Raw genomic sequence first — 106,652 nt, 5'->3', positions numbered from 1 at the left:
CTTGAACAAGAGGTGACGAGAGCAGATGTGCAGTACAACAGCATGGTGCAAAGTTTGTGCGAGAGGAAGTGGTTTAAAGTGCAGTCACGCACTAGCAGGTAGGAAGTAGCCGGCACATTATTGTTCCCTTGTTGCTGGTGAAGTCGACCATTCAAACAGAAATTCCTTAAATTCAAGTTTGTATATTTAGAAATGAACAATAATATTCAGATGGACATGCAAGTGATGTATAGGGGTTCTAATCACATGTCTCCAACTCTATACTGTCGTAGGCACAAAAAAGAAAAATATAATAAATCAAATGTTTTTTTAATATTACTGCCAGTTTTACTCAGGTTTTTCACAAATATGCCACTCCTCCGGCTTAATTCTTATCATAAATACAGTAACTACTCATTTAGGTCAAGTGGCCTAAGTAAAATACATACTGTAAATGCTACTGCTGTATTTGTGAAATTTACTTGATTTAGACTGTCACAATTTATTTTCTCCTCTATTTTCCTTGTAAAATGTTCCTTTACATTTAAAATAATACTATGTGTTTATTCCCATCAATTGTTTATGGATGGATAAAAGGTCTCTAAAAATTTTGGGGGGTGTTCTCTAACCTTGAAGACTAGATCACCCAAAGGGGTAGCAGCAGCTCTGTGTATTGTCATGAAAAGGTGAATTAGTATTCCACTGAAAAAGGTCATTCACGCTTTGTCAATTCATTATAGATGTCATTGTTATGCTTATAAAACAACTGAAAGATTAGACTCAACAGCAACTTACCTTCTATGCCGCGGAGATAAACTATAAGCCCCGACCGTAGCTGATGGTCAGCGACCCGTTCAAACTGCTTGGAGAGTTTGTTCAGGGCACCGTAGAGCGCATCAAACCTCTTGACCTCCGATCTGATCAGAGCCGAGTTTAGCGATTTGCTGCTGCCACTCATGGTAAAAATGCAATGAAGGTTGCTCATCTCATCAGACCGCTCGCCCCCACATCAGCTCCAGTGATGGAGGTTTTCTCAGCAGGCCGCTAAAAACCGCCTCGGCCAAACCTTCCTGCAGGTATGCCTACTATTCTCGAGACAACTATCAAGGCTGACGAGGAGGCTGCAGTTGAAAGCGCGATTCACAAATCGGAACAGTTACTTCCTTTGTCATTAAATACAAAACAGGAAATTTGGTCAGCTTGTACTTGTAAGTGTAAACTGTAGAAGCGGCAAGTCACACGTGGTGTTCGTACAGGTCAATAAAACTAACCCATCACCAATATTATTTCAACGATTAAAATAAATAGTGGTATATTATATTTTCAAAAAGTTTTTCGGTTAATCACAGCAACACTGAAAAATCTTGTTCCACTATAAGTTTACCATTCCATTTCAGTGATTTCCTGGCACAAATTCAATTGCATTCCCAGGTATCTGTGTTGATACAGCCCAATACTCACGACAGTAACCACTTTGGATTTTTATGCTGCCGTCTGTCAACAATGAGGAGCTAATACACACAGAAAGGCAAGAAAAGCTCAATGTAATCTGCCCGTCTCCCAGCTAGGGAACAATAAAAGTTGGGCTGCCTTAATTAAGGTGAAAATTTCTGCAACATTGTTGTACAATTTGAATTAGAATTGCCTTTATTGTAATTGATAACATCGTAGTGAACATTCTTTACAAGATTGAACATTAAACTCCAGGATAAACATGTAATAAAAGACTTAAAATAAATAATTACAAGAGAATGTTAGAATAAATAGGCAAAAATATTTTCAAGGTAGTGCTCAGAGTTGCAAGTAGATTTGTGAAATGCAATAGTACAATACAACAGTACTTATGCCTCATGAAAAACTAGGTGTACGAAGTAGTACCCTCACATGTCCGTTTCTTCTTCTGTAGGTTACGTAACTTTGGTGAATGGTGTTAAAACAGAGCCCCAGATTTGGCGTGAGGGCCTGCAAGGCCTTCTCTCCTGGCCTAGAAATATCAGAATCGTGTAATGTTAATTATATTCTTTCCATCAATACTCAATAAATGATTCCATATTGTCTGTCAGCTTCCTTTCCTTGCTTCTCCCTGGTTGTGCTGCTTCCAGATGTGTGATTTCATATTGAATGATTTAACCAATCGCATTTCAGCCATTAGTTGTTGCTAGGCTCAGATTCGCAGATGGCATCTGAGCGCCTGCTAGCAGGCATTAAGAAACCTCACCGGTTTCATTAACTATGATTGGCTAGGGGGCAGTAATCCACCAAAGCGATCACGCCAGAAGCCATTACATTTGAGGAGAATGACCTGCACAAGGAAATATATTGTGTTGTTTAATAGTGAAAGTTCGAAACACTCCGAAGCGAGCAAGCCTTTTGCAAGCGGGAAAAGCTTTTGCCCTCTACTTACGGACTAGAGGTAAGATCTTAAGCCCGAGCCCAAGCCCGAATCGATACTAATTTCAGGCTGGGTCGAGCTTCTCTCTTGCTTATTTGCTTTCTTTCTTTTTATTTCACACATGATTGTTCCTCTTTGTATCTTTGTAGCTTATACAGTCTTGTTTAACTTAGATTTTGTTACAATAGACGGGCTTTACATGGGGCGCATATGCATAGGATATCTCTCTCTCTCTCTCTCTATCTCCGTCTCTCTCTCTCTCTCCTTATAAATATATAATATATATATATATATATATATATATATATATATACATACATGCAGTGGTTAGCGCATGTGCGGCACAGTTCATGTCTTGGGAACCTCCTGCGTGGGTTCAAATCCAGCTCCAGACTTCCTGTGCGGAGTTTGTATGTTCTCCCTGCGCTTGCGTGGGTTGCCTCCGGGCACTCCGGTTTCCTCCCACATTCCAAAAAAACCCATGCATTTCAGGTGAATTGGCCGGTCCAAATTGTCCCTAGGTGTGAATGAGCGAGTGAGTTGTCTGTCCCTGTGTGCCCTGCGATTGGCTGGCAACCAGTCCAGGGTGTCCCCTGCCCGATGATTTCTGGGATGGGCTCCAGCATCCCCGCGACCCTACTGAGGCTAAGCGGTGCAGCTGATGAGATGAGATGAGATATATATATATATATATATATATATATATATATATATATATATATATATATATATATATATATATATATATATGGCAGCACGGCGGCGCAGTGGTTAGCGCGTGTGCGGCACAGTTCTGAGGTCGTGGGAACCTCCTGCGTGGTTTCAAATCCAGCTCCCGACCTTACTCTGCGGAGTTTGTATGTTCTCCCCGTGCTTGCGTGGGTTTCCTCCGGGCACTCCGGTTTCCTCCCACATTCCAAAGACATGCATTTCAGGTGAATTGGCCGGTCCAAATTGTCCCTAGGTGTGACTGAGCGAGTGAGTTGTCTGTCCCCGTGTGCCCTGCGATTGGCTGGCAACCAGTTCAGGGTGTCCCCTGCCCACTGCCCGATGATTGCTGGGATGGGCTCCAGCACCCCCGCGACCCTACTGAGGATAAGCGGTGCAGCTGATGAGATGAGATATATATATATATATATATATATAGAGAGAGAGAGAGAGAGAGAGAGACAGAGAGAGAGAGAGAGAGAAAGACCCCTCGGTACTTGGTGCTTGGGCGATTGCTGGTTCACTCCTTCGTGGATTTTGAATTGAATTGATTTTGTCTTTATTGTAATTAATTATATCGCTAAGTGCATTGTGTTCAGTTAGACAGCACACCATGGGGACTGATTAGGTTGGGCGTTCTGTTGGGTGGGTGTGACTGTCTTTGTTTGCGACTGTGATCGGCTTGTGTGACTGTCTGTATGCGAGACTCTGATAGGCTGGTGTAAACTATCAGTCAAACAGCAAGCAGGCACTTCCCCCGTAGATAATCCAGGAAGCATAGTAACTTCTTGTTTTTAGTGGCTCGTTAAATTCAAAATAAATTTATAAATAAAATTGTACCCTTAGGGAACTTAGAAGAGAGCAACAAAATTGGAATCACCAGCGGGTGTTTCGAGGGATTATTATTGGGTTCCAGAAAAAACACAGGCGGCATCAGGGAAAAGGCAAGACCGGTGCTGGTGGTCCGGTGGTCCATTAACCGAGAGATGGATGACTTGGAGCAGCAACCCGTCGGAAACGGCTACATTCAGGATGTCACGGTTGCCATTGCGTCCAATTGCCCCCGACCGTGGGCGCCAGCGGGAGCTTGCTGACAGATTGGCTCCCTGTCAGTATTTAAACTCTGTCCAGTCAGCCCCCTTTTGTCGGTCTGCTGCAAATCTCTGTTTTTACACAGCAAGCCCCTTGTTTCGCCTGTCCTGTGTTTTTGCACTTGTTTTTTTCCCGCTACGATCTGTTTGATCTCGACCACGGCTACTCTCCTCTCCTGGTTTTCGACTTTTTTCGTTCCCGACACCGTCATCGCTCGCCACGGAAGTCCCACATCCGCGGCTGAGCAACCTACTCCCCCCGACCAATGATCTCCGGATCGAGTGCACGCCCCCTTTCTCTTCTCCCCAATAAATCTGTGAGTGAGTGGGTCCTATTTTGGATGGTTTCATTTTAGTTATTGTATATTCAAGAACACCGATGCCAGCATGCAGCTAGCCAGACGTTCTCTAAATTGTTTTCTTTCACTGAGAAGCGAAGCTCTCCAATTTTGTTTCATTTTTGTATGAAGAGGCTTCACAGATTTTCACTTATCACTGGTAGTTCTGGTCCCCATTAACAGGGACAGACAACTCGCTCGCTTATTCACACCTAGGGACAATTTGGACGTTCCAATTAACCTAACATGCATGTTTTTGGAATGTGGGAGGAAACCGGTGTGCCAGGAGGAAATGCACACAAGCACCAGGAGAACATGTAAACTCCACACAAGGAGGCCGCATTACCTGGTATTGAACCCTGGACCCCCGCACCCTTGGGCTGCGTGCTACTGGGAGGTCGCTGGTTCGCGCCTCGGCCGAGTCATACCTAAGACTTATAACATTGGTAAAATGGCGGCGCCCTCTGTTGGCTGCGGCTGCATCGGCTCGCTACAACGGGTCAGGTGTATCGACATTTCGTTCTGTGTACATTGTTACAAAGAATGACAATACAAAGGAAATTATTATTATTATATATTATAACGCTTATATAAGGCTTTTAATGTTTTGCGGCTCTAACCATGTTTTTTTGTTTGTTTTTGCCCAATATTCTTCAATGTTTTGAAATATACATATAGTTTTATGTTAAAGCCCCAGTGTGTAATATTTGACCACTGGAGGGCACTGTATTGTCTAAAAAGAAGGATAACCAGTGCTACAGCGCACAGCGTGGTAGCAAGATGCCAGACAAACATGGTGGGGATTTTTAGGTAGGATTCCACTATGTAAAATAAATACATTTGTCGCCCTATGACTTTTTATTAAAAAAAATAATATTGGTATGATAGTTCATGTAATTTTGCCTCAAATTCAAATCAATATTTATTTTTACCTAATGAAAGTTTTTCACTAAATATTACATACTGTCCCTTTTAGCGAACACACGGAGGCAGAAAAATGCCTTCCCTCTTCAATTGAAAATTATTTTTTAAAAGAATAACACACAAAAAAAACCTAAAAGCGCAACATCATTTAACGGGAAGAGGAAAAGGAAGTAAGTCCATGGTCACACGCTGACGTCAGGCGTGAGGTCAACATCACGCCCTCACCCGCCCTACGCCCTCTTCGTTTGCATCTGCAGCCGTCGTCTGCACTTTCGATCATAAAAACAACATCAGTCGGTCGCCTGGCTGAATTGAAGAGAGTCGTGATGGTTTGCGGTGGCTTCACGTGTTCCAAAAACGCGCTATGCTCCTTGAACGTCGTCTACATGGTGAGTGTTGCGGATCAATCACGGCGCCCACTTTTCTGTCGTTAGCTTAGCTTCATTAGCCCCGGTTAGCATTGGAGCTGCGCGCAGAAGAAATTATCTAACGTGTCATTCTCTCCACACGCGTCCGCTTCTGAGGCCTACATGGGTATGATTAACCCTCCGAAAACTAGTAGATAGCTTATTAGCTAGTCCTGAATGTAAAAAAACGAGTAGAGTTAGCTTGTCATTTGGTGAACCATTGTACCCCTCTGGCCTATTTTTTTATGTAGAACAGGCTGCTTTTGATATTTATAGACATCCACCGAAGACGTAATTGTTCTATCCACATTTAATTGTGTGTTCTTGGTGGGGGTCGTTATGGGCTTAGAGATCAGCGTGTGATATTTGGAACGGAACTTGTTTGTTATTTTTCTAACAAAGGTAGTGCATTCATCTTATAATTTCCCTATAAATATTACTGTCATTGTAAATGGCAGACTTATAATAATAATAATAATAATAATAATAATTTCCTTGTATTGTCATTCTGTGTAACAATGTACACAGAACGAAATGTCGATTGCACCTGACCCGTTGTAGCGAGCCGATGCAGCCGCAGCCAACAGAGGGCGCCGCCGACCACTTTTTAAGTCTTAGGAATGACTCGGCCGGGGCGCGAACCACCGACCTCCCAGTCTCAAAGCGGGCGCCTTACCATAGCCTTTCAGTGATTAATAACTGTGGAATCCTTGCAAATGAAATCAACCTGATGACTCATTCATTCCTTGTTATCCTCAGCCAATTGCGCCCCTTTTTAAAGTTTGCAATTCCCCTTAGTAAAGGTAGGGTGCGTCCTTTGATGTGTCCCTATAAAGTAAAAAGTTACATGTTTCCTCTTGTAAGTCTGTGTTAATGGTGCACAAGAGTGTTCAACGAACCCTTACGCTTTGTTTTTATTGTCCCATCTGTGTTTATCCTATTTTTATCAGAACTGTGCTGGTTGGAACATATCAGCTTCGAGGAAAGGGGCTGGAGGGCGTGCTGGAGAGACGTCATGCCCGTTTTTTTACCATTTGCATACCTCTCACCCTTTACGGTTTTGCCGTACAAAGTACGTTTTTTATGTATTTTAAGACGAGTACGACGTACAAGGAAATCTGTACGGAAAAACGCAAACTTGTCAATTGCATGCGTCTGCGGCCTGGGGATTTCCCATCATGCATCATTCAAAAAAAAGTGTACGATTATTTTGTATTTTGTACGGGGAAAATACGACAGTTTGTACGGGCATGGAGCCGTAAAGGTTGACGGGTATGCATTTGTAGTTGTCAGTGGAGCATGAAACTGGTGAAAGTAAGAAAAGCCTGCTTCTAGTAAAGTCCAAACGCCAACCGAGTCTCTCCAAAAAAGATGAAAAGAAGAGTTTATTCAATTATGTCTAAGAAATGCGCATACTTGCTCGCAAATCATAAACAGGCTGCCTAAGGATACCATGAGAATATTGGCAATCTACGCTGATGTCATCTGTTACAAGTGACCGAGAGGATCTGGACTAGAGCCAAAATGGGCAAAACGAGATTGGGCCCCAAAAAAGTTTTGGGTATGATTTTTTTTTTTTTTTCCCACACAAAATTTGAAATGATTTTTTTTAAATGTTTAAAACATGGGGAAACCGTACAAGTTGACAGGTATGGTAACTGTCAATATTTCATTCTGGTTGGTCTTTTTTTTTCTAAACGTGGTTAAATGTTAATCTTGAAAGCAACATTATTTAGTAATTAGCAATACATAATGTTCAATTTGAATTTAGAGACGCCATCTCCCAAATGTTTTTGGTATACAAACATATTCATCATCTCTGATTTGGCTGACAAGTTTTTTCATTATCTCTCAATGTAACGCCGATGATTGCTCAGTATCAAGTAAATTGTGTGTTAATTGTCTGTATTCGTAACCTTTAATTTTAATCAATATTTGAATTATAAAACCCTAATATGACCCCCCCCCTGACAATAATAAAACAAAATTTTCGATGCAGCTTTTGTTGGATATCTGAAGCATTTGCAAAATGTCCCTTAATGCGCCTCCGAGCTGTCAAAGGTTTTCTATATACATAATTCACAGTAAGGTACTTTTCTTTATTACTTTTTTAAGCTAATGTATTCCAGGTGGTCAATAAATTGATGAAAAGCAATTAATTCGCATTCCCTGCAGTTATTTTATGATTACATTTGTATTGGTCCATGGGCAGGGGAAATGTATCATGAAATTATGGTAATCCAGTTTACCACAATATTTTAGGCCAAAATTCCTAGCCCTGAGGAAAAAACTATGATGAATAACCTCAACAGATCTTTCTGTGAACACTGTTTTTTTTTTTTTTTTTTTTTTTGCAATCCTTCAACAGCTTTTATCGCAGTCTACAGATACTGCTTTGGTCGTTTCTAGGCAAAGTCCACCTCAACTGACTGCGTGGACACAATCTTAATTAAACAGGGACAGGACTAGTGAATGGTTTAAACTTGATGAAATCATCCATTCATGCATTATCTGCACTGGTTATCATCAGTAGGGCCACGGGGGTGCTTGAGCCCATCCCACCTATCTCCGGGCAGTGGGCAGGGGACACCCTGAAGTGGTTGCTAGCCAGTCGCAGGGCACACGGAGGCAGACAACCCACTCGCTCATTCACACCTAGGGACAATTAACCTGACATGCATATTTTGTTTGGAATGTGGGAGGAAACCGGAATGCCCCGAGGAAACCCACACAAGCATGGGGAGAACATGCAAACGCCACACAGGAAGGTTAGATCTCATGACCTCAGAACTGTGCCACACACGCGCTAACCATTGCGCTGCCAGCGGAAATCGGTGAAACTTAAATCCCTTATTATTGGTATATAAAGCAAATCAACTCACAACAAATATTCAACAGTTGTTTTTCAAAAGAGCAGACACTCATCATTGAAGGAGAATCCATAATTTCAAAAGTACACAAACATTGAAGAACCATTATTTCACTCAGGGAAATGTGTATTTATGGAATTATTTAGTGGATGACTTTTAACTATTTAAAAAAATATTTACTATGAATATGCAAAATAAAATATATCAAGAGTTTCCTTAAGTATTAGATTTTGCAGGAAGCATTAGGGGTATAACTACAGGGCTGACCTAATTTTGGCTAAGGTTTTTTTTCCTATTTTTTTTAACGTCTTTCTTGCAAGAGTAATTGTAATAAGACAAAGCCTCTAAAAGCGCTGCTTACTGATCATGTATTATATTGTTATGTTGTACCGCTTGATGTTTGAAAATATATGTTTTTTCTTTTTGTTAATGATGTTGTTTTTGTGCACTCTTTTTACTCACGATACGAGGTGTAATACGTAGGGCAACGATTGAGATAGTTTATTGACAACCTTAACTTAAAACACAATACCAAAATGAAATATGCAATGTATTTCTTATCTTTCGAAGTCCGAATCAGTGTCAATACATGATTATAATCATGGCCTCACGTATTTAGCCCCGTGGTACCATGAGTAAATAAAGTATGATGATGAGGTAAGATTGAATTATTTCAGTGTCATCTATAAACCTAGTTGTTAAAAATCTGCGCTCTCACTGCCGCCATCTGGGTCTGAATGCCGTTTGCGATAGTTGCTGACACTACTTTGTGACCTGCAGTGATTAGTTTGAGCTGAGAAAAAGTTAAAGATTTTATACCGACTTTTCATCAAAACATAGGGGTGCACATGGTATTATCGATAAAATGTGCGGAAAATATATGCTTGAAGATTTAAAAGTGTGTTTGAAAAAAATTTAGTTTGTTGTCTGGCTGAATAACAGCTGTGTTGTTCTGCTGGGCTGAGTCTCCTGTTTGTTAGTTACTCTGTTGTTTCTCCTTGTGATGTCCAGCTGGTAGGCCTGCTGCTGATCGGCGTTGCAGCTTGGGGGAAGGGATTCGGCCTGGTGTCCAGCATCCACATCATCGGCGGCGTGATTGCCGTGGGAGTCTTCCTCCTGCTCATTGCAATCGTCGGCCTCGTGGGAGCCATGCACCACCACCAAGTCATGCTTTTCTTTGTATCCTTTTCAAAGTCTTTGCAGCCTTTCTGCCATTTCGTGCTTCTCCTTGACAGCTTGCTTTACAGTACATGGTCATTCTTTTCATCGTCTTCCTCTTTCAATTTGGGGTGTCTTGCTCCTGCCTGGCGATGAACCGTGGTCAGCAGGTGCGTTCATTTGAATATTCTTTACTTTCATTTGGGGTTTTGCGTAACGTTTTTCTCAGAATGGACATTAAAACCAATATTAACTCTACGTGTCCACACGAGCGCATAAAAAATACACTGAATAATTTCCTGCCTATTATATTCAAACTATTTGGTAAACTGTCATAGATCAGCTCTGATTTGAAATTTCAGGTAATTGTTGTATGCAGGGTGTCTCAAAAATGTATTCACACTTTGACTTTAAACAGCCAATAGACTTCAATTTTGTTAGCTTCTTTTGAATATTTCTTCTGGGGCTGAGGTTTTTGCTTGATTCCTAATCACTTCTCCATTTTTCATGTTGTCCCCGTGCGTCTACTTCGGAAAATGATATGCAAATGCACGACATTATAACGCTCAGGAAAGTCCGGAAACACAGTTATTCGACGCAGGCTTCTTATTTGCTGCAGAGTATGTAAATTGCCAAACAAACCGAAATCCTGAAATTTCCAAACCGGAAGAACATTTCAAAATCGGAATAAAGCAAACATTTGATTTGAAAAAAAAAATATTATTTTTTTTTTTTCCTTGAAAAAGTTGTCGGCCACTCGGGCAGAGACGTTTTGTAAGTTGTACGCCCAATGTAAAAGATGCACGCCCCGGGCGTCCAGGCAGACGTTATTTCATACACTGCTATGAATATTGCTTGCGACAATCACAAAAAATTGGATGCTACAGGAATTGTACCCAGATCCCGGACGATTGGAGCGCCGAATTCTAACCACAAGACCACCAGTGGTTTAGATGACATACGGAAATGCGTCCGATTTTATCTCGTTATCACACTATTTTTATTCATCGTTCCAGAGACTAATGTTGAAGAAAGAATACAACAGAAAGTTTGCTAGAAGATATACATAAACGCAAAAAAACACAGCAGAAACAACTCAGTGTATCTGATGGGGATTCAGACTTTGACGGACATTGTCAATTTTATGTTGGCATTGTGTGTATAGCCTACGTTGTCCATAAATTATTTTTATATGGCTCCACGTATTCAGCGTTTGTAACTTACAATGCTTAGTTTGAGCCAAGAAAAAGTGAAGCAAAATTCCATATTGTGGGTTTTTTTTTCTGTTTTTTTTTTTTTGTTTTGTTTTTGTAATAAATTAGGGTTGTGCGTTGTACACAAGTGTGTGTTATACACATATAAATACGGTATGTACTATTTTCCTAGTTTTGGAAAATTGTGAGTGGAAGAGAGTTCCACTACAAGAGGTGAAAATTCCTTGATGTGCTTTTACAGGAAGGACTTCTGAACTCGACGTGGGGCATGTTGGAAAAGAACACCAAGATGGACTTGGAGAGCCAGCTCAACTGTTGCGGCCTTTTCAACGTCACCGCCAACCGGGAGCAGTTTGAGGAGGATTGGAACAACTGCCCTGCTGTAAGTCATGCTTGTCTCGCACAACCTCAGATTGATGACTTTGCTTGATACCTGGGTGTCATCACCAAGTCTCCCTTGATTTTATTTATGATCTTTGTCCTGATAACATAAGAGTGGAGTGAGTGGGCCACACCACGTTTGAGAGTGGCTGACCTCTTTTGCATTTGCAGCACATTACACAATGAAGCTTATGTGCTGCTACTTTTTTGTCTTGGACTTAAGTCGTGCACCAAAACCAAGCCCAACTCGTGCTACTCGTGCGGAGATATGATGCTGCATCATGCCAGCGAGGCGCTCAAGATCCTCGGGGGCGTCGGCCTTTTCTTTAGCTTCACTGAGGTGAGCACTGATTATTTTTGGGTGAATCAATCACATACGATAACTTCATTTGAAAACTTCCCGTTTGTCTCAAGGTTTGTCCTTAACACACCCTAGAGCAGGTTTTCTCAACCTTTTTGAAGCCAAGTCACTCTTACTTTCATAGAAATCTCAAAGCACACTGTCCATCACAAATGTTACAAAATGAACACTCTGCAGATGTTTTGTTTTTTCATTAATTTTTTTAAGCTTAAATTATTAGTTTTTTTTTAATTTGTGATGACTGTGGCTAGGAAGGTAACAAAGGTTAATAATTTGGGTTGATAATTTTGCTGTAACTTGGATTTTACTATATTTTTTCTTGCTTTTTTTTGAACAATAACAAAATTAATAATAAAAAATATATATCTGCCAATTGAAAAAATTTTTTTATTCCTACGTCATTTTTTTTCTGATTAAATTAAGGACATGTTCAGCTCCCTCAGTATTTAACAAAAACAATCCAAGTTATTATGCTTAATGTATTTGATGATAATTCAAGTCAATGTTGTTTTTTTTAATAACGTTTTTTGCACTGATTACATAATACACTCCCTCTAAGAAAATAATTAAACGCTTAATAATGTGCAATATTTTTACAGGGATGTGTTTTGTTTAATTTTTGCAATGCAATCTTGAATAGCTTTATCAGACAAAATAAGATCTTATTTCCTTGCAAAAGCCATGACTCACTGCCACCGGTAACCCCTCAGATACGTGAAAATGTTTACTAATGATAAAACTATATGATCATTTCTAAATGGACTAACAAATGAATGTTATAAAGAGGTAAGTCATGTTTTGTTTTAATGATTGCTGGAAGAAGTTATTGAATATTCTATACCACCTCAAGAGCAGATTATCACTATATTAGAAATAAAACATTGATGGTACCATAAAAATGGGACTATAACGCGCACCTGGTTATAAGCCGCACTCACTACATTAAAAAAAAATATATTGTACATGCATAAGCCGCACCTGACTATAAGCCACACATGCTCACGTTGAAACATGAGATGTTTACAAAGAAAGACGGTACACAGAAAGAGTACCTAATGTTCCACCGGTTGGCCGCCACACTTTTGATAAACAAATAGGTGTCTTTACGATGTCAACAGTCACTGCAATACACCATGCCACATATTATTGGAAACCCTTGGGATTCAAAATATGATGATCATTTTAAAATATGCTCATCAGAGAAACATCACGATCAGTCTGAAACAAGATACCCAAAAACTATAAAGCCGAAGTAACTCACCATCACATCCCCTCAGCCATCTTCAACTTGTTTGAATATCCACGAAAATGGCTTTGTTACATCAAGGACAATCCATTAGACACTAGCAATGTCAAATATTTACTGCCAAACACGTGATAATGCTGACAGAGGAATAGAAATCCGCCTTATGCAGGTCTGCTTTGTTGGACGTTGCTTCTTGTAATCAGTTTGTTATGCCACATTATTTCTATTTAAAAATAAACACTCATGACATCGTTCATGCTAGTTTTATTCATGAACAAAGCATGAAGTTACATCAAACTTGCGTCTTCCTCGACACAAATTTTTCACCTGTCTCACTCTTACCTATACTGCTCGGGCGGCCGTTAGAAAAATGGAATAGATTGGCTGCATTGTTGCGTAAGCCGTAGCGTTGGAAGCTTGGGGAAAAAATGGTGGCTCGTAGTCCGAATTTTATGGTAATCGGCTGCCACCTACTAATATAGATGAATGTTACAGTTCCTCAGCTGATCACTGGAAGAAAGCAAATATATGGAACAATATTGGAATTTTTGCAACAAAGCTCAGCAATTTCTAGTGGCATAACTAGACAAGATCTCACGGCACACCTGTGTGTCCTGGCACACTGTTTCAAAAACAATGTCCTAGAGGTCATGTTGGTCTGCAATGCGCACTTGCGTCTCTTTCATAAATGTCCTCCTCCAGATTTTGGGAGTTTGGCTGGCAGTGCGCTACAGGAACCAGAAGGACCCACGGGCGAACCCCAGTGCTTTCCTATAGTCCGTCCCGTGTTCTTTTGGACGCACCTGTACACGACACGCAAGAGACAAACCTGCCCCCGGTGACCCACCGACACCAAAATCTGCTGCACACCTTCCCTGAAGAACTGAGAAGTTACCCGATCAGACGCTCAACCGGCTAGGCACTCGCACATGATGGGATGACTTGTACAACCAGTGACGTCTATTTTTCCGTATCATGACCCAGCCTTTGTTTGACTCGTAGCCGCTGATCTCATGCATCACAGCCCAAGCGGCCACCATCCAGCCTAACAATTGAGACACCACCTTAACATATGACCCCAAATGCGCACGTTGAATGTTCATATACAGTGAACGTGTCAGTCAGTCTGACATGGCGGCCCCTGAGATGGCTGTTGTGTCCCAAGAGGCTTGGAATTGGTTACAAATGAGTAGTCGAGTCCAATTGGTCCAAGATTTCAATGTTGCCTAGAATTAACTGGAGCTGGCCCAATCAGTCATTTCCAAATTTGCTAAAAAAGATATAGGAAATCAACATGTTCTTGTTCTTCTTAATGTTCAGTGTACCATAATTTGCGTTATGTCCACAATGTTTTTATTACTTAATTTATTTTTCATTTAAATGAGTCGAAATATTTATGGATTTACTGGATTTCTCTGATACCTAAATCTTAAGCTAAATCGTTCCATCAGGAATTAATACAAAGTATTTTGTTTTAAAAGGTTTTCCTAAATGCTTGAATACTTAAGAGGCGCCTCATATTTTTTGTAACTTATTATTACAATTTTCCCCCACTTTTTGCAAGTAAACTCGTTCTATGCCCGGTGATTTTACAAAAAGTCAGTTGGAGTTTAGCTGTTGTCATTTATAAAGGTTTACTCATCGTTTCGATGGATAATGACTTGTTTTCTTTCTGTTAAGTATTTGCATGTAATAGAATAAAGTAGCCTTTAGCAATCAGTGTGGGTTTGTTTTCCACTGCTACCTACTGTGACTCATCAGTACTTTTATTGTACTCGATGCGTTTACGTTTGGGTCTTAATAAGTTTTGTCAATTTATTGTTTAGTACGTCACTTTAGGAAAACCTCTAAACACTTCATTTTTCAATGGGTCAGGATTGTTGTGTGTGTGTATTCTGCCATTGATTATGATTTCTGGAGCAGGTATCCATGCCTCAGATGTTTTCATCGTACCTTATGCATATATGAGTGTGATCATTAAACATTTGTGGAAATTTAGTTAATAAACATCAGGGTATAAAGTCAACGGTAACGTGCAGTGAGGTTTGTGGCTGGTAAGACAGACATATTTAAGTAATGAAAATTCTTGATGCAAATAATGAACATAGATCTTATTCATTATGATTTAACATTTCCATGATGAAGCTCAGCCTCACCTTCCTCCGCAGACTGCATGTCACTGGTAGTCAATGACTTAAACAATGGACTCATAAGAATTGTTAATAGGGTGAATCTGCATCAAGTGAGGGACAACTGTTTACAACATGAATACATGATCTAGCAGGGCCATATCAAAATTAGTCTTATTCTTAGACCCCGATATAAAATCTCAAAACAAATTGACAGATGAAGAAACGACTCAAGTTTTCAACTGTGCTTTGTGTTTTTAGAATAGAGTTTTGGGGGTAGGTGGCAACTGACACCATTTAAAAAAAAAAAAAAAAAAACGACTTTTTACACATTGACTTGTAGAACCTACTTGGACCAGAACTGAAAATTGGAAGAGAACTGTAGATGAAAAGATCAATTGAGGGATGAAAGTTGGAGGACCAGAATTTTGAAAGCGAAAAGTGGCACAAAAAGACTTATTTTGATTTCAGTCTAACTTTCAAATGTGTAATCTTATTGCAGTGGCAGGCGTAACCTTTCCTTTCTGAATATTTTGATTTTGTAACGTTGCTAATTTAATTGATCAGGGAGTAAGGAATTTAGAAAGATGGCAAATTCTGTGAGTTTGCAATCCTTGTTGCATTCTTAAAACTGCACAGAGATGTGTTTTTGAGTGAACATTTTTGGAATTTAAGTCCATGTGAGTTTTCTTCTGTTGTTGTTTTTGGAATGTGTTGTTTAGTGAGTCAATCCTGACAATTATTTTGAAATGATATTTATGAACTGTGACTGAGCCAGCTGTCGAACGTTTGTGCGCCAATGGACTGCAAGACTTGATGTTGTACATAATGATCCTGCTGTTGCGTGTTCTTTGTGCTCTTGCTACTTGCACCATGTCTTTTGTATTGCGCATCATTTTTCCCTGATCCTATCAAATATGTATATAGTAGGTCTAGACTGATTTAGCAAATAATTTAATTGTCTGATTTTAGCCTGTTTCTGAATGATAATATCCGGCCCAAATTTTTTTTATGCTTCGGCCCTGATAGTATTATTAATTTGTCATTGAACAGACATGGTAAAGAAGCAAGAGTAGAATATTTGGCACATTTGAGGCTTATGTTGACACTGTTCCGACTATTCCATCGAATACCTTTTCTCTTGAGACTGGGTGATGCTTATCACGTCAATAGTCATTTCTGGTTACTGTGTTCTGTAAATCTGCTTAAACTCCTTAACCCTGACAAATATAGCTATGACAGAAATTTGTGTGGAGTTGGGGTAATCTACAACACATTTTGCAACTACCAGAGAATGCAGACATGGTTTTGCTTGTTTTTCAGTGTTTTAATGCTGACATTTCTTTAATAAATTCTGTTTACTGTAAATAAAAGTTTTTAACTTGGCTGGTCATCCGTTTTAAAATGCCAGATTTGTCATGTGGGAAAGTCACATCCCAACAAGTCACTTGCTCAATGAAAATGTTGAACACGCAATCAGGACATTTAACTTATTTTTTTGGATTGGCCTCAAATCAATAACTGGTTAGTACAAATAAATACTAAAATGCTTTGTACATAAGTGCAGTACCTGATTTGAAGTTGTGTTTCTGACGGTTGTTTGAGATTTTCTGTTGATTGAATACCAAATTAAAGAGCTATGAACTCCAAGATGAAAGTTCATTTTAATTGTGTGTCTTCAACTTGTCTGCTTACGGCCTATGCACATTTTCCCCCTGCTAGGAGTTGTTCTCCCTGCAGTGATCACTCTCAATATTGATGTTGGACCCCTAATTTGTTTGACCTTGTGGTGAACTGTATTTTTTAATTTGGAGACCCAATTTTAAAAATAAAATCTCGACTTGTACCATACTTTTAGCTTTTTATACTGTGTGTGTTTTAAAGACTGACAACAAACATGAACCTCCCTCGCAGCAAGAAACCTCATACGGTGTCAGGAATGTTTAATGATAGATGCTTTCAACACTAGTGACCCAAAAAATAAGCGAAATTCATATTTGGATGTCGAATGTTCCTTCGACCCTTTTTAGTTATTTTTGTTTGTGTCGTAACAATGGCTCATACCAAAACAGTTGCTTCTATGTTAGCAAGTCTCTCTGTTGTCAGCACTCCTCTAGGGGACAGACACCTGTTCTTGGGATGGCAGCCAAGTCTTTGAGCAGCCAGAACCTGTGAAGGCCATCTGTCCTCCAAGAGCATGCCATGTCCCGTCCTAGCAATGACTTTAGCAAGCTCGCCACACTTGGTAAAGCGGGCCACATTCGTCAGAAAATTGGGCTGTGGCAAAGCCTGATAGACAGGGATCATAATTTTCCGCGGATTTCCGCTGTTTTTGAACCCCAAAGGTCATTCCCTTAAATCGTCTAAATTCGATGAGAAAATATTTTTTTTGGGTGGGGGGGGGGGGGGGGGGTGAGGTATGATACGTGACTGTTTCGTCACCCCAAGTTAGCATTTAGACCATTGGTCGATAGGTTCGCTGATAACCAATCAGCGGAGCTTTTGTTCAGAGCATTGGCTTTCTCAAACATGGCGCTCCTTCCGGTCTTTTCAAACGGTGAAATGAGTGTTTGAAAAATTAAATATGAAAATACTAAGAAAAGAAGTCGAGGCTTTTGTCTCCGAGATTGATAAAGGAATCCAGAATAAATTTAAGTGGTCATGGCTGGAGAAGACTGTCACAGTAAACGTTAAAATCGGCGCAAAGATCGAGGAAGTTACAGAAACTTTGAGCCAGTTCATCGCAAAGTGTGATGTTCCAGGGAAAGCAAAGTGTCTATACTGTGTCGATCTGATCAATTATGGTACGCGAGGTTGTGTGGCACGGATCGATCATGCTAAAATGAACAAGCACAAAGCAAAAATAGCTTGCCAGCGATCAAATTATGCACTCGGATCCGCATTTAAAATCGGCAGTGAAACTAACAGTAACACCACCGGTTCAACATTATTGGCCGTTCCAAATCCTTCCACTTCAAATACTAGCAGTAGTCAACCACTGGTTCCCCTGTGTGACAGAAAATCCCAATCTGAGGTATTTATAAATCTATTTATTTATGAAATGATTTTATCTTTTGTGTTTGATATTTAGCACAGGATAAACAAAATTTAAAATTTGTTATAAACATGATTAAAATAAATTATTTTGTATCATCATGATCATGTTCAAGATTACAAATGCTTTTAATGTCAATATATTATTTTTTATTTATATATATATATATATATATATATATATATATAAAATACATGGTTTCTGTTTTGTTGGATTTAATTCATTCTAGTGCAATTTTCACATAGCAAATAAGATAAATGCTGTTGGCTTCAGGGGGGCTTCGCCCCACCGGGCTCCGCCCTGGACCTGGCCGGGGCCAACGGCCCCTGGACCCTGGCTATTTCAGCTGAAAATGAAAATCTCCATTCTGATCCCTGGATAGAGGGAAGGCTGTTAGGTCGCACTCCACAGTTAGGCCAGGTCCAACATGCTGCATTCCTGAGTCTAGGCAGAGGAAAGGAAATTAGGTTAGCAATCAATAACCTCTTAAATGTGCACTGTACGAGCCTTGTGCAAATTTACAACCGACCTACTCAACCAACCCAGCAAATGTCTACATGGGATCATTCCTAAGCCTCCAACGCTCATCTGTAAATGGGCTTCTGCTTCTCTGAGGTGGAGATGAGGCTCCGGATTGTTCCTCGCAGCTCAGCAGCATCAAACAGGAAGGCAAATCTTTCTCCGGTGAGAAGACAAACTGGTCAATACGCCTTATCAATAATGAAACGAGCAGGAATGCGGTTTGCCTGCCACGCCTATTTGTGTTATGAATGCATTTGTGGTTGTGGCAGCTGGGAAAGGTGAACGACCGTGTAAATGAAAACTTGAAGTCACCTGTGTCCCTCTCATTCAACCAGTTCAAAGGTGCAAAAATGATGACGCTAAACAATATTTTTAAGCAGCTCTTGAACGTTGAGAGCAGCCAAATAATTTGCAGGAAAGCCAGCCAGCGCCCAAGGTGACCTCTAACTTGGCAAGACGAACAGACATGATCATGTTGAGGCTTGGGCTGTCAGTCACAGACTCATCAGATCCTTGCCTGAGTAGCATCGAGAGCCTCATTAAATTGGGTGCTCGGGTCGAGTCAGTCGGATGCTTCCCCAGAGGTTTGAAGAACGCTGTAAGGCTGAGTTGCCCAACTTTGAGCCCGGATCACAAGTTTTGGTTAGAGGTCACTAAACTGAAGAGGACGCAGCTACTGGTCTTGAAAGTGCCCATCACAGGGACCAAATTTGATTCCTCAGTCGTTGGATATCTCATCCGTGACATGTGTTCCTGATGTGGTAAGATTGCTGTTCTGCCACAAGGCCACCATTGACTAAGTGTTGTCCTAATTCCATACACTCCCGGGGTTATTCTTGCCAACCTTTTGACATCAAAAAGCGATAGATTTTATTGAACACTCTTTATTTATGCGTGGAACACAATCTATCCCTGGAATTTTAAGAACAAATATATGACATGCTTGTTTAAAACCAGATGTAGCATTTTTTACCAAAAAGAAAATGTAATGCATTTCCCATCAAGAGAAAGCAGCCGTAGACTAAAATTCTCGTCTCGAGTCAAGATGTTTTCCCGTTTGAATTTCAAAAAGCAGGAGTTTTTTAAGGGGCAAAAAGTAATACTGTTGGCAGTATGTGAGTTGTATCTGGTTTCATCATATGAACGGGGAGGGGTCAATCAAGTTTCTCTGTTGGTTTAAAATTAGGCGATGGTGTAATTGTAATCCTGTGCAGTCCTTTGAGACATTTTTGTGATTAAGGGCTATACAAAGAAATGTGATCTGACTTGACTTTAAGGGATTGTGCAATATCATAAACCTAGATGTCACTGTATTTTATAGTGCAACCAAAAAACGAGTGGTCAAAAGCAGAAGGAATAACAAAAACTAGTTGTCCTATTTTTGCTCAGCCTTTCGTCAACCAAAAATAAAGCTAGAAAAGGCAAAAGAAGACAAAAACATAAAAAAAAATCGCCCATGGGCCACCTGTGACCCCGTCAGGCTTTTCCATCCCCCCACCAAACGAAATTGGACAAAAATACTACTACAGAAATGTCAAAACAGAAATATGAAAAATAATACAATACAGTTCACGGTTCACAAATCTCTTGACCACCAGTGTCGTCGGTACACCACTACCTGTGGTGTGTCTTGGACAAGTGCAGCTTACAAAAATACTACAGAAATACTACAAAAATAATAAAAAATCTGACTGCATGAAAAACTACAAAAATAGGTAAAAAATACAACAGTAATATTACAAAACTAAATATCAAATGTAGTGCTTAAAACAGAGACCTAAAATGTTATTTTGCTCTAATTGTAATAGGTCTGCAAGATCGGCCCCTTGGCAAAGATTTTAACCAAATGCAGCCCACGTTTGCAAATAGTTGCCCACCCTTGCTCTAAGCCAAACCGAGTTTGACATCCCTGCTCTAAGCCCTTCTTCAAAATGGCTGTGCGTTGCTATGCGAAAAGGCGTCATTGTGACGTCACGCCAAGTAGCCTAATTGGCAGAGAACGTATCGACTCTCTGTTGGGGGCGTCAGCACCCCGGACAGCGCCTCGTCAACAAGCCGACCTCCCCCTCGGTATAGTTCACCTGCGCTCGATCCCGACGGAAAACGAAAACAAGAAGGAAAGAAAGAAAGCGCGTGCGCGACTAGGATGGCAGCGGGTTGGTTCCGGAAGTAGCCGCATGGGCGAGCGAGTAAGCGAGCATTTGCTGGAGGGGAAGAGAGTGAGCGGCGGAATCGGCAGCAGCGGCGGCGGCAGCAGCAGCGTCATCATCATCCCGGAGCATCCAAGCTCCGCTGGTTACTTGGTGGCGTGCCGTTGTCACCATCCGCGGTGTCATTAGCCTGCTGGACACCGACTTGAAGCCTTAACCGCACCGTCAGGTGCCTTCGAGGGCGAGGGAGGGGGGGCAGTTTTGTTTGTGTTGACGGCCGGGATGGCAGGCGGCGAGCAATGGGCCCCTTTTGCCGGGAAACGTCAATGATCGTAATCGGGGAGGAGACGGCCTCGGACTAAGAAAGCGAGCGATGGCGGAAGCCGAGACTCTTTTGTTGTGGTGAAGGCGCCGCTACGCTTTTGGGCCCCATCTTCTGTCTGATGCTGGCCGCCTGGATGGCGTGCCGCGGCGGCGGTGCTGCGCAGCCCGCGTCTCGTCGGCCGAATCTCGGTGTCGGGGTAGCCCACACGCCTCCCCGTTTTCTTCGGGTCTTACCGAACCCCGCGTGAACGTGCCCTGGCTCGCTTGTTTTTTGGCCAGACGAACAAGACCGTGAGCGCTCTTGTGAGGAAATGGACTCTGGTTTCGGGATCGTTTCAACATAGAGCGCGTGATTCGTCCGTCCACAAAACAAGCGCACTTGGTGTATAGGCGTGCGTGCGCGCGTGTGCATGTAAAGGCCCACGATGTTCAAGTACCGGATCCGCATGTTTCTGAACGAACTGAAAGTCCTGGTGTTGATGCGATCCGAATCCAGCCCGTCCGGTGGCGGTTCCGAACGCTCGGCAGCCGCCATGCGAGGCTTAGGCATGGGCATGGGGGGCTGCGGCTGGCCGCCCTTTGTCGACTGCCGCTCGCGCAACGACGACGAGGACTACTACGGCAGCAGCGAGCCGCGGCCGCGCAGCCTGCAGGCCCTAGAAGACAAGGAGTGTAAAGTGCAAGTGGGACTGGATGCTGTTTCACTCGCAAGCACAGCCAGCAGCCTGAGGAACCCCCAATGCAGGATTTGCTTCCAGGGTACCGAGCAGGTAATTACCTAACGCGCGCGCCCCAGCGCCAGACTCTCTTTACAACAACAGCAGCAGTGGCAGCAGCGCGTGCGCATTTGCTCAGGTCCACTTTCTCTTTTTGTCTCTTTATCCGTCTCTTTCTCCTTTTTCTCTCATACATGTCAAGCTCAGCCAATTAAAGGTAATCCATAATCCTTAAACAATCAAAATATGAGGCAAGAGTCCTGCACATGCATGGTTTTTGCATAAATACTCATGCATTTAACATTTGGTGCTACGTTTGAATCAATCAAACCCTCAATAACTTTATTATGGCTATAAAACATTTACTGCAGATTCAGATGTGGCACAGATAAAATGCATATCAATAAAACTGCAGTACTATTTAGGAATATACCCACATTTTACATACCGAAAATCTTTTTATTTGTTCACAAAATACAACCTCCTTTCTTTCTTCAAGAATATATGAATTACTCAGTCATACAGATTATCTTTGTGTTCAATCAAGAAGTTATTTTATATCGCCATCAAAGCTAATGCTAAAAGTCCAACCTTTCTTGTTGTATTTCTGGCATACGTTTTTATCCGATTTAGGGCTTAAAATGTCCTTTTGACAGAAGCAGTGGTCACAGGATGGTTTTCTTCACATTTTCATTTTGATACTTCCGTTACCCCGCCCCTAGCTAATCATAGTTTGTGACACTGCTGAAGTTTCCTTACGCCTGCTAGAAGGCCATAGTGTTGCCAACTCGAAATCTGATTGGCCACAGCTTTATCCACGGTTATGCTATTCCTCAGGGCCTCCAGAACTGATTTTGAAGACCTCAGGGTAGATATCTGACCCTAGCAACAAATAACAGCTGAAATGTAATTGGTTAAATGCTTAAATATGAAAACGCACCTTTGGACAGAGCGGAACCGTGGGAAAAACAAGCTGACAGACGATTTGGAATTATTAAATATGTATTCATGGACAAAATTTAACATCAAACGATTCTGATATTTTTAGGCCAGCCGAGTAGGCCATGCAGGCCCTGAGGGCCCACTATTGTGAAATCTATATTATATTTTATTTGTATGTTCCAATTGTTTTCCAAGATAATTCATTTTGATGACAGCATGTCTTTGTCATCCTGATGTGTGACGTCTTTGGAGGAACACCAGCACCTTATCTAGTGAATTTTAGGTCGTTTTGTGGAAAATACCTAGGCGTTGTGTCACAGGTGGATGCAGTAATGCTTCAACAAAAAGTGAGTAGCCAAAAAGGGTCTAACTGAAGCTCTGACGGGAATTAACAAACCAAAGAACACAGGAATAAGTGGACAATTCTGCTACGTACTGCATAATTGTTGGGAGGAGCACAAGAAGTTCTGTGCGTAATTTAAAATGACTGTAATGGTTGCAACTCCCTGCAATTCCCCTATTAAGCTATAATAAACCTTACATTAACAACGCAGCACCCGTTTACTCACAGTAAAACAGACTATGTAGACTTAAAACATCAGTAATTTCTGTAAACAAGTTTGATTTATTTATCAAATAAACAACACGAGAAATTATTTTGGCATATTTCTTACTTCTTTTTCAACGTGAAGTAAATTTAGTGTTGCTTGTTTTATGGAACAGTGCAGGATTTTACAGACTTTGTTTGTTCTACAGATGGTTTTACTCTGTCAGAAATGGTCACAATTTAGATTAAAGTAATGGTTGATCGAGGATAACAGTTGCTAGTGAGCCGTAACAATTTTAGCAACCTACGATAACATTGTCACCTGCTACCAGTGACTGAGACGATCCGGAATAGAGCCGAAATAGGCAAGACGAGATCTGTCCAACAAAAAAGGAGCATTTTTTTAAAATAACTTTTTCTTGTACAAAAATGCTTATGCGGAGTACACATTTTGAAATGATCAAAAATGTATAAAATAGCAAAACAACATATAAGTTGACAGGTATGTTCTCTTCTCATTTTCTTCTTAATTCCCTTCCTATATGCTGGCTTGCGAGACGCTGGCGCTTATACCTGGGTTAAAAAACAACAACTTCAATGTCATATCCACAACAAAAATCCTTTGACACCAAAATGTCTGCCATTATTAAGAGGCAGGGCTATGTGCCCAGTTATCAACGAATGAATCGTCAAGACTCATTAGTTACAGTCCTACTACAGTAAGTGATGTGACAAAACTTGACATTATTTTCCTTTCAGATGAGAAAAAAAGCAATTGTCTCGTGTTCAATGTGGGAGTCAATCACGTAGCAGCAATAAAGTTATTGCCAAAAAGGCCGAAAAGCAAACTGACTGGGGCAAGTAGTAGGTTGTTCTTGAACAGCAGCCGCATTTTTTGTCAAAACGTGTTGCACTGTTGTCTGTACTTTAGTCACGACCAGTGTTGGGCGTGTTACTGAAAACAGTAATTAGTTACAGTTACTAGTAGCTTCTTTTAAAATGTAACTCAGTCAGCCCCCGGGATACTGTCACCACAAAGTAGTGCATTACTCAAATTAACTCTTACAAATCACCATTTACTCACATAGAAGCCAACCCCCTGAAATGCATTAAAATAGCCACATAAAAAAACAGAATAAAACATGTACACCAGTCTGTGGAAGCAATGAACCCTTCATTTTTCTTGGCTTGTGCAGTCTTAAGTGCTTGCAAACATAGGCTTAGTCCCAACACTTCATATCCATTTTGTCTCTGAGCTTCAAATTAGTCAGAGACTTCCTTCTCCTTTTCTGGGTACCGTCAAAGATTTTTTATTTACTCCAAGCATTGGTATTTCAAAAATGATTTTACAAAGAAAAGGACCAAAACGCAGCACTATTTTACCTTAGATTCTCTGCTCCCTTTAGATTTTGTTGTTCCTGTACCCCCCTCACGTGCTCCCTACCAGTCCCAACTACTGACATACAACCAAATATGCGCACATAAACTGACCCTCTGATTTCAGTGTTTTATTTTATAGTCGTAATTACAGCTTAGATGTGAGTATAGCCGATAGGGGTGATATCTTCATGAGGAGAAATTCAGTGTTCTGGTACTCTGTGCTTGAGAGGACACCTGTATAACTGTATTCAGTTGTATTTTGTTTGTAAATATAACCACGCCCCCCATTGCATGTGGATTTAGGGTTATAATTTTCATTGTGAGCGAAGGAGGAACAGTTAGCTCATGAGGACGTTGTAATTCATGACTGGGTTTAATAAGTAGTGTGGTAAGACACCATGTTGTAAAAATAGTTGAGTTACAAAAGTTATAAATAACGCGTAACAGTACTCATTACAGAAAAAAGTAATTGTGAAGGAACATAGTCCTTTGTAACGCGTTAGTCCTTCCAACACAGCTCACGAGGGAGAAAATGGGACCACGTTTTCTGATTTAGCACACATCCCGGCCCCAAAAAAAGAATTACCGGTAGTGACAGTATTAGTTAACTAACATCAAATCAAGCAATTTAGGAATGTTTTTGTCATTGCATGGACTTTTTTTGAAATGGAGGATTATCACCTATTGATGCTTTTATTCAAAAGAAGTAGCACATAGACTTAATTTATAAGGCAAAACAATACTTTTAAACCTTTTGTCTCTATACTACAGTTGATGTATTGTTTTCTTACTCAATCAAATGAAGAATAAGATGCAGCTTATTTTATGTGTCACTGTGCTCACCAGACATGAACTTCACCGCACGCCATTGATGAAAAGAATGGCTTTGACAGCTTTGACGAACGCTCACGTTAAAAAAAAAAGTGGACGGCTTTGCTAAAATGCCGCCATGCCTCTTATGTTCCACAGGGTGAGCTGTTGAGCCCGTGCAGGTGCGACGGGTCGGTGCGCTGCACCCACCAACCCTGCCTCATCCGCTGGATAAGCGAAAGGGGTTCCTGGAGCTGCGAGCTTTGTTACTTCAAGTATCAGGTTCTGGCCATCAGTACCAAAAACCCCTTGCAGGTATTGTGCCTCGGCCCTCTTCGCTCGTGCCAACCGCAGTAGAAAGCATGGACAGTAATACCTCGTTCTTCCTGGGGGTTGCGTTTCGCATAGTATAAACCTTTATTTATTCATTTATTATTTTTTGTATTGTTTTTCATTTGTATTTATTTTAATTTATTTATGAAATACTCTGTTATACATTGAAACCCAAAAAAAACATCCTAATTTTATTTGTAATAAACAAAAGTACGGTACTTCATAAACGTTTTTTTCTACAAAAAAACTTCTGTATTCTAAAATTAGAATGTTGCCCCTTTATTGTACAACTGATTATTTTTAAAAATAAAAAATAATGATTTCGAGCCACACGGCGGCGCAGTGGTTAGCGCTTGTGCGGCACAGTTCATGTCTCGGGAACCTGTCGTGGGTTCAAATCCAGCTCCAGACTTCCTGTGCGGAGTTTGTATGTTCTCCCCGTGCTTGCGTGGGTTTCCTCCGGGCACTCCGGTTTCCTCCCACATTCCAAAAACATGCATTTCAGGTGAATTGGCCGGTCCAAATTGTCCCTAGGTGTGACTGAGCGAGTGAGTTGTCTGTCCCCGTGTGCCCTGCGATTGGCTGGCAACCAGTTGAGGGTGTCCCCTGCCCACTGCCCGGAGATGGCTGGGATGGGCTCCAGCCCCCCCGCGACCCTAATGAGGATAAGCGGTATGGCTAATGAGATGAGATGAGATTTCGAGCCACGAAAAATTAAGTCTTATATAAGCCTGATAAGGAAGGACCCACATACTGTAGCTATATTCATTGGAAAACGCTAAGAATGTGTCCTGTTGGCCCTTTTACAGAAACCCTATGTTTTTCCATTATCAAACATTTTTGAAAAAGCACCAGTGAACCACTTGGGAGCTCCTTACAGCCGCATATGGCTCCAGAGCAAATTTATAGGGTTGAGAAGTACAACTTTGTTGGCTAAAAAAAGCATCTTTCTCTGCCTTTTGGTGCTTTTGACGGTCCAGGTCGTTTTCTAAAAGATTTTCGCTGACACAATAATGTCACGACCGGTACAAGCCGGGCACCCAAATGCGTAATGTTTCACACAAAGCTTTATTAAGGGATCGGGGAAGTCAGGGCGAGAGGAAAAAGAAAGCAATATGGCGCTCGCTGGGCAGGAGGAGCAGGAAGCCCTCGCGAACGAAGCATGGTCGGAGATCGGAACATGTCGGGCAGCTGGGACGGGAGACTGAGCGTGGTCGGAGATCGGAACAAGTCGGGTAGCTGGGAAGAGAGGAAAGCCAGGGATCAGAGATGGATTTGGGAAACCAAATCACGATGCGGGTAGCAGGGATAAGAGAACGGAGCGTGGATTGGGGATCGATACTGGAAACAGAATCAAGATACGGGTAGCCGGGACAGGAGAACGGAGCTTGGATCGGGATCAATACAGGAAACGGAATCAGGATACAGGTAGCCGGGATGGGAGAACGGAGCTTGGATCGGGGATCGATACAGGAAACAGAATCAGGATACGGGTAGCCGGGATGGGAGAACGGAGCTTGGATCGGGGATCGATACAGGAAATGGAATCAGGATACGGGTAGCCGGGACAGGAGAACGAAGCTTGGATCGGGGATCGATGCAGGAAACAGAAATGGGATACGGGTAGCCGGGACAGGAGAACAATACATGGATCAGGGATCGATACAGGAAACAGGTTGGGATCAAAAGGGGAACCAGAATCAAAAGTACTCCCCTTGCTTGCGCTGAGATTCAAAGACGGACTGACCAGGAGTGAATGAAAATGACGTGTTTAAATAGGAGTACTAATTAGGAAACGAGGGACAGCAGGGGGTAAATGAGAGAGCGCAGGTGAGAGCAATAGGCAAATCATGACAAATTAAGGTTTTTCAAACCGTTTTTCGTACGTGTACATCTCAGACCACAACGTCATTGGCAGATAGAACAGGAAAGGGGCGGGGTGAGTGTTTAGCCAATCAGAATGCAGAACTCACACAATGAAAATCTGCGAATTAGCAAAAAACGTGATAAATAAACCGTGATACAGCAAGGGATTATTGTACTGGTCAAATGGCCAGCAGATGTCTGCCAAGTGCTTCCCAAAATAGATCACGACTGAAAGGGCACTGTGAATTGCTGTTTAATAGACAAAATTAGAGCGGCTTATCGCTCCGAGATTCGACCCACTGGCTTGAAATGCCACACGTGAGGAAGAAGAGGTTGAAGCGCACCCCTTAGTTTCTTTGATTGGTGGAGCCGACTGTTGCCTTGGCAACATGCACAAACTGGAAGTTGGCAAACATCACTTGGCTACATCAGTGGAACGTAACTTGGCCAGAGAATGAAGTAACTTGGCCAGAGAATGAAGGGAAACATTTTCCTTCGGGCGTCGTTATCATAGTCCACAAACATACCTACCAAGTCTACCTCTTTACTCCTTAGACCACTGGTTCTCAACTGGTCTTACTTGATAACACACCATTCCATGACGGGCTGCGACCCAAATCATGAAAAAACATTCCAGTTCAAAAATCTATCCCATGAAAGAATTGTGTGGTTTAATGCAGAGATAGTGGGATATATTTTTTCAAAGGGCAAAATGGCCAACAAAAAACAAACGACTTCAAATATATATATATATATATACTGGACTGTCTCAGAAAATTAGAATATTGTGATAAAGTTCTTTATTTTCTGTAATGCAATTAAAAAAACAAAAATGTCATACATTCTGGATTCATTACACATCAACTGAACTATTTCAAGCCTTTTATTATTTTAATATTGCTGAATTTGGCTTACAGCTTAAGAAAACTCAAAAATCCTATCTCAAAATATTAGAATATCATGAAAAAGTATACAAGTAGGCTATTCAACTAATCACCTGAATCATCTAATTAACTCGAAACACCTTGCGAGGGTTTCCTGAGCCTTAAAAACACTCAGCTTGGTTCAGTAAACTAAATCACTGCTGATCTGACTGCTGTCCAGAGGACCATCATTGATACCCTCCATCAGGAGGGTAAGACACAAAAATAAATTTCTCAAAGAGCAGGCTGTTCACAGAGTGCAGTTTCAAAGCATATCCACAAAAAGTCTGTTGGAAGGGAAAAATGTGGCCGGAAACGCTGCACAACCAAGAGAGATGACCGCAGCCTTAACAAAATTGTGAAGAAGAGCCGCTTCCAGAATTTGAGGGAGCTTCAAAGACAGTGCGCTGAAGCTGGAGTCCAGGTATCAAAAGCCACAGTTCACAGACGTGTCCAGGAAATGGGCTACAATAGCCGTATTCCCATGGTCAAGCCACTTCTGAACTCAAGACAACGGAAGAAGCGTCTGACTTGGGCTATGGAGAAGAAGCACTGGACAGTTGCAGAGTGGTCCAAAGTCCTCTTTTCAGACGAAAGCAAGTTTTGCATTTCATTTGGAAGTCAAGGCGCCAGAGTCTGGAGAAAGGCTGGAGAGGAGCAAAATCCAAGTTGCTTGAAATCCAGTGTGAAGTTCCCACAGTCAGCAATGGTTTGGGGAGCCATGTCAGCTGCTGGTGTTGGTCCACTGTGTTTCATCAAGTCCAGAGTAAATGCAACTGTGTACCAAGAGATTTTAGAGCACTACATGCTTCCGTCTGCTGAAAAGCTCTATGGAGATGAGGATTTCATTTTCCAGCATGATCTGGCACCTGCCCACAGTGCCAAAACCACCAGTAACTGGTGGACTGACCATGGCATCACTGTCCTTGATTGGCCTGCTAATTCCCCTGACCTGAACCCCATCGAGAATTTGTGGGGTATAGTTAAGAAGAAGATGAAAGACACCAGACCTACAAATGCAAATGAGCTGAAGGCCGCTATCGAAGCATCCTGGGCATCAATAACACCTCAGCAATGCCACAGGCTGATTGCCTCCATGCCACGCCGGATTGATGCAGTAATCCGTGCAAAAGGATTCCCAACCAAGTACTGAGTGCATCAATGGACATTTTCAAATGTTTGATTTAGTTTTGCTGTTATAAAATTATTTATTTTACTTGGTCTGAGGAAGTATTCTAATATTTTGAGATAGGATTTTTGAGTTTTTTTCAGCTGTAAGCCAAAATCAGCAATATTCAAATAATAAAAGGCTTGAAATAGTTCAGTTGATGTGTAATGAATCCAGAATGTATGACATTTTTGTTTTTTTAATTGCATTACAGAAAATAAAGAACTTTATCACAATATTCTAATTTTCTGAGACAGTCCAGTATATATATATATACATATATATATATATATATATATATATATATATATATATATATATATATATATATATATATATATATATTCTCATATAAGGCTACATGAATATAAATGACCCACATACTCATGGAAATTCAAAATCTTAATAAAGCATGTGGCTAAACAACGATCATTATTTATGTAGTTAATATGTTGTGGTTTGCAGCTGACCCAAATGCAGGAGGCCTTGCAAGGTACTTAAAAATGATTATATTTAATCACAAAAAATGAACAAATTTTGATGAGCCTTTTGGCTTACTCAGCCACAGTTTGACTGTCCCCTTATACGCGGGATACAAAAAATATTTGTATTGGATTTTCAAGACAGCTTTTTCAGCCTTCCTTAAGTTACTTTCAAGGGTTGATGAAGGTGTTTTGTTTGTATCTACTCGCCTTGACCTGCTACCGTTGCAGTGGCAGGCCATTTCATTGACAGTGATCGAGAAGGTGCAGATCGCCGCCATCATCCTGGGCTCCCTGTTCCTCATCGCCAGCATCTCCTGGCTGGTCTGGTCCTCACTCAGCCCCTCGGCCAAGTGGCAGCGGCAGGACCTTCTCTTCCAGATTTGCTACGGCATGTATGGATTCATGGACATCGTCTGCATAGGTAACGCGCAGAGCTGCCTGAAAGCAGCGAAATGTTATTCAGAATCGGACAGAGGGCTACAGCAGCACCTTGAGATCCATGTTGATTCCAAATTAGAGTTTTTGCCTCAAAACAATTTTCTTGGTCCAAACTCAACAACAACAACTAGAATAAAGAGAAAAATAAGATAGAAAGGAAAAATCTGAAAAGGTTGTGCTTGTAGACTGACCTAAGTTTCGGAATAATAGTGAAATCGAAATGAGTGCAAGGGATGAAAATACAAACGCAAAATGTAAGAGTAAAGAAACAAATCATGAACATACACTTCTCAACTCATAGGTACGTTGTATGTTTTTTTTACACCGTCTTGTGTCTAGGGTGGTGATGGCTCTGCGGAAGAAGCTGTCCCTGAGCCTGTTAGTTCTTGTTTTAAAGGAACTGTAGCATCTGCCTGAGGGCAGCAGGATGAAGATGTGGAGATGTTAGCGGGGTCAATCAATTATAGTCTTGTTAGCTATGCTGCGGTATCACAAGCAGGCAATGTTACCGAGACCAGGCAGAGATCAGCCGAAGAGTTTCTGGGCTGTGTTGATGACTCTCTGTAGAGGATTTCCCGTTTACAGCTGTGCTCTCAGCATACCACACCACGATTCTGTATAACAGATGCTCTTCATTGGTCTCTGTTAAAGAACACTAGATGCTTCGCCAATGGTGAAAAGTGAATGAGTGCAATCTAGCTTCCATCTTAGATAGATGGAACTACAACAATGCTTTTTAAAACCCTAAAATTCCTGTAAAAATGATGGCCATAATCAGGATTCATCTTTGTTGAAAAAAAAGTTACCAAACAGTCACCAGTCGATTGCAGGGGACTAACAAGTATCTAATGCCCCCCCAAAAAATCAAAATAATTCACGGAATTTGCAAGGATGCAAATCGGCACTGCCATCTGCACAGGAATCCTAGCATTCATTATACTGGAATGTCATGAATTGATCAACTTCTACTTGACTTGGCCCTCAGGGACAGTTTAATTCAGCGATAAAGACAATTTTCAGGATTCCTGATAGCTGCAGTCTTTTTCTTCAGATGACAAAAGAAGAGCCTGTGAGGCATGCATGCCATATTGTCTGTCTACAGATGGCATGTTGCTGCACCGTTTGTGCAGCCTTGTGCCAAATTGTATGCCTTCTTAGGCCGCCCTTTATCTGTTAGCGTTAGCAATGCAATCTTAGTTCAGCCCTTTTTCAAGATCAGTTTAGTGAATTATCGTTGCATTCCATATTCGGCCTAAGTCTGTAACATTATCAACTTGACTCTTGAGGTCAAACGAGGCAAACATGGTGACAAACCAACTTCCCCCAGAACACCAAAGAAATACAGTTAAAGAAAATTTGCCCCCTTCCTGAATTATGTATTTTTTGCATGGTTATCAACTATCATTGTTTCAGATCATCAATTTTTTTTAATATCGCGACAAATCAGTAAAATACAAAATGCAGCTTTGAAATGTTGATTCAATTTATTAAAGCACAAAAAAAATCAAAATCTTTCTGGCCCTATGTTGAGAAGTAATTGCCCTCTGAACCTAATAGCGAATTGGGCCACCTTTGGCAGCGGCAGCGATAACAGAAATCAAACTTTTACAATAATTGGTAATGAATCTCTCACAGGGGCAGCACGGTGCCGCAGCGGTTAGCGCATGTGCGGCACAGTTCTGAGGTCATGGGTTCAAATCCAGCTACCAGACTTCCTATGCGGAGTTTGTATGTTCTCCCCGTGCTTGCGTGGGTTCCCTCTGGGAACTCCGGTTTCCTTTTTGCAAAATTGTTTTTGTTGTTTTCTGGTGTGTATCTGATCTAAAACCATTCATAATAGCATCATTGCTCCTTTTTTGTGTGTGTGTGTGTATAATTGTGCTCTTCAGTACAACTCTTCATAATACTCTGACCATTCCCAACAGCTTTGACTCCTAGCTGACTCACGCAGATAGTAAACCCACGCAAAATGGTTTCAAATCTGCCATATTGGAGTGTTTTCTAGCATGAACTGCCCGTTAAGGGCCATACCAGAGCATTTCAATTGAATCCGAACTTTGAATCCAGACTTTGATTTTGCCACTCCACCAGAACCTTTTTTTTTCTTTGAGCCATTCTGAGGTGGACTTGCTGGTGTGTTTAGGATCATTGTCCTGCTGCATGATCCAAGAGTTCTTGAGTTTGAGGGCACAATCAAATGGCAAGACGGATCTTCTGGTAAACACTTGAATTCATTATTCTGTAACCAAAACAAGGTGTCCTGGTCCTGAGACGGTAAAAAAGCCCCAAAACATCACAATGCCACCACTATGCTTTACCATTGGCATCATGCTCTTTTTGTCAAATGCTGTGCCATTTTTACACCAGCTGTAAAGGGCTGCACACCTTCCAAAAAGTTCAAGTTTTGACTCATCAGTCCATAAAATATTCTTCCAAAAATCTTGAGGATAAAGAGGTGCTTTTTGGCAAATGTTAAAACATTCTTTGTGTTCTTGTCGCAGAGTCCTTGGGCAAGACACTGAATCCCTAATGCCCCCAATAAGCAGGTCGGCGCCTTGCTATTGCTCTGTGAGTGTGTGTGTGAATGGGTAAGTGTGAAGCACATTGTAAAGTGTTTTGGGAGGTCTTCATTGACGTAAAAAGTGCTATATAAATGCAGACCATTTACCATTGTGTGCAACAGAAGTGGTTTTCAGCTGGGAACTTTACCATGAATGCTATTTTTGGCCAGTGTCTTTCTTACAGTGGATTCATGAACCAGCAAGGCCCGCAGTTACTTTGGATACTGTGGAAAAAGTATTTGCCCACTTCCTGAATTTTGGGTTTTCTGTATTTGACGGTTTAGCTGAAGACCCTGACGGAGAACAACAACTCATGCGCTCTTAGATTATGCAGCAGGACAAGGATCCGAAACACACAAGCAAGTCCAGCTCTGAATGGCTCAAAAAAAAAAAAAGAAGGTTCTAGAGTGGGCAAATGAAAGTCTGGATTTAACAGACAGTTTATGCTAGAAAAATCTTCCAATATGGCAGATTTTAAAAAAAAAATCAAAGAAGAATTGACCAAAATTCCTCCATAGTGCTGTGAAAGCTTCATTGCCAATCATTGTAAACGTTTCATTTCTGTTATCGCTGCCAAAAGTGGCCAAACACGCTATTAGGTTCTGGGGTGATTACTTCTTCACATGGGGCCAGAAGGGTTTTGATTTTCTTTGGGGGCCTTAATAAATGGAATCCTTGGGTTGCCTCTGTGTGATATTAAAGATGGTTTGATGATCTGAAACCTATGTGAGTCTTGAATATGCAAAAAACATCCAAATCGGGAAAGGGACAAATACTTTTACACAGCACTGTTGCTGCCTGGTAAATAGAAAATTGTGATTGCCAAGGAAGATTTGAGAAGTACCAACTTCCAAATGTGCAAAAAATTACATATGGTCAGCGTCCCCACACAAATCTTATTTCTATTTTGGCACTTTTCTCATTCCAAATGCCCGTTAGAAGAATCAGATATACCAAAATATTGAACAAGTCTCCTCAAGCTGCATTGGAAAACCAAGAAAAGCAGCAGCAAAAAACGGATGCAAAGATGGTGGTGGCTTCCGTGTGCTTGCTGGCCGCCATCCGGCAACATGGTCGTGCGGGTTCCAAAAGGGAACAGATTGAAGCATCGGCAATCGCTCGATAACGTCAACATGCACACATGCAGCAGATGGCTTCACCTGTGCATCGTCCACCCCCTGTCCGCGACAAGTAAAAAACCAAAAAACGCTTTATTTTCTGTTTTTGGCAATCCAATTCTTAGATGTATGTTATATATTATATTATATATTATATTATATATTATATATTATATATTCTTATGTAAACAGTTGAACTTTGCATCACTGCGTCAACTCTTAAACAACATTGAATCAAGCAAACTGAAAGGGGAGCCGGGGCTGTTTTTTTCCTTTTAGCCTCTTAACCTCATGCCCCTTTCTGCGTTATTCAAACATGTCTAATTGGCTTGACAGTTCTTTATGAGCTCCCTCAACCCCCATCTCTCTGTCCCTGTGCACAATTGTCTTCCCATTTTTAACACCTTTCAAATCAATTATATTCCTTTTATTGTTTACTTGAAACGAAAATGCATATTTACACTGTTTCAAACCATGTAAATATGCCAAACTTAGTTTTAACTGATTTGTATTGGTAGTTTATTGACATAAAATGTAAAAACAAAGACTTATTATATGAACAATCAATTACATCTAGTGTAAATTCCAGACTACAAGCCGCTACTTTTGAGCGACAGTCTAAACACTGAGGCTTTAAATACATAGCAGTTTATTCTTTTTTTGTCGTGGACCCAAGGAAAACGGCGAGTTGCTCTTTTCCACAACACATACATATAAAAACTAGGTTTGACAGTAAGTACTCTATTCAATATTATCAACGTACTCACAATAGTTAAACTTTTCCTCCCACAAATAGAGTCCTTAATTTCTAGATCCGAATTGAACCTCAGTAAAATTCATCAGAACCACTACAGTTCAGCCTCAGTATCAGGTCGCTGGAGTTTCCTTTAATCCACAAGGAACGATGACAAGCAAGTGCAATTTGGTCCCTTCCCTCAGTAACCACCGATGACAAAAAAAAAAACAGAAAGACACGTCTTTGTGCTGCATTTTTGTTTTAGTGCAATAGTTAGTATGTCCAAGACTTTTTTAATAGCCATCTTGAATGCTTACATGATACATAAACATGTGATCTAGGCAAATTTGGGGGGCTGGGGAAAGCAGCACAGCTGAAAACGGCACTCTCCACTACTAACCAGGTTCTTCAATTTGCGCATTTGGCTTTTAATCAGCTGCACTCTGTAGTCAAGTTAAGACCATTCAGTTTGCGCCTGCAAGTTAAAGCAGAACATACAAATAATGATATGGGCCGCCTGTTACATTTCAGCCATTACCATGATATGAATGGCAATGTAACAGTTTGTGTGTAGGTAATCGGTAGATTTACCAACAGCAGTATAGCTGTGGGGTGTCTGACTGAGGAAATTTTTACAAGTTGTTATGGCTTTTTAGACATAAAACAGATCTATTTGCCGAGAGTGAATAACCAAACTATGTACAATAATGGATATAGAATCAAGGGCACAACTGGCACAGGATTCAAAAGTAATACAAAAAAAACAAAAAAAAAACAAGGAGCTATGAAGGGGAGGACTGCGTGGAGATGTCACACAAAAAAACACAGTCCTACTCTTACCTACAACTCTAACCTCCCTATTCTACACACAAATATAACCAACCTTATTGGAACCTAACCTATCTGCTACAAAGCGGGTTGGATATCACCATGCCTAACCTAGTGTCTTTAGACAGAGGTTAACTACATGATGTAGTGTAAACCCCAGGGTATCTAACCTAGCCCTTTCCCCATGGTATTAAAACAGACAGGACTTATTCAACACTCTCAACCTTAGTTTGGCAAACTAAATGCAGACAGGATAACAAAGAACACTCACAACCTAATGACCACCACTCTCCTCTATTGTCTCAATCCAAAGCTAAACTAAGCCTTTCAAAGGAAACATCAGAACAGGTGATTGGGAAAGCCATGACGGCGATTAAGTGGACATGTTTGGGTAAATTGGCTTGCGAATGGGGATTGATTAGAGACGTGACCAGGAGGAACCTTACTGCACCGTCACTGGTCAACACCTGTGCTGTGGGAAACAAACAAAGAATGAATACAAAAGTTTGTGACACCGTAAAAAGAAACTTTGTATCTCAAGGTCGGGTCTCAAAAGGTGAACCAGCCTAAAACTGGCGCGGCGCAAAGACAGTAACCCCTTGTGGCTCACTCCCGCAGGGCTCATCGTCCATGAGGGTTCCTCTGTCTATCGCATTTTCAAGCGCTGGCAGGCCGTCAACCAGCAGTGGAAAGTTCTCAACTACGAGAAATCCAAGGACCTGGGCGACCCGCTGAGCTTGGGTGGAAAGGCAGGCTCCCGTGGTGGTCGCGGGACTCCTCGGGGCCTAGTGGGTGGCAGCGCCGGCCGTCACGGCCGAAGACTGAGGACTATCCTAAATCGCCGCTGTGGCTACACTATCTTGCACATCCTCAGCCAACTTCGGCCCAGCCATCCACGCCTTGGGGCCACCAACAACCGGGAGGTGGTGATGAGGGTCACCACTGTATGAAGACCTCCCCACCAACGATAGGCAGCCCCTATTCTTTAACCCCGAAAGTCAAGGAAAAGACGTTTCAAAGACATCATGGAAGGACTGCAATTGTCGCTGCTCATTGGCGACGACTGGATGTTTTCCTATTTCCAGTCAAACATCAGGACGAACAATAATTTCTTTGTCCTTTCATTGGTCCTGGGTTTTCATTCTCCTGCTTTGCTTTTCTACTCCAGCTCGGATTTTATACGTATCCCGAAAGTGCGCCGCACCTGACGGGCGCAGCCTTTGCCGTCACCGCCGCTTTCTGACGCCGCTCAAGAGATCCTACAGGAAGAAAATAAACGGGAAGACTAGAAATTCTCCCCAAATCATCTCTCAATCCATGAGACATAATCTTTGCAATAAATACCTTTTATGTGCATTTCATTGGGAATTTTGCATGGGTATATTCTTTGATTGATCACATTACATGAACACAAATTGACTCTGTTTCGAATGGTGCTTGCCAAAATAAACACGTTCAAACCATCCCAGTTGATTGTGATTGTGTTTTTCAGTGAAAGGAAAGTCTTGGCCGCTTAAGAGCTCAAGTAACTGCGTCAACCTGAGTAACTTGAACACAGGTTTACACATGTTAGCATGGCTAATAAAGTGAACACCTTTTCTCAGCTAGAAAACAAAAGCAAACCATTGAGATAAGGGATTGGAAGTCTTTTTGATACGCGGGCCTCATCCATAAAAGTCAGGGCATCTGTTCACGACTACAATAATCTTCAGCGCGATGCAAATTAGCTGAAGCCACGGCAAGCAGACAACATGCGAGCACATTAATAGTGAAACTTTAATAATAACAATGAACATAACTTTCCCACATACCTGCATTCAGTAGACAAAACAATACAAAAGTCAGGGCATCTGTTCACGACTGCAATCATCTAAAACATTAAAGATACAAAAAACGGGTCATCACTCAACAGGCCGAACCCTGTGGCGTGTTTGCATCAAAACATGTTGCATCATCGTTTCAAGTCAAGTCATTTTTATTTGTAAAGCCCTAAATCACGAAGAGTCTCAAAGGGCTTCACAGATTATTACACAATATTACACAGACTATTTTTCAGCCAACGAGAAGAGTAGGTTATTCATATGCTATGGAGTAGAAGTGAGTTTTAAGTTTAGATTTAAACATTTCCACTGAGGTTGCAGAGCGGATCTCAGGGGGAAGAGCATTCCACAGCACCGGTGCCCGGATGGAGAACGCTCTCGAACCAGCAGAACACTTCTTTGCTCTTGGGATCACCACAAGACCAGCACTCTCAGATCGTAGGCTTCGGACCAGGACATAGGGGCAAATCAGATCTGAAAGATAAGAGGGAGCAAGTCCATGTATGATTTTGTATAATACTAAGAGAACCTTGAAATCACATCTAAGGCTAACTGGGAGCCAATGCAGGTTAGCCAAAATCGGTGTTATGTGATCGTACTTTTTTGTCCTAGTTAAAAGCCTCGCTGCAGCATTTTGTACCAGCTGAAGAGACTTGATTCTAGACTTCGGGAGACCAGAGAGTAGTGCATTACAGTAATCGAGACGGGAGGTAACAAACGCATGAATTATAATTTCCGCATCCGACTGAGACAGTATTGGAATGACTTGACTTGACTTGACTTGAATCATCGTTTCAAGCTGTATTACTTTACTTCTTATTTAGTGCTTTTTTTAAATATACATCATTTAGCACAACTTATGTATCTTTATATACAAAAATTATTTGTGAAAGCAGCTCCTATATCTAGCAAAATATGCATTTTTTTATCCAACTGATATTGGGCACATCTTACCTTCAGCGCGATGCAAGTTAGCTGAAGCTACGGCAAGCGCTGAAGTCCATAAAGTGCCAAATGAAAAAGACAGTCGCAGACGCCCATGACTGAACAATTGAATGAGGTACCGGAATATTAACAGTAATACAACAAAAACACAGATTTTGTGAGAATTCAAAAAAACATTCAAAACAATCAAATTTCAACTGTTACACCTGCAGCTGGCATGAGTCTGTATGACATTGTCATATGAAGCTTTATCGCCTCCTATGGGTCGCTCCTAAGAGGACAGGTGCATGCTACACCTAAATGTCGATTAGCGCAAGGATTACGCATCAATTTTGGACATGTAATATGGGCCATGCAAAAAAAGGAGTGTTTCCCAGGAGTAAATGTAAATAGTTTAAAATTACATGGCGCTTTTAAAGTCACTGAAGACCTCCCAAAGCGCTTTACAAAGTTCTTCACACTTAACCATTCACACACACTTCCATGCACAGCAACTATACCTCCTTATTGGGGAATTGGGGGTTCAGTAATGGGGAGAACACCCTGCAAATGAAAATGTGAGCTACATATTTCCCAATACTTATATAGGGAGAGCTTTGTCTCAAAAACAAATAGATTCACGATTGGCTAAAGCTCTTAAAATTGTAGGCGTTTGTCTTAATAAATGCACACGCGATTAACAACAATGGCATACGTAAATCGCAGATATATTTGTGGCTCTGCAAAATACATGATCCACACCAGTTTTCTACTTTTAATGGTAATGGAGAAATTGGAAAATAGGCATTGAAAGTCCTTTAAAAGTGCTTGGTTTTGTCTGTGAAAACGGCGTACGAAACCTGGATTCAACTTTGCAACAGAAACGCGGACAGATCAATCAAAAAGAGCAGCCAGAAATCTTCATGTTGGCACCATCTTGTGGCCCATGTACGTATTTCATTCATAGTGTTGGCTGGAGGCGTTTCATTTGGCTTTCATTGATAAGACATTTTTAACTTTTTTGGGAGTGACAAGGGATTAGCTTCTGTGATGTCGGAGTTCTTGGTTATGAAGAATTCCTTCCTGACTTGACTCAACACTGTTGGACTTTTTTTGTCGTCTGCTGCCCTTGGAATCTCATTTTAAGTAACAGTCACATACCTGTCAAGCTCCACGGCTTCATGCCCTTACAAACTGTCGTATTTTCCCTTACAAAATACAAAATAATCTTACGCCATATTTTTTTTCCAAACGTGTTTATTTATGTAGTTTAACATTTTATATTGTACGTGTGTTTTGTTATATCATATATATTGTTAATTAACATTTTGTTGTGGGATACTGAGATGCTCGACATTAATGAGGTTTATTATTTAACAAAAGTTCAAAAATTGAGTAGCTTGAACGTTCATCGTAAAAGGAAAAAATACATGCAAATATAATTAAGTAAAATAATACATTTTCAGGGCAGCACGGCGGTGCAGTGGTTAGCGCACAGTTCTGAGGTCATGGGTTCAAATCCAGCTACCAACCTTCCTATGTGGAGTCTGCATGTTCTCCCCGTGCTTGCGTGGGTTTCCTCCGGGCACTCCGGTTTCCTCCCACATTCCAAAAACATGCATGTCAGGTTAATTGGCTGGTCCAAATTGTCCCTAAGTGTGAATGAGCGAGTGAATTGTCTGTCCCTGTGTGCCCTGCGACTGACTGGCAACCAGTTCAGGGTGTCCCCTGCCCACTGCCCGAAGATGGCTGGGATGGGCTCCAGCACCCCCGCGACCCTATTAAGGATAAGTGGTGCAGATAATGGATAGATGGATAATACATTTTCTTATTCAAATTATTCATTAATTTTCTGCATTAAGTTATTTTTGGTAATATACTGATTAAAGGGATAATCACAGACCTGTCTTTTTTCATATTCTCCTTTTATACTTCCTTTTTTCTTAACTTCTTTATACAACATAATAATTCGTAATGTAATGCATCAAAGCAAGTGAGCCGTTTGAGATCCGGCTCTCTTTAATGAGTTGAGCCGAAAAAGCCGGTTCACTAAAAAGAGACGGATTTCGTTTTACTAGATAGATAGATAGATAGATAGATAGATAGATAGATAGATAGATAGATAGATAGATACTTTATTCATCTATACAACTACCACATGAAATCCGATGTTTAATGATGCATGATTGGAAATCCCCAGGCGGCAGACGCATGCGCACAGTAGCATCAAAACGCTCGCTTCGTTTGCAAAGAAAAAAACGATACCGAGATAGAGGCGAACTCAGTTGACTTGATTGATTTGCCGTTTCGTGATAGTCGGTGTATACCGGATGGTACCCATAACTGACAAATTTGCGTTTTTCTGTACAAATTTTCTTGTACGTCGTACACGTCTTAAAATGCATAATAAACGTACTTTGTACGGCAAAAACGTACAGGTTGCACACCTGTCAACCTTCACGGCTCCATGCCCGTACAAACTGTCGTATTTTACCGTACAAAATACAAGATAATCGTACACAATATCTTTTTTTTTTTTCAGGAAAGATGCATGCGATTGACAAATTTGCGTTTTCCGTACAGATTTTGTCAAATTCTAATTTAAAAAATAAAGTTGCTGCTATATTGCACTACTGATCTTGCAAAGATGTATTTATTATTTCAGGACACAACTTTTGAATTTTAAAGAATATTTTAGAAGCTATTGGGAAACAAAAATGTGGTGTAAAAACAAAAGAACAAAATAACATTCAAAATACTATACTATACTTTGTATGTATGTATGTATGTATGTATGTATGTATGTATGTATGTATGTATGTATGTATGTATGTATGTATATATATATATATATATATATATATATATATATATATATATATATATATATATATATACTTAATGTGTGTATATATTACAACTAACGTCTGCACTGTCAAATTATAGTTTTTCTTTTGTAAATAATCTTGACGGGGATTGTTTTCCAGGAATCTACTTTTTAACTCCAGATGATATTTTGTCGTCATCATGTGGACATATCTGGAAAACAAAAATGTAGCAGGTTGAGAAGTCCAACTTTGTGACAAAAAGTATCCTCCACTTCCTTTTTAGCCCAGCCACATGTACTTTTGACAATCCAGAGCATTTAGTTGACAACAAAGAAAGTTGAAATATGAAAAAAATTGCACGTATGAAATGTAGTTTCGTCAAGCTGTTTTATGTATGCGTACAACTCAGACCGCAAAGTTATTGACGCAGACAGAAGACGAAAGGAGATGGTATGACTGTTTAGCTAATCAGAATGCAGAACACAATCCATGATAAAAATGCGCAAAGTAGCAAAACCACGAAAAGTAAACAGTTGTACAGTGAGGGATTACTGAAAAGGTATGACGATAGCATTTTTCCATGCTGCAGTGTTAATATTGTTACAAAGACCTATTCTGCGCTTTACAGTTCTTGATATGTCTGTTCTCTGCCAATCAAATCCAACCCATCTAAATCTACTTAAATAAATTGGGTATTGCAGCTCCCAACTACCGACCACTCCAAGTAGCCGAATGCAATCTTTTATCGGCCGAGCAACACCAGGCCAATTGCTTGTAAATAATAAGCTCCAAATTAATCTATTTGTAAGTGTGACTGTGCCTCACCAAACTCAGCACACATCACCGTGTTATCTTGATGCAAACCATCAATCCACGTGCCAACTGGAAAGCTGGACAGATGGAATGTTCCGTGCCGGTGACACCTGCTCGTCATCACCCTGGCCGCTTTCCTCAACTTCGACACATTCTTGTCCTTCAGTCTTTTCGTACGGCGATTGTGCAATCGCTGATTTCAGTTTTGCTAAGTGAGGAGTGGCGGTCAGACTGGTTTGCACTTGTGTGTTTTTCTCCTTCTGTCATGGAGGCTGAATTATGTAAGAGGGAGCGTTTTCCCGCCCGCGTGTTTTTGTTTTTCTCAATGAACCCGACGTCTCCCCGCCGAGGCCTCACAGCTTGTACACTGGCTAGGCCCCTTTCCTGGAAACTTCTAGCCGAGGTTACTTGGAGCAGGCTCTCTTTTCTTTTCTTTTTATGGGTGGGGCGGAGGATACGGGGGTTCTCTTCCAGCAAATCACATGGTTAGCCTTCCATCACAGCCAATAATGAATGGCTCGTTGTTTTATTATTGTTCACTTCTACACAAACGTACTTTTTTACAGCAGATGCTGTTTTAGGAACACTATGGATAGAGGACTCAATCATTTTCCCACAACAATGGTCACAAGTATCCAAATCCATACTCCCTTAAAGTTACTCCCAAAGAGGTGAGTAAAATCTGTTGTCAGATAGAAAGTGTATCCCTCTCAATTCCATCATCTTGTTGTTTGCAAAGACAGAAAGCGAAATTCACCCAGGAGGACATTTGAGATTTCACTCCAACTCCATTAATAAATCTTGAACTCTTTTGGTTTTCCTACACTGGTCCTTCTCTTGTTTGGATGCAAATAACTTCAAATTTGAACGCAAAGTCTGAGGTAAGAGTGCATGGATCTGGGCGCCTCCAATTTAAGGGGACAGTGTGTATAATGTGAGCACTAGATGTCGCTCTATTGTACTTTCTAACCAAAAATGCATGTCAAAAAGTAAAAGGAATAACACAAAATACGGAGACTCAAAGTGTCTAATCACAAAATGTGTTTTCTCATTTTTATTGCCTAACCTTTTGTGAGGTTTTTGGTATTCGGGTACCCATAGCAGCAAGATGACAGACAATTATGTCAGCTCCTCATGGTGAGGCTTATGTTATGTAAAAAAAGGAAATTTCTTGCACATTTAAAATGATAGTTCAAGTATTTTTTTTTAAGTGATTAGAAGGCGCTAAATAATACACACTGTCTCTTTAAACATGCAGTGTCTTGAGGTAGGTAGGTAATTATGTATCTATGTATGTATGTTAGAGATAGATAGATAGATAGATAGATAGATAGATAACAAAGGGCTACGTGAGGGTCGTGTGTTTATTTTTGTCCTTTCGCATACGAAAGCATATCGTCGCTGGGCTGGAATGTGGCGCGTGCAGGCCAGGGAGGAATGCCTCAACCACGCCCCCTGGCCACAGCTCGCCCAATCAGGGAAGGTGGTCGGTTTCAGGGAACCCCTCGAGTGTCAAGCGTAGAAAAACAACCCGTGTGCTATTCGACAAAAGTCTTCTTTTTGTGATTTTAGCCCGGATTTGGCTTTGGCGTGTGGGAACAAAGCGTAAATCGGAGTCGCAGGTGTTTCAGGGTTCTTCGGAAGGCGTCCAGCCGATTTTGTTTACGTGTAGTAAGGGGGAGCTTGAAACCGGCCATGCTTGCCCCATTTCCTCGCTTGTTTTCCTCTTCGGATTCTCCTCCATGTTGACGCCGCCGCCGAAGCTCAAGCAGAGAACACTCGACTCGACGGAAGACGGGAAAAGAAGGAGGGGCCGCCACTCACTTCGCCGCCCTAAAACTGCAAGAGAGCGGCTTCAAGTTCCCGCTTCTTCTCCTGTGAAGCGCGCAACGCAAAAAGGGCGTCGGGAAGAAAACGCGCAGGGACGCCAAACGCGCTAGTGACGCACCAGTAACAAGCGACCTCCGCGGACATTCAGCTGCTTCAGAGCAGTCTAACTCGAAGCCAATGAGGGGGACAAGATTCGAGGATTTGGAGGGTTCTGCGATTGTCCGATGGAAAGTTCTGTCATCACGCAAGTGTACAAAGAAGACGCCCAAGTGTCCACCAAAACAGGTGAGACCTCTTTGGAGCGATTTTTTGGCGCTTGTTTTGTAGAGTTGGGAGTAACGCGTTACAAATGGAACGAGTTCCTGGAACGCAATACTTTCCTCGGTAACGAGCACTCTAACGCGTTGTTCATAACAAATAACTCAACTGTCGTTATAACATGGTGGGTTGCTCCTCTTGATCATAAATTACAGCGTTCTTGGTTCTCTTTGACGGCTTTTCCTTCGCTTACGAATAAACCACAAGCTACACAACACCGAATACAACAACAGATATGGGCGAGCGTGTTTATATTTACCTACAAAATACAACTAAATACAGTTACAGTGGCGCCATCTCAAGCACAGAGTACGCGTAATTTCTCTTTGTTGAGATTGTGATATTCTCCCTACGCATTAATTACATCCAAGTCGTATTTACTATTACTATAAACAAAATACTAAAATCAGGGGTTAATTTATATACTCATATTTGATTGTGTCACCAGCAGCGCATGGTAGGCAGCTGGTGGACAAGGGGTGTGGCTTACAAAGAAAAAAACAGATCAATGGAGCCAACATGAGCACAGAATTTATGGTAAAAGAGTGCTGAAATTTGGTCTTCTTATTGGTAAAATAATGTTTTCAGTGCACTATGTCTGGAGAAAATTAGAAAACGCCCTGGACGTTACCCAGAAATGGAGAATGAAATCAAATGGTTTAAAGACAAAATAGATATGGAGTGTCTTGGCTGTGTTAGTTTACAAGCTCTCAAGATTGCACAAGCCAAGAAATATAAAGGGTTCACTGATTCTACTGATTTGTGTACATGTTTAATTATATTTATTTTATAGTATTGCTATCTTTAAGCAGTTTTAGGGGTTGGCTTCTATGTGAGTATATACAGTAATTTGGAACTAGAGAGTTACTTAAGACACTACTTTTGGGTGTCAGTTATCTTGGTGGTAATGCAGTTGCTTTTTAATTGAAGTAACTAGTAACCCGAATAACTTTTTTCAGTACCACGCCCACACTGTTGTATGTACACTCTGTTGACAAATGCTTTCAAAATCTTCATAAAAAATATAAATCGAGGTAAACAGGTTCAAAAATAATCGCAAAAGGCCTCACCAACGTTTAATGCAGAAGTGAAAAGGTGTGTGACTTGCTGTCGAATCGGACTCAAAGTCAACCGCAGGTCTCACATTGGAAACATCAGGGCTGCTGCTGCTTTTGTTGTTGTTTTCGTTGGTTGCCCTAGCTCGAGAATGAAGCTGCCGGAGAATGGGCGAGTGTCAAGTTGCAGCAGTCCCTTGTTCCTTCATTTTGCCATCATCAACAACATGCTCTCTTTGCTCTTTTTTTAACTATACTCTCGCCTGTTTGGGGCGGGCAGACCCGTTGCGTGTTTGCATAACGCCAACGCGCACCGTAAATAATCAGCCTCCGACTATGTTGTTGGAGAATGCGTAAGGAGGCGGGGCAGGAGGGGCAGTCGACAGTGGAATTCTGCAAGTGCCCCACCACCGCTCTCCGCATATGCCCTCTTTTCTGTTGCTGGATCCTTAAAGTGTCTTTTTAGGGAGTTAAGGCCACACGTAGTGGCACCCTTAACTTAAACGCAAGACACCATTTTGAAGATCAGCTCAAGTAAAAAAAAAAATCAAGTTCCGGAATTCTTCCAATTAGTGGCTTTTTGGAATAATGTAAGCCGCCAGAGCCGCAAGTCTTCATTCCTTCTTGACTTTGTCCTGACAAGGAAGAACACATTTAGCCTCAGTCATGTGCACTGGCACTTTGGTACTGCATATTTTCTGATCACCATAAGCCCTTTCTAGGAAGTGCAGCAATGTGCTTCCAAGTCATTGGACTTGAAATCCAACTTTGGGCTCATCCCAAAATCCAAACATGAAGCGAGAGCTTGTGGAGCGCTATGTGATGACGGACAGAGGGACAGGCCGTCGTCCGGGTGAAGGCCTTGGAATGTTTGGTGTGTGTGTGCAAGCGAGTGTGGCTTTTCCCGCTCTCTGCGATTATATAACCAGGCACGGCCATTTTCAGCAGCAGCAGCAGCATTCATTTCTCGCATGCAAGTTTTGTTTTCTAAAAAGCCAAGAAAGCACAGACGGGTGCTCTTGCTTACAAAAGTCAAAAGGTCAGTCACAAACAACCTTAAATAAATTGATCCAAATTAGGATTGACAATAAATCAATTTAAATTCTAAAATTAGCTAAATCATGAAATCAATGGTAGGGATTCAAGAGTTAGATTGAAATTTGTCAAAGCTTGTGCTAGACATTAGGGCTTTGACATTTAAACAAGTTAGTAACAAATTATTAGCAACTATTTTTTTTTTGCTCAGCCAATGAGTTGCACCTTGGACTAAGAAATGTTGGATTTATTTTTCAATCAATTAAACATTTAACAACATTTAAATAATTTTGCTTTGGGTGAGGACTATGGTTTTAAATCACGTTGATCATTCAAATAGTTTGATCAAATTGAGATCCTATTCTTTTACCCAGCCCTAAACTAAATGACTGACAGTGGTTTGGATAACTGGTAAGTCATTTCGTTATCTTGTCGAACCTCAAGTACCGGCCTCTTGAAGGTTTATCCCAAATTTCGGTGTCTTTTGCTCTGGAAAACAGCTCGGAAAAGTTTTGATGGTTTTGCGTTCCAGGAAGTCAATCGAAATCTATTGTTGTTAGTCCAGCAACTGCACTTGGATTCCTTCCAATAATCTGAAAGGAAAACAAGTATCAAGTTGAAAAATAAATCTCAATTTTTGTAAATTATAAGCATTTTGAGTAACCGATAGCTTTGACATATTATTTTTGTAAAGGGTGCACCTGTCGTCTCAATTTTGATTGGGGCACATTTTCCCCATGTCTCTTCTTTGCGCAATAGGGTAAGATCATTATAATGCCATCAAATTGGTCTGTCTTCAGCATACACACATGCAGGTTTCAGAGCATCCTCATTTGGTAATCACGCATAAAGAAATAAATATGCAGCTCTGCGAAAAAAGGAAGCGGACAAAAAAATGGCGCTCACAACTTGTCATTTGCACATTCTCGCAGTCTTGTGCTGAGGATCAGGGAGGGCGCCATCAAGATGAATGAAACACAAATACGCATTATAAGCATTGTCAGTGTGAAATTGTGTTTTTAGCATTGTTCAACTGTCAATTGAAAGCAATGGCGTAACAAAGTTGCTTTTTAAGTGAAGCGAGATCAGCAAAAGATAATTGAGAAAAAGGCCAAATTGAGTTTTTATATGTACACAACAAAAAGCGGAACCAAATATGGTTCAGTCTTTACAAAAAGAAAACCAAAGATGGACCAGGCAGGAAGCTGCCCTCAGCCTCGGTTGAAGACATCAAACTAACTTTGTTTTTGTTGAAAGAAATTTAAGTTGGCCGAAGTCCCATTTGCATGTCCTAAATGTGTTGTGCCCCTGCACGATAGGTCAGGTGAGCCGCTCAGCCCTGAAGCATCCCCGGAGTTGCAACATCTTCAAAGCGCTCCTTTGCTGCTTGCAAAGCCAGGATGGGCCCAAACAACCCTCGCCGCAGCCTCCATCGACGCCACAGTCCCAGCCAGCGTTGTTGGAGACGCAGGAAAATGGCGCGCTTGTCAAGGTAAGCTCAAACATTCGCCTTCTGCGTACATATGGCCTGCATATACAGTCAGAGGCGGTTAAACGGGCAACGCTTTCACAATCCTGCCTTTGCAAATCTTTATTTTCCACCAGCCCATCACGTTGTGCCCAGTCGATTTGTGAACTGTTGTGAAAACATCCTGACCGGTTGTCATTCTCTACCTCGTCTTTTCAAATTGTCACCTTAAAGTACTAGTGACTATCAGATAGCAACCCTGAGTGATGTAAAAAAAATACTTTGTTCCATTTGGCCAAAAAAAAAACAATGTTGATTTAAATATCAAGCAAAAATACATATCCTATCATTTACTGGTGAATTTGGTTTTAATATATGTAGGTCCCCCACATCACTGCTGGGGATAAGGGGTGCAGATAAGTGATGGATTGATATTTGTAGGTCTGGAAATTTGTATTTGTTTTACATGACTTGTGTGGCCATTTAAAGTTGACTTTTATGTAGCGATTGCTAGTGGGGAAAAACTTGGGTCGTAGGAGCACTTTTTCCTATAGTGTGTCTTGGACAAATACAGCCTGGTGGCGCCCATCCCAGGCCAACATATGTTTCCACCCGGTCTCGATCCTTTCTAGTGTTAGTCGAATGTGCTAACCACTGCACTACAGAAAGTACTTCACTCCTTTAAAAGAAAACATCAAGTAGTACTTAAGAAAAATATTAAGTAAAAATACACTATCACATACAGATTGTTTTTAAACACCTGTAAATCTAGAAATGTGTATTTACATTGCATGACTTGGGAGGCCCTCTGAAAACGTTGACACAAGATAGTTTTGATTATGCAGGGATTCATACTAGGTGTAAATATACCCCATTAAATTGGGGGAAAACATTGTTGATTTAAATACTAAGCAAAATCACACATGCTATCACATGTGGAGGATTTTGAAAAAAACATTGGTCTAGAATTATCTATATTAGCTTACTTGAGGGGCCCTTTGAAGAAGTTGACATGACAGAGAGAGGGGGAGAGAGACTCACCGAGAGAAAGAGAATGACAGAAAGGCAGAGAGAGAGAGACCCAGAAATAGAGTGCGAGAGATTGAAAAAGAGACAGAAATATAAGACCGATATAAAGAGAAACAGAGTGGGAGGCAGCAAGTGGGAGACAGTGGGAAAATAAGAGTGACAAAAATAAAGTGAGGGACAGACAGTGAGAGACACAAAGAGAAATAGAAAAAAGAGTGATAGAGAGAAATATAGTGAGCAAAATCCACAAACGAGAGTGGGAGAGATAATTGAATGATCGGTATCCTTTGGTCTTAGATCGGAGACTTATCCACATACTTTGGCTCTATTCTATAATATAGCAACCTCCAGTGGTGAGTTGTTATACACTACCACTTTAAGAAGGCTTTCCCTTTAAAGTTCCCTATTGTGGGAACAATGAACATAAGGCCTTTATTTAGGGAAATCCTGGTCATGGAGCAGCAAACATATTGTTTCAAATTGAACGTGGAGATGCACACAACCTTCAGAAAGCAGAAAGCCAACAAGGAGGGAGGTACCTTTAAACCTTCCCTCCTGAGAAAGAACCTGTGGGTTGAAAAAAAAACATTTTTAACATGTATGAAACAAAGATACATCTCAAATTTGTTTTATGAAATTTTGACATCAAATATGGTTCCCTGATATGAATGCGGGCAATAAGCTTGGTCAATAATTGGTCCTTGACCTTCTTTTTATTTGAGCATAGGATTCATCAGTTGTTGTGCAAATTTTGTTTGTGTGTGTGTGTACGTGTCCAGTTTTCCGATGCCAGCCTCCTGCCTGAGGTGACCTCTCGTGACCACGGCAAAATCTGTGTGGTCATCGACCTGGACGAGACGCTTGTGCACAGCTCGTTCAAGGTTAGGATGTGTTGCTCCACTTCATGCACTGGCCAAATAGGTTGCAGGTCCATCTCAGGAACATTCAGAGTCACTTTGATTAACGCAACTTGTTTTTAGAAGGTGACAGTAGGCATATAACGATTATAACGACACTATCCTGACATCCTGCTCTTAAAGAAGACGATTATTATTGGCAGAATTTTTAAAAACACTTTTCTTTTCTTTTATTTTACATTATTATGATTGTTCTCCGCTATTAGATTTTTTGACACCCAACCAACCCACAATATTGAGATGATTATAGTATTGTGGTGCAAGAAATCTTTGTGATGTCTTATAGTTGTGGAAGTGAGCCACATCAGGCTGTGCGTGGTCTAATAGCTCATCTTTGCGATGCACACTTCACATAGTCTGGTTAAGCGTGTTAGAACCCATGTAGTTAAGCTAGTCTTTCGATCTAAAACTTTACCTGGACAGCCATTACCTGGGAACAGGCTTTGACTGTACCTACCCTCAAGTATTTATGTCTATATTATCATTTATAACAATGTAGTGAACATTGTAACGGGATAAGACATGGGACTCCAGGATAAACACGCTATAAAGACTTGAGAGACAAATGCAATAAAGGAATGTCAGGCTAAATAGGCTTAATATTTACAACGAGACAGGCTAAAGTTGTAATAATAGCGCAACAGTGATGTTTGAGTATCATTTTATCCCGACTTCCTAAACTTTCCAGAGGCCAGTGCCTCTGTTCATATTCAAGGAAGTTCGCAGCAATACCCCTTAGCACACATGTTTTGTCCCAGACCAGCCACCCAAATTGACAAGCCATTACACTGTATTGATTTGAGATGTGGATTTTTGCATGCTGGTTCTGTGAGCCCTTGCCAAACTCTGCTAAATTTAAAGTCCTTGTGTTGGCTAATCATATTTTCATGTAGAATCTGCTTCTTAGTGTACATGATTACTTATTCCCCTCCAAAATCTTTATTTGTTTATAATATGCAGTGAAATAGTGTGTTGGCCTCGGCGTTTTTCTTTTGCAAATTTGAAAGCCTACCTCGACCCACCCCTCGAAGAAAAATATAATCTAAATGGGGGCTTGTATAATGTCTGAGAGCGTCCACACCAACTAGCCATTTTTCTTGTCTGTCCCATTCCAGCCAATCAGCAATGCGGATTTCATTGTACCCGTGGAGATTGAGGGGACCACACATCAGGTATAGCAAGTTTCCAGTGTGTGTGTGTGTGTGTGTGTGTGTGTGTGTGTGTGTTGGTGTGTGTGTGTGTGTGTGTGTGTGTGTGTGTTGGTGTGTGTTTTTGCAGCCAGCAAGTGTAACTGCATGAAGTGCACAAAGGAGACCTCTGCTGGTTAGGTATGGAAGAAGGCCTTCCGGCAGGGAAATTCCTACTCTCCTCCAACATCATTGCTTACAAACAGTGGTCCTTTTTTGCTCTAAAGTCCGATGTGTTACATTTGGGCCTCCGCCTGCTTCAAGTAATCCAGGATAGGCTGGTTAACACTGGCGCGGCCTATTCTTGATTACTTGTTTCAGGAAGCGGTCATCAGCGACGGAGCAGAGTAGCCTACTTCGTTTTTAATTTCTGTCAACTTTTGCATGGATCACACAAAATTTTCTGTGTAAAACGTGTGTTTTGCTTAAATGTATTTTCTATAAAAATCCTTCGCATGCATGAACTGACGTCTGGCCACAATCACTGAGTACAAAGCATAAGATCAATCATACCCGTCGGTAATCAGCAAGTTATCTCAAAATCATGTTTGGTTGCATGGAATTCTAACAATTTCATATTAAATGTGACTGTCACTTATTTGATGGATCTCAATGAAAAAAATAATATTTATAATAAGACTTTTTTTTTTATCTGGAAGATGGAGAGAGGTCTTAATTTCTGAATTCAGGTTTCGTTGTTTTGTTTTTGTTTTGTTTTTTCTGGCGACGTCTGGAAAATTAGTCTTGTCAAGTTTACCATAAGGATTAATGTTCTGGCCTCCCCTACCTGTGACACTACTGGCAATTAATAGATCTGACAGAGCACTAAGCCACGCCCAACATCGTTGCGGTATCCAGGCAAGTCCAGGTTTCTATTTCATGGTAATATACCAAATTAATTTGCAGGGAGGAGCTACACATGCTAAGATCAGGGGATGGTGTAACCTGTGCAGTCCTTAGAGACATTTTGTGATTAAGGGCTATACAAATAAATCTGACTTAACTGTGAGGCTAATCGGGTGCTGTGTTTCAACCAACCCAAAAGCAGCGTAAACTTGAATTTAGTAGAAATAAAAGACTTCCTGTAGAACAAATGAATTTGTTCTTGTTCCCATTAATAATTTTCACTTTGAGTTGAATGTTACGGCACCAGCATGCCTTTTTCCACTTCAAACACTTCTCCAAATTAGTTTTTGGCTGAGGAAAAGGGACAAACCAATCGTTCCGGATACCTGTGATTAACATTGCAAGTGCCCCAAACTCCTCGTCGAACCTTTTTTTTTTTACAAAACACTCTACTTACTAACGTTTCAGGTTACAAAGCTGCTTCCAGAACAAAATAAGTTCGTAAATAGAGGTACCACTGTACAATGGTGTGCTACAAAGATGGCCGACCTAAATTGGCAGCCAATGGCTTTCGTCGTCCTCGCATTCTGATTGGCTGAGAACAAGTGCTATTAATCAGCTTTTTGGGACAGGTGTACGGGGGCACTTTTTGTTGGAAAAAGGTGCGGCATCAAAAGAGTCTATGAACAAACATTTTAGACAATTTTGGTGCTTAGTCGCCAAATTTCTCTCGTGTACACAGGGAAAAGGGCGAGCTGTACTTTTCCACTACGTACTTTAAATACGGAATGCCAGGTGGTGTTTGAAAACATTTCAGGATATGTTTGCTGATGTTTTTGCCAGCATTATTCATATAACTTATAACAGGATCTAAAATGGAGATTTGACAGTACTTTATTATATGTTTAAAATGCACTCATGGTATTTTAACTTGTTTTCTTACCTAAATCAAGCAAAGTTATCAAACACAAATTCATCAAGGAACGATGACAAGTGAATGCAATTTGGTCTGATTCCGTGGAAACCACCTAAGACAACATTTAACGTCTGTTTTGCAATCTGGCCCTATTCTCCACGATATGATTAATTATAGGGAGATCTAAAGTGCCCTTAAGTTGTCGTATGGCAATAAAAGGCTTAGAACACTTTTGACACAATGCCGCCCTCATTCTTTTATTTCTCGAATGCAGTTGTAAATATGCAGTCATCTTCGTTATCGCTATCTGATTTTGTAGTAGTTGCCATCTTGAATGGTCACATGGTCCAAAAACACGTGACGTAGCTATAGGCGTTCTGCGGCCAATTGTGTTGATTGCCAGCTTTCCCACGTGAGTAAACGTTCCATAATCAGTTGCTAAATGTCTAGCGCTGTCAAGTTATTTGGAACTGCAGCTCTAGTGAAAGCTCAAAATCAGTACAGTTGAATTCAACGCAGGTTTCTTCATTTTCCACATGCTGAGGTTTTGTGTTTTTCCTTGCCCTCATGTAGGTTTAAGATCAGAGGATCATGTAATAATAGCCTGTAGTCTGTAATAGTCTGTGGTCTGTGCAGCTCTTTGAAACTTCTTGTGATTAAGGGCTATACAAAAAAACATGACTTGAAATTGATGTCATTTATTTTTTTTAAAACATGAATATGTGTCACCTCCAGGTGTATGTGCTGAAGAGGCCGTATGTCGACCAGTTCTTGCAGCGGATGGGAGAACTTTTTGAATGTGTGCTCTTCACCGCTAGTCTGGCCAAGGTATCAAGCACATGTCCTCATTTGTCGACAACTTTGGGAAAATGGGCAATTGTTTTAAAACCATAGACTTAAAACAATGTTTTCAAGAAATAATTGGCATGTTTTTTTTCTGCCAAAAGTGGGCAAAGCCAAAAGTCCTTCCTACCATATAGTGTAGTCTGTCTTGTGGTGTTGACACATTAGCATGCCAGCATGCTTACTTTGCACCCGACTCCCCACCAGTATGCCGACCCTGTGACAGATCTGCTGGACCGGTACAGCGTATTCCGAGCTCGCCTCTTCAGGGAGTCGTGCGTTTTTCACCAGGGCTGCTACGTGAAAGATCTGAGCCGCCTTGGGCGAGACCTTCACAAGACGCTTATTTTGGATAATTCGCCTGCCTCTTACATCTTTCACCCTAATAATGCTGTGAGTCCATACTTTTGCTTACCCTTTTTTAAATTATAGTGGCGAGGCTCTATCAAGGGCATGGCGCGGGCGCGTTTGACCTCTGTAAAAAAAATTATCTGTCCTAGAATAAAGTGCAACTGCACCTCCACTACTCTAGGTGGTATTGGCACTCTCACTTTGGCGGTCTTGGGGGATGGATGCGAGAGTTTTTTTCTTCCTATAGAGGGGCATGAAAGAAAAATATTGGCACTACTGTATAGTGTAGTGCAATGTTTTTGAGTTGGAATGAAGTGGAGTGCAACTGAAAACAACTGCTACAAAGCACAAGGAATAATACAAACTACAGAGACTAAATGTGGATCACATTCCTTATCATTGTTTGCCCTGCTTTTACAAGGTACCTGTTTTTTGAGGTGGTTTCATCAACTACTGAAAAATAACTTTTTTGGAAACTTTAATAATAATAATAATAATAATAATTTCCTTGTATTGTCATTCTGTGTAACAATGTAATGGAAACTCTTTTTGTTATTTAAAAGACTCCAGTCGCTAAGTGTGATAGACATGACGAGGAGTAATATTTTCATGAATACTTTATTGCAGTGAATTTCAAACATTGTGCCTGAGCGTAGTAGTGTGCCGTGAGATCTTGTCTATTTTTCTGCAGGAAATTTGCCCAATTTTACCTTTGCGACAAAGCATGCCATTCTTCTATATAATTGCTTTTTTCCATTGATGAGCAGGTTAACTGTACATTCCTTTATATAAGTCAATGGAAGCACATCAGGTTTTTCTTTTTATATATATGATCAAGAGATCGCAGTTCGAATCCCGGCGCTTCCGTGTTACATGTCGAAGTGTCATTGGGTAAGACACTGAACCCCTAATACCCCCAATAAGCAGGTTGGCGCCTTACATGGCTGCACGGACGTATTGGGAAATGTGAAGCACAATGTAAAGCGCTTTGGGAAGTCTTGACTTGAAAAGCGCTATATAAATACAGATCATTTCATTTCAACTGTTCAAAATGTATTAAAATCCCAAATTACAGCATATTTACTAAAGAAAATTAAAGACCTCTAATTACCTCCTCATGGTCATCCCAAAAAAAACGTGTTAAACTTACTGTCTATTTGAGCAACATGACAATTTAAGCTTTAAATAAATATGAAACTGTTGCCAGTAAATCATTCTTATTTATTTTTATTTTTTTTTCAAAAGTGAAGGAAAAATAAACAAATGCATATCTATACAAACTAGCGATCCCCTTGTTTTTCAAATAGCGGCCATTGCTGCGCGAGTCTAACTTGAACAAGGCTGTCAAAGCAGCTGCACTAGGCTCACACTTAGTTAAGACTCATCACTAATCAGTGCAGGCACAAGGTCTCTTATTGTTCTTAGCTGTTACCTTCTTCGTCCTCACCGGCTGCTGAATATCTTGCAAATGTTTGCAGTTGTTGTGAGAGAAGAAGCGCCTCAGGTTTCAATGGAAACACCAAAAAATGTAGATTGTTCTTTATCGAAATCATGCATTCATTTGTTTCTCTTTGGCAAAAAAAACTTAAATGGAAACACAGCTTCAGTGACTTTATGTGTGTACATGCGTTGTCCTGCTCAGGTCCCCGTGCCGTCGTGGTTCGATGACGCGGACGACTCCGAGCTGCTCAACCTTTTGCCCGTCTTTGAGGAACTCAGCCAAGCAGACAACATTTACACACAGCTGGAACAGCTTTGTGGACATTAAGAGAACTTTTCAAAACGTGGCCTTCATGCCATTTTCCTGCGTGCGACATTGCTGTGCCCCTCCATCTGGTTGATGGTGGCCAGGGCTCTTCAAGATAGCCTGTAATAAGGAGCCTGAATCTGCTGGTTTGAGTCAGGTGTGTTGGAGGAGGGAAACATCCCAAATGTGCCGGACCTCCATTGGAGTCCTCGCTTCCAGTTAGCGACAGACATGGGCGGGCCAGAGTGTTCTCTAGCCAAAACAGAAGGCAGCATAACGGCGCCTGTTTTCCTGTTTAACATCCTTTCGTGGAGTGTGCCTTTAAGGAAAACCTTGTTTATTTTTTTAATATCCAGTGTTTTGATATATTGTTTTGTATGGAAATGTATTTTGAAATAATTTTCTATGCAAATCTGTTTCTGTCAATATATTTCCAGTTCAGCCTTGACCTTCATAAGCAACAAAGCAAAAGCTACAGTTACAATAAAGGGTACGATGTTCGAAATGTTTTGTAATATTTTGAATCTGTGACATGCAGTAAAGTCCAGCACATCCAGACTGCACTCACCTGATTTCCTTACCTTATTTTTATCCACCTACCAAAGAGGCCAATTGCCATCAACCAGTTTACAAAAGACTACATGTCATGCAGGCCAAGACAATTTGAAATTGACCTCTTTTTTGACCATGTATCTGTTCTGTACTCTTAAAAGCACACGTGTCAACCCATGGATCATTTCATGTGCCCCATGAGAGCTTTAAATGTGCTCAGTGTCTAAAAATAAATGAGTCAAGATTTTGTTGACCAAAACTACATTACCCACATTGCCTGTCAAGAATGATACAGAACCTGCAAAGTAATTGCTCAACGCCACTACGCAGCAGTGATTCCATATCAATGCCAATTATTGTAATTAAGCAATAGATGATACCAAATATGTCCTAGATTTTGTTTTATGTATATTTCCTTTTTAATATTTACAGTATATGTAGCAACATTTTTCAATGCTAATGTAATGTGTGTAAATGAATCATTTCATGATAAACAGTCACTTTTTAGATAGATTCAGTCACATTTATTAGTAACATCGAGCCCTTTGTGGATGGCCAATTACACTAAAGTGAAAATTATTTTAAACCCCCTGCTTTAAAGGGACAGGGTGTCTTATTTGACCACCAGATGTGGAAACGAGAGATAAGAAGCACAAGGAAGAATACAAACTACAGAGTCTCAAATTGAAAAAACTCTACCATTTTTTTCTGAGGCATTGTAAGAGCCTGTGGCTGCAAGCCATTAAAGGAACTGACTGGACCGCGGACATCATGAGGAATGTTCGCATTTGCAGTGTCCAATTCGCATCTGGTAACTCTTTGGGGCTATCTGGTTTGGATTGACTTGAATGTCTTAGCAAGTGGAAGTAGGATAAGTGTTGGCGAAATGCTAAGTGTTTGCTACCGATGCCTACTACTGCATAGACTTAGTTGGCCACTACTAGTGCTACCGAATAGATCCATCCATCCAAGGGACACCCTGATCTGGTTGCCAGCCAGTCGCAGGGCACACGGAGACAGACAAGTCACTCGCTCATACGCACCTAGGGACAATTTGGACCGGCCAATTAACCTAACATGCATGTTTTGGGAATGTGGGAGCAAACCGGAGTGCCCGGAGGAAACCCACGCAAGCACGGGAAAAACATGCAAACTCCACACATGGAGGCTGCGGTAGCTGGGTTTGAACCCTAAACCTCCGCGCTTTGGGGTTGGGCACTGCCCATCCAGCCGCTGTGCCACTAGCTCATAGATCTTTTATATTAATAATAATAATATATTATTAACATTAATATTAGTGTATATTTTATATAATGTGTATTTTATATAATATATACCATATAATATTACATTATTGTTTTGTGAATAATGATAATTATTGACTAGTTGTCTTAATTATTGTTCCCACCAATAGTAACAATATCCATCCATCTATCCATTATCTGTAGCGCTTATCCTCAGAAGGGCCACGGGAGTGCTGGAGCCCATCCCAGCTGTCTTGGAGCACGGGGCTGGGGACACCCTGAACTGGTTACCAGCCAGTCGCAGGGCAGACGGACAACTCACTCGCTCATTCACACCAAGGGACGATTTGGAGGGGCCAATTAAACTGACATGCATGTTTTGGGAATGTGGGAGGGAACCGGAGCGCCCGGAGAAAACCCACGCAAGCATGGGGAGAACATGCAAACTCCACACAGGAAGGTTGGATCTCATGACCTCAGAACTGTGCCGCACATGCGCTAACCACTGCACTGCCATGCTGCCCACAGTAACAATATATTTAAGTTAATTATTCTCATATTTAACAAAAGCATGAATTTAGCTACTGTACACATGAACTGGTCATCTCATCCACTTTTTTCGGCCATTTAACTTGCTGACATAAACACAGTATTTTACTTCTCACTTAACTGATGGATCAGCGATGTATACGTGGTGAAAAACAATATGTGTAGCGCTGATCAAAATAATGTTTTTTGTTGTTGACTTTGATCAATAAAGTAGTCGCTATCTTGCTGCTTGCATATATATATATGTTGTGCTCAGAGGTAATTTTAGATTCAGAACTTTGGGGGTGCTAAGCACCCATGTCTGGCTTGTGAAAATTTCTAAACGCTGACAATGGTATACAAATACATTAGAAGGATGTTTGGTGTATTTCTAAATGTTACTGGTAGTACCACTCTCACCTGATTATGGGGCCTTTCTACTGAAAAAAACTATAAATATCCATGCTGTTTCTCGGAGGATGACCACAGACATAACTTACACACATGCTATAATTAAGGCTTATCATTGCTGCATACGTTCAATGCAGCTAAAATGAAGACTAATATCCGTTGATAAAAAACAAATCCATGATATTGGTTGGTAAAATACTTGTTTAACATAACCACTGTAAATCATACTCCGAACGTAATACACAGAACCTCCACAGACTCAGCCGCTATGCCTGAAGTGAGACTAGCCGAACGAAAGAGGAGCAGGGAGGGGGGGGGGGGGGGGGGGGGCGAGAGCGATGCTAGGAATGAAATGGAGGGAACCATTTCAAGGCAACGGAGTACTGTGTTTCCGATGCTGTATTGTTCACAGTTTTGTTATGTTTCACTTTTTTAAATCTTGCATTTTTCATCATATTCAAGCCGATTCTGTCCTCTATCAAGTAAAAGAGATATTTGAAAATACTAAAACGGGCCTGTTATGCATACTTGTCAACCTGTACGTTTTTGCCGTACAAAGTACGTTTATTATGCATTTTAAGACGTGTACGACGCACGAGAAAATCTGTACGGAAAAACGCAAATTTGTCAATTATGGGTACCATCCGGTATACACCGACTATCACAAAACAGCAACTCAATCAAGTCAAACGAGTTCGCGACGGTAGCCTCTATCTCGGTATCGTTTTTTTCGTTGCAAACTAAGCGAGCAGTTTGATGCTACTGTGCGCATGCGTCTGCCGGTTGGGGATTCCCCATCATGCATAATTCCGATCACACGTGAACAAAGCGAAAGCAGAGCAGTAGGCCTCCATTACAACATAGTTTTGAATTTTCTTTGGATACAATCATCAAGTAGCAATGGCCGAACCTGAATTAAAACGCCGTAAGTCATTCTGATCTGAAAACAACAGGCGAGGTTGATTGAGTAAATTTGAAATACATGTGGTCTTAAAAAACATCGGATTTCATGTGGTAGTTGTGTAGTGAAAGGAAGTCCGTCTCTTTTTAGAGAACCGGCGCTTTCAGCTCAACTCATTAATGAGAGCCGGCTCTCAAACGGCTCACTTGCTTTGATGCATTATATCACGGATTATTTTGTTGTACAAAGAAGTTAAGAAAAAAATGAAGTATAAAAGGAGAAAATGAAAAAGGACAGGTTTGTGGTTATCTCTTTAATCAGTATATTGCCAACAATAATCTAATGCGGAGAATGAATTAATAATTTGAATAAGAAAATGTATTATTCTACTTAATTATACTTGCATGTATTTTTCCTTCTACAGTGAACATCCAGGCTACTTCATTTTTGAACTTTTTTTATAATAAACCTCATTCATGTCGAGCAACTCAGTATCCCACAACAAAATGTTAATTAACAATATATATGATCTAACGAAACACATGTACAATATAACATGTTAAACTACATAAATAAATACGTTTGAAAAAAAAATATGGTGTAAGATTATTTTGTATTTTGTAAGGGAAAATACGACAGTTTGGAAGGGCATGGCGCCGTGGAGGTTGACAGGTATCGTTACGGGCTGGTTACACCCACGATTTTGCTTATTTTAGATGCTCCTATCTACGAACCACGATTTTTTTGTCAATCAGCAGGTATAAACTCAGTTTATATGAACTCAGTTTTTCAAACTGACATGTATTCAGTCGTTCTGCCCCAAAAATGCGCGCGCAGGTTGGCCACGTCACAATGTTTACAAACACGGAAAGGGGTCTATAAATTGGCCTTCACGCACATTTCATCCCCCGACTAAACTCAGACTTAGACGACGTTGTCACACAAAGTAGCCCCCGAGATATGATTTCTGTCTGTCAAATTAGAATAGAAAGAAAACAAAAATAAAGACCGTAAACCGAGTGCAACTCCCTGGGCGTTTCTTCTGTGACGTCATTGAAAATCCCGCGCCTGCGTGTTAGCCTGCGTTTGTTTGACACGTCCTGGTTTTCGTGACGCGACCGAAATCGAAAGAAAGGAAGGAGAATAACACTCGACGAAAGATTCATACAACCGACGCCAGCACTACCAAGCAGGTATTAAAACACACAACATGTCGCTAGGGAACTTTCATTTGGTGCTCAAACGTCTTTTTGCGATTTTCGACATGATTGGCGAGGTAGCTATTATTTACGGCTGCGCTAGCCGACGTTAGCTTGACAGGCTAAAATCAACAAGCTACCGAGCAAGCTGTTCAATTTACTCTAATTTAAGACTTCTCATAATATGAGAAAAGTGTCTCTAGTTGTCGTGTGTGCTGATGTTGCTCGTTTAAAGAATCGAAAGGAAACCCAAAGTCGTTCAACGATTTCATTCTTTCACTGCGTTTCGGGCGAGATGAACGAGAAGCTGAGCTTCAGCAATGTCGTGCTTGGAAAAAAGCCCAATCCGTTTCGCAAGTGAGGAAAGTAGCCAACAAGTTCGCGTCTCCAAAGCTACCAAATGCCTAGTTTACCTCGCCAGTTTACAGCAAATTACTATATATCTGGTATGAAAATCTCCCACCTTTTGGCAAAATATGCCGTTTTGACTTGAAAAATGCTGACTTACGTGAATCGTGTAGATCCGAGAAGAAAATGGGCGAGGGTGTATCGTCAGATTTCAAAGAGTGAGTTCGCGTTTGATCTAGTCCATTACAATTAAAATCAATGTAGTTTGCGCAGGCGTGACATCAGCCCGGTGATGTGAACATTTTTATACATTCATTGTTGGAAAGAAAAAATATTCTCCCCTGCAAACATTTCTTAGGCTTTGTAGCGTATTGTGAACTGACCGAGAACGGATAATGGATAATGAATAACGAAGATAGAACAATAACCCTTAAAAACCCCAAAACCCCTCATAACTTAAATTAACCAAAAGCTGGAAGCATCTATAAAACAATTTTCATTAGAAGCGTAAGCACAAATAGGAACTAAAATCAGTTGTTATGCAGTATTTACATTGTTTCAATTATTACTTTGTTTGTACTGATATAGCCGTGAGGTTTATTAGTGCTTTTTAGTCAAAGCAAGTCGTTACTTGCCCTCCTGGTATAAAGTATTTTATTTTTAATCATTTTTGCCGTGCGGTTTGTGAAACCACATACCCTTCTGTGCTCACACTCCCAGATTATTTTTCTTATTAGTTTAGAAATATTCAGTGTTTTGTAAGCACCAGTTAAACATTTGACTTCAAAATGATTAGACATTGAGCACCACAGTGCAAGTCCAAGCGAGTGCCTGCTATTCTGAATTTCTTTTGTTTTTCAGGTCTCATCATGAACGTGTTTGATCGCAACATCAACTTTGACGCCCTTTTCAAGTTGTCCCAAATGTAAGCGCAGCCGTCGCCTCTTAACTGGAATTGTGCGTCGTCTTCCTAAGGCACACTTGTTGGTTGTTGCAGATCGCAGTCCACCCAGGAGCACTTGAAGAACGTCTATGCCAGTTTGGCGGCGTGCATGTTCGTGGCTGCCGTTGGCGCCTACACGCATGTTGTCTTGCGCTTCTTACAGGTACATTTTTGATTTCACGAGGTTTTGTCTTTTCATGTCTTGGAATACAGTAAGACCTCGGTTATCGCGGTTAATGGGGACCAAAACCACCCGTGAAAATCTGTGAAGTAGCGACGACCCTTTAAAAAAGAAAAAAAAACATTTTATTTTTTTTAATTATTATTATCTAGACCCGGTTAATGGGGACCAAACCCACTCGCTAAAAGTGAAAATATGCGAAGTAGCGACGTCCCTTCAAAAAAAAAAATCTCATCTCATTATGTGCACCGTTTATCGATATTAGAGGGGCGGGGGGGCTGGAGCCCATCCCAGCCATCTCCGGGCAGTGGGCAGGGGACACCCTGAACTGGTTGCTAGCCAATCGCAGCTGCAAATCACATTAGTTCTCGCAGCTTGCTGCGTTCTACATCGACGCACGAGCCAAGTGATCCACCGCTAAGAGTCGTACAGCTGGGCGATTTTACGTCCGCCCGGGACGATCAGAGACAAATTCACAACAGGGTTTTTATTTGCGCCGCACCGCGGGTGCCGTTCGGTCGCTCCCGGGAGCCCCTAACCCGCGGCGCGGGTACTTTCGGGCGCGATACGCACGACACCAACAGAGTTACGGGGGTCCCGCGCACGTCAGCCGCATGTCGTCGCGCCGCGCTACTGGGGTCGTCGGACGAGCGGGCTCCCCCCAGTTACAGGGGTAGCCCGATCACGCCCGCCGCCTTTTCTCGCGTCGCACCGTGTGACCGTGTGGGGGTGACCTCAGCCTCCGCAGGGCAAACAGAAACAGACAATTCACTCGCTCATTCACACCTACGGACAATTTGGAACGGCCAATTGAAATGAAATGATCTGCATTTATATAGCGCCTTTCAAGTCAATGACTTCCCAAAGCGCTTTACATTGTGCTTCACATTTCCCAATAGCGGCCGTGATCTGTGCAGCCATGTAAGGCGCTAACCTGCTTATTGGGGGTAATTGGGAGTTCACTGTCTTACCCGAGGACACTTCGACATGTAACACGGACAAGCCGGGATTCGAACTGGGATCCCTTAATCCTAAAACGATCGCTCTACCTCCTGAGCTACTAGTTACCTGACACGCATGTTTTTGGAATGTGGGAGGAAACCGGAGTGCCTGGAGAAAACCCACACAAGCACGGGGAGAACATGCAAACTCCGCACCGGAGGTTCAATCTCATGACCTCAGAACTTTGCTGCACACGCGCTAACCACTGCTCTGCCGTGCTGCCCGCTAACTGGGTTTATTTTCTGCAATTTGTAGTTGCAGTTGATGTCTGCAGTTTTTTATTTTTTATTTTACAATGTTTTGAGTGATTCCATTTCCTCCAAAACTTTTGAAAGCTAGCGGGGTTGTGTTGGCTAACGTTTTGAGGGGAATGTCGCTGAAGAGAGACCCGACTTTCTTTATTTTTTAGTTTTACAAAGTCAACCATAATCGCAAATCTGGAGAAGTAAAGAATCAGATTGCTAAAATGTGAATTTGCTGTGAGAGTTCAGCTGAGGTCCGCTTGCGTCACATGTTTTCAGGGAGGCATTTTGTGCACCCTGGCTTCCCTGGGCATGATGGCATGGCTGGCAGCGACGCCACATACCCCCCACACTGAGAAGAAGAGGCTGGCCATCCTGGCCGGATTTGCCTTTTTTTACGGTAAGCGCTGATTCTGGGTGCGCCAAACATAAAGGCTAACGTTGCTGTTTTGTGCTTGTACCTGCTAGGTGTGGGCCTGGGCCCCACCCTGGACATTGTCATCGCCATCAATCCCAGGTAACGTGTACCAGCGCTAGCAACACCTTGCATGTCAAAAGTGTCCTGGGAAAGTCACAAATAGCCACAGTAATTTGTCATCCAAGTTTATGTAGGGATCAGAATTTTCCGCGGATCCGCGGATTTCCGCTGTTTTTGAACCCCAAAGGCATTCCGACTTTTTCACTTTTTCTCTTGCGTAGCAAACAAATTCAAAATCCGACTGTCTCACTCTTTCCTTTATTGCTCTGGCGCACCCTGGCGGCCGTTAGAAAAATTGGCCGCATTGTCGCACAAGCTGCAGGGACTTAACTGCATTTGATCTTATCTTGCAGTATTTACAAAAAAATCAGTTATGTGGGAAAATTATTTTAATCTTCTAAAAATGTTACTTAAATGATAAATATAAGCATGGTTTTGGACAAGTAAATTGCCTAAAACCCAGGTTTTTTTGGGGGGGGGGTGGTTTGGTGCTCCGCCCTGGTTTATTCCTGGACGCTGGCTATTTCAGCTGAAAATGAAAATCTCCATTCTGATCCCTGTTTATGAGTTAGTTGGCGTCGCACCATGCACTTGTGGTAGCGCATGTGCTACAGTCTAGTTTGTTAGTTTGAGAACTGGATTAATTTTGAGTTCATGTTGTTGATTACTTTATTCTGTTTTTAACATTGGACAACTGCAAAGGGAATTGCATAGGATGCCAGTTCATGATTTTGGCTATTATGCCAAAATATTGTTCATTTTGACTATTGATCACTGTTTACATCATTGTCATTCGTTATAATGTTGCTGTTCTTTAATTTCAATACCACCGTTAAGGCAGCTCTGCGTTTTGTAATCTAGAAATTGTAATAAAAAAGAATGGGCTCAGGTGTGGGCTTTGAGAACAGATTTGGAATTTGGGTTGTGAGGGGTTTTGTACAGTCTTATCCTGTTCTTGCATTTTCAAAATGCATTGATGTCTTTCTTCTTACTTTGAGTGGCTACTGAACTATAAACTTATCAGATTTGAATAGTAAAGTTTGTCTTCCGTTTCCTTTCTCAGCATCATCGTGACGGCCTTCTTGGGAACCTCTGTTATTTTCACCTGCTTCACTCTCAGCGCCCTGTACGCCAAGCGCAGGAGCTACCTGTTTCTTGGAGGTACCGTCACCTGATTGCCGCATATACCGTCAATCCTTTTCACTTTTCCGACCAACCGCAATCGTCGTGCAATTTTGTTCCTTATTCCAGTAGCAACAGAAGGCTGACCACTGTTTACCCAATCTATTTGATTTTCGGGGCGACAGACACGATTTTTGATTCCCAATCATTTGATTGAGTGTAAAAGTGTGCACTGCTATGTAATTAGCTGCAGTTTGATTTTTCACTTAAAATAAGCTTGGTAACGGTGGCGTGGCTTGTGAACTTACATTGTGTCTTTTTTTTTTTTTTTTACATTTTTCCATTATACTAGTTCTGCTGCCAAAGCCCATTTTTAGAAAGAGTTGTAAAACCAAAATGAAAGTAAAAATCTCGTATTAAATTCACAGGGAACCTGTGCAGGTCAGCTAAAATCGGGGTAATGTGATCAAACCTTCCTGTCCCAGTCAAAAGCTTCGCTGCAGTATTTCGCATCAGCAATATCATATAAACAAGCATATTATTAATACTCAGAGTGAAAAATTTGAAGTTGTTTTACATGACATAAGCCTGAACTAGAAGGAAACATGATTATCTGCCATTTTGGTGCCAAGAGTACCCCCAAAACCAAAAAGCTTGTTGAATGCTGGGCAAATAAATGTAGAAAAAAGGTGTGGTCTGGTCATGTTGATCTCGTTTATAGTTGCACTACACAATGCAACATTTAGTGGTCAAATGATACACACTGTCCCTTTAAATAACTTCAGACGGTGCTTGTTTGAGGGCTATATTTGATGTGGTCCTTTGTCTTTCTTAATGTGTTTTGTGTTCAGGCACATTGATGTCAGGCCTGTCCCTCCTCTTCCTGATGTCGCTTGTCAACATCTTATTTGGCTCTGTCATGCTCTTTAAGGTCAGTCTAAAGCAGGTTTTTCTTTTTCTCCATTGTCTGTATATTCAGTGGGGGGTTTTATTTTTACAACTCCAAATTCACGGTGTTCCTTTTGCGTAGGCACACATTTACCTCGGCCTGCTGCTCATGTGCGGCTTCGTCCTGTTCGACACGCAGCTTATCATTGAGAAGGCGGAAAACGGGGACAAGGATTACGTGTGGTGAGTAGGGCAAACATCGAGAATCCAAATGGTCGACAATGCGTATTCGTCTATTGTCGACAGACCTGTTTTTTCGACAGTGTGAGGCATCTTAAATTATTGTAATCTGTCCTGAGAGTTGTTCATGCGCAACAGCGTTCTCTCTGAGCCGTTACATACAGGAATGATGGCGTACAAATCAAGTACACGTACCAAAACCTTTAAGGTTCGGCAGAATTTTAGCCTGGATTCAGCCCACAAAAAAAGAGTTCATGCAAACTTTGCAAAGCAAAACTTGCGAATAATCACAGTACATTGGTGTTGCCCTTTTATTTAGAGAGAATGCACGACAGACAGTTCAATGAAAGTGAGTCTGATTCACCTCAGTAACATTGGAGCCAATACGGTTTTAAAGACATGCATTGAACATTTGTTACGTGTGTATGTTGGCCTGGTTGACCAGGTTGTACTTTCCCAAGACGCACCACAGTAATTGGTGCCCCTGGGACCCTGGTGGTCAAGGGAACCAACTAAAACCATTTCACTATAATTGAGAACTTAAGCTTCATGCCAGACTGTGCCTTACAAGCTTATTTGAAATGAAATGCATGTTGTCCGGAGGAAAAAAACATCAGTTGTTAAATTGTTAAAAACAACAAACGTCAGTTGTAAAAACCTTTTGATTTCAACGTGTCCGGAATCATCGTGTAATTTTGGTCCAGACTTTGCAGTTGACCACTGAACGTTCTTCACAAAATACACACATTCTTGGGTTACAGGGATAAAAATCTTTACTTGATTTTAATGTATCTTTTTTTATCCATCCCTAAAATGGTAAGAGATTTATGTATGGATTTGTCTAAAAAGGGCATTTCTATTTACTTTTTGTACAAATCCACAGTATGTTCAATAAGATGTATTTTTCATTGTACCCCTCTATCTCGTGTTTAGTTTTATTTGCCACATAAGTAAATCAACATCCGCTAAATTTGAGCAAAAAAATAAATTGCAATTAAAATTATAAAATAATAAGATTCAAAAAATAATCATTCAATTATTCTAACACTTGTTTGGTGAGTGAGTATAACCCTAGCAAAAGGTATGAAATCACCAGTCCTGAGTGAGCCCCCACTAAGACATTATATTCCGTAGAAAAAACTCACAAAAAATGAAATGATCATAAAGACATACCAAAATGCAACTCCTTGGCATTCAGAAACACTAAAAGAAATTAAGTAAAAACATTCCAATGGTCGCTAAATGTTACTTATATAGAGCAAGCACAGGAAAATTAATATGGAGTCAAGTCATGTTTATTTGTATAGCCCTTAATCACAAAGAGTCTCAAAGGGCTGCACAGACCACATATTGCAAACCACAGACCATTATTACACCATCCCCTGATCTAAAACTTACAATAGTGTAAGGAAAAACGCAAAAATCTCACTATGAGGAAAACGAAGAAACCTTTGAGAAGGGACCGCACATGAGGTTATCCCCTTTTAGGATGACCACTCTGCATTGGATGTTGCAATAACGTACTGAAGAAAGAGATATAGAGTCGTGGCAAACCGACAAGAAAATAACGATCAAAACATATCACTAGTATGTAGTTGCACCTCTTTTGGGTTTTATGACAGCTTGCAGTCTCTGAGGCATAGACTTGATGAGTGACACAGTATTCATCATCAATCAGGTGCCAACTTTCGTGACTGCAGTTGCCAGATCATCTTTGCAGGTCAAAGCCTTGCTGTGGGAATTATCATGTATTCTTCAAGCAGTCCTCTTTGGAAATGTCACAAGAACGGCACCAAACAAAAGTTCCAGCATCATCACCTTGTCCAGTTTGTGACTTATAACTGAAGATAACCCCCATCCAGTCATCCACGGTCCATGATTGCCTATCCTTAGGCCATTGCAGTCTTGTTTTTTTTTGTGTTTCCCAAATGAAAATCCCATTTCCTTTAGGTGATTTTGCATAGTTCTGTCACATACATTGACTCCAACGTTCTCCCATTTCCTCTTCATTTGTCTTGTTGTGCATTTTGTTTTCAAGACATATCGCCTTTAGTCTGTTCTCTTGACGCCTACGTTTCTTCCTTGGCCTACCAGTATGCTTGACTATAACAACCTTCCCATGCTGTTTGTACTTGGTCCAAATATTGCGTACAGCTGACTTTGAACAGCCCACATCTTTGGCATCCATATGGGTTTAGTGTACTTTTTCAAGAAGTTTGACCATCCTGTCTTTGGTCTCAAGAGACATCTCTCTTGTTGGAGCCATGCTTCTTGCCAATCCATTTAGTCCTGGAGCCCTCCAAGATATGATAACTGCAATTTTTCATTGCTTACTAATGAGCAGACTTAATCTATGCCTGATGCCCAATTAAGAAAAGGAAATTCACTGGGTGTGTCCTTTTAATTTCTACTCAAAATGCACTGATTCCATATTTTTTTCTTCAGAATGGAGTGAGTCCATATTTATTTCCCTGCGCTCGCTCTATAAAAGTAACATTTACTGACCATTGAAATATTTTCTCTTAATTTCTTTTAGTGTTTCTGAATGCCAATATGTTGCACTTTGGAATGACCTTCCAATTGTTTCATGTTTTTGATCTGAGATTTTTATACAGAATATAATGTCTGAGTGAGAGCTTACCCAAAACGGTGAACCCATACTTTTTTCTAGGGGTTGTATTAAAATGACCTTTGAAGTGGTAATTAGTTGCGGTCCTACTATCATACTGAAATAATTCCCTTTGGTTTGATACTTTCTGATCAGCAGCGACAAACCCTTTATAAATTTTTTTTTTAATAAAACATAATTCTATGTTTTGGCTCTCAGGGACAATGCTTCTGAAAACGTATTTATACGTTTTGGCATATCAATACGGGATCTTTGCGAGTGGCACCAGGCTTTGACGACATCCTTTAGACATATTTTAAGCTGCCAACTTGTCATCCATTTCTCTGTTATGCCGCATTTGGCCTGTAGGCTACATGTGCACTAACATGTCCGTGTGTCCCCTGGCAGGCACTGCGTTGACCTATTCATGGACTTTATCACGGTGTTCCGGAAGCTGATGGTCATCCTGGCCCTCAACGACAAGGTCTGTTTAAGAAAGTTTTTGGGAGGACAAAAACTCATTGAGCTCATCACGCTTTTTGTCGTCTTAGGACAAGAAGAAGGAGAAGAAGTAGACGCGGCCCAAAGAGTCGTGCCTGTTTGCAACACACATTTAATACCGTTTGACTTAATTTCTCTAATTCCTTGTGGTCTTACGATGCAATTACAAATAATTTGATCCGTTTGTCGTGTGAAGCTCGATTGGTTGTGCGTCCTAGTTAACTCGTGCTAGTGGACGTGCGTGGCTGGGGCACAAACGCTCCCGTCCACACTTTTGACTTTAGAGAGCAACGTTGCGCTGTCGTATGCTCGGTCGAGCTTTTTGAACTTTTAATTTTGTGTCGTGATTAATTCTTTGAGTGCCAGACATTTTCTGAAAAGAAGATCCACCATTTGGTTTGGAGTATTTTGACTGAAGCTTCCAGGCCTACCTAAAACACTAAACTTACACATACCTGTTAACCTCAGCCCATTTTCCCCTTAGCAATGATTGAAATCCCCCTTATTAAGCATTACTTAACCTTACAAACACAGCGCGGCATCTATTTACTCACAGCAAGACAGACTATGTAGATCAGTGGTTCTCAACTGGTCTGACTTGAGGAACCACCATTCCATGCTACTGACAAGCTTTAACTCAAACAAGAAAAAATCCACTTCTTAAATGTATCTGAGGATTTTGCAGTTTGAAGCACAATTATAATAAAGATGACCTTTTTTCCCCTTAAAAAAAAACAGTAAAACCAAAACGACTTCTAGTCCAGTGTACTCGCATAAAAGCCTACATCGCTTATAAACGACCCCCTAAAACTACTTTAAAATAGCCAAATATTAAAAGAAATTCAAAATATGAATAAAGTGGCGTATGTAAACATTGATAATGATTTAATTGTGTGGTTAACAAAGATTAATATACTGGTAAATAGCGAAAAATATAACATTTTCAAACCATCTAATGTACCTTACAGCAGCACTTCAAAGGCAGACATTCATACACCATTTCTGTATTTCGCAATCGTTTTCTGCTTCCACTTAATCATTGTCGTCACTGTTTTCCATTTTTCCCTTTCCCCTACCACTTCCCTGGGACCTATAATTATGAACAGAAAAAGGGAATAAAACCAACAAAATCCCAATAAAATGAGATGTGGTCCCTTTCCAATGCACCAATTAACTGGACAGTAAGAAGAGATGGGGCAGGGAGTGTAATCAAACCTGTTTATTTCCTTCTCAGCAATTTGCTGAGGCAAAGGCCTGCGACCCACCTGTTGAGAAACATTGATGTAGAACAGCACGATGGTATTTGCAATCTATGATAATAATAATAATAATAATTTCCTTGTATTGTCATTCTGTGTAACAATGTACACAGAACGAAATGTCGATTGCACCTGACCCGTTGTAGCGAGCCGATGCAGCCGCAGCCAACAGAGGGCGCCGCCGACCACTTTGACGCCGTCGTCTGTTACCAGTGACTGAAATGATCCAGACTTTTCGATTTAATTTTTTTTTTCCGTAGTTCATATCGTTTTGGATCATTTCAAATTGAGTGCTGTATTACAATTCTAGTACTAGAATTTTTTTCTTTTTAAAAAAAAAAATCACGTTTTTTTTTTATTTGTTAACAATCCCAACCTGCCCATTGATAGCAGACGAAAATGTCATCATGAATTGCTAATATTCTCGGCTTATTCTACATAGGCAATCTTGCTGTGAGTAAATAGGTGCCCTGTTGGGTTTTTAAGCTTCAACGCCTTGTTTAGGGGTATTGTAATAATTAATAAAGGGAGCAAATGGCTGAAGTTGACGAGTATAATATAAAATGGGCAAAAAAAGATCGGTCTGAAAAAGAATAAGTAAAAAAAAAAAAATATATATATATATATATATATTACTAGTTTTCTTCCTATACCAAAAAACATAGGGCGTACACAATTTGGAATGGTCAAAAACGGATACAATACGGGAAAAAGTTGACAGTAGCCTCTGGTTATGCAATTATTTCAACTGTGGCATCAACTTATGCATCAAACTGTGGCGCTCACATTTATAAATACACCCGAAGAATGTTGTTTGCCAGTGCGATCTTATAGCATCTGACAGAAATTATTACAATCTCACACATAGTGCTTCTAACGGATAAGGTGCAAGCTCCCAAAAATTGTTTTTTCGTCATAGAAGCAGAAGCTTCAAATATTCTTGTCACATAATTTTTCATTTATCAGGCGCACTGGACTACAAAGCGCAGGAAATTCAAACTTCAAGAGCTTCAGTATTTGTGTATCACCGCTGCGCACGTTAGTCATTTAGAGTATATGTAAGTGCAATGGCTGATTAGCTCAAAAAGCAAAAGTGTATGCAACAAGAATGGAACCTGGGTTACGGCAGTGAAAGAGCTGTATCGTTACCACTAGTGATACAGATCAAATCAAGACATTATATTTGATCTCATTATCACACTATTTTTACTCAGTGGCAGATTGAAGTTGTCCTGAATGATACAAAGGCAAAAAAGTAAGGTGAGGAAAACAACTCTTTAGTATATCTAATGATAAATTGGACTTTGCATTTCATATATCATTCAGGACGACGTTCTGATTACTCCCTACTGTGAGTAAAATACTGAAAATGAGATCAATCCTAACGCCTTTTCTAATGTGATCTGTATCACTGGTCAGCACTCTCACTGTTGGGACCCGGGTTCGACGACTCTTGCAGACAGTAATTTATGATTTTGGTCAACGTTGTTTTGCGATTGCTCAATAGTTGTACAAATATTGTAAAACCTTGCATTGTAATGATCATTTTTAATTCCACCGTATTTTGCGGTATATAAAGCGCAGCGAATTATGAGGCACACTTTCAAATTTTTAACCAATCTGGCGTTTTAGGTGCGCCTTAGAGTCTGGAAAATCCAGTACTTATTTCTTTGACTTCAAGCTCTAGTTGAGTTATAGTAAAGTGACGTAACGGACCGACTTGATCTCTCCATTAAACATGGCCGACACAATGTCCCACCTAATGATAAGTTACTTTTCGGCACGTAGCCAACGGCACTCAAAGAGTTAACGAGATACACTGTAGCTCCAGACTCCGATTTTTTTTAGGTTTCAAGCTGTAAGATCACATTTCTGGTTTCTCGTGCGTGTTTGGCTCTCCTGAGTGTGATTTGTACACTGGATCCCACCCTTCTCCCCCTTCCCCAGGTGTCCTCGGAAGTAATCCTTTGAATTCTTCCAGGACTTTTCTAGATTCCAATTACGGCAACGATGCAAGTTTTGGATGCTTTGCTTTTTCTTTCCTTCTTAATTCTACAGCAGTTTGATAGTTTGCCAAATGAAGTCAAGTAAAGCTAATGTTTTTGATCATATACTGTGAAAAATGTATTTTGTTCATGTCTAAGGAAACATCAATTTGATACATTTGCCCCAATAAATGTGTTGAATGTATGCTTAAATGTGATTTATTCAATTTCTTGTTGGTTACTTACCTTAAAGGGACGGTGTGTGTGATTTGACCAGTAGATGTTGCTGAATGGTGCAGTGGACCCATGTCTAAAGTCCAGCGTGGGGGACATATGATCAGTTTTACTGGTCCATGGCCTCTCATAAAATATGTGGCCTGCTAGTAATGTTGACCGCAGTACAAAATACATTTGTACAAAACATTTTACAAGCTGACTGTAAAGTAAGCTACTTTTATTGTGTATTTCTCAGACTCCTATGTTACAAATCAACTTGCTATGAAATTAACCTGTTTTTCTATTTTAATACCCAAGTAATCATTCACACATACATTATATATATATATATATATATATATATATATATATATATATATATATATATATATATATATATAGTCTCATTCAAAGATCCACACATTTCAGTATTTTTCCATCGTATGTAATGTAATGCGCATGCGTGACTTTTCAATAAATACGCGCTACTGAATTGGAAGTGGTCAGAAAGATCCGGACAGCCAGAGGTGCCACGTTGTACTCGCTAACGGGTCATTCTCCTATTGCAGTAGTCCCTCCAAACTTTATTTCCTGCGTTTGCCCGTTTTCTTTGGTCAGCCGAAGGGGCTGAGTCTAATATTTTATTTTTGGATTCTACAATGACTGTAGTAGCCTTTTGACCACCTTGGCTTTCTGTAAGGATTTTAGCCCACCCTATTTCCGACATGGCGACTGTAAATCATAAAAAGGAAAAATGACTAGGGCCGCAGCTTCCAGGTCAAGGAAATTAGAGTATGAGTATTCCACCAAAAACCAAAACATCTGTGTGCCTTTTTTGCCAAAAGAAGAGTGTCAGTTTTCAAAGATGATAATATTAATTGGCTGAAAAGACAGCTGTTTTTAACGTCACAGCAGCGCTTTTTCACGAGACCCTGCTTTTTAAAATGGAAATGCTACAAGGTTGTGATACTGATTGCCAAGCACTGAAAAACGTTTCACAGTGTGAATTTAGTTAGGACACCCTAACTAAATTGCAACCAAAAAATGAGTGCTAAAAAGCGAATGGAGGAATACAAACTACGCATGGTTCTTGGGTACCCGTAGCAGCAAGATTTGGGCCAATAATGTTGGCTCCCTTCAGGTGCGGCTTTTTATAAGTAAAATGCAAATTTGTCGACTTATGAATATAAAAAAAAATCATGTTTACATGCATTTTTTGCTTATTTAAATAAATGTTTTTTTTTTACCACTAGGAGGTATTAAATGACACTGTGCCTTAAAAGCAGGGGTCAGCAAACCTTTTAAAGTTGGGAGCTAAAATTTGTTACCGATAGGTGTAAAAAGCTACAAGTTTGATATACAATTTATTACTATGTTAGCAATGTGCTATTACCAGGTTGTAATTATTAGAAGTTTAAATATCCTCAACAAAGGCAATTCGTACTCCCTGGAAAATCACAATGATCCAACACTGGACAGCCATTTTCAGAACCAGCCCCCAGGCTCCTACCTGGTGCCCGCAAGCACCGCGTTGCAGACCCATCTCATCTCATTAGCCGTACCGCTTATCCTCATTAGGGTCGCGGGGGGGCTGGAGCCCATCCCAGCCATCTCCGGGCAGTGGGCAGGGGACACCCTGAACTGGTTGCCAGCCAATCGCAGGGAACACAGGGACAGACAACTCATTTGCTCAATCACACCTAGGGACAATTTGGACCGGCCAATTCACCTGAAATGCATGTCTTTGGAAACCGGAGTGCCCGGAGGAAACCCACGCAAGCACGGGGAGAACATACAAACTCCGCACAGGAAGTCTGGAGCTGGATTTGAACCCACGACAGGTCCCCATGACATGAACTGTGCCGCACAAGCGCTAACCACTGCGCCGCCGTGCTGCCGCGTTGCAGACCCCCGCTTTAAAAGTCCAATACAACAGGCTTTTTGTCATTTTTAGCACAAGATGGGGTCAACTAAGAAGCATGTTCAGTGAATTAGTTTTTTTTTTAATAGAAAGTTGAAAAAGAACAGTTTTCAATTATACTCGTGATGACATTGAAATTAGAAAGCTAAACTAAGGCCAGACTTCCAGAAACACAGACACACAAAATGAGCATGAGGTACTTTTCAAATAAATAATAGAAATACTCATTCAAATAGCATAGCCATTTCTTGCTTCTTATTGCTGGTATATATTACCTTATATATATGCATCACTTTTCCCAAACTCGTGTGCTTGCAAATAAAAACAACCTTAACAAAATTGTACATTGAAATTGTGACCATTTAACAGACTTCAAAGAAACATTCTTGTTTTTTGTTTTTTTTGGAGAAGCGCTCTCCCTCCTAAAAAAAAAACATTCTCGCGAAATGTCAACAATGAAAACTCCACAGCTTGTGCTGGCACCTTGGCAGTCCCTCACACTGCGCTTCATCTTTTGGTGACTTCGGCTTCACTGAGTTTGAAGATCCTGAGGGGGAGGCGGGTGAGTATGTCCCTTCTTTAAGAAGAAAGCGCATATTCTGGAAGTCCTGCGCAAGATGGAGGAGACGGACCCTGAGTATGTACCAGTTTCCTAGGACGACCCGCTGCGAACCCGGGTCACGGCGGTTTGGACTCGGTAAGCTAGCGAGCCTGTCATCCCTGACTGCCGCACGAGGAAAGACTGTCATAGAGCGAGTCGCTGAGGGACTCCGGCGTCTCCGGAACCGCCGGCCGGCCGGCCGAGAGGGCCTCCTCCGGCCGCTCCCTGAGCAGCTCCAGGTTAGCCTCCCGACTCATATCGGCTACCCCGGCGCCGTGGGACTTGCCCCGGCGGCTCGGTCCCGTATGGAGTCCGGCCGGAGAGCCGCCGGGTTCTGCCACGTAGCTCGAAGACGGCCCGCTGGCTTTCAAGCTCTGGAGATCGAGACCACAGGGGTATCTTTTAGCAGGTAGGAACCCAAAACACTCATCTACTCATGAACCAGGAGTTCCAGACCCCTGCTCCAGCCAGAAGGCTACATAAAATTGAGTCTGCACGATTTGTTACTTAAAAACCTGCGGGACCAATTCTCATACGTCCAATGTCATTGCAGAGTTCAGTCCAGTATATATATATATATATATATATATATATATATATATATACTGGACTGAACGGCCAACATGTACGTTTTTACCGTACAAAGTAAGTTTATTATGCAATTTAAGACGTGTACGACGTAGGAGAAAATCTGTACGGAAAAAAACGCAAATTTGTCAATGATGGGTATCATCCGGTACACAATCAAGTTAAACCAGTTCGCCGCGGTAGCCTCCATCTCGGTATCGTTTTTTTTTTGTTGCAAACGAAGCGAGCGATTTGATGGGACTGCGGATGCGTCTGCCGCCTGGGGATTTCCCATCATGAATCACTCTGATCACACGTGAACAAAGCGAAAGCAGAGCAGTTACAACATAGTTTTGAATTTTCATTTAAAACAATCATCAAGTCGCAATGGCCGAACCTGAATTAAAATGCCGTAAGTTGAATGGAAGAGGCAAGCGTCGCAAAGAGTGGGAGCAAATGTCAGGACGATTACGAGGGATTAATACAATTCGAAGAAAAGTGTGGAATATTCATATTGCGTTGCTTGCAAAAAGGAGGTGAAAGTAGCTGCCTCCGGTTTCTATGGTTTAAAGACGCATTTTCATACAAAGAGCCACGCCAAAAACGTTTTTTTAGGGCCCGATCTTCCCTTTAGTGTGGGATAATCACTTAACGGTAACACTTACTGCTCTGAAAGGCGCGTTGAAGGACACAACCTCTTCGTCTTCCTCCTCCACGGGCAGGTAGACATCAGCAGGTCCTGCCTGAGTCTTGAGGCTGGGGAAAGTCCAGGTCTTGGAGCGAGGGGAGAACATTTGCGTTCCGTGCGCCTCTTTGTCTACGCGGGAGAAACCAAAGAGGTAAAGTTTAAGGACAAACCATTTACTCGCTGTGTTCTGAAGACGATCTCCAATCCAGATTGTGACATAATATTACTTTCAGAGTTTGAAGGGTCACAGAGCACGTCAGATTAACGCCGCCATCTTGAGGACGTTTTTTATCTCATTTGGAGAGTCACGTCTTATTTCTGGATGGACCCCCGAGTGGTATTTGACTTTCGCCGGCGTTGAATGACAGGTTGCAAAAATGTGCAAGTTCAAGATGGCGCCGAGTTGAACTTGTATTGGTTGCAATCGCTAGCAAGAAAACTGCTTGCTTTAAAGGCCACATGCTATTTCCTTCAGCCGCAGTCCAGTACTTAGTACATTTGTTAAAAGGGAAAGTGATCAATTCAACCCTCCTAAATAGTAAGAAAAACGTCATTCATAAAAAGAAAATAAAAATTAAATATTGATTTTAATGTTAAGCAAAAAATGGCTTATATAAAACAGATTTTTTTTACATAAGCCTCACCTAGGGGGAGCTAATTATGGATACTTGTACGCCATTATACCACTATGGGTACCACCCACAAAAAAAAAAAAAAAAACACACACAAAGCGCTGGACAAAAAAAAAATGGGGAAAAAAAACGATGACATTTGGTCACTGAGTTTCCGTAGGTTGTATTTTCTGCTTCGAACTCATTTTTGGTTGCATGGTCCCTTCGGGGATGAATAAAGTATCTATCTATCTATCTATCATTACACCAGGGGTTCAGCAATCTTTTTGAAGCGGAGGGTTACTGATTGGCGCAGGGGGCTACCAATTTGATATGCATTTGTAGAATGACAACAACTTATTACCAAGTTATTACCAGGGTGCATTTATTAGAAGTTCAGTAAGAATGCGCTCAGTCAAGCAATAAAACACCGTGCCAGTTAAAAATCAAATTACCTGGAAAATCATGATGAAAATCACTGAGCTATATTCAGAATCTGTTAGCGACTACTCAGGCGTTCTTAGGGGGCTACCAATGCCCGCGGGCACAAAGGTTTAGACCCAAGCACTACACAATATTGGGACATCTAGTGGTCAAAACATACACACTGTCCCCTTAAGTATTCATCGTATTTTGTTCACTTAGTTGCATTTGTAAAGGTTGGGCATTTAGTTCTCAAATATTCTATCGTTTGTGGGCAACGGAGAAACTGCCAATATAGTCCGGTTTATTTAACATAAAAGGGACGTCATGAATACGACACGCCCTAATTGGGGCGGCAGGGAAACGGCTAAACGCGGAATTGTTCATGATGACAAACGAATCTGCTGGGCCACTCTTGAGCTGCCTGAATCATTCGGTGGTAAGCTTCTTCGGGAACGTGGGAACGTCATCGCTGACGTCACCATTTCACGCTTGGCTTCGTCATTGTGAAGTTGAGTCAGGCTTCGCGGTTCATTTCGCGCATCACTTTTATTATTTGGTGAACGTTCGAGGACGCCAGGCTTGTTGAGTAAAGGAAAACGTGTAACTGTTACGTATTTAGGATACCAAAAAATTGTTTCAAGGTTACAGAAAAAAAAGAAATAAAATTAAAGGTATATTTAGTTAAAATAAGGATTATCAGTTGCCATGTGTATTGTGGGTAGACCCAAGACATGAGTCTGCTCTGAAAGGTCCGACTGAAAGCACATCTCCGTTTTGATAGTTCGGCCATTGTGGTCACGGGTCACGCCATGTTGCCACGAAAGTAAATCGGTAAATGATCAAAAAAGACAATTTAGTTCAAGCAAATTTAAATCCTAATAATGTTTTTACTTTTTGAATTGGATTTAAGACATTTTAATGCAGCCTTATTTTTAGAATAATGAATTTAATGGCTTTTGAAGACTTTTCAAGAGATTAGGCAAACCCACTTCAAACAAATAAAACTTGAACTTGGACACAAGACATCACAGAGGTTGTTGGAAATTTAGAAAGTGAACACTTTGAGTGTTTAAAACAATATCAGGGTTTTATTTTGCTCCTAATGTGAACTAAAACAGTATATTCTTGTCTGCCATGTGAAAGAGAAAGTTTTATACTATGTGGTTAGAATTTAAGTATTTTTGTAGGATTACAAGCAACTACCTGGCCTTGGTTTCCTCCAATCCTTTTTTCAAGGTAACATTGTTCATTTATCCTAAACAAAATGTAGGAAAGTTATTTATTTTCTTTAATTAGCATATTTGGTATTGAAGTTATCAAAAAGTACTTGAAAGTTATGTTATTCAAGTATAATGGTATTTGCATTACTTTACCGATTACAATTTTAAAGTAACCCTCTAAACTCTGGTGGACGCTCACCTTGGTGGATGACGCCAGCTGAGCCCCGGCCCTCCGTTTTGGGGTCCTCGGGTAGAAGTTGTTTGGGCGCGGCTCGGCACTCGTCCAGCGAAGCGGGCTCCCGGTCCAAGGTCCGGGCCCTTCGCCCGGCCCTCCCTGGAGACCCTGAGGGCCGGCGTTCGGCCCCGCCCTTAGTAAAAACTCGTCCCATCGGCCCGCTGCCGTCTGGGAGCGGGAAGGTGCCGATCCCGCTGTCCAGAGTGTATGTGGACACACCAGAACCTGCCATATAAAGACCAGACGGAGACATTTAAAGGAGCATTTCAGTCATAAGCTCCATGATGCTCTGCATTATTTACCCGAAGATTGTGGAAGCCCATTATCGCCTTGTTAATAAACAAATATACAGAACTGTTCAAAATAATAGCAGTGCAATGTGACCAACAGGAATATCTCAGGTTTAATGCGATTTTGGATTGTTACATGCCAGAAAAGTTACCAGTAGGTGCTGTAGATTCTCAGAAAACGAACAAGACCCAGCATTCATAGTAAGCACGCTCCGAAGGCGTTGCGATTGGGCAAATAGTTCAAAGGAAAACATTGAACTTTGAAAGACAGGTCACATGTTCGTTTTTTTTAACTTTTGACTTGCAGTGGAAAAAAAGCAAATGTGTGTAGTCAACACGTGATACAGTTCAAACAACTGAGTCAGTGATAAAAGCCCTGAAGACAAAAAAAAACATAAAACAGCTCTGTTATTGACTGAAATTCGTCAGGTTGCCCCTTTCGGGGCTAGACGAGGCCAATTTCAGAAACACATCGGAGTTAGTTCTTCTTGCAAGCATTTATCCCCAAAGAAGGGAAACCACGGCACAAACATCTGGGTCCTAAGAAGGAGACTCTGGTGCTGAACCACGACTGTGAAAAAGTGTCAAAATAAGTCGCAAAAAAACGCCCTTTTGGGTAAGGCCATTCTTAATATCATACTTAACGATATTGGTTTTTCAATCGTCGTTTGAGACTCACTGTCCTCACCTGCAAACTGTTGCGCGTGCATTAAATTGCCGAGGTTTTCATCCGACGTGATCTTGACCAGACGACGGGACACCTGCAAGGCAGGACCACACACAGAGATCCATTCGGCACTTGACTCGGAAAGAAGCCCAATCCCGCTACCATAATAAAGACGGGATCGACAAACCTTTTCCAACTGGTCCTCGTCGCCGTCCGTATGACCGACAACGATGCCGCTTTGCTGGCCCAATGCAGGCCTGGACGCGCTCTTGCAGTCAAACGAGAGCCTCCGCTGCGTCATACTCGCAACTTCCTTGCCGTCCACCCTGCATGTAGGGCTATGACGATTAGTTGACAAAAATCGATAATAAAAATAGTCTATTGTAGCCAGATAAGTTTTTCCAACGGAGTGAGACATCTCTACATGAATATAATCTCTGCTGAGAGTCCCAATCGTGAAATAATAATGCATACCACAAACTTCCTGAGGTTTGAGGGTATTTTAGCCTGGATATGGCCAATAAAAAAGACTACTTGACATTTTTTTTCAAAGCAGACCTTGCGTATCATAGCAGTACAACAATGCACCAACATTCTGACGCTATAAAAAAAGAGCTTGAACGTTATGACACTGGATTTTAATTGATTATTTAATTGCATGTCCCCTAAAAAAATGAACAAAGGTTTATTTATGGATATATAGCTCCACTGACCAAGAACCTAATTGGTTTTAAAGAAGGCATTTTTATTTCATTTTTGTAAGAATCTGCAGTATGTTAATTGAAAGAGGCATTTTTCATTGTATCCATTTTATTATCATTTGTCAAATAATTAAATTAATGCTAAATTTCAGAAAAAAATTATAATTGTATGATTCTCTGACTAATCGTTTCAAAAGTCAGTAATTAGTCGACTGTTAAAATAGTCAGCCCTACAGCCTGCCACCAAGCAGCAGCGAAAAGCAGGCCTCATAAGTTCAGCAGCCCAAAAACTTACTCCACAGATAATTAACCCAGGCAGGTATTACTTTTTTTCCCCAAACCCATTCGACACTTAAAAACCGCTGATGGTTAGTATGAATTGGAAGGCAATTAAAGAAAAATAGGGGTATAAAGAATTTGAAAAAAAACACTGCAAAAGCACTCGCTCAATGGTTTATTGCAACGCCTTTGCTTTTGTGGCACTTGCCCGCTGGATGGCAGCTTTGTGGCAAAAGCATTAGGAATGTGGGTCGCGGCTCACCTGTTGAGCAGCTGCTGCATAAAAGTGTCAGAGCGGGCGCCACGGTACATGACGGCCAGCTGCCCCTGAGCCGGGTCCATCACCACCTCGCACGAGTGTCCCTTGGCCGACCTCTCCACGTAGGCCCGCTCCTCTTCCAGAGCCCGCCGCAGTCCCTCGGCCTTTTCCATCAGTGTGGAGATGTTAAGACCCTCCAGGCCCTCTCGGCACTTGCCGCCGGCCGTCCTGGCCGACGACGGGATGTTGATCTTCCACTCGCGCTTGTCGTCTTTGGCTTTTGAACAGTCGGCCTTGCGACTGAGGGCGGGCAGCTTGCTCTTCTTGCGTCCGAACCATCCGGCGATGCCGTTGGATGCCTTTTGCTTGGCCTCGACAGGCGGCGGGCCTCGGTCCTGCTCCCGGAGCTTGAGCATATTCTCTTCGATGCCCTTCATCACTTTCTGCTCGATGGCCGACTGTGGGCCAGGCGCCGGCGTGCATTGGCTCTCTGGCTCAGGGGGCTTAGGAGGGGGCGGAGGGAGGCTGTCTCCGTATGCCAGGTTCTTTCTACCTTTGCCAGCAATCTTGGTTCTCTCCTCTGACTTGGAGGAGTAGCGTGGGACATCCTGGGGTTTGCTGGGTCGGTGGACGGGAAGAACCGGGCAAGGCTTGCATGGCGACTTTGAAGGGATTTTGTTGGGACTTTGCGAGGATAACTTGCCATCGTTGGGCAAATTGAGTGAGCCAGGACACCTGATGTTGTTTCGGAGTACCTGCGGAGTGTCGGCATTGGGTGTCGGCAGCCCAGTCTTGCTTTTGGAGCTCATGCAGAGACCAGCAGAAATGGGAGACCCGCCGCCCTGTTGGAGAGTCTGAGAGGAGCCGGGATGCTTGGGACTTCTGCCACTACCTGGGCCTCTCCCATCAGACGAATGTCTGCACCCATCCTTGTGGAGCTCAGCCGTCTTATTCGGCTCTTCAGCAGCCGGCCTCAAGTCATCCGTACTTCTCAGCTTGCCTAGTGCAGCTAACCTGTCTTTGAAAGCATGGTGGCTTGAATCCGTTTGCGACCTGGTGGCGCCTGCCGCTGGCCTCTTGGGGATAAAAGACGAGTCGATGCACCTGGCGCCGCTCCATTGAAGGTCTGATGAGTTGGGTAAGCTGCGATGGTTGACCCAAACCGGGGTGTCTTCCTTCTCCTTCTCCTCCTCCTCCTCCTCTTGATCCGATGTGGACGATGAAGACGAGGATGAGGATGAGGATGGCTTTTGGTGAGGAACCGCAGCCAGAACACTTTCCGGAAGCGATTTGACCAATTTACGTTCGCCAGTGCCGATTTTAACTTGGGGAGGGAGAGTACTTCTTTGCTGGAGAACCTGACCAGGCTCCTCCACGCATGCGTTTGGCAACATGTTTTGCAGGTTCTCATAATGGGGAACACTGGTCATGCTTTTGGGGGCAGGTGAAGCAGCTGCAGGTGAGGGAGCGAGTAAATCAGTACTTCTGGATGCCGAGAATTCACAGTCTCGGGTAGGTATGTCTTCGGACTGCGGGGGGGATGTCTGCGCAGAATGAGCGGCTGGGTATGACTCGGACCTGGTGGGCGGCGGTGGCGGCTGCCTGCAGCGCTCTGCAGTGGTTGAGCGACGGCTAGGAACAGGGGAGTGGTACACCTCGTAGTTGTTAGTGCGGCAAGGGATCCGGGAGCTGCGGGTAAGTTGGGGGCTGAGGCGAACGGTTGTGGCTGGGGTCTGGCGCTTGTCTCCTGTAGAGGGCATCTTCAGGAACTTGAGCAGCTTTGAAGGTGAGTTGACGGCAGCGGTTTTGACCTCGCTGAGGCAGGATGGACTTGGACTGACAGATGCGCCGGCTCGCACTGCCTCAGGCCCAGCGATGTCTCCAGTCTCTGACTTGCCATGGACAAGTCCAGGCCCTTCTGGAGTGGTGACTTGAACCTGAGGGGCCGGGCAGAACCCGGTGAGCTCTTGACAGCCTGTGTCCTCCCTACTCACACCAGCGGCTTCCTGATTGAATTTGGAGGACAAATCCTTGTTGTCATGCATGGTTGGCAGGACACACTCTGTGTTCTGACCAGAGGAAGGGCCCTCATCGACTGCGGCAGCCGGCGCGCTACAGCTGCGGGTGGCGCAAGGGCGGGCGCGCGGCTTTGGATCGCTCTCTGGGCTTTTCTTGCAATGCAGACAGCAGCCATTGCCACCGTCGCACACTGCCGCGCCATCCCCGTTTACATGACGGAGCGGTTCGGGGTCGAGGCGAGTACAGAGGCAGCGGGCCGCTTGCGTTTTGGCCTCGGCGGACACCAGCACCTGACTGTACTCGCACAAAGACAAGCCGGCCGTGGCCGGGAGGAACTTGAGAGGGTCCGTCTCCTCCATCTTGCGCAGGACTTCCAGAATATGCGCTTTCTTCTTAAAGAAGGGAGAAAGAGCATCCATGGAGGAGGCAGGGCCTCCAGGACCCGGAGAGGAGTGCCGAGCGCGGTAGCTGTTGCCCTTGGGATACAAAACAAGACATGTCACATGAGAGCTTTTAGAATTTGGGCTGACAGAATTGAGCGGCCGACAATGTCATGCAACTTCAAGTCGGATGGCAATAGTTACTTTGGCTTGTGCTTCAGTCTGAGCAGCCTCCAAATGCTTGGCTGAGACATTGTGCAGTTGCGCAGCATAATCTGGGAGGGGCCCTGCCAGAACCTGTGGGAAGACCATTGCTCATGAGATACGCAACTAAGCAGACTTTTAAAGTGCGAGTTCAAATGACAATATTAACGCAACCCCTTTTCCATCCACACACAGGGAGACGAACGAGCATGCATTCTGAACAATCTTGCCGGGACCTGGATCTGATGCATGCAATCACCTAGAACTTTCTGCATCAGTCAAGATTATGGGGCTGGAAGTTGTTAACTGGACATTTTGTTTCTTCTGTACCTACATTTAATGTTAATGACTGTGTATTGAAACCCTTGTAACATCCATTGCAGAGGGGAGATTACCACATGTGCGGCCCCTTCTAAAGTTTTTTAGTTCTCTTTATGCTGACATTTTTGAGTTTTTCCTGGCCCTCGTGTGGGTTTCAGATCAGGGAATGTTGTAATGGGGGTCTGTGCAGCCCTCAGACATTTTTAGGGTTTGTACACCTTTGTGTAATGGGCAAATTCAAGCAATTTTCAAGCACTTTTAAGGCCGATTTTTCCAGGACCTTCAAAGAAAGAAATCCAGCGCCAATCAAAAGAATGTTTTTTATTCCTTTTACTTTGATGACTGAAATAAAGTTGCTATCTTACTGCTAGCACATACTTTGTGCTAATCCTATCGATGATCCCTACTGCCCCCAATAAGCACTTGCATGGCTGACTCCTTATCGGTGTGTGTGTGTGAATGGGTAAGTGTAAAGCACATTGTAAAGCGCTTTGGGAGGTCTTCATTGACTTGAAAAGCTCTATATCAATGCAAACCATTTACCATGATATGTATTCTTTTTCTGTCAATGGGCTGCTATAAACTGACATGAATTCTGCCATTCTGCTTCAACAATGCACGTGCAGCTTAGCTACGTCACACTTGTTTACAAACACGGAAGGGCTCTATAGGTGTTATAATTAAGTTCCATACTGAAGACAAAAAGAAAGAACTGTATGTATAAAAAGCAAAAAAGAGAGCCAAATTTTAACTCATTTTAATGATATTGATTAATCCAAAGCAAACTGCACTCAGTCATTCAATCAACTGCTGATCTTTTGCTTTTTGTTTTACTTATTTTAATTTCTATTTTTTGTGTGTTTTTCAGAGAGTCGCTGTCTAAATTGGTTAAAATGGAATTGTATATAGTTGTGCATTTTATCATTTATTTATAACACTGAAGAGTTAATATTTTCAATTTTGATTTTATGGTTTCGCATTTAATTCATATAAACAGATGAGTTTTTCCATTTGATGAGGTTGCACTTTAAACTAATTCATATTTCATATATTTTTCAGGGATCCCTGCAAAACATATGTGATTACCAATTACAAAATAATTTGATGCATAATGTTTGGTTATTATTGATAATGTTTCATTGAAAAAAACAAAAAAAAAATCTGAGGAGCTGTTTGGGAGCCGAGCTCTTCTCAGTGAGCCGAGCCAAAAGAGCCAGTTTTCTAAGAAGAGCTATCCTCTTGGGTGTGACCAGAAGGAGGCGGTGGGGCTTTACATGAACACACCATAATGACTGAGAGCAGGTGTTTCACCGTGTTCTCGTTTGACCGCGTCCCTGCGTCCTAGACGCATCATTTTTGCTGGGGACGCATCGTGTCAAATCAACGTGCGTCCCCGGGACGCAACTTTTTTGACACATAATTGTCATTATTACCCGATAACATTTTTTTGACAAAGATTTACCGCACTCCAAACTTTTCGTCAGGCAGATCCGCCATTGTTGTTTTGATCTCATGGTTCGGGTTTTTGTCTGCACGCCGATCTCGGCCAACGAGATCTTGTTGCTTCGAGATTACGTCATTGTTGTGGTGGTTGCCGTCGAGGGAAGGTGAAAATCAACACAAAATTGGTAATTTCTTCAGTGTCAGTAATAAGTCGAATCATAATTCAGAAAGTGATAACGACGTCAATAATTCCGGCACGAAAAAACAGCGGAGAAATTCGTCGGAAGATCGCGGAGGCTAGGAAAACATGTGTGTTGAAGCGAACGATTCAACGAAAGAAAATAAACAAAAGAGTACTCCTAGCAAGAAAATTACTTTTCTGCCAAAATGGACTAAATTATATTCCTGGTTACGCTATGAGGAGGATGATAATGGATTGGACCTTGAGAAGGCATTACAACTGTGGCGGGACAGCAAACCACGAAGAATATATTGTTGTGAACTGAAAAATCTTGAAGTGATAACTGATTTGTATTACCAATAAACTGTTGATTAAAACTGAATGAATAGATTTATATTATATATTTGTCGCCAATTTACAATTTCAACCTCGATAACACAAAATTTGGGGGACCCATAGATCTCTCTTCTGACCCATAGATTTTGGAGCATGCGAGTCCCCGGGACCCTTAACTTTTCAGAGGTAAAATGAACACTGGTTTCGGCGTCCTCTTCACACACTTTTGATTTTTTTTTTTAATTTATTGCGTGGTCTATGGATTCAGGCTGACAAGAAACATGGCAATGGCAACAATTTCAAGCATTTTCAAGCACTTCACCCAAAATATGTTTTGTTTTTAAACGAGCAGACTTGATCATTGGTAGCGATGAGCTATCAAAACAAAAAACAGTCCATGAAAACGGCCAAGAGTATGTGGGCTTTCTATCAATCAAAAGAAAGCTTACATACATTAAAGATGGTGGGTGTGAAATTACGGTTTTCTGTGTTTGTTTGTTCACAGCTGGCATACATAAATGGAAAACGGGAGCACTCTGTGGAGAAGCCATCACCTGGTAGTGGTCTGTGGGCTGATTGGGCAGCTTCTGCTGGAAAAGCTCACAAAGTGCCCGATTCTGTTTCTCCAAGTCGAACACTAGCATCTTCAACTTGATGCACTCTTCCCTCAGGTCCTGTTCCAGCAAACATGTATGCAGACACTCAAAATTAGAGTTCACAACTACCCACTGCTGGCGATGTTAGCTACCTTCTGATTGAGGAGCGCTTGTACCACGTGGTTTGCCACCTGAAAGCGCAGCAAGTATTTAAGCAAGGCTACTAGTAGCAGAGTTAAGCACTGCAGGCAGGACCTCACCTCATCCAGGCATCGCTCGTATGCTTCTCGTTGGTTTTCGTTGGCCAGCAATAGGGCCGAATTTTCTGCCTGGTAAATAAAGAAAAAGAGCAAACCTTCAACCAGCACAGGACAAATATGATTTCTATTGAATAATCAAATCAATAACGAGTTTATTTTATGTCTGTTAACTGGTTAAAACCGATGGCTTCTTCTTGCCTCCACTCAAAAGGAGCCTCACCCTATCTTGTATCGCTCACAATTTTTAAGGTCAGCTCCATTAAACCACACCCCCACATTGCATATTACCCTATTTTTATTACAGTGTGTATTTGATGTAACACTATTTAAATACTCTATATCAACACGTAACATTGGGTATTTGTGTATTATATTCCTTTTATTTTATTATTGTTTTATTTTCAACACAAGGATACTGCTGGAAGTGGGAATTTCCCTACGGGGATGAATAAAGTATCTATCTATCTATCTATCTATCTATGTAACAACTCATTAGAATAGAATAGAATGGAATATGCCTTTATTGTCATTGTTACAACATGGGATATATTGTGACAACGAAATTGGACGACTCCAGTTCCACATTTTACAGTGAGGATAAGGAAACAAAGAGATAAAGGACCCAAAAACATACGCAACATGCCTACGCTTACTTTGCACAATGTTGCCTATTTTGTACTACCGCATATTGCACTGATACTATCCCAAAACTGTAACACTTTACATGCCCACACTTTCTTGTGTAAATATTGTGTAGATTATCTTTTCTTTTTTGTTTTTTTATTTTCTCAGCAAAATGTGATACTGGAGTGCCGCGTCCAATTTCGTTGTCACATCTTGCTCATGTGAACATTTGATCCTGTACAATCCAATTTAAAGATGACATTCCTTCCCATTGGCCAGTCTCTCCTTCCTCTCATTTGCTCCAAATAATAAAAAAATCCACCTCTAGCTCCTTGAGTCTGTCCATCAGCTCGCTGCTTTTCTCCTCCAGGAACGACTCCACGTCCGCCTCCTCATCCGAACCAAAGTCTGCGTCGCGCATTCCGGGCTCCGCCTCGTCTGACATTGTTCTCATCTGTAGGTATGCGTAGCAACGCTCTGCATGGTTTTGCGCCAGTCGAGCTGAACCGGCACCAACCCTACTTCTTCCAGTAGTCTTGGGGTGAGATTCTTCTAGAATTTGTCCAAAAAAGCAACAACAAAAACATTAACAATAAAGGCAAGAAAAAAGTTAACTATTTTAGGAGACATATTCGACCGAATCAGTTTTTTGGAGAAATAGGCCCTTTACAAATGGCAAACCTTCACTATAAACATAATGAAAGGGGTGTTTTGCTCACATCAACCCCCTCCAGGTACTCCGGCACGATATTGCGCTCCAACTCCCTCCCATCTTATGAAAATGGATGGGTGAATAATGTGGTACATGCATCTTTGGGGACCGTTTACTTGTGTTTCTAAGCTATTCTTGTGAATAATTTGACATCAAGATCTAAATAATAACTGAAAAAATATATTTAAGCACTATTCTTTTCTCTTTGAATAATTAGAAATGTCCTACCAAGTCTCCGATCTTTGTCTACATCGCAATACCAACGCATGAGGTGGGTTTTTTTTTGTGCTTTTTTATAGTTGGAAAACATGATATGCTGCAAGATCAGTCCAAATGCTTGAAATGCAGCAGGCGGTAAATGCATGGAAAAATATTCCTCTGTCCAACATGGAGAAAGACCAGTTTCTTTTTTCCATCTATTAAATTTAAAGCGCAACCTCATCAAATGGAAAAACTCATCCGTTAATATGTGTTTTGTGTTGTTGGTGTGCCAATTAGGGGCGTTGCAATACAACTTTTTCACTTTGGACACAGTACATAAATATTATCCAACAGTATATTGATATTATCCAATCTGATATTAGCAGAAATGATATGTGTTGTTTGTAATTGTTCAATGTCTGAATTAAGCACACAGTTTGAATTTTAGACTACAGGTTTCTCAAGTCAAGTCAGATTAGCAGGCTTATTCTCACCTGTGATTTGTGGTCCCTTTTTGAAGCACGGCTGTCAGGGGCCTCGCTGTCCTCACAACCCGAGATAGGAGCTGAGAAGACAAACACATTTTTTTTCCATTCTCGTCTTTCCCATATTTGACATAAACCACAAATCCAAAGAAAAAAACAACCGTGTCAGCCTACATTTCAGAACCTGACCGGACGGAAATGCATCATGTTAAAGTACATACAAATAATGTTCCAAAAATATTTGCTATGTAAAGATTAATTGAAAAAGTAGGAGTACCCAGAATCCTTTGGTGGTAAGGAAATGCAAAAGGGAAATTTAAGGTCAGACGATGCTTTCGATCACCTTTTTTAAATAACCAAATCATTAGGTGACCAAGCCCTCCCATTCCAACCCTTATGTTGAATGCCAAGCAGGAAGAGTCGGTCCCTTTTTTGTAAATCTTTAGTCTAACCCAGCACTGATCTCCATGTCTCAGGGCAAATTCTCTGTCACAAGGCCATCAATCTGCTAATAGGTCTTCTTTCTTAGGCTTCTGTGTATGGGTTTACATTCTTTGTTTGCGCACCCCGCCACCCTCCCACTTACTAGGTAGGAGAGGCAAACAACCTTCTATTATCATGTTACGGTAAAGTCTGAGAATCTATTGCACAAAGTGCTCTTTGGTGGAAGCTTGATCTGGGCGGGACGGTGCTTTAATCCGGTGACCTGCCGCCGTATCTAAAGCACGTCACGTCATGTGTGATTTGTTTGGCCGTCAAGATAGCACCTAATTCCAGCTCTGATCCTCAGGAGCTCGCGTTTCAGGGAAATGAGATTAGAGTTGTGGAGCATGAACCACCCTACGAGAACCGACAATGAAAACTCAAAGACTTTAATGGGCAGAAATATGTTCTGAAACAACTCGCTGAGCCAAAGCTTCTAGAGTGGTATCGATGGCACTCGGGGATTTTGGCGCCCCGCCATACCCCTTACCCCAGTTGTTGGCAGCCACCAGGCCATTTTTCTATTGCACGTTTCTTTGCATTGCAGTTACGAAGCACAACTCTTTAAAAAGTGTCAAAGCACTATTGTAATAACTTAGGCCAGTCTCTCAACTCACAGATGCCTTAAAAGTACACCCTGGCGGCGCACATCTTCTCCAGGCTAGTTGCCTATTTATCCTGACAGTGTTCAATCTTACTTTTCTCTTTAAAGTCCTCGACAAATTTTTACCATAGACCAGTGGTCGAGGTCTTTTTTGACCCAAAGAGCCATGAAATCAAAATCTTTTTTTTTGAGGGAGCCACATCATATATTTTAAGACAAAAGATAATAAAACCGCCATATCCGCCCTCCAGACAAAGGATAATTCTTCAATAATCCTGCAGTTAGTTAAGAGTGTTGAGGCTCATTTTGACTGTCATTTTTGTCCTAAACAATGGTTTCAAAACAAGGTGCAAGCAAACTTGTCTTGTAAAAATTGTCACAAAATACTGCAAACGGATACGAACGTATTCACCCTCAGTGCAGACGACGGTGGGCAAGGAGAAGGATTGCGAGCACCCTTCGTATAGCTCTGCCTATTCCAATCGCTCACCCGGTCAAATTGCGCTAGGTACTTTTTTGGAGCTTTTGGATAATTAAAGTTTGTTGTGTGGCTTTTCATCATAAAGTGTCTCAACAATAAAAATAGATTGTTTAACAATTTTCCACGTATGGATTTATTTAGCGATTTACAGCCAAAATGGGGTCTGTTGGAGTGAGACCTTGACTGTAAACTGTAGTGTTCACTGTGCACTTTATGTATACTGGACTGAATCATTCAAGAAGCCTGTCTTGGCACTGTTTTGGCTTCGCACGTGTGTTAATCGGCTCTGCGTTAAACGCCACACTAAATAATTGCACAACTTATATTATCTCCGGGCCCTATGTACACATGAAAAAGAGCCATACATGGTTCGTGAGCCGTAGATTCTCGACCCCTGCCTTAGAGTGTCATGTCTAATCTCGTTGCATACAATGTTTTACAACGTTGATATCAATGACAATAAAGACAATTCAATTCAGTAGTTCAAAAATGCATATCAAACCGGGTGCCATTGCGCTAACCAGTAACAAAAAGTAGCTCTCATCTTGACAAAGGTTGGAGACCCCTAGGTTACACAGGGGATTTGGTCTTATTATTATTATTACGGTTAATATTACCAATGTTATAATTGGGCTGGGACGCGAGAATATAGTCGGATAATAAACTCGTCCGAAGTACAATAAAGATTGTGGACCACTGCTCTATCCGACAGAATTCTTCCAAGGAAGATGCTGGAGGCAGCAGCATCCAAAGGGAGGAGCCACTTGGCAGCCATTGTCTGCATTCAAATTTGGGAGGAAGATCAAAGAAACGTGGTGGAGTGGGGGTGGAAGGGATTCCCGTCACACAAGCGAAATTTGGGCTGAAGGGGGAGGGGGTTGCTAAAATCAGGTCGAGATAGAGGTACACTAAGCACTAGTAAAGCTAATTAGAAATTTGACACACAAACACAAACGCACGACAAGTATCCTGGGCCGTCCCAGCTACTTGTCAGATTTACGAGGCTTTGTTGGCTGCAAGAAAACCCAAACATGCACCGAGTAAGCCCCTCCATCGGGTAAAAAGGTTGCCAGGGCAGCGGATGTCCTCGCAAATGGCGCGATCGCTTGGACAGCTCACCTTGAAGGCAAGTGCGTTTCCTGCCGTGGAGTCGGCAGGCAGCGTGGTAGCAGCGAGGAAGGCCACGGCTGGGCATTTCTGACACGGGATGCGCCTATTGCGGCTCCTCCCTCAAAAAGGCGGAAGCCAGTCGGGGAAAGACCCCTCGCGAGGAACCGAGCCCAGATGAGCGTCTTCCATTGTTCTGGAGAGAGCAGCTAGCGAGGTGTCCTCCAAGCCGGTCCAGCGTCCCGATGACGCCGACAGCTGCGGATCGCCCCTCCACCCCACCCCACTCCTTGATCGGCCGCCTCCTCATCCCTCTGCAAAATGTTAACCTTGCGGCTGCCGGCAAAAAGGGGGAAGGAGGGGGATGCACAAAGGGACGCCGGAAAGCCACACAGGATGTTCTTCTTTTACACCGACGGGGAAAAAAAGAAGCTGTGTAGCATGCTAAGAGGATTGTCTGTGGATCACTCGTGTGCTCTTTGGTGGCCTCGATTCGGCCAAAGAAAAACTGAACAGACTTGCCGCTTACTTTCTCATCTAAGGTTCCACTTGAGATCCAAGACAAAATGTGCAAAACCATTTGAAATATTTCTCTCTCGAAAAAGAAAGATGCCTATTTAGAAAGACCGTACTCATTGTAGTACCAACAAATAAAGCTGCCCGCTCAATAATGTTGTACGGTATTTTCCGCACTATAAAGCTCACCCCCAAAAAGTAGTCTTTTTGCGAAATTTTTGTTTCATATACAAGGCGCACTGGAGTACAAGACGCATTTAGTTAAAACTACAGTAGGGGCTAGGGTTGCACCAAAAGTAAATAAGTACCGTGTTTGTACATTGTTTGATCAGTCAGAATATATCACTGATCACAATTGCCAAGGCGGGAGAGTGCTTTATTCTATCCACTAGACCACTAGGGATACAGATGACACATAAAAAAGGAATTTCATCATCACACTATTTTTAATCACGTTAGCACATTGCTGATAATATTCTTGCGGCCCAGCCCAATACTATCAGACGTTTGTGACCACTGAAATACAGTATTTGTATTGCCAAGTTTTTACAAAGCACACGGGACTCTGAACTGAATGAAGAGAAAGGCATTGTTGGAAGTAATTTGTTCGTCCTGAAAGATATAAAAGCATGGCAGGACATATTCAAAACATTTGACACACAGAGTAGAAAAAATAGGAAACAAATTTGTAATCACCTTATGTTTTTTCTCATTTCTCTAACATTCGTATTTGGTACTGTGACTAAAAATAGTGTAATAATGAGATAAGACCTAATGCCTTTTTATATGCCATCTTTTCCCAGTGGCGTTTTTACTGTCGCAATTTGGGTGGAACCAATAAGCCATTGATGCTAGGTCCTTAGCTTGACCTTGATGCTAGATCCTTAGCTTGGCCTTTTGATTTTTGCATTCCGGAGATGGAACTCCACGCATCGGCCCGGTATTGCAGTACCTCCGGGAACGGTGCATTCGCAATGATCGCAACAAGGCTTTAGGGCTAGGACCTTAGCTTAGCCTTTTGGCTGAGAGTAAGTGTCCCGGCTCCTAGGCTTTGTAGCGTATAATGAACTGACCGATAACGGATAATGGATAATGAATAACGAAGATAGATCAATAACCCTTAAAAACCCCAAAACCCCCGATGACGGATAATGGATAATTGATAAAGAATATAGAACAATAAACCTTACAAAATCCCCCCCGATAACGGATAATGGATAATTGATAAAGAATATAGAACAAACCCCCTCTATACCATTGCCACCATTTTTATGCAATTGTGGTCAGCGATAAATATATAGTCATCCATAATGTTTAAATACCAGTATGCATTTCCGATTCCGTCCATATATTTTATATATATATATATATATAGGCGCACATTCAAATTCCTCGCCAATTTGGGATTTTCGGGTGTGCCTTGTAGTCTGGGATTTGTATAGTCATAATCAGGGTTGGGGAGTAAAGGATTTCATGTAATGGCGTTACGTAATTTAGAAACAAAAAATGTATGGTAACATTTCCAGGTAGTTAAAATAAAGATTACAATTTTATTTCAAACTATATTCACATGTACATAATGCACTAGTAAACTAATTGTGTCTATCATAATTTCAGTCACTAAGTACATATCGTTTCAAAAAGATTTGCTTCATCGAGTTGTTTCAATCTGACGTCATATATCTTTATAACAGATATATTTGTCTGTGTGCTACAGACCTCAGCCGCCGTTTATCCTCCACAATTTGAGCACTTGCGAGACAGCAGGTTTGCTCTGGCGGTCCAAATGTCTTTTAATAAGCAAAACAAAGAACAACTTTTTGCGATCAGCCATCTTTAAGGTTTTTAATTCGCTTGGAACACTTTGAGGTCTGATCTGGTACCAAGTGGAAAAAATAAGACTTCCTGTTTTGCAGCAATAGACCATGCAAGTGCCATTTTACTGTTGAAACACGCATAGGACAGTCCTCTGGGTTGGAGGATGTCACTTGAAGCCAACAAAACCACCACAGCACAATAATGGTAGCTAATTCCTTGGTCCTCAACAGCAAAAGTGCGAGAACAAAAATTCCCCATCACACAGTTTAATCCCCACAAACACAGATTAAGGGAGTGAACAGCTGACAAGTAGGGCCTGCCAATTAATCTATTTTGATTAGTTTACCATTAAAAAAATGAATAATTTGAAGTCTTGCAAGATCGTAAAATCGATAGTAGGAATTTGAGTTTAATTTGATTTACGTGAAGCTGGTGCTGATATGAACAAGCAATGATAAATTTGCATTGAAAATGATTTAAAATCCGTTTTTGTATATTTTCCATGATTTTTATTAAGGAATGAAACTTTCTTTAAAAGGTGGGTTGCGTCGTGTCCTTAAAAAGTAAAATATTTTTCCTATTCACAGCTCACGTGATAACAATGCCCAACTGAGTTCAAATAGGCTTTATATTTTTTCCCACCTTGCCTATTTGCTTTTATCTTAATTTAGAAAAAGCTGTTTGGGACGTGCAACACAAGAGGTAGTAGGAAAGGGGTTAGAGTGGGGGAGGTTGGAGAGTGACTTTATGCTTGTCATCACAGTGTTTGTCAGGGTAGCATGAACATGGTAAAATTGATAAAAGGCCAGTTTCCAATACAATCTAGACCCCAAGAAAACATGAAAAAAAGGTTACTCAAGCGTATCTAGGAAATTCACATATTTACGGAGCTTGAAAGAGGCTGCAATGATGACACAAAACAGAAGATGGCATCAGCATGTAGAAAAGATCCAAAATCCACAAAGCACCTTTACATGTATGTTGGGCGGACTTTATATTTTAAAATCAATTACCACCCATTCATTTTCTGCACCGTTTATGCTCACTTGGGTTGCGGGGGTGCTGGAGCCCATCCCAGCTGTCTTCAGGCAGTGGGCAGGGGACACCCTGAACTGGTTGTCAGCCAGTCGCAGGGCACACAGAGACAATTAACTCGCTCATTCACACCTAGAGACAATTTAGAACAGCCATTTAAACCTGACATGCATGCTTTTAGAATGCGGGAGGAAATTGGAGTGCCTGGAGGAAACCCACGCAGGCTCAGGGAGAACATGCAAACTCCACACTAGCTGGAATTGAACCCTGGACCTCTGCACCGTGGGGGGTCCGCTAACCACACATCCCCCGTGTAGCTCATAATACATACCAACTCATAAAAATTGAGATTTAATTGTTTAGCCATATTGTCCAGCCCCAGCAACAGAATTGGAAACTCCTTGAAAAGTCTAGAAGTGAACGCCTTTGCAGACTTGAGGACATAATTTGTTAAGCACAAGATTCTGATGCTTGCAGAAGATGATTCATCGGATGCCTGAGCAACGGTAATGGTATTTTCATTGGACAGAAAATCCACATTTACACAAAAACATTGTTGACCCAAAAATTTGTGTTTGCAAAGCTAAGTATAGGTTCCTCTAGCCAAATTTGACCAAAACAAAATGCTTTGGCGACCTGTGCCTGAAGTGCGTCTGCTCAATCTAAACAACAAATGTTTGCCATCCACTTCGTCAGTCAGCTAAGCTAACACTGGTCAGCGCGTTGACAGACCATTTTGCCAACGCAGCTTTGACACATAGCAAACCAGAATGAACTGCAAAATCAGACTAATGGCAAAGCTAACAGAGTACTTGCTTTGGTAAATTGTGGCTAAACTTGTCAGGTTTTCGGAGCTTTTTTTTTTTTTGCTTTCAGAGTTGTGGAAAGGGGTTTCAAAATGCAACTTTCTTTGTGGGAAAAACAACGTACACACTGCATTTGAGTACGCTGCAAAAAGATTCTTTATATTTGCAGGTTATCAGCAATGCTCGAATCTCCATTTGGGTGACAAAAAATTAAAAAAAAATGGTGAAGCAATTTAAAATCTACAGGATTCATATACTTTTTTCATGGCCAAATTCAAGCACTATGTAAGGACTTTCAAAGCCAATTTTCCAATTTCTACCGTTTCCATAAAATAAAAAAACCCCAGTGTGTAGCATATATTTTGCAAAGGCGCAATCACAGTACATCTGCTATTTACATATGCAATTTCTAATCTTATGTGTGCATTTATATTGACACGTGGTTTGAAGATCATGAATAAATTGCAAATATATTTGTTTTTGAGACAAATCCCTCCCCATATAGGTGTTGGGTAGAAATGACTGTAATATGTAGCTTACATTTTTAGTTGCATGAAGTTATTCCCATTAAAATTTCCAAATGGGAAATGTAACCCTATTTTTTTGCATGGCCAATTATAAATGTCCATAAGTGAAGCGTAATCTTAGCACTTATAGACATTTCATCGTGCCCTGGTGTAGCATGCACTTGTCCTCTTGGGTGCAACCCGTAGGGAGCAATGATGCTTCATAGGACAATACCGTACAAACTAATGCCAGCTGCAGTTTATCACAACAAAAGAAGAAATTCAATGGCAAAGCAAAGCCAACAGAGAACAGTATCAGCCTCTTTTTTAAGCAGCCATATTGAGAAAAATGGCAACAATTTCAAGAACTTAAAAGCCAACGTCAAGCACTTTCCGGTCCTTCAAAACACAAATAAAAGTTCAAGCATTATCAAGGATTTCAAGCACCCGTACGAACCCTAAATTTAAATCTGGGTAAATCTATTCAATGGAGACAAGTTGGCATGCTGGCTTTACAATAATAGATCAAACAGCGCTGGTTTTTATCCAATCAGAACGTGAGGCAGACGACAGCCCGGCCCCTTTTATATCACAGACATTGCAGGGCATGCTAGCGGCTTCACAATCAACTCAACGTGCATGGGATCCAGGGGAACCAAAACAAAGGTATTTGTTCTACAGTAAGTGTTTCTTTTTTATTACTCTGCTGTTTGGTAGGTTAGTTGTTAGTAAGAGAATATGGTACCTTGAGCTTCTGGCCATAGACTTTGTTTGATGAGACGTTGGTCAATTCGAAATCTGAGATTAGCATATGCAGTGGATCCCAGTATTTAATGTGTATTAATAAAAATGTCTACTTTGTTTAAAATAATGGATATCTATATTGTGTGTGTTTTGTAGTAATTAGATAAATATCCATGGTAACCAATGCGGTCTACATTTACCGACGTGAAGTTTGTAAGTTACTGCAGCCGCTTTACTTGAACTTTCATTGAGTATATCACTTACCCTCGTTAGCATATGACTAAAATAACTACAAGCGAAGGTGGCATTTTGTAATTTAAGTAACACTTGTAAATTATGGCATAAATAGGATATACAATTTGTGATCCAGTATATCAAATTTATGAAATTCGTGATGTAATTTCCATATGTTCCTCGCCGGAGACTCGGAACAAATAGAAATGACAATACTAGATTCATACATTCTAAATACTTTACCCCTTATAGCATATCCTCTATATACAATTATACTGCATCTCACAAATCTGAATTTATTTCTATGTTTAGTTGGTAGATGGCTTCAGACTCATAGATCCCCAACATTTTGCATCCACCCTGACAAGGTTGTTAGCATCTTTGGACACCTTGATGTCATGAATACAACTCTATATAATAATTGTGACCTTTTTCTACTGTCTTGAGACAAGTTTGCATAATAAGGAAGAAATGATACAGCTGCGCTATCAGGAATAGCGACTAAAGAGTCGCTCGCTGTAGTTTTGGTCGCCCAATTTGCTCCGTGAGATACATGGATACGGTAACTATGGTGGGCGTGGCTCTGCGCTCTCCGTCGGATCTATTAATTAGGGGTGCTAGGTTCAAATTTCACAAACTGCCTCCCAGTGCAGAATCTTCTTTCCCCGTCCACATTGGAAAAGAATGGAAGAACGCTTTAATGGACAGTCCACGATTGTCCCTAGGTATAAGTAAGAGTATGCATAGTAGTCCATCTCTTTGTGCCCCGCAACTGTGCTCACTGTTCTCAGTCAGTTCGGATGTGGTCCATTTGTGAAGATGACTGGTTAGATAATGTCTGACCTACTGAAAAAAATAATTGTTTTCATTTGGCTAAAGCTAAAGGACAAAAGGCTCCATATTATTCAGAAATGGTGGAACGTCAACCCCCCTTCTTGTTTTGGGAGAAGCGAAACGGCAAACTGGCACAAGCTAACTTCCTTCTTTTCAAGCTTCCTGTGCAAATAAAGTCTAGCGTCCGGTGGTGGCGCCAAAAGCCGGCCCGTGAAATTTTGTGACCCGCTTTGACAGCTGAAGCCTTTGAAAGTCGAGACACGCTTGTCCTTACGCATTTAAGCAAACGGACTATATTGGTGCCAACATCTGGATGAGGTCATTTGACGCCCGAGTCACAGCAATAAAATACTCTACCGTAGGGCTGGACAATAAATAAGATGCTTTTGATTAATCCATCATTTTCTTAAAAAACTAAGAAAATATGCTAATTCATGAAGTCAATGGTAGAAAATTTTCAATAAATTTGAAATGACAACAAACTAGGACTGGTTACAAAACAATAGTGACTAATGCTTTTTTGGGGCATTTAGAACAGTCACATGATCCTAGTAGGAATTATTTCATGCGATTTAAAGGAGCTGTACAGAATTTTGAACTTTTTAAGTCACTGCCTCCATCTCCTGGCTCGTGTCATCTTTGCAGCTTTTGTCAAGGTACTAATGTTGTGCATGCACGTACGTGGATTTCTTAGACGCCCTTGAACAAACACTTCTTTTTAATCTTCTGAAGGGTTTGGGTGTTTGGACTACTTTCACCATTGTCATACTACACTAAAAAATTAGAGACAAAATAAAATCAGCGGCAATTAAGTTATTTTGGGTTTGAAAGGAAAATTATTTGACAACGAGATGTTGCTGAATTTTGAAGTGCAAACCAAAAACTAAAAAAAAGCACAAAGAAGAATACAAACTGAGTCAAATTGACCACACAGCACCATTTTCTTCTATTGTTTTGCCCGTTTAGTGTTTTTTCTGGTACATGTAGCAGCAAGATGACTGAGAATTTTGTCACCTATTTTTAGGTGAGGCTCATATTTACCGTATTTTCCGCACTATAAGGCGCACCTAAAAGTCTTAATTTTTTTCAAAAGCTGACCATGCGCCTTATAACACAGTGCGCCTTATATATGGCTCAATATTAAATTCGCAAGGTCTCGCAACTTACTCAACAGCCGCCGACTAGATTCTCCCCCGAGCGCGAAGTCATCCGCGGTGTATGCTGGGATTTATATACCGGCGTTTCATTGGCTAACCAATGTGTCAATTATCATTTGAATCGATCACTATTGGCTGAAGTTATTCGGAGCCTCGGATTGGCTAGATGCCGAAAACAAACCCTCCAATCGGCCGAGTTTAACAATGGAGTAGCAAGTCCGCGGTGTATGCTGGGATTTATATACCGGCGTTTCATTGGCTAACCAATGTGTCAATCATCATTTGAATCGATCACTATTGGCTGAAGTTATTCGGAGCCTCGGATTGGCTAGATGCCCAAAACAAACCCTCCAATCGGCCGAAAAAGATGTGTCAATCATCAGTTAAATCGATCGCTATTGGCTGAAATTATTCAGAGCCTCCAATAGGCTAGATGACCAAAACAAATCTTGCAATTGGCCGAGTTTAGCAATGGCGTAGCAAGCTTAGCAAGCTTGCTAAAGTACACCATAGAGAAACATGTTTTATCAGTCTGTATTTGCAAATAATTTACTCTCCTGGATTTACTTCACTAACGGTTGTAAGAAGACCATGATTGCGTATCATTATTGAACGTGAGAACTTAGGTGAGTTATGCGGCTTTATGTTTTCCCGGTATCTTGTTTTAGAACGATCTTGATGTTGCTGTGATGAGTTGAGTGAATTAAACTCAATTCCAAGTGTTTATTGTCATATGCACAGTAAAGTTGCGAGTGAAAAAGAAAATAGAAACATAGAAATGTTTGGCATTTCTTGAATCCCAAGACTTCAACCTTCCGAATGATATTTGAAATGACGCATTTAAGTGACATCGTACGGACACCGCATCCGCACGTGTCTACGACACGTATTTGCTTCTTTGCAAGCTTTGGGAATGTTAAGGGGGTAATCAGTTGGACTGAATCATCTGACTGTTTTGTCGACGTTCCCATTGTAGCGCCTTATAATCCGGTGCGCCTTATCTATGGAAGATATAGGACCAAAAACTATTTTTTGGGGGTGCGCCCTATAACCCGGTGCGCCCTATAGTGCGGAAAATACGGTAAATCAAATGCAGATTTTTTTGAAAAATGCACATTTAGTATAAATTAAAAACCATATTTCTTTTTTAGATTAATGGTATTTTTAAACACTAGGAGACTCTATATACATACTGACCCTTTAAATCAGGGGTCACTAGCATGGTGCCCACAGAGATGAGTTGGCACCTTAAGGACAGCTGTGTAGCCTGTTGACCAGTTCTAAAATAGCTCACCAGTGCTGGGTCATTGTGATTTTCTTGTGAAATTATTATTTTTGTGGTTGGCTGAGTCTATTTAACCCAACTTCCAATAACTAACCTGGTATTAACATAGTAACAGCACAGAAATGACATAAGTTATTCAAGTAATGTTAAAATAATACTTGAGGGATGGGCGGCACCAGGCTGTACTTGCCCTATACACAGGAAATGGTGCCCCTACAACCTGCGTGGTTATTTCAAGATGGCGGCGCGTCGGGTAGACGCTGCGGCTCGGGCTCCAGTTTGTCTTTTGTTTTTCAGTGTCGCCTGATCCCTCTTATTTTCCCTTCGACTCCCTTCGCATTTACAATAATATCCACTACATCCCGAGGGATATACAGAGACCACCGGATCCGACAATGACAACGACGGAGAAAAGGCTGAGCTAAGCTAAGAAGGCGACCACACAGACCAGCGCTCCCAAGCATGTTCAACCAACGCCAGATCCATCCGTCCACAATGAGTGAATTGAGCTGCGGATCGCCACCAACAACGTCCGGAATTGGAGGACCTTTTTTTGCCATCACGGAGTCTTGGCTTTCCCGACGCCGCATTACATCACCGGCTCGAACGAGACGAACACTCCGGTAAAAACAGGGGTTGGAGACTACGCGCTACAATAATAGCGGAACCATTGACACACAATGCTCACTCGATATGGAGTTTCTAACTATGTACCGGGAGAGTTAACTGTGGTCTTTGTGTTTGCTGTATACTTTCCACCGCTAACAGTTTCACCAGATGCTAACGTTAGCATAGCGCTAAATCTCCTGCCCGCTGCTAAACATCAGCTTGCACTACCCCAACGGAGCTTTATCGTCGACGGCGACTTTAATCGGGCATGTTTATTGACTGTACTCCAATTGTGGACTCCCAAATCTACTAAAATTGTGGACTGAGCAATTGGGAAAAACGCTGGACTGTGTAATGTAAGATCAAACATTCGGTTGTGTCCGGCAACTCTGTTTGACCCTCACACATAGTTTGTTCTCTATGAAAAATATATCATATACATTTTTCTTTTGGCCGTTGTGATGGTTTAGCATCCACGTTATCAACGCCACCAGGAACGCCCCCCTGCTCGTCTGTTTATCCTTTCAGTTGTGGCCCGCGGGCTGCAAGTTTGACACCTATGGAATCAAGATTTATCTTTTCCCAGGCTAAAGTTGGCCTGACACAAATCGCAAGAGAAAATCTTTTCTGTTTAGCCTCATTGACAAGCTTGGCCAGAGGAGCTTGAAAGTGGATCAAATGGCCCAAATTCAAATGAACATTTGATTCCCCACCAGGCTGACAAAAACAAAGCGGTTAGAGTTGGATTTAGTGGGACTAGGATTGAATTGAATATGTTTGGTTTTTAATCTGTAAATTACAAATCAGTGGAAGCACCAAAGTAATTCCCATCTTGTGTTGCTGGGACAATGTAGCACAGTGGTCCCCAAAATCGGTAAGGCCCCATGAACAGTATCAGATAGCATTTTAGAGTGCTCGTCTTGGGATCGAGAGGTCCTGGGTTCGATTCCTGGCTCCTTCGGGTTACATGTTGAAGTGTCCATGTGCTAAACACTGAACCCCCTAATGCCCATGACATGCAGGTAGGCGGCTGGCATGGCTGTCGCCTCATTTGGTGTGTGAGTGTGTGTGTATGAATGGTTAAGGGTGAAGCACATTGTAAAGCGCTTTGAGAGGTCTTCAGTGACTACAAAAGTGGCTATATAAATGCAGACCATCTACCCTTTTCCCCCCTAAAACAAGAACTTAAAGTTGGGATGCCCATTTTTGGTTGTATCGGGATTTGATCCAGTGTTGCGGCAGTGAGAGCACCCAACTCTTACCACTGGAATACCAATGATATAGATGACGGATGAAAAGGCATTGGGTTTTATCTCAAAATCACACTAGCTTTCAATATGGTGCCAGAGACGAATGTCAATTACCTTTGTGCATTTCGCACGTGACACTGACGATTTTATTTTATTGTAAAATTATAATCGCACAACCAATTAACATTTGCTTCTGGTACTGTGACTAAAAACAGTGTGATGATGAGATCAAATCTACCGCTTTTCTGCAAGCCATCTATACCACAGGTGGTCCAGTGTTCTGAGCTGAACTTGCATCTGTTAAGGCGAGGTTCCCACTGCAGGAAAATAATATTTATTTTTTTTGCACGGACAAAACTGGTGTCTGATCTGTTAAAGTCCTTCCGAACGGCACATATTCGATTTTTTCACACCAGACTCAGGCAACTTTCATATATGGTCCTAAATCCAAAACATATTTAAGCTTTTGGAATGCAACTGCTGTGTAAACGCTTGAGACGCATCCATGCAACGGGCAACATCATCAATAGCCGACAGACTTACTGTTCTGCTTACAACTAGGCGGGAGAAAGCGTAAAAATCTTCAACCATGGCGAACAAAAACATAGAGAGAAATCAATGGAGGGAAAAGGAGGTTTTGGACTGAATTCATATTTGTGGGGGGACAACTCTATTCAGCCTCCGGTGGCAAAATGCTTCGAATTGCTAGATATGCTCCAGTGTTAGCATCCATAAGTAACGGGCCTAGAAAATTACAGCCCGCACCGAGCCTGCTGTTATTAAAGCCTGATCCAGCCCGAGCCCGACCAATTAACTTGATTGGAGGGCCTAAGCCCGAAGCGAACGCAAATTTCATTTTTGATTTGTGAATGCGTTTTAGCCAATTGTTCAAATTTAGGGTTGGGCTGTTTAGGGCGGCAGTAACTCTGGAGGTAAAGCGCTCATCTAGGGATCAGGTTCGATTCCCGGCTCCTCGAAGTGTCCTTGGGCACTGAATCCCTTGGACGGTAGACGCTGCTATCGGTATGAGAGTATGGGAGTGTGTGTGAATGGGTAAGTGTGAAGCACATTGTAAAGCACTCTGGGAGGTCTTCATTGACTTGAAAAGCACGATATAAATCATTTACATTTAATTTTCAACCCCATTCATGGAAGAGTGTAAAGTACTGACTGGTAGGTCATGCAACTAAGAGTTAAGGACTTAAAATAAATAACAAAACTAGCACAGAAAATGCACCCATCTTTTAAAATAAAAAAATTGCATCGAAATTGCAATTCTGGTCTGAAAAATCGCAATTAGGTTTTTGCTCAAAATGGTTCAGCCTTAGTGTGAACCTAGTCTAAGACTGTTTGGCACAACATTTCATGGACTTTTTTGCTGGGAAAAACCCACAAAATACAAGTTATTCTTTATTTTTCAGACTTGTTTTGGGAAGAATCCAGAAGGGTTATTCCATTAAAGCTTTATTGCACTACAGTCACTTTCAACTCTTTTATATTTTTATCTTGTTGCCTTAACTCATTTTGAATTTGTATCGTTTAATATTTTCAATATTCTTTTATGTATAGCTGTCTATAGTTTCTATTTTTCAGCTGGCAACTGTGTGGACAGCAAAGTAAGAATTTCATTGTGCAGGGTGAAGGATTTTATACATTTTGCTATAAAAGGATTTTATATGATTAAATACAAGTTACATTCATCGAGTGCAATGAAGATTCTCACTGAGTGGGCTACAGGTCATGCTGATCCGAATGTGGAATGTTCAGTTCTGTTCTGACGCAGAACGGCAGGCATTCTTTGGAGAAGTTGTTTTGATAAGCGCTCTGCTGTCGTGAGTTTCAGACATCGGGACGCTCTTCTCCAAAATGGTGGGGCCACGTGGGGGCCCATGGGAGGAGCCGGCACACCAGTTTGCGGAAAAATCGTGGGCAGAGGAAACAAAAGAAGATCGAGAGAGAAGGCTTGACAGAGACTCAAGCGACACTAATTTGGCTAATTCGGCCAAATATTCGATGGAGTTCACTTAGTTAAATTGTTTAAGAAATGAAATCTGCCCCCGTGTGGAAATGCCGGTCTCTTATTCATTTTTCCATCAAGAAACGAGCGTGCATTGTTAGGAGAATGCAGGTTGTGTTTGGTTAATGGAGTCAGATAACTAATTCGAACAATTTGGTAAACGGTACATTTTAATATTTAAAACATAAGATAGATTTTCCGCTGGCAACTGTGTGGATAGCAAAGTAAGAAATTCATTGTGCAGGGAAACGTGGTTCTTTATTGGGGATATGACAATAAACACTTTGAATTCGACTCTTTGGGCTCTCCTGCAATCGTATGTTTTCTGTTAGAAACTGCCCCCGGCCCCTCATTAGAGAAGAGAAAAGTCATGTGGCCCTCACAGGAAAAAGTTTGGGGATCCCCATTTAGCAGGACAAATGCTGCGCGCTATGGGCATTCGGAAATGCGATTGGATTCAGCTCAGCAAATCAACCCGATTTTCCGATTGGAATCGGTTGGCATGCGAGGCCCCTCACTCTTCGTAAGACCCTCTTACATGTGCGTCTTGCACTGATGAGAACCTAATTTTGAGCGGGGCGGGTCCAATTCCTGATGTGGAATATGCCAACGGGTTTCAAAAACCGAACCGGAGATGTAAACGTCTTATTGAAGGCTTTCTGGTCGTTGGCGAAGAATGAGGCCGTATAACAAATAGGAAACAAAAATGGAGCCGGAGAGCCCTCCAGTGCCGGAGCTTCGACGCTCTTTCTCGGACCGGGTCTTGCCCGACCGAACCGAGCACAACCGAACCTTGTCCGCTATTCACGCCCCCCGCCGCCCTCGGACAAACGCGTTTACCTCATTTCCTTCGAGACCTCACGACGCCGGTTCGTGTCGAATGTCTCCGAGTGAACAGTTAGCTTCCCCTTTTTGTCCTTTTTCAGTCTTCCTTCTTCTCGTCGTTGCGGCACTAGAGCGTGTTTGGGTTGAGGGGAGTGTGACGTCATCGTTTGGAGCGCTATGCCCGCCCCGTTAGCTTTCTGTTCTTTTCAACGCAGGTCCGCTCGTTTGATTGAGTCGGCTTTTCCGACTCGGATTACTAAAAAAGACATGACTCTTTCGACTCTTTCGTCTCGGATTGTTTTATTGCTTTAATCGGAGTTGGGTAGAGTAGCCCAATATGTTACTCAAGTAAAAGTACTATTACTCCAGAATATTATGTCTCAATTAGAAGCCAGGTCACGTTTATTAGTGACGATCTGTGTCACAAGAAGTCTCAAAGGGCAGCAAACAACAGACTATTATTACACCATCCCGGATCTAAAACCTAAATGAAGGCAAGGAAAAACTCAAAAACCTCAACATAAGGAAAATGACGAAACCTTGAGAGGGGACCACACATGAGGTAATCCCCCTTCCATGATGACCAGGCTTCAATGGATGTTGCAATAACAAATAATACATTGCAGTGTTCTTGTTTGCCTGCGTCCCTGCGTCCTACATGCATCATTTTTGCTGGGGACGCATCGTGTCAAATCAACGTGCGTCCCGGGGACGCAACTCTTTTGACACAAAATTGTCATTATTCCCCGATTATTTTTTTTAAAACAAAGATTTACAGCACTCCAAACTTTTCGTCAGGCAGATCCGCCATTGTTGTTTTGGTCTCGCGGTTCGAGTTTTCGTCTGCACCCTGAATTCGGCAAACGAGATCTCGTTGCTTCGAGATTACGTAATTGTTGTGGTGGTTGTCGTCGAGTGAAGGTTAAGTATGCCTCCGAAAAAACAGTTAGTATTAGGTGAAAATAAACACAAAATTATTAATTTATTCAGTGTCGGTAGTAAGTCGAAATATAAAACAGAAAGTGGCAATAATTCTGGCACAAAAAAACGGCGGAGAAATTCTTCGAGAGATCGCGGAGGCAAGGAAAACAAGTGTGTTGAAGCAAACAATTCGATGAAAGGAAATAAACAAAAGAATACTCCTAGCAAGAAAAGGACTTTTCTGCCAAAATAGACTAAATTATATTCCTGCTTGCGCTATGAGGAGGATGATAATGGAGACTACATGTTCTGTGATGC

The 106,652-nt window shown here is 41.5% G+C and overlaps 5 protein-coding genes, 1 long non-coding RNA gene and 1 pseudogene across 8 annotated transcripts; 4 read left to right on the top strand and 3 right to left on the bottom strand.

Moving 5' to 3' along the window:
• Positions 1-5,616: 5,616 nt before the first annotated feature.
• tspan31 (tetraspanin 31) lies at positions 5,617-17,049 on the top strand. Its single transcript, XM_088332345.1, has 6 exons — positions 5,617-5,821; positions 9,721-9,888; positions 9,957-10,037; positions 11,323-11,463; positions 11,686-11,802; positions 13,772-17,049. Exons 1-6 carry the CDS (start codon positions 5,759-5,761, stop codon positions 13,844-13,846), a joined length of 645 nt encoding a protein of 214 aa, XP_088188471.1. The 5' UTR covers positions 5,617-5,758; the 3' UTR covers positions 13,847-17,049.
• Positions 17,050-20,776: 3,727 nt separating this feature from the next.
• On the top strand, positions 20,777-37,565 carry marchf9 (membrane-associated ring finger (C3HC4) 9). Its single transcript, XM_088332344.1, has 4 exons — positions 20,777-22,019; positions 25,804-25,959; positions 30,648-30,840; positions 36,719-37,565. The coding sequence occupies exons 1-4, from the start codon at positions 21,675-21,677 to the stop codon at positions 37,048-37,050; spliced, it is 1,026 nt and encodes a 341-aa protein (XP_088188470.1). The 5' UTR covers positions 20,777-21,674; the 3' UTR covers positions 37,051-37,565.
• A 492-nt stretch (positions 37,566-38,057) lies between these two features.
• Positions 38,058-46,008, bottom strand: LOC148370040 (uncharacterized). Its single transcript, XR_015850078.1, has 2 exons — positions 45,704-46,008; positions 38,058-38,394 (listed from the first exon to the last, which is right to left on the bottom strand). It is a non-coding gene; the product is annotated as an uncharacterized LOC148370040 (long non-coding RNA).
• ctdsp2 (CTD (carboxy-terminal domain, RNA polymerase II, polypeptide A) small phosphatase 2) lies at positions 43,981-56,590 on the top strand. The gene is made up of 7 exons (XM_088332340.1): positions 43,981-44,600; positions 48,043-48,215; positions 50,000-50,101; positions 51,253-51,309; positions 53,822-53,914; positions 54,137-54,322; positions 55,923-56,590. The coding sequence occupies exons 1-7, from the start codon at positions 44,540-44,542 to the stop codon at positions 56,046-56,048; spliced, it is 798 nt and encodes a 265-aa protein (XP_088188466.1). The 5' UTR covers positions 43,981-44,539; the 3' UTR covers positions 56,049-56,590.
• A 4,101-nt stretch (positions 56,591-60,691) lies between these two features.
• On the top strand, positions 60,692-72,864 carry tmbim6 (transmembrane BAX inhibitor motif containing 6). 2 transcript variants are annotated; one of them, XM_088332341.1, is made up of 10 exons: positions 60,692-60,856; positions 62,072-62,135; positions 62,208-62,316; positions 63,858-63,978; positions 64,047-64,095; positions 65,120-65,217; positions 66,030-66,109; positions 66,209-66,309; positions 69,323-69,398; positions 69,466-72,864. In XM_088332341.1, the coding sequence occupies exons 2-10, from the start codon at positions 62,080-62,082 to the stop codon at positions 69,487-69,489; spliced, it is 714 nt and encodes a 237-aa protein (XP_088188467.1). In that variant the 5' UTR covers positions 60,692-60,856; positions 62,072-62,079; the 3' UTR covers positions 69,490-72,864. The 2 variants fall into 2 exon arrangements, with proteins under 2 accessions (XP_088188467.1, XP_088188468.1); XM_088332342.1 differs by lacking the exon at positions 60,692-60,856 and adding an exon at positions 61,561-61,717.
• On the bottom strand, positions 62,615-62,760 carry LOC148370038 (5.8S ribosomal RNA; annotated as a pseudogene).
• A 1,993-nt stretch (positions 72,865-74,857) lies between the features above and the next one.
• On the bottom strand, positions 74,858-105,573 carry nckap5l (NCK-associated protein 5-like). Of its 2 annotated transcripts, none has more exons than XM_088332338.1 (13): positions 105,429-105,573; positions 89,112-89,182; positions 88,027-88,256; positions 87,081-87,149; positions 86,973-87,011; positions 86,779-86,898; positions 83,944-84,036; positions 81,344-83,835; positions 80,289-80,427; positions 80,123-80,195; positions 79,109-79,369; positions 76,630-76,781; positions 74,858-75,771 (listed from the first exon to the last, which is right to left on the bottom strand). In XM_088332338.1, exons 3-13 carry the CDS (start codon positions 88,156-88,158, stop codon positions 75,511-75,513), a joined length of 3,831 nt encoding a protein of 1,276 aa, XP_088188464.1. In that variant the 5' UTR covers positions 88,159-88,256; positions 89,112-89,182; positions 105,429-105,573; the 3' UTR covers positions 74,858-75,510. The 2 variants fall into 2 exon arrangements, with proteins under 2 accessions (XP_088188464.1, XP_088188465.1); XM_088332339.1 differs by lacking the exon at positions 105,429-105,573 and adding an exon at positions 91,790-92,093.
• Positions 105,574-106,652: the final 1,079 nt, after the last annotated feature.

Source organism: Urocampus carinirostris, chromosome 3 (genome assembly GCF_059441175.1).
Source record: "Urocampus carinirostris isolate Australia breed hairy pipefish chromosome 3, RoL_Ucar_1.0, whole genome shotgun sequence".
NCBI lineage: Eukaryota > Metazoa > Chordata > Actinopteri > Syngnathiformes > Syngnathidae > Urocampus > Urocampus carinirostris.
The sequence above is the reverse complement of the archived record's forward strand: the minus strand, read 5'-3'. Positions and strand labels throughout refer to the sequence as shown.

Excerpts from the sequence above, each read along its gene's own strand:
- tspan31 (XM_088332345.1), top strand. The coding sequence starts at position 5,759 with ATGGTTTGCGGTGGCTTCACGTGTTCCAAAAACGCGCTATGCTCCTTG. Across the intron at positions 5,822-9,720 it reads CCTTGAACGTCGTCTACATG|CTGGTAGGCCTGCTGCTGAT; the intron begins GTGAGTGTTGCG and ends TGTGATGTCCAG. Across the intron at positions 10,038-11,322 it reads CGATGAACCGTGGTCAGCAG|GAAGGACTTCTGAACTCGAC; the intron begins GTGCGTTCATTT and ends GTGCTTTTACAG.
- marchf9 (XM_088332344.1), top strand. The coding sequence starts at position 21,675 with ATGTTCAAGTACCGGATCCGCATGTTTCTGAACGAACTGAAAGTCCTG. Across the intron at positions 22,020-25,803 it reads GCTTCCAGGGTACCGAGCAG|GGTGAGCTGTTGAGCCCGTG; the intron begins GTAATTACCTAA and ends TATGTTCCACAG. Across the intron at positions 25,960-30,647 it reads GTACCAAAAACCCCTTGCAG|TGGCAGGCCATTTCATTGAC; the intron begins GTATTGTGCCTC and ends CTACCGTTGCAG.
- ctdsp2 (XM_088332340.1), top strand. The coding sequence starts at position 44,540 with ATGGAAAGTTCTGTCATCACGCAAGTGTACAAAGAAGACGCCCAAGTG. Across the intron at positions 51,310-53,821 it reads TTGAGGGGACCACACATCAG|GTGTATGTGCTGAAGAGGCC; the intron begins GTATAGCAAGTT and ends TGTCACCTCCAG. Across the intron at positions 53,915-54,136 it reads TCACCGCTAGTCTGGCCAAG|TATGCCGACCCTGTGACAGA; the intron begins GTATCAAGCACA and ends ACTCCCCACCAG.
- tmbim6 (XM_088332341.1), top strand. The coding sequence starts at position 62,080 with ATGAACGTGTTTGATCGCAACATCAACTTTGACGCCCTTTTCAAGTTG. Across the intron at positions 62,136-62,207 it reads CTTTTCAAGTTGTCCCAAAT|ATCGCAGTCCACCCAGGAGC; the intron begins GTAAGCGCAGCC and ends TGGTTGTTGCAG. Across the intron at positions 64,096-65,119 it reads GTCATCGCCATCAATCCCAG|CATCATCGTGACGGCCTTCT; the intron begins GTAACGTGTACC and ends TTCCTTTCTCAG.
- nckap5l (XM_088332338.1), bottom strand. The coding sequence starts at position 88,158 with ATGAGAACAATGTCAGACGAGGCGGAGCCCGGAATGCGCGACGCAGAC. Across the intron at positions 87,150-88,026 it reads ACAGACTCAAGGAGCTAGAG|GCAGAAAATTCGGCCCTATT; the intron begins GTGGATTTTTTT and ends TTTATTTACCAG. Across the intron at positions 76,782-79,108 it reads AGCTGGCGTCATCCACCAAG|ACAAAGAGGCGCACGGAACG; the intron begins GTGAGCGTCCAC and ends TCTCCCGCGTAG.